The sequence below is a fragment of the Trachypithecus francoisi genome, unplaced genomic scaffold (assembly GCF_009764315.1).
Source record: "Trachypithecus francoisi isolate TF-2019V2 unplaced genomic scaffold, Tfra_2.0 Lachesis_group13, whole genome shotgun sequence".
Taxonomy (NCBI): Eukaryota; Metazoa; Chordata; class Mammalia; order Primates; family Cercopithecidae; genus Trachypithecus; species Trachypithecus francoisi.
This window is the reverse complement of record NW_022681458.1, coordinates 9,353,576-9,495,290: the sequence shown is the minus strand read 5'-3', so window position 1 is coordinate 9,495,290 and position 141,715 is coordinate 9,353,576. Positions and strand designations below refer to the sequence as shown.

General features: G+C 47.8%; 4 protein-coding genes, 3 non-coding genes and 1 pseudogene across 13 annotated transcripts; 1 reads left to right on the top strand and 7 right to left on the bottom strand.

The window, feature by feature from the left end:
* Positions 1-33,266: 33,266 nt before the first annotated feature.
* Positions 33,267-43,308, bottom strand: NCL (nucleolin). 2 transcript variants are annotated; one of them, XM_033229866.1, is made up of 14 exons: positions 43,045-43,308; positions 42,076-42,192; positions 40,406-40,886; positions 39,535-39,729; positions 39,343-39,429; positions 39,015-39,156; positions 37,841-37,965; positions 37,097-37,220; positions 36,167-36,324; positions 35,518-35,641; positions 35,154-35,287; positions 34,529-34,655; positions 33,923-34,146; positions 33,267-33,773 (listed from the first exon to the last, which is right to left on the bottom strand). In XM_033229866.1, the coding sequence occupies exons 1-14, from the start codon at positions 43,060-43,062 to the stop codon at positions 33,697-33,699; spliced, it is 2,133 nt and encodes a 710-aa protein (XP_033085757.1). In that variant the 5' UTR covers positions 43,063-43,308; the 3' UTR covers positions 33,267-33,696. The 2 variants fall into 2 exon arrangements, with proteins under 2 accessions (XP_033085757.1, XP_033085758.1); XM_033229867.1 differs by having other exon boundaries at positions 33,947-34,146.
* LOC117095493 lies at positions 34,322-34,458 on the bottom strand. The gene has a single exon (XR_004442028.1). It is a non-coding gene; the product is annotated as a small nucleolar RNA SNORA75 (small nucleolar RNA).
* Positions 34,962-35,041, bottom strand: LOC117095500. The gene has a single exon (XR_004442035.1). It is a non-coding gene; the product is annotated as a small nucleolar RNA SNORD20 (small nucleolar RNA).
* Positions 39,236-39,305, bottom strand: LOC117095499. The gene has a single exon (XR_004442034.1). It is a non-coding gene; the product is annotated as a small nucleolar RNA SNORD82 (small nucleolar RNA).
* Positions 43,309-45,417: 2,109 nt separating the features above from the next.
* LOC117094388 (nucleolin-like) lies at positions 45,418-93,830 on the bottom strand. Of its 5 annotated transcripts, XR_004441531.1 has the most exons (7): positions 92,958-93,830; positions 91,604-91,662; positions 88,513-88,732; positions 86,597-86,683; positions 84,250-84,370; positions 83,166-83,289; positions 72,487-74,242 (listed from the first exon to the last, which is right to left on the bottom strand). XR_004441531.1 is itself a non-coding variant. In XM_033229869.1 (6 exons), the coding sequence occupies exons 3-6, from the start codon at positions 88,596-88,598 to the stop codon at positions 46,956-46,958; spliced, it is 486 nt and encodes a 161-aa protein (XP_033085760.1). In that variant the 5' UTR covers positions 88,599-88,732; positions 91,604-91,662; positions 92,958-93,830; the 3' UTR covers positions 45,418-46,955. The 5 variants fall into 5 exon arrangements, 3 of the variants coding, with proteins under 3 accessions (XP_033085760.1, XP_033085761.1, XP_033085762.1); XM_033229869.1 differs by lacking the exons at positions 72,487-74,242; positions 86,597-86,683 and adding an exon at positions 45,418-47,097 and having other exon boundaries at positions 84,237-84,370; XM_033229870.1 differs by lacking the exons at positions 72,487-74,242; positions 86,597-86,683; positions 91,604-91,662 and adding an exon at positions 45,418-47,097 and having other exon boundaries at positions 84,237-84,370; positions 92,958-93,053; positions 93,483-93,830.
* LOC117095556 lies at positions 81,828-81,960 on the bottom strand (annotated as a pseudogene).
* A 9,113-nt stretch (positions 93,831-102,943) lies between the features above and the next one.
* On the bottom strand, positions 102,944-110,308 carry NMUR1 (neuromedin U receptor 1). 2 transcript variants are annotated; one of them, XM_033229864.1, is made up of 3 exons: positions 110,152-110,308; positions 107,906-108,800; positions 102,944-105,214 (listed from the first exon to the last, which is right to left on the bottom strand). In XM_033229864.1, the coding sequence occupies exons 1-3, from the start codon at positions 110,152-110,154 to the stop codon at positions 104,832-104,834; spliced, it is 1,281 nt and encodes a 426-aa protein (XP_033085755.1). In that variant the 5' UTR covers positions 110,155-110,308; the 3' UTR covers positions 102,944-104,831. The 2 variants fall into 2 exon arrangements, with proteins under 2 accessions (XP_033085755.1, XP_033085756.1); XM_033229865.1 differs by having other exon boundaries at positions 104,832-105,214; positions 110,148-110,286.
* A 27,489-nt stretch (positions 110,309-137,797) lies between these two features.
* Positions 137,798-138,186, top strand: LOC117094385 (60S ribosomal protein L37a-like). The gene has a single exon (XM_033229863.1). It carries the CDS (start codon positions 137,835-137,837, stop codon positions 138,111-138,113), a length of 279 nt encoding a protein of 92 aa, XP_033085754.1. The 5' UTR covers positions 137,798-137,834; the 3' UTR covers positions 138,114-138,186.
* The last annotated feature ends 3,529 nt before the right edge of the window (positions 138,187-141,715 follow it).

Sequence of the window (141,715 nt, the reverse complement as noted above, 5' to 3'; positions counted from 1 at the left end):
CCCATGGCAGACTCCTTTCCTTGGCTTCTGGTCATCACCCTGCATGACCCTCACTGCAGTGCTATAAGCAGCTGAGATCTGGCCAGGCGCAGTGGCTCACACCTGTAATCCCAGCATTTTGGGAGGCCGACGCTGGTGGATCACTTGAGGTCAGGAGTTCGAGACCAGCCTGAGATCCTTGGTGACAGCTTCCGGCAGCTCCAGGTGTCCCCCTGGGCATCATGTGCTTTGGCCCTGCCGGCACCAAGGATCGCTGGTGATGACTTCCTGCCATCCCCTAACTTCTAGAACTTTCCTGGCCTTTCCTCTCCCAGCCCTTCCAATGCTTCTCTTTGTACTCGAAATACCTAGAGTCGGCTTCTGTCTTCTTGATTGAATCCTGACTGCTACAAACAATACCTTTGCATATCCTGGCACATGCCAGGAACACATGCCAGTCTATCTGTAGTACAAATTACTAGAAGTCAAATTTCCAGCTCAGTTTCAAGGTTGATGGTGTATTAGTTTGCTAGGGCTGCCATAACAGAGAACCACAGACTGGGTGGCTTAAACAACAGAAAATTTATTTCCTCATAGTCTGAGGCTGAAGTCTGAGATTAAGATGTTGGCAGAGTTAGTTTCAGTCTATGCGTGTATGTGTCCAAATTTCCTCTTCTTATAAAAACATCTGTCATATTGGATTAGGACCCCACCCTAACAGTCTCATTTTTTACTTAATTCCCTCTTTAAAGACCCTGTCTCCAAATACAGTCACATTCTGAGGTACTGGAGGTTAGGACTTCAGCTTGTGAATTTTGGGGAGACGCAACTGAGTCCGTAACAGATAACTAGCTATTCCCAACTCACCCTCCCTGGAAATTGTCCCAAACAGCAGGTACATGAAATGTGTCAGCAAACCTGGTGATCATCACCAATCTAATAGGTAAGAAAATGCACATAGTGTTGTTTTAATTTGCATTTCTCCTACTCTTAGTGACGTTAACATCTTTTCATGTGTTTGAATCATTCATATTTCCTTTCTTGAAAAAGATTTGTACAGGACGATTCTCCAGGTGACCTTAAACCACGCTGGTTCTCCCATCTTCTTGCCTGTAGTACTGAAAAATAACTGTAGAATGTGCTAGAAATGCAACATCTTGAGATAAGAGGGAGATGGCCAGAATTGCTCAGGCTCTGTTCCAGTTCACCCTTAGAAACAGGGTGTCTTGGCCGGGTGCAGTGACTCACACCTGTAATCCCAGCACTTTGGGAGGCCAAAGCAGGCAGATAACCTGAGGTCAGGAGTTCGAGACCAGCCTGGCCAACATGGTGAAACCCTGTCTCTACCAAAAATACAAAAAATTAGCCAGGCGTGGTGGTGGGCACCTGTAATCCCAGCTACTCAGGAGGCTGAGGCAGGAGAATTGCTTAAACCTGGGAGGCAGAGGTTGCGGTGAGCCAAGATGGCGCCACTACACTCCAGCCTGGGCAACAAGAGTGAGACTCCGTCTCAAAAAAAAAAAAAAGAAAGAAAGAAAGAAAGAGTGTGTCCTTCAACACTGCAGCTCAGTCACTCACAGAGCATAAAGCTCAGGGCAGGCTGCTTTTCAGGGTTCTTCAGCCATGGTGCAGGTGGGACGCATGCAGTCAAATTCCATCAGCCCAGCTGGCCTGAGCCTGGGGAATTGGCTCTGAATGAATCCTAGGCCTCTGTTGCCCCTTGCTGCCAATCTGTGAGAAACCCTTATCATGTAACTGGGTGCATGTGAGTGTGCTCCAGCTCATCAGATGCAGACAAGTTGGTAAGCAGTGCATGGTGAGCCTGCTTCACGGTTGGTCCATATCCTTCATCTGTTTTTCTATTGGCTTATTTGTCTTTGTCTTCTTTTCTATTAGCTACACCTACTAAAATGGGATTGACTTTTTCTTATTGATTTGTAGGAGGGCTTCATTAAAGACGTTTATCTGATATGCATTGAAAATATTTTTCCATTTGTCATCTATCTTTTGACTTTGTTCGTAATTTTTCTAGGATACAGTGATATTTTCATGTAAAATTTCCATCTTTTCCTTAATGGCTTCAAGGTACTATGTCATTATTCTGAGAAAGTTCTCTCCTACCCAAAGAGCACTGAAAATTAAAAAATTAAAAATAAGGCTGGATGCAATGGCTCACACCTGTAATCCCAGCACTTTGGGAGGCCGAGGCAGGTGGGTCATGAGGTCAGGAGTTTGAGACCAGCCTGGCCAACATGATGAAACTCCGTCTCTACTAAAAATACAAAAATTAGCCAGGCCTGGTGGAGCACACCTGTAATCCCAGCTACTAGGGAACCTGAGGCAGGAGAATTGCTTGATCCTGGGAGGCAGAGGTTGCAGTGAGCCGAGATCATGCCATTGCACTCCAGCTCTGGGCAACAGAGCAAGACTCTGTCTTGGAAAAATAAATAAATAAATAAAAATTAAATTTAAAAAGCTCTTTCCAACTTTGAGTTATAAAAGAAACTTTCCATATTTTCTTCTAGTGCTGTCATATTTCACTTTTTATGTTAACATATTTGATCCACCTGAAATTTATTTATTTTTTTTTTTTTGAGACGCAGTCTCGCTCTGTCACCCAGGCTGGAGTGCAGTGATGCCATCTTGGCTCACTGCAACCTTCACCTCCCAGGTTCAAGCGATTCTCCTGCCTCGGCCTCCTAAGTAGCTGGGATTACAGGCACGCGGCCACCACGCCCAGCTAATTTTTGTATTTTCAGTAGAGATGGGGTTTCACCATGCTGACCAGGCTGGTCTCAAACTCCTGACCTTATGTGATCCACCCCCCAAAGTGCTGGGACTGCAGGCCTGAGCCACCGTGCCTAGCTCCATGGCCTTTCAAATGGGCTCAAGTCTTTCACATGTTGAAAACAAAAATGAGAAACTCCTTCAACCCCATGAACCTCTTCAGCTGTGAACTCTCATCCCACAGCCACATTCCCTGAGAGAATTGTAGTCTCTGCATTCTCTGCAGTCCTGTTCCCCAGTCACTCCTCAAGGCCCTGCACCCCACTCATCTAGAGTCAGAAGGAGTGAAGAGCTCTTGGTTTTGCTTGGTGTCTGGTCTGTCCTCCCAGCTCTGAACGACCACATCCTCCGCCAACATCAAGCAGGACTTCAGCTGGACCGGATTTGGCTCATGACAGCCATTTTCACATGGTTCCCAGAAGGGGAGCCAAAGCGTAGGAGGTCTCAGAGGTGGCAGCCTTCAGCCTCCTGCAAGAGGGAGTGAGAGGAGCCGCTGGTCTTCTCTTCCACAAGCGACGAGTCAGGAGTCCAAGTCCCCCTACAGAGCTTGCTCCAAAAGCCTGAACATCACTGGGGTGTGGGACTGTAAGGGGGTACCGGGGGGCTCATGAGAGGGCAGCGTGTCTTCCTGCCCATCCTCAAGCCAGGCCCTAGAGCCAGCCACCTGCCTCAGCAATTTCCCCATTGCCAGTTCCAGGCCAGGTGAGACTTATAAGATCATTCACAAAGCAGGATGCTCAGTCAGAGCTGAGGGGCACCAGCTTGAGGAGCAGGAGGCTAAAGTCAGGAGTTGTGTACTAACTAATTCACACCCTCCCTCTCCCCAGAGAGATCTGGCCTTGGTCCCTTTGTCCTGGCTCCTGGAAGACCACACCTGATGGTTTACCCTAACCCTAATGAGGTGACTCATGACGGGCACCTTAGGGCAAGAAATGTCAGAGTAACCCCCAGAGGGAGGAAACAAGCTAGAGACCCAGTTCAACTTCACAGGTGATGATTCCATCGATCCTGCCCACAGAGGGAAACTGCAGTACAAACTCTGACATTAAAGCCCAGGGAAGCTTCCGTGGTTGGAGGTACTCTGTGAATTGTCACACATCACAGCAAGGAGGAGGTGATGCCACACACGTGGCCGCCAGCTCCTCATCAGCACCCTCCCTGGGCTCTGCCCTGTGTCTCTTCCTTTGGCTGGTTCTAGTTAGCATCCTTTCCCGATCATAAACATGGGGGCCATGGTGCTGTGCTTAAGGAATCACCAGCAATTGGAGGTGAACCCAGACAGGAAGAATCCAGCCCCAGCCTTGTCCCGCCATCTGAGGATGACACCAGGAAGTCCTCACCTCCCAGGACCTGAAGCAGAAGGGCGCTTGGTATGGTGACATGGGCGGGATGGTAGATTCTGCCATGGGGACAACCAGCCCACCTTTGTGATCAACCTAAGTAGATTAATTTCATTTTCTGGGAGGGTATAGTGGGTGGAGGGCACAGATAGGCAGCCAAAGTATCATCCCAGATCCAAAAACTCAGGGGTTCTGTTTGCTTTTTTAAATAAAAAGAGATGGGGGTAAGTTTGTTCAGACATGAGGAGCACTTAAAATCACAGGTAGAATAATCGGAGAACAGAATTGTCTGAGTTTAGTACAAGGAGAGGGAGGGGCCTCAGAGCCACTGGGGCCAAATCCTGGCTGGCCCTTGCAAACACGCTTCCTCAACACCTGTAGGCAGCCATGGTTTTTTTGGATCTAGCTTGGGATAACCACAGCTTGAGGAAGAACTAGGGGTATAGGGCCGGGCGCAGTGGCTCACGCCTGTAATCCCAGCACTTTGGGAGGCCGAGACGGGCGGATAACGAAGTCAGGAGATCGAGATCATCCTGGTTAATACGGTGAAACCCCATCTGTACTAAAAAAAAAAAAAAAAAAATACAAAAAACTAGCCGGGCGAGGTGGCGGGCGTCTGTAGTCCCAGCTACTCCGGAGGCTGAGGCAGGAGAATGGTGTAAACCCGGGAGGCGGAGCTTGCAGTGAGCTGAGATCTGGCCACTGCACTCCAGCCTGGGCAACAGAGCGAGACTCCGTTTCAAAAAAAAAAAAAAAAAAAAAGAACTAGGGGTATAGTGTCTTCAGCTGGGGAGCAGAGCCCACAGGCCTGCTGAGCCCCAGCCTCCAGTTCCCCTGCCAGGCCTTCCAGTTTCACTGCTTCCTCAGAGCCTGTGGGAACATTGCTGCCTCCAGCCTTTGCATTATCCTCTGTTAACCTGCAGGTGTTCTTAATCCGGGGTCCCCGAATGCCCACAGGGTCCACAGAGAGCATTCAGGGGACTCATATGCTTGGATGGGAATAAATCGACATCTTTGTTTTCACCAACCCTTAACTTTTCTTCAAAATGTGTTAAGGTAGGCAAAAACCACAATAGTATTAGCAGTTCTGTGATGTTGTCGCCACAGCAGAGTGCAACCAGAGAGACACAGCCAGCAGGAGGTACGGCCCACGCTCCTGATTCGTGGTGGTTGTGTTCTATAAAATCACCACAAACCCCTGGATTAGTAAATATTGAAAACTTGCTCCTAGGAGAAGTACAGGGTTAGGTTCCTGTGAGGGTCTGGTCACAATATTTTCTTTTTTCTTTCTTTTTTTTTTTTGAGACCAAGTCTCACTCTATTGCCCAGGCTGGAGTGCAGTGGTGCGTGGTGCATTCTCAGCTCACTGCAACCTCCACTGCCTGGATTCAAGTGATTCTTGTGCCTCAGCCTCCCAAGTAGCTGAGATTACAGGTGTGTGCCCCCATGCCTGGCTAATTTTTTTTTATTTTTAGTGGAAATGGGGTTTCACCATGTTGACCAGGCTGGTCTCAAACTCCTGGCCTCAAGTGATCTGCTCACCTCGGCCTCCCAAAGTGCTGGGATTACAGGCTTGAGCCACCGTGCCCGGCCTAGTCACAATATTTTCATTAGTTGACCAACACATAACCTTTTGTCATGTTTGTTCTGTTTAAAGACACCTAAGTTAATATGCAGTTGATTCATTAATTTTTCTTTTTTTTTAGATACAGTTTTACTCTTGTTGCCCAGGTTGGAGTACAATGGCACAATCTCAGCTCACTGCAAGCTCCGCCTCCCAGGTTCAAGCCACTCTCCTGCCTCAGCCTCCGGAGTAGCTGGGATTACAGGCAAGTGCCACCACGCCCAGCTCATTTTTTGTAGTTTTTAGTAGAGATGGGGTTTCACCATGTTGGCCAGGCTGGTCTAACTCCTCACCTCAGGTGATCCTCCTGCCTCAGCTTCCTAAAGTGCTGGAATTACAGGCGTGAGTCACCACCCCCAGCCTGATTCATTAATATTGAACTCACGGCACCATAACTCACACCTGAATGAAGCTTCTCTAACGCACGGATTTTCTCCCCATAGCACATCACAGCCTTCTTGCTCTTAGGAGCACCAGAAAGCTCATCAGCAGTTCACTTGGGGGCCACATGAAACAGGAAAACCAGCAACAAAAAGCACAAAATACAAAATAAGTAGCACTAAATAGACCACCAAAAGGACACGTGTTTACAGTGTGAGAACTGAAACAAGAAGGCAGGCTCCGCCGGGCATGGTGGCTCACGCCTGTAACCCCAGCACTTTGGGAGGCCAAGGCGGATGGATCACAAGGTCAGGAGTTCCAAACCAGCCTGTCCAAGATGGTGAAACTCCATCGCTACTAAAAATACAAAGATTAGCTGGGTGTGGTGGCACGTGCCTATAATCCCAGCTACTCAGGAGGCTGAGGCAGGACAATCGCTTGAGCCAGGGATGCGGAGGTTGCAGTGAGTCGAGATCCCGCCATTGCACTCCAGCCTGAGCAACAGAGCGAGACTCCATCTCAAAAAAAAAAAAAAAAAAAGGGCGGGCGCGGTGGCTCAAGCCTGTAATCCCAGTACTTTGGGAGGCCGAGACGGGCGGATCACGAGGTCAGGAGATCGAGACCATCCTGGCTAACCCGCCTCTACTAAAAATACAAAAAACTAGCCGGGCGAGGTGGCGGGTGCCTGTAGTCCCAGCTACTCGGGAGGCTGAGGCAGGAGAATGGCGTGAACCCGGGAGGCAGAGCTTGCAGTGAGCTGAGATCCAGCCACTGCACTCCAGCCTGGGCCACAGAGCAAGACTCCGTCTCAAAAAAAAAAAGAATGGCATGGACACACATGGAGTAGTTTTAAGGAGCGGAGAGTTTAACAGGCAAGAAGGAAGGGAGAAGACAGACGGAAAAAGCTCCCCCATATAGAGACGGCGGGGGGAGCTCCAAAGTCCAAAGAGGGAACCCCAAGTGCGGTGGATACCAGCCAGGTATATGTAGAGGCTGGAGGAGGCAGTGTTTGATTTGCATAGGAGTCAGGGGATTGGTTTGACCAGGCATGTCATTCACGCAGCCCGTGAAAAAGCTGGCCCTCCCACCCTAGCCTTTTAGTATGCAAATGAAGGGCGCCATGATGTTCTACACACATGGGAATATGTGGGGGTACCCATGTTGCCAGGAACATGTGGGGCAAGGACAAGAAGGTCACAGGAATCGCCATGTTTGGGTGGACCCAGTTTCTAATGGCCTTCATTTGCATATCAAAGGTTGCCAGCGTGGATCTAAGAGCTGCTTTAAAAACGAAAACTTCCCAAGGATCCCTTTTCCTCTCTTATCTGCCTGCAATCATTTCTTAATAACTCCTACAACACTGTCATACCACATTACAGTTGTAGTAATGAAGAAAGAGACGTATGATAAATATGTATTATCCAGTTTCATTTTTGGCAACGAACATGACAGTCCACAAAAGTCATCATATTTTTTATGCTGAAAAATTATTGTGAATGGAAGAATGAAACCAGCAAAACAAAAAGGATCCCTTCTGAAGATGCATTTAAAGATGCAGGGATTTTTTGTGTAAGGAAAGCTCAATTCAAAAAGAGCTGGGGGCAGGTGTGGGGGCTCATGCCTGTAATCACAACATTCTGGGGTGCCAAGGTGGGAGGATCGCTTGAGGCCAGGAGTTCAAGACCAACCTGGGCAACATAGCAAGACCCTATCTCTGTAAAAGAGAGAGAGAGCTGGAGCACTTGATTTTTGTCAAGCACATCCATGTGAAGTGACCACCAGACAGGCTTTGTGTGAGCAATAAAGCTTTTTAATCACCGGGGTGCAGGCGGACTGAGTCCAAAAAAGGAGTCAGCGAAGGGAGATAGGAGAGGGGCAGCTTTATAGGGTTTGGGTAGGCAGTGGAAAGTTACAGTTAAAGGTGGTTATCTATTGTTAGCAGGGGAGGGGGTCACAAGGTGCATGGTGGAGAGATCATGGGACTCATTGTCCAGGAGAAGAATGTCACAGGGTCGATTGATCAGTTGGGGCAGGACAGGAACAAGTCATAATGCTAGAATGTCATAAGGTGGGTTCATTAGTTAAGGTAGGAACTGGCTATTTCACTTCTTTGTGGTTTTTCGTCTGCTCCAGACTTCCTGGCTCCTGCAGGCCATCTGGACGTATATGTGCAGGTCACAGCGGTTATCATGGCTAAGTGTCAGGCCTCTGAGCCCAAGCTAAGCCATCATATCCCATGTGACCTGCACGTATACATCCAGATGGTCTGAAGCAACTGAAGATCCACAAAAGATGACATTCCACCATTGTGATCTGTTCCTGCCCCACCCTCACTGATCAGTTGACCCTTATGACAATACACCCTCCCAGCCCTGGCGATAATGTGCTTTGTGATACTCCCCCCCGCCCTGGCGATAATGTGCTTTGTGATACTCCCCCGCCCTCCCCGCCCTGGCGATAATGTGCTTTGTGATACTCCCCCGCCCTTAATAGGGTACTTTGTGATATTCTCCCGCCCTTAGTAGGGTACTTTGTGATATTCTCCCGCACTTGAGAATGTACTTTGTGAGATCCACTCCCTGCCCACAAAAAAACTGCTCCTAACTCCACCACCTATCCCACACCTATAAAAACGAATGATAATCCCACAGCCCTTTACTGACTCCTTTTTCAGACTCAGTCTGCCTGCACCCAGGTGAAATAAACAGCCTTGTTGCTCACACAAAGCCTGTTGGTGGACTCTCTTCACATGGCCACACGTGACATTTGGGGTCAAAACCCAGGACAGGGGGACTTCTTCGAGAGACCAGTCCCCTGTCCTCGCCCTCACTCCGTGAGGAGATCCACCTTCCACCTCAGGTCCTCAGACCAACCAGCCCAAGGAGCATGTCACTAATTTTAAATTGGGTAAGCAGCCTCTTTTTACTCTCTTCTCCAGCCTGTCTCACTATCACTCAACATCCTTCTCCTTTCAATTTTGGCAACACCCTTCAATCTCTCCCTTCCCTTAATTTTAGTTCCTTTCCCTTTCTAGTAGAAATAGAGGAGACGCGTTTTATCTGTGAACCCAGAACTCTGGCTCTGGTCACGGACTCAGGAAGACAGTCTTCCCTTGGTGTTTAATCATTGTGGGGATGCCTGCCTGATTATTCACCTACATTTCAGAGCTGTCTGATCACCTCGGGGAAGCCTGCTTTGATCCTTCACTTTGGTGGCAAGCACTGCCTCCCCAGGGGGGCAAGTACCCCCCACCCCTTCTCTCTGTGTCTCTACCCTCTCTTTTCTCTGGGTTTGCCTCCTTCACTATAGGCAAACTTCCACCCTCCATTCCTCCTTCTTCTCCCTTAGCCTGTGTTCTCAAGAACTTAAAACCTCTTCAACTCACACCTGACCTAAAACCTAAATGCCTTATTTTCTTCTGCAATACTGCTAGGCCCCAATACAAACTCGACAATGGTTCCAAATAGCCAGAAAATGGCACTTTCGATTTCTCCATCCTACAAGATCTAGATAATTCTTGTCGTAAAATGGGCAAATGGTCTGAGATGCCTGACGTCCAGGCATTCTTTTACACATTGGTCCCTTCCTAATCTCTGCTCCCAATGCAACTCATCCCAAATCTTTCTTCTTTCTCTCCTGTCTGTTACTTCAGTCTCCACCCCAGCCTCTAAGTCCTTTAAATCCTCTTTTCTACAGACGCATCTGACCTCTCCTCTCCTCCCCAGGCTGCTCCTCACCAGGCCAAGCCAGGTCCCAATTCTTCCTCAGCCTCTGCTCCCCAACACTATAATCCTTCTATCACCTCCCCTCCTCACATCCGGACTGGCTTACAGTTTCATTCCATGACTAGCTCTCCCCCATCTGCCCAACAATTTCCTCTTAAAAAGAGGTGGCTGGAGCTGAAGCCATAGTCAAGGTTAATACTCCTTTTTCTTTATCCAACCTCTCCCAGATCAGTTAGCATTTAGGCTCTTTTTCATCAAATGTAAAAACCCAGCCCAGTTCATGGCCCATTTGGCAACAACCCTTAGATGCTTTACTGCCCTAGACCCAGAGGGGCCAGAAGGCCGTCCTATTCTCAGTATGCATTTTGAGAATACGTGGATTGGGTACAATCCACTCCCGACATTAGAAAAAGCTCCAAGAATTAGATTCTAGCCCTCAAATCCCACAACATGACTTAATTAACCTCACCTTCGAGGTGTACAATAATAGAGAAGAGTTGCAGTGACTTGCCTCTGCTGTGAGAGAAACCCCAGCCACATCTCCAGCACACAAGAACTTCAAATGCCTAAACCGCAGCGGCCAGGCATTCCTCCAGGACCTCTTCCCTCAGGATCTTGCTTCAAGTGCTGGAAATCTGTCCACTGGGCCAAGGAATGCCAGCAGCCTGGGATTCCTCCTAAGCTGTGTCCCATCTGTGCAGGATCCCACTGGAAATTGGACTGTCCAACTCGCCCGGCAGCCACTCCCAGAGGCCCTAGAACTCTAGCCCAAAGCTCTCTGACTGACTCCTTCCCAGATCTTCTCGGCTTAGCAGCTGAAGACTGATGCTGCCTGATTGCCTTGGAAGCCTCTTGGACCATCACAGACTCTTTGTGGAAGATACGTCCGTCCCCTTCTTAATCAATACAGAGACTACCCACTCCACATGACCTTCTTTTCAAGGAATTGTTTCCCTTGCCTCCGTAACTGTTGTGGGTATTGATGGCCAAGCTTTACAACCCTTTAAAACTCCCCTACTCTGGTGCCAACTTGGACAACATTCTTTTATGCACTCTTTTTTAGTTATCCCCACCTGTCCAGCTCCCTTATTAGGTTAAGACATTTTAACCAAATAATCTGCTTCCTTGACTATTCCTGGGCTATAGTCACACCTCATTGCCACCCTTTTCCCCAGTTCTAAGCCTCCTTCACACCCTCTCCTTGTGTCTCCCAACCTTAATCCACAAGTATGGGACACTTCTACTCCCTCCTTGGCGACCAATCATGCATCCCTTACCATCCCATTAAAACCCAATCACCCTTACTGCGCTCAACACCAATATCCCATCCCACAGTACACTTTAAAAGGATTAAAGCCTGTTATCTCTCGCCTGTTACAGCATGGTCTTTTAAAGCCTATAAACTCTCCTTACAATTCCCCTATCCTATCTATCCAAAAACCAGACAAGTCTTACAGGCCGGTCCAAGGTCTTTGCCTTATCAACTAAATTGTCTTGCTTATCCACCCTGTGATGCCAAACCCATATACTCTCCTATCCTCAATACCTCCCTCCACAACCCATTATTCTGTTCTGGATCTCAAACATGCTTTCTTTATTATTCCTTTACACCCTTCATCCCAGCTTCTGTTAGCTTTCACTTGGACTGACCCTGACACCCATCAGTCTCAGCAATTTACCTGGGCTATACTGCTGCAAGGCTTCAGGGACAGCCCCCATTACTTCAGTTAAGCCCTTTATCATGATTTGTTTTCTTTCTGTCCATCTGTTTCTCACCTTATTCAATATTTTGATGACCTTCTACTTTATAGCCCTCCTACAAATCTTCCCAACAGGACACCCTCCTGCTCCTCCAGCATCCATTCTCAAAAGGATATCACGTATCCCCGTCCAAAGCCCAAATTTATTCCTCATCCACTACCTATCTTGGCATAATTCTTCATAAATACACCCATGCTCTCCCTGTTGATCGTGTCTGGCTAATCTCCCAAACCCCAACCCCTTCTACAAAACAAGAACTTTCCTTCCTAGGCACAGTTAGGTACTTTCACCTTTGGATACCTGATTTTGCCATCCTGACTAAACCATTATATAAACTCACAAAAGGAAACCTAGCTGACCCCATAAATCCTAAATCCTTTCCCCACTCCCCTTTCCATTCCTTAAAAAACAGCCCTGGCCGGGCGTGGTAGCTCACGCCTGTAATCCCAGCACTTTGGGAGGCTGAGGCAGGTGGATCATGAGGTCAGGAGTTCAAGACCAGCCTGGCCAAGATGGTGAAACCCTGTCTCTACTAAAAATACAAAAATTAGCCAGGCATGGTGGCGCACGCCTGTAGTCCCAGCTACTTGGGAAGCTGAGGCAGGAGAATTACTTGAACCTGGGAGGTAGAGGCTGCAGTGAGCCAAGATCAAGCCACTGCACTGCACTCCAGCCCAGGTGACAAGAGTGAAACTCCATCTAAAAAAAAAAAACAAACCAGCCCTAAAACTGCTCTCACCCTAGGCTCTCCCTAACTCATCCCAACCCTTTTCATTACACACAGCCAAAGTACAGTGCTGTACGGTGAGAATTCTTACACAAGAGACAGAAAGGCCCTGTGGCCTTTCTGTCCAAACAACTTGACCCTACTGTTTTAGTCTAGCCTTCATGTCTGTGTGCAGTGGCTGCTGCTGCTTTAATACTTTTAGAGGCCCTCAAAATCACAAGCTATGCTCCACTTACTCTCTACAGTTCCCATAACTTTCAAAATCTATTTTCCTCCTCACACTTGATGCATGTACTTTCTGCGCCCCAGCTCCTTCAACTGTATTCACTATTTATTGAGTCTCCCACAATTACCATTGTTCCTGGCCTGGACTTCAATCTGACCTCCCACATTATTCCTGATACCACACCTGACCCCCATGACTGTATCTCTCTGATCCACATGACATTGACTTCATTTCCCCACATTTCCTTCTTCTCTGTTCCTCACCCTGATCACACTTGGTTTATTGATGGCAGTTCCACCAGGCCTAATTACCACTTACCAGCAAAGGCAGGCTATGCTATAGTATCTCCCACATCTATCACTGAGGCTACCACTCTGCCCCCCTCCACTACCTCTCAGCAAGCCAAACTCATTGCCTTAACTCGGACCCTCACTCTTGCAAAGGGACTGTGTGTCAATATTTATACTGACTCTAAATATGCCTTCCATATCCTGCACCACCATGCTGTTATATGGGCAAAAAGAGGTTTCTTCACTATGCAAGGGTCCTCCATCATTAATGCCTCTTTAATAAAGACTCTTCTCGGCCGGGCGCGGTGGCTCAAGCCTGTAATCCCAGCACTTTGGGAGGCCGAGACAGGTGGATCACGAGGTCAGGAGATCGAGACCATCCTGGCTAACACGGTGAAACCCCGTCTCTACTAAAATATACAAAAAAACTAGCCGGGCGAGGTGGCGGGCGCCTGTAGTCCCAGCTACACAGGAGGCTGAGGCAGGAGAATGGCGTAAACCCAGGAGGCGGAGCTTGTAGTGAGCTGAGATCCTGCCATTGCACTCCAGCCTGGGCCACAGAGCGAGACTCCGTCTCAAAAAAAAATAAATAAAAATAAAAATAAAGACTCTTCTCAAGTCTGCTTTACTTCCAAAGGAAGCTGGAGTCATTCACTGCAAGGGCCATCAAAAGGCATCAGATCCCATTGCTCAGGGCAATACTTATGCTGATAAGGTAGCTAAAGAAGCAGCTAGCTTTCCAACTTCTGTCCCACATGGCCAGTTTTTCTCCTTCTCATCAGTCACTCCCATCTACTCTCCCACTGAAACTTCCACCTATCACTCTCTTCCCACACAAGGCAAATGGCTCTTGGACCAAGGGAAAGATCTCCTTTCAGCCTCACAGGCCCATTCTATTCTGTCATCATTTCTTTCTTTCTTTCTTTTTTTTTTTTTTTTGAGACAGAGTCTTGCTCTGTCGCCCAGGCTGGAGTGCAGTGGCCAGATCTCAGCTCACTGCAAGCTCCGCCTCCCGGGTTTTACGCCATTCTCCTGCCTCAGCCTCCCGAGTAGCTGGGACTACAGGCACCTGCCACCTCGCCCAGCTAGTTTTTTGTATGTTTTTAGTAGAGACGGGGTTTCACCGGGTTAGCCAGGATGGTCTCGATCTCCTGACCTCGTGATCCGCCCGTCTCGGCCTCCCAAAGTGCTGGGATTACAGGCTTGAGCCACCGCGCCCGGCCTCCTGTCATCATTTCATAGCCTCTTCCATATAGGTTACAAGCCGCTAGCCTGCCTCTTAGAACTTCTCATTTCCTTTCCATCATGGAAATCTATCCTCAAGGAAATCACTGCTCAGTGTTCCATCTGCTGTTCTACTACTACTCAGGGATTGTTCAGGCCCCCTCCCTTCCCTACACATCAAGCTCAAGGATTTGAGCAGTAATAACCCTTATGAGCCTAGTACCTCCCTTCATTCTATTAGGTCTATTCACCCTTACCCTACTTTTTGTAACAGGGCTTTATGCAGTCACCCCCACTACTTGGACTGTGCCCCCAAAATTTGTCATCCCTACTATATTCTGTCTAGTCATACTCCTATTCACCATTCTCAACTACTTGTAAATGCCCTGTCCCTGTTTACACTACTGGTTTACACTTTTCCTCCAAACCGTTGTAGCGGATATCTGCTGGTACTATCCCCAATCCACCACTCTTGGCTCCCTTTTGGAGTGGATGGATGATCTTTGCTGGCAGGGCACCCTCCAATACTTTCACCCTGATGAAGTCCTATTCTTTACTTTTATATTCACTCTTATTCTCCACCCTCTACCACCCCCCACTGCTGTCTCAAGCACACTATCAATCTCACTCACTCTCTCCTAGCCGTTTCTAATCCTTCTTTAGCAAACAATTGCTGGCTTTATATTTCTCTTTCTTCCAAAATTGCCAAGACCTCGACTTACTCACTGTCAAAAAAAAAGGGGGGGGGACTCTGTATATTTTTTAATGAAGAGTGTTGTTTTTACCTAAATCAATCTGGCCTAGTATATGAGAACATAAAAAAAAACTCAAGGATAGAGCCCAAAAACTCTCCAACCAAGCAAATAATTATGCCAAACCCCCTTGGGCACTCTCTAATTGGATGTCTTGGGACCTCCCAATTCTTAGTCCTTTAATACCTGTTTTTCTTGTTCTCTTATTCGGACCTTGTGTCTTCCGGTTAGTTTCTCATTTCATACAAAACTACATCCACGCCATCACCAATGATTCTATACAACAAATGCTCTGACAAGCCCACAATATCACCCCTCACCCCAAAATCGTTCATCAGTTTAATCTCTCCCACTGTAGGTTCCCACACTGCTCCTAATCCTGCTTGAAGCAGCCCTGAGAAACATCGCCCATTATCTCTCCATACCACCGCCAAAAATTTTTGCCACCCCAACAGTTCACCACCATTTTGTTTTGTTTTTCAAGCCATCATATCCTCTGTGACCTGCACGTATACATCCAAATGGTCTGAAGCAACTGAAGATCCACAAAAGATGACATTCCACCATTGTGATCTGTTCCTGCCCCACCCTCACTGATCAGTTGACCCTTATGACAATACACCCTCCCCGCCCTGGCGATAATGTGCTTTGTGATACTCCCCCGCCCTCCCCGCCCTGGCGATAATGTGCTTTGTGATACTCCCCCACCCTTAAGAAGGTGCTTTGTGATTTTCGCCCCTCTCCTGAGAATGTACTTTGTGAGATCCAGCCCCTGCCCACAAAACATTGCTCCTAACCACCGCGTATCCCAAACCTATAAGAACTCATGGAAATCCCACTACCCTTTGCTGACTCCTTTTTCAGATTCAGCCCGCCTGTACCCAGGTAGAATAAACAGCCTTGTTGCTCACACAAAGCCTGTTGGTGGACTCTTCACATGGACATGCGTGACACTGAGCTTTGGCTCAGAGGCCTGACATTCCTGTCTTTTTATTTATAAAATATACAGTTATAAGAAAAGATAAAGAAAATATAAGTTTCTTCTGGGATTATTGGCATGGGGCGATGTTTCTCAGGACTGCTTCAAGCGTTACCAGGACTGCGCGGACGCCTTAAAGAAAATGTAAGGGTAGAGGGCAGCATAAGAACGGGAATGAGGTTAAAAGTGAGTATAAAAGCAAAGAATAGGACTTCATCAGGACGAAAGTATTGGAGTGTGCCCTGCCAGCAAAGACCATCTATCCACTCCAAGAGGGAGTCAAGAGTGGCTCCAAACTCCAAAGGAAATCTCCAAACTGCTTTCCACAGTGGCTGAACTTTCATTCCCACCAACAGTATATAAGTGTTTTCTTTTCTCCGCAGCCTTGACAGCATCTGTTGTTTTTTGACTTTTTAGGAATAACCGTTTTGACTGGTGTGAGATGGTCTCTCATTGTGGTTTGTTTTTGTTTTTGTTTTGAGAGAGTCTCGCTTTGTTGTCCGGGCTGGAGTGCAGTGGTGCCATCTCAGCTCACTGCAACCTCCGCCTCCCAGGTTAAAGTGATTCTCATGCCTCAGCCTCCCGTGTAGCTGGGATTACAGGTATGCACCACCACACCTGGCTAATTTTGTATTTTTAGTAGAGATGGCATTTCACCATGTTGGCCAGGCTGGTCTCAAACTCCTGACCTCAAGTGATCCACCCACCTTGGCCTCCCAAAGTGCTGGGATTACAGGTGTGACCCACTGTGCCTGGTGCAGCCCCTGATTGTGGTTTTGATGTGCATTTCTCTGATGATTAGTGATGTTGAGAATTTCTTCATGTTTTTTGGCCACTCTTGTCTTATTTTATTTATTTATTTATTATTATTTTGAGACAGAGTTATGCTCTTGTTGCTTAGGTTGGAGTGCAATGGCATGGTCTCGGCTCACCGAAACCTCTGCCTCCCAGGTTCAAGCAATTCTCCTGCCTCAGCCTCCCAAGCAGCTGGGATTACAGGCATGTGCCGCCACACCTGGCTAATTTTTGTATTTTTAGTAGAAACAGGTTTCTCCATGTTGCTCAGGCTGGTCTCGAACTCCTAACCTCAGGTGATCCACCACCTCGGCCTCCCAAAGTGCTGGGATTACAGGCATGAGCCTCTGCGCCGGCCACTCTTGTCTTATTCTGAGAAGTGTCTGTTCATGTATTTGCCTACTTTTTAATGGAGTTACTTGTTTTTTGTTTGTTGAATTATTTAAGTTCCTTATAGATTCCAGATATTAGACCTTTGTTGAGTGTATGGTTTGCAAATATTTTCTCCCATTCTGTACATTGTCTATTTACTGACAACCACTTTTCTGATTTCTATGACCAGTGATTGTTAATTCTAGCTTCTGTCACTCTACATAAGATTTTTGAGTAATCCATGTTGTTGAGTGAATAAGTAGGTTTTTAAAAATTGTTAAGTAGGCTGGGTGCAGGGGCTCATGCCTGTAATTCCAGCACTTTCCAAAGCGGGAGGATGGCTTGAGCACCAGGAATTTGATACTAGCCTGGGCAACATAGGGAGACTCTGTCTCTAAAAAAATTTTAAAAATAGCCGGGTGTGGTGGCGTGCACCTGTGTTCCCGGCTACTTGAGAGGCTGAGGTGGGAGTATTGCTTGAGCCCAGGAGGTAGATGCTGCAGTGAGCTGATATCACACCACTGCACTCCAGCCTTGGCAACAGAGGGAGACCCTGTCTCAAAAAAAAAAAAAAAGTGCTAGGTGGTATTCCATTGCCTTAATACTTAATATACTACAGCTTGTTTATCCATTCTCCTCTTGACGGACATTTGAGTTCTTTCCGGTTTTGGGCTACTATGAATAAAGCTGCTACAAACATTGTTATACAAGTCTTTTTGTGGACATATGTTTTCATTTCTCTTGAGAAAATAGGAGTGGAATTGAGTCATAAGAGTAGGTATACATTTAACTTATACTCTTATAAACTCTCAGAGTTGGTGTGTGTTTAACTTTATAACAAATGGTCAAACACTTTTCCAAAATGGCTGTGCTACTACAGTAGGTGGCTAGTCAGGTATGAGCAGGCCAGGAGAAGGCTCCCCACACACACACTAGGAGTGTTGGGCAACCATCAGGTGATGGTCAGGTGGTTGTTAACTGTGTCTCTAAAGTAATAATTGATCACAGCCAGTGCAAGGAAAGGCAGGCTCTTAATAGATAGAAAACACCTGAAATTGGTGGTCGGCCGCTTTCCAGTAAGATCCGAGGAGTGGGGAGAAATAACTTACGGCCCCGGAAGTATATGCCAATGTGCAAAACCCAAGTCAAGAGGTCAAGCTGTGCACGAGGTCTCTCGAGTCGCCCGCTTGGCCCTCTTCCAAGTGAACTTTCCTTCCTTTCCTTACTGCTCTAAAGCTTTTTAATAACTTTCACTCCTGTTCTAAAACTTGCCTTGATCTCTCTCCTTATGCCTTACGGCCCTCAGTCGAATTCTTTCTTCTGAGGAGGCAAGAATGGAGGTTGCTGCAGACTCATACAGGTAACTACCACCACTAACAGTGCCGTTTTTTATTCTAACAGTAACATGAGAGTTCTCGTTGTTTACACCCTTGTCAACGTTCGGCATTGTCAGTGTTGTTGATTTGAGCTATTTGGTGGGTGCATATTGGTATCTCATTGTGGCTTTAATTTGTATTTCTCTGGTGACTAATGATGTTGAATGCCTTTTTTTCTTTTTTGAGACGGAGTCTCACTCTGTCGCTGAGGCTGGAGTGCAGTGGCACCATCTCGGTTCCCTGCAACCTCCACCTTCCTGGTTCAAGCAATTCCCCTGCCTCAGCCTCCCAAGTAGCTGGGATTACAGGCACACGCCACCACGCCTGGCTAATTTTTTTGTATTTTTAGTACAGACAGGGTTTCACCATGTTAGCCAGACCAGTTTCAAACTCCTGACCTCAGGCAATCTGCCTACCTTGTCCTCCCAGAGTGCTGGGATTACAGGCATGCGCCACCAAACCCGGCTTATTCTGTATTTTTAGTAGAGATGGGGTTTTACCGTGTTGGTCAGGCTGATCTCGAACTCCCAACCTCAGGTGATCTGCCCACCTAGGCCTCCCATTACAGGCATGAGCCACCGTGCCCAGTCTAATTTTTGTATTTTTAGTAGAAACAGCGTTTCACTATGTTGGCTGGGTTGGTCTCAAACTCCTGACCTCCTGGTCTGTCTGCCTTGGCCTCCCAAAGTGCTGAGATTACAGGTGTGAGCCACTGCACCTGGCCTCTTTTTTAATTGATTAATTAATTTTTAAAAAAGAGATGAGGTCTTGCTCTGTTGTCCAAGCTGGTCTTAAACTCCTGGGCTCAAGCAATCCTCCTGCCTCAGCCTCCTCCCCAAGTGCTGGGATTACAGACATGGGCCACTGTACCTGGCCTTCTGTGCTTTTTTTTTTTTTTTTTTTTTTGCTGTCCAGATATCTTCTTTTGTAAAGTATCTGTTCAAGCCTTTAGTCCATTTTGTTATCGATTATCTTTTTATTATAGATTTGTATTTCTTTATATATTATGATACAAATGCTTTGTCAAAAATAGGTATTGGGCCAGCCGAGGTGGCTCATGCCTGTAATCCCAGCACTTTGGGAGGCTGAGGCAGGCAGATTACTTGAGGTCAGGAGTTCGAGACCAGCCTGGCCAACACAGTAAAACCCCATCTCTACTAAAAATACAAAAAATTAGCCAGGCGTGGTGGCACGTGCCTGTAATCCCAGCTACTGGGTAGGCTGAGGCAGGAGAATCGCTTGAACCCGGGAGGCGGAGGTTGTAGTGAGATCGTGCCACTGCACTCTAGCCTGGGAGAGGGAGTGAGACTCTGCCTCAAAAGAAAAAAAAAGTATTGTATTGCGTTGTAAAGATTTTCTCCCAACCTGTGGCTTGTCTCTTCATTTTCTCAACAGTGTCTTTTCATGAGCAGACATTTTAGTTCTGATGAGTCCAATTTATTTTTTTGTCCCATTTATGGTTAATGCCTTTTGTATCTTCTCTAAGACATCTTTCCCTACCCTTAATCATAAAAATATTCTTCTTTGCTTCTAAAAGCTTTATGATTTTAGGCTTTGTATTTATATCTATGACCTGTCTCAAATTAATTTTTGGATATAATATGAAGTAAAAGACAAAGTTCTTTTTTCCCTTTTTTTTTTTTTTGAGATAGAGTCTCGCTCTGTCGCCCAGACTGGAGAGCAGTGGCATGCTCTCTGCTCACTGCAACCTCTGCCTCCCAGGTTCAAGTAATTCTCCTGCCTCAGCCTCCCAAGTAGCTGAGATTACAGGCATGCGCCACCATGCCTAGCTAATTTTTGTATTTTTAGTAGAGATGGGGTTTCACCGTATTGGCCAGGCTGGTTTCAAACTCCTGACCTCAAGTGATCCAACTGCCTTGGCCTTCTAAAGTGCTAGGATTACAGGTGTGAGCCACTGTGGCCGGCCAAGAATATCTTTTTTTTTTTTTTTTTGGTCTCCCTCTGTCTGTTTCACAGGCTGGAGTGCAGTGGTGTGATCCTAGCTCACTGCAGCCTCAACTTCCTACGCTCAAGCAGTCCTCCTGCCTCAGCTTCCTGAGTAGGAAGGACTTTAGATGCATGCCAGTATGCCCCACTAATTTTATTTTTTGTAGAGATGGGGTCTCCCTATGTTGCCCAGGCTGGTCTCAAACCCCTGGGCTCAAACCTAACAAAGTGCCAGGATTCTTTTCCTTGCCTTATTATACTGGACTTCCAATAGAGTGTTACGTGGAAATAGTGAGAACAGACACCCTTGCCTTGTTCATGATCTTAGGGGGAGAATGTTCAGCATTTTACTACCAAGTGGGATATAAGCCTTAGGTTCTTCGTAGATGTTCTTTATCAGTCTGTTAAAATTTTGTTGAGTTTTGTTTATCACAACTGTTAATTGTTGAAGTTTGACAAATGCTTTCTCTACTTTTATTTGGACAATTGTATTGTTTTTCTCCTTTAATGCTATAATATGGTAAATTATTAGGTTGGTGCAAAAGTAATTGCTGTTTTGCCAATGAAAATAATGGCAAAAACTGCATTTACTTTTGCATCAACATAATACATTGATTTTTCAAATGTTAACCAAACTTGAATTGAGACTATACCCCTACTTGATCATGATGAATCATCATTTTTATATATTCCTTGATTCAGTTTAAATTTTTTTTTTTTTTTTTTTTGAGACAAAGTCTTGCTCTTGTCCCCCAGGCTGGAGTGCAATGGAGCAATCTCAGTTCACTGCAACCTCCACCTCCCAGGTTCAAGCAATTCTCCTGCCTAAGCCTCCCAAGTAGCTGGGATTAACAGGTGCCTGCCACCACACCCAGCTAATTTTTGTATTTTTAGTAGAGACGGGGTTTCATCATGTTGGCCAGGCTGCTCTTGAACTCCTGACCTTAGGCGACCTGCCCACCTCAGCCTCCCAAAGTGTTGGGATTACAGGCATGAGCCACTGTGCCTGGCTGTTAATTTTTTTTTTTAGAGATGGGGTTTTGCTCTGTTGCCCAGGCTGCAGTGCAGTGGCGCTAAGGGAGGAGACCACCCCTCATATTGTCTTATGCCCAATTTCTGCCTCCAAAGAAAGAAGAAGTAAAAACTAAAAGGCAGAAATGAAATCCACAGGCAGACAGCCCGGCACCGCATCCTGGGCCTGGTAGTTAAAGATCTACCCCTGACCTAATTGGTTCTATTATCTATAGATTACAGACATTGTATAGAAATGCACTGTGAAAATCCCTGTTTTGTTTTGTTCTGATCTAATTACCGGTGCATGCAGCCCCCAGTCACATACCCTCTGCTTGCTCAGTCAATCACGACCCTCTCACATGCACCCCCTTAGAGTTGTGAGCCCTTAAAAGGGACAGGAATTGCTCATTCGAGGGGCTTGGCTCTTGAGAAAGAAGTCTTGCTGATGCCCCCGGCCGGGTATCTGAGTTTTGTCTGTGGCTTGTCCTGCTACAGCGCAATCATTGCTTACTGCATCCTCAACCTGCTGGGCTCAAACAGTCCTCCCACCTCAGCCTCCAGAGTAGCCTTGGGACTACAGGTGCATCACCACATCTGACTTTTTTTTTTTTTTTAATGTAGATGAAGTCTTGCTCTTGTCCCCCAGGCTGGAGTGCAATGTCACAATCTCGTTCACTGCAACCTCTGCCTCCCAGGTTCAAGCAATTCTCCTGCCTCAGCCTCCCAAGTAGTTGGGATTACAGGTGCCCACCACCACGCACGGCTAATTTTTGTATTTTAAGTAGAGATAGGGTTTCACCATGTTGGCCAGGCTGGTCTCGAACTCCTGACCTCAGGTGATCTGCTCACCTCAGCCTCCCAAAGTGCTAGGATTACAGGCATGAGTCACCACGCCCGGCCACATCTGGCTAATTTTTTAAAATCTTTTGTAGAGACAGGGATCTTGCTATGTTGCCAAGGCTGGTCTCAAACTCCTAGACTTAAGCAATCCTCCTGCTTCAGCCTCCTAAAGTGCTAGGATTACAGGTGTGAGCCACCAGCCCAGCCTGCTAATATTTTATTTTATTTTATTTTATTTTATTTTATTTTATTTTATTTCAGGTGCAAGCCACCATGCCCAGCCTAATTTTTTAATTTAATTTAATTTTATTTTATTTACTTTTTGAGATGGAGTCTCACTCTGTGGCCCAGGCTAGAGTGTGGTGGCATGATCTTGGTTCACTGCAACCTCTGCCTCCCGGGTTCAAGCAATTCTCCTGCCTCAGCCTCCTGAGTAGCTGGGATTACAAGTGTGTACCTCCATACCCGGCTAATTTTTGTATATTTAGTAGGGACGGGGTTTTACCATACCATATTGGTCAGGATGGTCTCAAACTCCTAGCTCCATGATACGCCCACCTCAGCCTCCAAAAGTACTGGGATTACAGGCGTGAGTCACGGCGCCCAGCCCTAGCTTGCTAATGTATTTTAAAAATTTTTATGTTTCATGAGCAATATTGATTGGCCTTTTTTATTGTAATGTCCTTGTCATATTTTGGTATCGGCACTCATAGAACAAATTGGAAAAATTTTCTTCTGCTTTCTGAAATATAGTTTGTGTAAGATTAGTATTATTTCTTCTTTTTTTTTTTTTTGAGACAGAGTCTTGTTCTGTCGCCCAGGCTGGAGTACAGTGGCCGGATCTCAGCTCACTGCAAGCTCCGCCTCCCGGGTTCACGCCATTCTCCTGTCTCAGCCTCCCGAGTAGCTGGGACTACAGGCGCCCGCCACCTCGCCCGGCTAGTTTTTTTTTTTTGTATTTTTTTAGTAGAGACGGGGTTTCACTGTGTTAGCCAGGATGGTCTTGATCTCCTGACCTCGTGATCCGCCCGTCTCGGCCTCCCAAAGTGCTGGGATTACAGGCTTGAGCCACCGCGCCCGGCCAAATTACTTAGTTCCATCTCACTTCATCATATGTGATATGTGAAGGCTAGGATGTTTAAATGTCTTTTTTTTTTTTTTTTTTTTTTTTTTTTTTTTTTTTTTTTTTTTTGAGACGGAGTCTCGCTCTGTCGCCCAGGCTGGAGTGCAGTGGCCGGATCTCAGCTCACTGCAAGCTCCGCCTCCCGGGTTTACGCCATTCTCTCGCCTCAGCCTCCCGTGTAGCTGGGACTACAGGCGCCCGCCACCTCGCCCGGCTAGTTTTTTGTATTTTTTTAGTAGAGATGGGGTTTCACCGTGTTAGCCAGGATGGTCACGATCTCCTGACCTCGTGATCCGCCCGTCTCGGCCTCCCAAAGTGCTGGGATTACAGGCTTGAGCCACCGCGCCCGGCCCTATTTCTTCTTTAAACATTTTATAGAATTTACTCATAAAGCCATCTGGGCCTGGAGTTTTCTCTGTGGAAAGTTTAAATGATTAATTCAATTTCATCAGTACATGTAGGATTATTCATATTTTCCGTTTCTTCTTGTGCCGAGACCAGCTCCGCTGGGGAGACCCTAACCTAGTGGCACTAGAGGAATTAAAGACACACGCAGAGAAATATAGAGGTGTGAAGTGGGAAATCAGGGGTCTGTCTGACAGCCTTCAGAGCCGAGAGCCCTGAACAGAGATTTACCCACATATTTATTAACAGAAAACCAGTCATTAGCGAGCGTTGTTTCTATAGATATTAAATTAACTAAAAGTATCCCTAAGGGAAACGAAGGGATGGGTCTAATTAAATGAATAGGTTGGGCTAGTTAACTGCAGCAGGAACACGCCTTTAAGGCATAAATCCCTCATGCTATTGTTTGTGGCTTAAGAATGCCTTTAAGCCGGGCGCGGTGGCTCAAGCCTGTAATCCCAGCACTTTGGGAGGCCGAGACGGGCGGATCACGAGGTCAGGAGATCGTGACCATCCTGGCTAACACGGTGAAACCCCGTCTCTACTAAAAATACAAAAAACTAGCCAGGCGAGGTGGCGGGCGCCTGTGGTCCCAGCTACTCGGGAGGCTGAGGCAGGAGAATGGCGTGAACTCGGGAGGCGGAGCTTGCAGTGAGCTGAGATCCGGCCACTGCACTCCAGACTGGGCGACAGAGCAAGACTCCGTCTCAAAAAAAAAAAAAAAAAAGAATGCCTTTAAGCGGTTTTCCGCCCTGGGCGGGCCAGGTGTTCCTTGCCCTCATTTCCGTAAACCCACAAGCTTCCAGCTTGGGCGTTAGGGCCATTATGGACATGTCATAGTGCTGCAGAGATTTTGTTAATGGCCAGTTTTGGGGCCAGTTTTTGGCCAGATTTTGGAGGGCTTGCTCCCAACATTCTTGTGTCCATTTTGGAAAGTTATGTTTTCAAAGAATTTGCTCATTTTATCTAAGTTGTTAAATTTTGTGAAGTAAAGCTATTCACAATACTCCTTCATTATATTGAATATCTGGATGGGGCATGGTGGTTCACACCTATAATCCCAGTACTTTGAGAGGATAAGGAGGGAGGATTACTTGAGGCTAGAAGTTTAAGACCAGCCTGGGCAACGTAACAAGATTCCATTTCTACAAAAAAAGAAAAAAAGAATTTTTTTTTTTAATTAGCCGGGCATAGTGGCATGCACCTGTGGTTTCAGCCACTTGAGAGACTGAAGCAGGAGGATCGCTTGAGCCCCAGAGTTCCAGGCTGCAGTGAGCTACAGTTGTGCTACTGCACTCCAGCCTGGCAATGGACAACAGAGCAAGACTGTCTCTTAAAAAAATAAAAATAAATAAAAAATTTAAAAATCTGTACAATCCGTAATGTGATGACACACCCCTTCTTTCATTCCCAGTAATGGCTATTTGTGTTTTGTCTTTTTTTCTTGATCAGTCTTGCTAAAGGACTATCACTTTTATCTTATTTATCCTTTCAGTGAACCAATTTTTGTCTTGATTTTTCTACATCATTAATTGTTATTTTTATTATTTCCTTTTCCTACATATTTCTTCTTTCTTTTTTACATGCTTAAGCTGGAAACAGACAGTTAACTTTAAAACTCTTTTTTTTTATAGTATTTTAAGTTATAAATTTCCATCTAAACACTACTTTAGCTGCATCCCAAAATGTGTTTTTATTGTCATTCATTTTGAAATAGTATCTAATTTCTCTTGTGATTTCTACTTTGATCCATTCAGAAGTGTTTTTCAGAAATGTACTTAATATACAAATGTTTAGAAGTATTCTAGGTATCTTATTGTTATTCATTTCTAATTTATTTCTGTCATGTCAGATTGTATATTTTCCAATCCTTTGAAATTTCTTGAGATTTGTTTGGAGCCTGGAATGTTTTGGTCAATGTTTTATGTGCACTTGAAAAGAACATGTGTTTTTCGGTAGTTAGGCCTAAATGACCGTTTTCAGTTCTTCTATATCATTATTGTCTATTTACTTTATCTCTTACTAAATGAGGGGTGTTAAAATCTCCAATTGTGATTGAAAATTTGTCCATTTCTCTTTATCGCTATCAATTTTTTGCTTCACAGGTTATAAAACTCTGTTATTGTTTGCATGTACATTTAAGATTACTATGTTTTGCCGGGCGCAGTGGCTCACGCCTGTAATCCCAGCACCTTGGGAGGTCGAGGCGAGTGGATCATGAGGTCAGGAGATCGAGACCATCCTGGCTAACACGGTGAAACCCCGTCTCTACTAAAAATGCAAAAAGTGGCCGGGCGCGGTGGCTCAAGCCTGTAATCCCAGCACTTTGGGAGGCCGACACAGGCGGATCACGAGGTCGGGAGATCGAGACCATCCTGGCTAACATGGTGAAACCCCGTCTCTACTAAAAAATACGAAAAAAAAAACTAGCCAGGCGAGGTGGCGGGCGCCTATAGTCAACCTCTCGGGAAGCTGAGGCAGGAGAATGGTGTAAACCCGGGAGGCAGAGCTTGCAAAGAGCTGAGATCCGGCCACTGCACTCCAGCCTGGGCTACAGAGTGAGACTCTGTCTCAAAAAAAAAAAAAAAAAAAATGCAAAAAGTTAGCTGGGCGTGGCGGTGGGCACCTGTAGTCCCAGCTACTTGGGAGGCTGAGGCAGGAGAATGGCGTGAACCCGGAAGGCGGAGCTTGCAGTGAGCCGAGATCACGCCACTGCACTGCAGTCTGGGCGACTGAGCGAGACTCCATCTCAAAAAAATAAAAAAAAAGATTACTATGTCTTTCTAGTAAATTTACCTTTTTTTCAATATGAAATGTTGCTCTGGGCCGGGTGTGGTGGCTTACGCCTGTAATCCTAGCACTTTGGGAGGCAGAGGCAGGCGGATCATGAGGTCAGGAGATTGAGACCATCCCGGCTAACACGGTGAAAACTCGTCTGTACTAAAAATACAAAAAATTAGCTGGATGTGATGGCGGGCACCTGTAGTCCCAGCTACTGGGGAGGCTGAGGCGGGAAAATGGCTTGAGTCCGGAAGACAAAGGTTGCAATGAGCCTAGATTAAGCCACTGCACTCCAGCCTGGGTGACAGAACGAGACTCTGTCTACAAAGAAAAGTTGCTCTGGTGGCTCTTTTCTTTTGTTGTGGTGGCTCACACCTATAATCCCAGCACTTTGGGAGGCTGAGGCAGGAGATCACTTGAGCCCAGGCATTTGAGACCAGCCTGGGCAACATAGCAAGACCCTGTCTCTATTAAAGAAAAAAAATTAAAAGAAAAAAGGAATTTGAAGGCAATTTGTATGCAGATTTTATGGTTTCCCTCCTCTGTGTCTCCCTCATTTTCATTATTTCCCAAAATTTCCAGACTCATACTCTAACCTGATTCCTCAGCACAGTAAGACATTCACTTTCTGCTCTATTCCCTTAAAGTCAAGAAAGTTGGGTGATGCCCTCAGGGGAAAAGCTGGTTAAACATGGGTCTTATCCAGTGTGCTTCCCTTCTTTCCAGGATTGATACCATATTCCCTGGGTTGCTCCAGTTTTCTATCTGGTGTTATTGGAAGACAAATCAACTTTAGACATTGATCTTTAAATATTTTGCCCAGGGCCTGGTGCGATACCTCATGCCTGTAATCCCAGCACTTTGGGAGGCTGAGGCAGGTGGATCACCTGAGGTCAGGAGTTTAAGACAGCCTCACTGACATGATGAGACCCCGTCTCTACTAAAAGTACAAAAAATTAGCTGGGCGTGGTGGCGCACGCCTGTAGTCCCAGCTACTCAGGAGGCTGAGGCAGGAGAATCACTTGAACCTGGGTGGTAGAGGTTGCAGTGAGCTGAGATTGTGCCACTGCACTTAAGCCTGGGTGACAGAGCGAGACTCCATCTTCAAAAATAAAAATTAAAAAATAACTAAAAAAATACATATTTTACCCAGAGTTTTTTGTTTGTTTGTTTTTTTGAGACAGGCCTCCCTCTGTTGCCCAGGCTGGAGTATAGTGGTGCAATCACAGCTCACTGCAGCCTCAACCTCCCCAGTGGCTCAGGTGATCCTCCCATCTTAGTCTCCCTAGTAGCTGGGACTACAAGTACGCGACACCATGCCTGGCTAATTTTTTTTGAGACAAGGTCTTGCTCTGTTGCCCAGGCTGGAGTGCAGTGGTGCAATCTAGGCTCACTGTAACCTCTGCCTCCCGGGGTCAAGCGATTCTCCTGCCTCAGTCTCCCAAGTAACTGGGCCTACAAGCATACGCCACCACGCCTGATTAATTTTTGTATTTTTAGTAGAGACGAGGTTTCACCATGTTGACCAGGTTCTTCTTAAACTCCTGACCTCAGGTGATCCACCTGCCTCAGCCTCCCGAAGTGCTGGGATTACAGGCGTGAGCCACTGCACCCGGCCCGCCTGGCTAATTTTTGTGTTTTTTGTAGAGACAGAGTTTCACCATGTTACCCAGGCTGGTATCAAACTCAGGGGCTCAAGCAACCCGCAGATCTTGGCCTCCCAAAGTGCTAGGATTACAGGTGTGAGCCACCTGCCTGCCCTGACCAGAGTTTATAATTGTCATCAACAGAAGGATTAGTCTGTTACAAGCCACTTTATCACTACCAGAACCAAACTACCTGTGTTTTCAATGTAAATAAATCTTACCTAATCCATTAATGAACATATCTATAATTCTATCACGTAAGTTGTGCTCAAATATTTTAATAACTAATTTCAATATATTTGGTCTCCCTTGTATTCCTTTTATATTTTAAAGTGATTTAGAAAACATTATTCTGAAAAGGGTTCAAAGTCTTCACCAGACTCCCAAAATAATCCTTGGTACAAAAACATTAATTTAAACTGGACGTGGTGGTATGTGCCTGTAGTCAGCTACTGGGGAGGCTAAAGTGGGATCACTTGAGCCCAGGAGTTCGAGGCTGTAGTCTGCTATCATAACACCTTTATACTCTAGCCTGGGCAACAAAGTGAGACCTCATCTCATTTTTAAAAACCATCTAAAATAAAGTAAAAATAACTTAAAAAATATGTTGGCCAGGTGCAGTGGCTCACACCTGTAATCCTAACACTTGGGGAGGCCAAGATGGGAGGACTGCTTGAGCCCAGGAGTTCAAGACCAGCCTAGGCAATGCAGTGAGGCACTGTCTCTGTAAAAACTTCTTTTTTTAATTAGCCAGGTGTGGTGGTGCACACATGTAATCCCCACCACTAAGCTACTTGAGAGACTGAGGTAGGAGGATTGCTTGAGCTCGGGAGGTCAAGGCTGCAGTGAGCCATGATTGTGCCACTGCACTCCAACCTGGGCCAGAGTGAGACCTTATATGTAAAAAAAAAAAATTTTTTTAAATAATAAAAATATGTTCAGAACTCCTGGCCTAACGATCCTTTCCTATTGCTACCTGACCCTACGTTAAGTTGGGGGGAAGGTGTTTCCCCTGGGAAACTTGCTGAACACCTACTATGTGTTAGCCTCTCTTCTAGGCTCGGAACAGCACAGTGAACAAAACCAAGTCCCCCCTGTCAGAGGGAGCATGCATTTCTTTTCATGTTTCCATGTACAGGGATCAGAAATAGGGTAACCCTCTTGGCCTCTTACTCCTGCCGTTACTGGGTTGGTGACCTGATCAGTGGAGACAGCCATTGGCTCCCATCTGTGAATTGGATGAAACTGGGCTTTTGAATGGCTGCTATCCTTGAGGATTTGTTCTTTTCCTTCCTAACCACTTCCACCCTTAGTGTGTCTAAGTTCTTTTTCACTTTTTTTTTTGCTAGAGATATGTGTCCCAGTATGTTGCTCAGACTGGTCTCTAACTCCTGAGTTCATGCTGTCTTCCACCTCAGCCTCCCACAGTGCTAGGCCACTACCTACATTCCTTTTTTTTTTGAGACAGAGTCTTGCTCTGTTGCCCAGGCTGGAGTGCAGTGGCACAATCTCGGCTCACTGCAACCTCCACCTCCCAAGTTCAAGTGATTCTCCTGCCTCAGCCTCCTGAGTAGCTGGAATTATAGGCACCTGCCACCACACCCAGCTAATTTTTGTATTTTTAGTAGAGACAAGGTTTTGCCATGTTGGTCAGGCTGGTCTCGAACTCCTGACTTCAGGTCATCCACCCGCCTTGGCCTCCCAAAGGGCTGGGATTACAGGCGTGAGCCACCGTGCCTGGCCCTACTGCCTAAATTCTTAATGGTGGAGGAGGAGTTTCGGCAGGAAGGAGGCAGAGTCTGTTAGATGCTGCAGGGAAGGTGAACTGAGGGAAGACTGACCCCTGGCTTTGGCACCTTAATGAACACGATGGAGGAAGGGGGACAGAAGCCACACTTCAAGGAGGCTACAGTATGCTCATCCTGAAAGTTTGGCAATGAAGGGGAGACAACTGTGTAAGGTGGCAGGGTCAGGGCACAGTCTTTTGGAGTGAGAAAAGCTTTGGGTTTTTTTTTAGGCTGAGGGGAGACAGTGAGACACAAAGATAACGGTAACTCTCAGAGAAAGGGCACAGGACATGCCTCCAAAATAGCTGTAGAATCCAATCGGAAACCCCTTTTGCAGGGGTTGTGCAGCATCACTTGAGGTGGGGGACTCCCTGGGCCTGTCCACTGGTCCCGAATCTGACGGTGAGTTTGGAGTTAGAGATGCACAGGCCTGCAGCCAGGTCATCACCAGGCCTCCCTCCAGCAGGAGTTTCCAGATCCTTGTGGACTTATGCTGCCACCTGCTGGAAGCATGACAAATGTGGTGACAACCATTTGCAGAAGAAAACTATCACTTTTCTAAAATGGCTCCAAACACCACCGAATCAGAAACTAGAGACAGGCACCAGGGAAGACTGTGAATTTGACTTCAGTCCCTAATCACAAGCCCCAGTGTCTCCTTCTGGCCCTGCAGGGTAATCCACCTTCCATCCTCTTTTTTTTTTTTTTTGAGATAGTGTTTCACTCTTGTTGAGGGCGGAGGCTCACTGCAGCCTCCGCTCTCCGGGTTCAAGCAATTCTCCTGCCTCAGCCTCCCAAGTAGCTGGAATTACAGGTGCCCCCCTTGCCATGCCCAGCTAATTTTTATATTTTTAGTAGAGACGGGGTTTCACCATGTTGGCCAGGCTGGTCTCAAACTCCTGACCTCAGCTGATCCACCCACCTCAGTCTCCCAAAGTGCTGGGATTACAGGCCTGAGCCACCACACCCAGCGCTCATCTTCATTCTATAGGAAATCAGCACATATGATTAGAACAAGCACTGACAAATCACAGGACTGGACCATCTCTACTTTCCTTAAGGAATAGGAAAGAAAAGAATCAGGAGATAGGAACCTTAGTGTCCTGCCCTTGTCTTGCCTCACAGCAGGTTAGTAGAGGGGCTGAGGAAAAAGCCCAGCTGCTGAGCACACGAACAGCAACTGTCCCATTAACAGCAACTTGATAGCAATGCAAGCCCCACCTTGTGAGCCATGAGCTCTTCCTGCAATTCAAGCCCTCCCTTGCACACAGCAAGGGAACCTACCACAATCCCACTCCCATAGGCTCTCTAAGTATTGAAAAAGCAGTGGCTGTGCTACACCAGAGCCACCAGCAATCCCAATAGATGGCCACACAGCATATAGACTATCACTTACTTTAACCCATGAGCCTCCCAAAGATTGCACAAAGAAACCAGCTGCAGCACATTCTCAACTGGGTGAAGGTTGCAGGGAACCGAGGAGAACCCTGGAGGTATCATTTCATAGATTCCAGAAGACCTAGACACCAACTTCACAAGGATTTTCATTTTTTTTTGAGATGGAGTCTGGCTCTGTCGCCCGGGCTGGAGTGCAGTGGCCGGATCTCAGCTTACTGCAAGCTCCGCCTCCCGGGTTTACACCATTCTACTGCCTCAGCCTCCCGAGTAGCTGGGACTACAGGCACCCGCCACCTCGCCCGGCTAGTTTTTTGTATTTTTTAGTAGAGACGGGGTTTCACCATGTTAGCCAGGATGGTCTCGATCTCCTGACCTCGTGATCCACCCGTCTCGGCCTCCCAAAGTGCTGGGATTACAGGCTTGAGCCACCGCACCTGGCCAAGGATTTTCAAACTGTTTGTCACCCAGACTGGAAGAATGCAGTGTCGGAATCAAGCAATCCTCCCACCTCAGCTTCCCGAGAACTGCAGGCTTATGCCATCATGACCATCTCTTGTAGAGATGGGGCTCTCACTGTTCTCTAGGCTGGTCTGAAACTTCTGGGCTCAAGCCATCTCCATACCCAGGGTTCCCAAGGTGTTGGGGTTACAGGTAAGAGCCATGGTGTGGTGCCCGGCCTCACAGGATCTTTCTTGAAAACCACTGGAGATAGATTATGTTCATACTATTTCCCTGGTTGCAATTTAAGAGACTTAATCCACAACACCCCCGATGGGCTTGTTATCTAAAAGCCTTCAAGTCCTTATCTAGAATACAGACTGCAAGGCCTTCCTTTTTTGTCCTTAGGCTTGTCTCATGGGAGACCCTCCCACTGCTTTATCATAGCTACAACCCTCCCTGGCCACCTTCCTCTCTAGAGCCATTAGTCTTGTAACTGGATTGTCACCACCCCGATCCCCTGGACATGGAACAGGGCTGACAAACAGTAGGTGATAAGCACAAGGATGTTAAGATTTCAGCAGCCCAACTCAACCAGGGTAAACCCAAACCAGCTAAGGTTCTTCACGTTGCCTTCTAAGCTTATCCAAGTATTATAGTTTGATTTTGCTACTCTGACCAAAACAGGGTTTTGCACTTGGCTACCTATGATTTTGGGCACTGGGTTTCATCTAAATTCATCACGTTGTCGATAGTCCCACCTTTCATGTGGACCTTCATGTAAAAGCCTTCGTCTTTTACTAAAAGTGGAGGTTGAGAGACAAGTACTTAAGACCAGAAAGAATAAACAATATACATAGTACAGAACAAATGGCTTTTTAGGGGTTTACTGGATGTGCAGTTTCCTCCCCAGCAGCATGGTCCCTGAGTGTCCATTGGTCTATCGATCTAGCATGAGTTCTATTCCAGAACTGTTTTGGAGACTAGCTCTGTTACCCAGAGTATAGTGGTGTGTGCTCAGCTCACTGCAACCTCTGCTTCCCGGGTTCACATGACTCTCCTGCTTCAGCTTCCTGTGTAGCTGGGACTACAGGAATATACCACTACGCTGTTAATTTTTTTATTTTTAGTAGAGGTGGGGTTTTATCACATTGGCCACGCTGGTCTTCAACTCCTGACCTCAGGTGATCTGCCCACCTCGGCGTCCCCAAGTGTTGTGATTACAGGTGTGAGCCACTGCTCTTCCCAGATGCCCTTCCTTGTCCTAGGAGATCTGACTAATATGTTTCTGCACCTCTTTCCAGAGTCTTCTTCAGGACATAATCCTCAGACCTGCTAAAACTGGGAGAAGCTGCAGCAGCCTTCATCAGCATCAGGGCTGTAGGAGCGGGTCCCCTCACCAGCATTTCAGCCAAGTTGGGGGCTGGGATACTGGAAACACACGCACTACGCCATTTCCATTGGGATGGGTGAAGTGAGTGGCAGAGCTGGCTTTGCCATGCTCTCCAGTGACATTCCAGCGGAAACACTCTTTAGGAAGTAACACGTCTGGCACCAGAGTTGACTTTTAATTTGTCCTAAAGCTGCTGAAGCAAAAACCATAAAACATTCTGCTTTCTTTTCTTTTACAACCCCACGAACGCAAAAAAAAAAAAAAAAAATAACAAAAGAAACAACAACAAAACCCAAACTATTTGTAGGAAAAAATGGTTTTGTACATGGGATGAAACAATATAAATTCAAAACTTACAGATAAGGGTTAGCTCTATCACTCAACTCTTTAAAAAGTTTATATGAATATCCAGTCAAAACCAACAAGGTATTGCCCTTGAAATGTTAACTAGACGGATTTCCAAGGAGACCACAGGACTGTATACTGTCTTGGAATGTCCTCAGAAGGCTCTGTCATTGATCAGGTAACAGTAAAAACCCCAGAGTCCTTTCTTTCAAATGGAAAAGGGAAAGCAGAGGGACAGAAGCTATTCAAACTTCGTCTTCTTTCCTTGTGGCTTGTGGTCACCTCCTCCTCCTCTGCCTCCTCGGAAGCCGCCTCGCCCTACAGGGGGAAGGCAAGACACTGTTAAAAGAATAGGTACAAAGTTCCTCCTCCCCAGTTGATTAGGAACTGTGACAGGGCACAGTCTGAAGAGCATATGCTACATGGTGTCCAGTAGACATTGAAGTCATTATCCCTGTGTGCCTTACCTCCAAAGCCTCCCCGGCCTCTGCCACCAAATCCTCCTCGGCCTCCTCTGCCACCACCTCGTCCTCCAAAGCCGCCTCTGCCTCCACCACGACCCCCAAAGCCACCTTCACCCTTAGGTTTGGCCCAGTCCAAGGTAACTTTATTTCCATCAATTTCACCATCTTCCATGGCCTCCTTGGCAGCTTTGGCATCCTCCTCACTGTTGAAGTCTACAAAACCAAACCTAGAACACCAAATGAAATTGCCAATTATAAAATGCACCTACGGCACATGTCCCAAGTTAACTGCACACGCTGGGGAGCCATCCCACAGAAAGTAGCCTTGTTTAGTTGGGAAAAGATACCAGTGATAGAGTAGCTCTCTATGGAAAACTAACTGGTGTGACAGCTTGAACCCCAGAGTGTCTCACAAAACAGCTAAATATACCTCTGTAAAGACAGAAGGTAAAATAATGCTAGTGCTGTGAATTCTCTCTTCTTCTCGTGCGAATCCATAAACTGCCACTGATAGACAGAAAGGAGCTCAATGAGAAGACACCTTAGACTCAAGGTCTCCACAGAACAAAAATCCCTTCAAGTGGAAGCAGCACTCATGCTTTCCCTTACCCTTTGGAGGACCCAGTTTCCCGGTCAGTGACTATCCTTGCCCGAACAGAGCCGTCAAATGACTCCTTTAATGTCTCTTCAGTGGTATCCTCAGACAGGCCTTTGACAAACAGAGTTTTGGATGGCTCTGGGGAAGAAAAAAAATTGTGACTTTATGTGAAGTCACAGTTCGTAGTAACACTGAATTTGCACAATGCCTGGTATGACTACTGGCCAAGAATGCTTGTCTTAGTGGAAAAGCAGTGAAAAGCAACTAAGCCAAACTAATCCTTAAAGTAAGGCTATTCTGAGTTTACATTTTTTAAATTGCCACTGCATAGTTGATATTCTGCCCCACATCTTCTATGGAAAGTGGAAGAACCACCCAAGCAGGTGCTGCCCACTGGATGGGGCAGGAAATCATGGGCAAACTTGCTGCTCTGAGTTGACACAGCTGGATCAGAACTTGACTATCTAGAGGAATCTTCTTGAGATTTCATCAATTATTTCTCAGGTAATCAGTCATCATATCCAGTTATTGTTCACTCAGTAGCAACAGGAAACACAGAATTTGTGCAAAAAAATAAACACCGAAAGCACTGAGTGTGCTACCCCCAACCACAGCATCCTATACAGGTGAACTTACGGCTTCTGGCATTAGGTGATCCCCTGGGTCCTTGCAACTCCAGCCTGATTGCTCTGCCCTCAATTTCCCTTTTATTACAGGAATTTAAAGCTTCTTTAGCATCTTCGAATGAAGCAAACTCTATAAATGCATACCTGAGGATGAACAGTTAATGCTTAGAGTAAGTTACCAAGCACGTGCTCCTTCACTGTCACATGATGCTGCCAAGCCTTCTCTCAAGTTGGTACCTAAATGATGCTATTTTACACTCATTTACGTAGCTAAAATTGGCTTTTTTGACAGGATCACATGACCTTACGTTCCTTTAGACCTGTAAGACATATATAGCCTGTAACTGATGACATAAAGATATTAATTATCTTACCCTTTAGATTTGCCATTTTGGTTCTGGGGTACTTTGATAAAAGTTGCTTTCTCAAATACTTCCTGAAGAGTTTCTTCTGTTGCACTGTAGGAGAGGTTGCTTAAAACCAGAGTTTTTGATTCACCTGCAAATAGAGATGCCACATTCCTAAGACTCTGAAACAGTGGTTCCCAGCTTCGGTCAGAGCAGTAATATCTTATTCCTAAGAATTTCAGTGCTTGGAAGAGTTAACACACAAATACTGATGATGTAAGTGAAATCCATTTCTGTTACTCAACATATTAAGTACTTAGTACATGTTGCAATGTTCTGGTGGTGGTTCTTTATGTATAGGCTGACTACTGGTCTGTTTTCCTAGAACAATAATCTGAGTTCAAAACACACATAGTCGAAGTCATTTAAAGTACAAAACATATCTACAAAGGAAGCTTGATTTGCCTACTGTATTCCAATGCAAAATGATTTTAGAGCTCTCATTCAAGATCAGAAATTACTATTCCAAATAAGAGTATAACTTGGGGTATAATGTCCTTGATCTTCACCTACATTTAAGTAACTTTCATTAAAAAGTATAAACTTATGAAGTACAAAGACACAAAGGAGTTCCCTCCATCAATTCTAGAACCCGGTAACAAGCCTAATTTCTTACCACTCCAAGTGCTATTCTTTCCACCTCTATAGTCTTGATTTTGACCTTTCTCTCCAGTATAATACAGGGAAATAGATCGCCCATCGATCTCTGTTCCCTGCTTTTCCTCAAAGGTTTTCTCTGCATCAGCTTCTGTCTTAAATTCAATATAAGCAATCCTGCAATGGAAGGAGAAGAACTCATGGTTTTTAAAACCACATTAACACAAATGCTTTTACCTCAGCAACACAGAACTTGCTTCAGACCTGAATACAATAAATGCCCTTAGTTTTATGCTACTTTTTTTTTTTTTTTTGAGACGGAGTCTTGCTCTGTCGCCCAGGCTGGAGTGCAGTGACCGGATCTCAGCTCACTGCAAGCTCTGCCTCCCAGGTTCACGCCATTCTCCTGCCTCAGCCTCCCGAGTAGGTGGGACTACAGGCGCCCGCGACCACGCCTGGCTAGTTTTTTGTATTTTTTAGTAGAGACGGGGTTTCACAATGTTAGCCAGGATGGTCTCCATCTCCTGACCTCATGATCCGCCCGTCTCAGCCTCCCAAAGTGCTGGGATTACAGGCTTGAGCCACCGCGCCCGGCCTATGCTACTTTTCAATCAAAACTTGAGCTTCCCTCTTATTTCCCACTACAGTTTTACAAATACTCAACATTTTTTCATAGTAACCTCACCTCACTGAAAGAACTGCTACTACTCACAAAGTATTTGTTGTAAGCTAGGCACATTTCTTGCTCCTTTATATGTATTAGCTTGTCTTTTAAAATCACCCTATGAGTAGTTATCCCCATGGTACAGATGGGTAATTGAGGCACAAATTTACAGGTTGAACTGCCCAAAATTACACACCTAAGAAAATCAAACCAACATTTCTTTTATAAAGCAGGAATGTGTATTCATGTTAAGAAAACCCTTACATTTCAATAGACAGAACATACCCTTTACTTTTCCCATCCTTGCTGACTAATCTGATCTCCGCAGCATCTTCAAACACTTCTTTCAATTCATCCTGAGTAACTTTGTAAGGGAGATTTTTAGCCAAAAGCGTTCTCGCATCTCGCTCTAGATTAAAAAAACAAAAATGAGCTCCGTGGCCTGAAAAACCAAAGGTGGGGGGCAACAACAAAAAGAGGAAAAAAAAATACATAGCTCTATTCAACAAATAATTTGACATCTTATTAATGTACAAGGCTCTGTGCCTTGGAGATATAGCAGTGTCAACACACAAGTGGTCCCTCCATGTTGTCACAGCTGATGTCAAACTATCCGTTGGGTACACAGTTCAACCTGGAGTAGATGCGCATTATTTTTAGAACAAAAAAAAGTGAACGTACCAATTTAAAACATTACAACTGTATAGAGAGAAATAAAGGATGCAAACAGTAATTAGGGACCTAATCTAGTTTCAGTGAAGACGCCTTTACGTTAATTTAGATGCATCTAATAATTCATGTCTGTATAAAAGTGTTCTTGCTTGCCTAACTCAAGAATTTACACTGTAACACTAGCAAGCAGTGCCAAGTACTCTTGTAAACACCAGCTCATTTAATTCGCACAGTAAGAGGAAACCAAGGGGAAAAAAAATTTTTAAAAGAGGAAACCAAGGGAAATGGGTTACAAAGCATTTTCCCTAGCAGTCTAGCTCCTGAGTTTATTGCATAATCTCCTAAAGCCTTACATACCCTTCTTACTGTCTTTTCCTTTTGGTTTCTCTAGTTTAATTTCATTGCCAAAGACTTTCAAACCAGTGAGTTCCAAAGCTTTCTCCAGGTCTTCAGCAGATTCAAAATCCACATAACCAAATTTCCTTCAAGGTGGAGAGAAGGGCAAAATTACAACAGATGAAAACACAAATTGAAATCCACAATGTGTATTCTAAACAAATGTGATGGTGCAAACAAAGACCACATTTTAAAAAGCACCCCTAATATTAGCAAAACAAAGTCAAGGCTCTGCAAATTGTAGCTACAGAACAAGGTCTCAGTACGGAGATATGACACGCACATTCACGTTTGAGGTCATCATCATTAGCTAAATTGCTTATAACAATTCACAGTAGCAGCTGACAAAAGAACACCTGTAAGCACTAATACAGGGGAATCCTGTCTGGATAAAAGCATTCACTATGACTAGTCAGGTCTAATAGTTTCAGGTACTTCCGAGAAAATAAACATCAAATTATTATTATTTTAAATTGAGACAGAGTCTCGATCTGTTGCCCAGGCTGGAGTACAGTGGTGCGAACTTGGCTCACTGCAACCTCTGTCACCCAGGTGCAAGCGATTCTCCTGCCTAACACCAACACTGGTGCCTCAAGACCCCAATTTAGGCTGGGCACAGTGGCTCACGCCTGTAATGCCAGCACTTTTGAGAGGCCGAGGTGGGTGGATCACTTGAGGTCAGGAGTTCGAAACCAGCCTGGCCAACGTGGTGAAACCCTGTCTCAACTAAAAATACAAAGATTCCCCAGGCGTGGTGATGTGCACCTGTAATCCCAGCTACTCGGGAGGCTTAGGAAGGAGAATCACTTGAACCCGGGAGGTAGAGGTTGCAGTGGGCCAAGATTGCGCCACTGCACTCCAGTCTGAGCGAAGGCCAGAGTCCGTCTCAATAAAAAACAAAACAAAAAAGACAAAAAAACTTACTAAGATTATTCTGTGCTATACCAAGTTACGACTGACTGTGGAAACTGCAATCCAGGGACTCTATATAATTCTAATTTAGTTCACTAATGCTAATCCTTGAAGATGTTTACACTATTCATGTTTAAGAGTGGCAGGCTACAGTAACTGTGCTAATAGGGGAAGGAAAAGCATTAACAGACCCATGTATATGTAATGTACATGAAGCACTTACCTAGTCATACCAATTCTGACATCCACAACAGCAAGATCATTTTTAGCAAAAACATCGCTGATACCAGTTTTTAATTCAGGAGCAGATTTGTTAAAGTTTAGGTTTCCAACAAAGAGATTGAAAGCTGTGGTCGGTTCCGTGCCTATACAAAAAAAGCTGAACTCAGTCTACTTGTGAAGTGTGATAAAAAGTTAGTTTCCAAAGCAAAATTTCTATACACAGCACATCAGCACACTGCAATGTAACATCATGTTTCAGTATTAAGTCCCTTTGTCATTCATCATTTGTGCTGTTTATCTCCCCTACATCCCCTAATTCTGCAAGTTACCTTCCACTTTCTGTTTCTTGGCTTCAGGAGCTGCTTTCTGTTTGGCCATTTCCTTCTTTCGTTTTCCAGGTGCTTCTTTGACAGGCTCTGGACAAGATGTCAAACAATGTATCACCCATCAATAGCCACAAACACTTAAGTGCCTCCTTTAAACAACTCATGTCAATGTATGTCAGAATCTAATTTAATTACCTTCCTCCTCCTCTTCTTCCTCCTCATCTTCATCATCATCTTCATCCTCATCATCTTCATCGTCGTCGTCATCCTCGTCCTCATCATCCTCTTCTTCATCTTCATCCTCAGCCACGTTCTTGGCTTTCACAGGAACAACTTTTGCAGCTTTCTTTCCTTTGGCTGGTGTAGTCTCCATAGCTTCTTCTTCAGAGTCTGAAAGATAAGCCACCTAAAAATTGCAGCAATCTCCCAAAACCAACCATCGGTTTTAAAATCTAACGCAATCCTGTCACCATGTTTAGTTAATAGTCATGGCAAGAATAGATTACTTGGGGCCAGGCACAGTGGCTCACGCCTGTAGTCCTAGCACTTTGGGAGGCCAAGGTGGGTAGATCACCTGAGGTCAAGAGTTCAAGACCAGCCTGGCCAACATGGTGAAACCTCGTTTCTACCAAAAATACAAAAATTAGTAGGGCACAGTGGTGGTCACCTGTAATCACAGCTACTTGGGAGGCTGAGGCAGAACTGCTTGAACCCTGGAGATGGAGGTTGCAGTGAGCCGAGATAGCGCGCCACTGCACTCCAGCCTGGGAAACAGCAAAAACTCCCATGTCAAAAAAATTAAAACAAAAACAAAAACAAAACAAAAAAGATCACTAAGAAACAAAATCCTACATTATGAAAAACACTCACAAAATGTGCTGTTGAAATTTTCTCAGGAGGGACAAAAATCATTCATGGGTAATTAAGTCTAACACACAACAGCCCAGAGAACCCCCACAAGGACTCTACTCTCATCTCCAAGTTGTTGTGGAATATGTTGATCCCAGAATCTCAAGATATCTTGCAATCAGAAGCCCAGTAACTACCAAGACAGACAACTCCTTACCATCTTCTTCGTCGTCATCATCCTCATCCTCATCATCCTCATCATCTTCATCATCCTCATCCTCTGAGGCAGGGGCAGCAGCTGCTGCTTTCATCACTGCTGGTTCAATTTCATCTTCATCCTCATCTTCATCCTCGTCATCCTCATCATCTTCCTCACTGTCATCCTCCTCCTCTTCATCACTGTCTTCCTTCTTGGCATTCTTACCATTCTTTGCCCCCTTGGCTGGGATGGCAGCACCCTTCTTACCAGGAGTTGCTACCAATGCTTTGCCTGGTGTGGCTCCCTTCTTGCCAGGTGTGGCAACTGCTTTGGTTGGTGTAACTGTCTTCTTGGCAGGTGTTGCTGCTGCCTTTTTGCCTGGAGTGACAGCTGCTTTCTTGGCTGGTGTGGCAACTGCAACCTTTTTTGTTGGGGAAACTACCACCTTCTTTGCTGAAGTTGCAGCAGCCTTCTTGCCTTTCTTCTGAGGTATGACAACCTTGAGAATAAATGAAAACCAAACCAGTAAGTCCAGCCCCACACCCAAAAAGATAACCACGGTCCCAATGAGTGTTAGATTATGGCAAGGCTTCTGGTTCAAGACCACATGCACTAGACACATGTTAGCATGTTAAACTCCAGGCTTCTGTTATGTTGTCTTAGGTCAGAGCCCTTACTATCAGGTGAATACCCAGCCATAAGGAATCCTTTTGAACACTTAAAATACCTCTGAACCAGACCTCTGAATTCTTGCACCTCATACTTTCTCAAACCCCAACTTTCTCATCTGAAAATGGTAATAGTATCATATTACATGTATAACGATAATGAATTGCTATGTGTAAATTATTCAGAACCTTACACATAGGAGGCTCCAAGCATTAAACTTATTAAATCATTTGGGGCTCCTACAGTGGGTGGCAGTACCAAGCCCGGTGAAGCTCGATTCTTAGGACCTGAGATAAAATGAAGATCAAATAGGCCAAACATAATTATCCCTTACAAAACTATCACACATCAAAGAGTGAGCATATTAGTTTGATAAAAGCCATCGTTTAGCTACATGAAAATCCCATAGTTTTATCAAGCAATGTGTAGAAGAATAAAACTTTTATTCAATTCTCAACGAGAAACCTGAGCACAATTCAGGGCTCAGATGTCTTTACAGTGAGCAAATAAAGGCCAGGACTGCTAAAGAGTAAAGAGGGTCAACGTTAACACAAAGAGGCGGCAGCCCTCAGTCTACACCAGAGATAACTATAACGCAGTGAGCAGCATTACAAAGTTTATATATAATAGAATGGAGACCAATTAATCTTAATTGGAGGCTAGGAAAGGAATCTGGGAAGGTTATCCTCAGATCTGAATACAATGCCCAACTCTACATGTCGGGGTGAGGCTAGCTAACATGTTGAAACTGGAAAAATGTAATGATTTAACACAACAAATCACACTCCTTGCCCTGCAGAGGCACATGGAAAGGAGATCCCCAGACCTCGTCCCAAACTCCCATTCAAATACTTAGCCGAATGACATCTTAACATGTCAATGAAGAGCTTGTGAAACAACCACAATAGGACATCCCTGGATGAATAAAATCTTATTTTAGCCACAGACATCCAATTTCATGTCTCAACTCTCCATTTTGTAATTTTAACATAATTCTGCATTAAGCTGGATAAAATTACCTCTTCTCCACTGCTATCATCTTCTTCATCTTCTGACATTTCTTCATCTTCACTATCTTCTTCTACCTCCTTTGGAGGAGGAGCCATTTTCTTGGGGTCACCTTGATTTTTACCTGCCTAAAATGGACACAAGTAGGTCATTACGCCTCCACCTCGACATTTCAGGCCATTCATATTTTGCCATTACTGTTCATAGTAAAACGCCATCATCTCCTTCCTCAGATCCATTTCTCATAGTGCCAAACAGCACAACATCAAAACTAGTCCTGATGGCAATGCAAGACAGACTACTCTCAACCGCCCACATTTTTCCTCCCGGGCTTCACAAACAGAAAACCCGCCCTAAGGTAAAAAGTAACTACCTTGGTTTTCTCGTGAACATTATGCCTTCCTAGCAAGACAACCCCGCCCCTTAAAGGGCGGCGCGGCCACGTGGGGGTACCTGGTAGGCCACCACGTGCCCGAAACACGGCGCAAAAGGCACGCGGCAGAGCCACCTTCCGGGGCCCACCACGTGTCGGCTTGCCAGGCCGGGACTCCGACTAGGGCTGATACCGCCATTTCCCGGCGCAAGGTACCGGTGCCTCTGGAGATTCCAGGACCCACGCGGCGCGGCCCACGTGGCAGGCCGCGCTCCCGGGCACGTGCGTCAGGAGTCAGGTCCCGGCTCGTACGCGTCGCAGGAGTTTGGTCTCATCTCCCCAACCCGGGGCCCAGCGCCCCCTCCCCGTGCTCAGTGACTCCGTCTTTCCCGCCGCGTTCGCCGCCCCCAGCACCTGCAGGAGCTCTTCACCTCGCCACCAAGTAGCCAGAAGCCGCGAGACCTCCCCACTAATCGCGCGAGACTTCCCGCAGCATGGCGCCCTAGAACGCGCCCGGGACTGCGCGCAGGCCCTCCTCCCCGCGCCGCCGCGCTCGCCCCTCAGAGAACAGGCCTCGACGTCTGCGCTCGCGCTCAAGGCCATTTACCTTCGCGAGCTTCACCATGATGGCGGCTTATGGCGGCGGAGTGTGGAGCGGAGAAGTGGCGCAGATGAATCCAGAGGAAGCCAAGCGACGGCGATGGCGGCCGCGGGTGCCGAAGATCCCGGAGCACGTACACCCGAAGGCCAGCGAGAGCTCGAGACTGAGGCGAAAGACTGAGCCTGCCCAGTAATCGCCTGTGGAAAGGCGACGACGGCGCCCTCGTGACTCCGCGCCGACCAACCAGAGCTCGCGGCAGTCCCCCTGAGCCAATCGCGAGCCTCTAACCGAGAACGGCGCGGGGCGGGGAGTGGGCGGGCCGAGGCGGCCACGGGAGGGGGAGGGGCTGGCAGCCGAGTCGTGGGGGCGGGGCTCGCTTTGTGCAAGGCCGGCGCTGATTGGGCCGTGGGCGCGCGGGTCCCAGCCTGCGCCGTGGGACTGGCGTTTTTGGCGCCGGCTGTGAGGGGAGCGCGGGGGTGGTGGAATCGGGCGGTCTCGGGTTCTCCAATGTGGCTGGCTCCCTAGGCTCCGGCAGCCTTGGATTTCCTCAAAGACCCCGTGCGAGGCCCCGGCACGCACTCACGCCGGGGCTCCCGGTGGCCCTGGAGAAAGAAGCCCTCCAGCCCCGGAAGTTCGGGGACCGCGGAGTTCCCGTTGGCCCTTTCGGAGGCACAGTTCAGCCCTGCTTGCCCGCGAGCATGGGGCTGGAGACACCCCAGGCTGCAGGCAACCTCTGGAAGCCGTTAATAAAGGCAGTCGCGGGTCTGTGCGAGGTTTTCTGTGAGAAATGCACGAACCTCTCCTACCCCACAGAACCTCAGGCGGGAGATATTTCTTGTCTTGGGGAACGGCCTCGGAGAAGTAACTTTCTGGCCTCACAGGGCAAGGAGAGGGGCCTGGGCGGGCCGACCGCAAAGCCTGGCCTTTGACCGCCCACAGGTTCCCTGGTTGTTATTTGGGTCGAATGCGCCAATTAAGGTGGTGGCTGCTAAGTCAGTGTCACCAGATGGCTCGGGAGCAGGTCGAGAGCCACCGGCAGGGCGAAGGAGGCCGCCAGTGACTTCCACGGTTAGCTTTGTGGGTGGGTCTCCCTCGCTGCCGGGCTTAGCAAACGAGAGCATTTCCCTCCGTCCAGGGCCTGCCTGGGATCCATCCAATCCATGGGTCCAGGTATGGATCCATCCATACCTCATTGTTCCTACAGAACCAGGATACCTGCAGCTACGGCTGTACTTGTTAAAAATCACCTCAGGCGGGGCGCGGTGGCTCGGGCCCGCAATCCAGCTCTTTGGGAGGCCGAGGCGCATGAACCGGGGAGTCGGAGCTTGCAGTGAGCCGAGATCGCGCCACTGCACTCCAGCCCGGGCGACAGAGCGAGACTCCGTCTCAGAAAGAAAGAAAGAGAGAAAAGTATTAAGGCCAGGCGTGATGGCTCATGCCTGTAATCCCAGTACTTTGGGAGGCTGATGCAGGAGGATCGCTTGAGTCCAGGAACTTGAGACCGGCCTGGGTAATATAATGCGACCCTGTCTCTACAAAAAAATAATAATTAGTGGGCATGGTGGCACTGGCCTGGAGTCCCAGCTACTCCAGCTCCTTGGGAGGCTGAGGTGGGAGGATCGCTTGAGCCCAGGAGGTGGAGGTTGCAGTGAACCGAGATGGCGCCATTGCACTCCAGCCTGGGCAACAAGAGCAAAACCCCATCTCAAAAAAAAAAGAAAGAAATGAAAATTATTTGTTAAATGAGTGAAATATTTAGGTAGAAGCAGGAGCAGGGAGAGCCGGCATGGCTCAAGTGGCGTTGCTTTGGAGTTAGTCTGGGGCAGCAAAATAGCAATATCTAACACTTCATAATGCTGATTCAGTGCCAGGCGCTCTTGCAGCTCTTCATATATTCATTCACTTACTCTTCAAAATAACCTTTCCAAAAAGTTATCACTGTTTTATAGAAACTGGGGCATAGAGGTAAATTAACTTGGCCAGGGTCACACAGCTAGCAGTGGAGATACAGGATATAAGTGAAGACACTGCTGTGTCATCCCAGTTTCTTTTTTTTTTTTTTGAGACAGAATCTTACTCTGTCACTCAGACTTGAGGGCAGTGGCAGGATCATGGCTCACTGCAGCCTTGACATCCCCAGTTTTATCAATCCTCCCGCCTCAGCCTCTCAAAGCACTGGGATAGATGTGAGCCATGTCTGGCCTGTTTGTTTCTAAATGCTTTTTTGTTTTGTTTTGAAAACATGAGTTATTTATTGAATTGTAAAGTACACACATAGTGCAAAATTCAAAAGATTCAAACAGATGCACAGTAAAAAGTCTCCCTCCCCTCCCTGTCCCCAGGCCTCCCAGTCTCAAGGCAGTGCCAGTCTCTTGTATGTCCTTCCAGATTCAGTTGTATGTGCAAATAGACAAGTATATTTGTTATATTTAATACAACGCTATCATATACACTGTTCTGAACTCTCCTTCTTTTGTGTTAACTATATGTATCTTGTAACTCATCCTACATCGGCACATGTAGAGCTGCCTCATTTTTTTTAATAGCTACATGGCGTTCCTTGTGTGGAAGGATCACAATTTATCTAGCCACCATTGCTGGACATTTAGGGTTGTTTGCTATGTTTGGCCATTACAAACTGCTATAGCAAATATTCTCACTTGCTTTATTTTACACAAATCATATCTGTAGAACAGCTGGGTCAAGGGTATGGCCTTTTACATTTTCATAGATGTTCTCCCAAGTGCTGTCTTTGGTTGGGGTTTTCCATGGCGGTTCCAGCCAAGAGTGATACCACCTCCTCCAGCCGGCTCAAGTTATCTGTTGCCCCTGAGCTCCAAGGCTGGGAGACAGTGCTCCATGTTTTAGCAGAGGAGGAACTAGATGGTGGGGAGAGGTTTGAGCATGGCTCTAATTCTTGTGGGGAGTGTGACTAGTCTCACACACCAGCCCAGATGCTCCAGGGGTACCACTGCCTTGAGTGGCTACTGGCTGCTTCTTCAGGCCTGCATGGACCCAGCCCAACTCTGCTTGCTGCTGTGGCCTGGCTGCTCCCTACGATACCTGTGTAGTGAGGCACCCACTTGGGGCACCCATGGGTACTTCTGGCCCCTGAGACCCAGTTGGCCATAGTGGGCCTCATACTTGTGCTAGAGTCTGACAGCCCACTGGAGGGGTCTGCAGGCTTCCAAGGATTACCTCCACTTCCCAGGACTGGGCTTCTAGGAACTAAGTGTCTTGGTTAGGCTCCAGCCAGCCAAGAATCACATTGGGTATTTTAAAAAGAGGGAGCTTAGCGCAGGGACGTGGTGACACGAGGGATAGAAGTGCTGAGAAGTTGAGGGGACTGAGCAGGAAGTGGCTGCCCCCCACTCCAGGCTCTTCCACTGAAGGCTATGATAAGGGCCCGGGCTGGTGCCAGGGAAGCTTCAGAAGGTCAGGAGGTGGGGACATCCTATGTCTCCCCTGCTCCTCCCCCTGAGTTGCAGGTGGGGCTGGCCAGACCCAGCCAGCATCCAGCTCACAAAGCCTGCAGGGTGAGTCCCTGCCATGGAGGCCGAGCAGGGCAGGGCTGGGCACCCCAGCTGGCCGGGAGGGAGTTCACAGCCTTAGCTTCCAGAGCTTCACGTCTGCCTGAGTGTGGAGGCCTGGGGTGTCTGCTGTGAAGTTCCTTTTACCAGCCCAGCCTCCTTCTGTCTTTTGGGTTCGCTGAGGCCTTTGGACACTGCCCAGAACTTCCCCAGCACTTTCCCCCAGATGTCAAAGGGGGACCCTAAGTTCTTTCTCCCTTGCCAGGCCTTGCTTGGTGTGTTAGCAAGTCTTCCCCTGCAGGAGGTACCTGTGCCTCGGGGTCCCAGGGGCCAGAGCCAGAGAACCCAGTCTTGTTTTCCTGAGGCAGCCCGTGAAGCGTCACCTGTTCACCCACAGGTAGAGTCAGCCCCTTGCCAACAACCGCAGGCCCGAGTCCGCTGGAGGAGGCTGTTGCGGGCCCCAGATAATCGCCATTCCAACTTCCCTGCGGCACCTACCAGGCCTCTCCATCCAGGAGGTTGGGCCCTGCTGGAGAGAAATCTGTGATAATGCAGATTTGGGGCCTCCAAATGCCCGGCCCTCCCAGCATCCGCCCGGGTAGCAGCCCCAGCTGCTAGCCCAGATCATCTTCCAGGAGCTCCTGACTGCTCTCATTTCCCTCTCCCCAGCCTCTATGCCAAGCCTCTTCCCTCAGGCCCTTCATCTCTCCTTCTCTGCCCTCCCTGTCAACAAAGTTACCCTGTCTTCTCCTTCACAGGGAAGGACAGACCTCCCAGAGGGATTCCCACCCTCTGATTTACAAACATTCGCAGACAGCCTGAGCATTCCTGGCCACCACAAGGCCCCAAGGAAACCAGAGTCTTTCTCTGTATCACCCTTTCCCATGTGCCAGCGAGCCCCTCCTCACCCCCTCCTGGGGGTCCCACTGCAGTGATCTCCTCGACTGCCACCCGCCATTTTTTTGTTGTTGTGTATTGGGGGGTGTGTGTGTGTGTGTTTAGACTCACTCTGTTGCCCAGGCTGGAGTGCAGTGGTGTTAACACAGGCTCAAGTGATCCTCCCATCTCAGCCACCCAAGTAGCTAAGACTACAGGCGTTTGCTGCCACGCCCAGCTACTTTTTGTATTTTTTGTTTGTTTGTTTTTGAGACAGAGTCTCGCGCTGTCACCCAGGCTGGAGTGTAGTGGCGTGATCTTGGCTCACTGCAACCTCCATCTCCTGGGTTCAAGCGATTCTCCTGCCTCAGCCTCCAGAGTAGCTGGGACTACAGGTGTGCCACCATGCCCGGCTAATTATTTTTTATTTTTTATTTTTTTTTTGAGACAGAGTCTCACTCTGTTGCCCAGGCTGGAGTGCAGTGGCCAGATCTCGGCTCACTGCAAGCTCCGCCTCCTGGGTTTACGCCATTCTCCTGCCTCAGCCTTCCGAGTAGCTGGGACTACAGCCGCCCGCCACCTCACCCGGCTAGTTTTTTGTATGTTTTAGTAGAGACAGGGTTTCACCGTGTTAGCCAGATGGTCTCAATCTCCTGATCTCGTGATCCGCCTGTCTCGGCTTCCCAAAGTGCTGGGATTACAGGTGTGAACCACCGCACCTGGCCTGCCACCTGCCATTCCAATACCTCCTTCCCTTCCATTGCCTTTTGCAGGAACAAGCTCCTGGGAAGAGCTGACAACAGTTGCTCCCAGCTCCACCAGGAACCCCCAGGCTCCCAGCCCCTGCAGGTGCCCTCCAACCCTGCCTCCTGCAGACACACTGTTTGTCGCTAGCCAGAAGGATGCCTTGCAGACCTTATCTCTCATCTCTCTTGACCCTTCTGCAGCTTCTGTCTCTTGACCGCGTCCTCCCTTGGAGCTTCCCCTCTGCCTCCCTGACACTTCTCTCCCCTGGCCTCCTTCCTCTTTGCCTACCTTCTTCCTTTCTCAAAGAGTGTTGCCACCTTTCTCTCCCCTCGACACTCTCTCACTGGTAACACCCTTATCCAGTGGCCTCAGCTACCATATGTGTGTACCCCCGCTACTTGGGGCCGCTCCTCCACAGCGGCTCCACCTTCCCGTGGACAATGCCATCTGAAGGTGCCCAAATCAGGGTCTCTTCAGGAGCAACTTTCTTCCTCATTAACCCAGTGGCTTGGCAGACATCTCCCTTTGGTGCCCTATAAAACTTCAGACTCCAAGTAGAGTGTCCCACTCTGAATTCAGCCTCTTCCTCCACCCCTGAACTGCTGTCTTTCCTACCTCAAAAAAGGAGAGACAGCTCCCAGCTTGCCTAGCCAAAAGCCAGGACGCTGTCTTAGTCTGCTGGAACTGCTATAACTTTAGACAGGGTCCTTTATAAACAACAGAAATGTGTTACAGTTCTGGAGGCTGGATGTCCAAGATCAAAGCACTGGCAGATCTGGTGTCCGTGAGGGCCTCTCTCCTAGACGGTGCCCTTTTTGCTGCTTCTTCGAAGGCAGAAGGAGCCCACAGGCTCCTGTGAGCCCTTTTTATAAGGACATTAATCCCATTCTCAAAGGTGGAGCCCTCAGGAGTTAATCACTTCCCATAGGCACCACCTCTTCATACTCTTGCCTTGGGGATTAGCTTTCAACATATGAATTTGTAGGGGACACCAGCATTCAGATGGTAGCATTGTCTAGACCCTGACCTCTCCCTCAGCTCCCAGACACCCTGGTCTGGGCTTTGAGTGTCTTCAGAGTGGGTCCACTCTGCTTTCCACCGCCCCTCTCCTACTGCCCCTGCTCAAGTTCCTGCCTGGATTAACCCAGCCATTCCCAGTCAGCCACCCTGACCTGTCTTGCTCTGTATCTTAACCTACCACGTGGCAGTTACATCAGTTTTCCTCAGCAGCAGATACAAACACATTATTTTAATGAAGGGATTTCAGTGACTTCTGACAGCCAGCAGGAGAAAATCCAAGTGCCTCAACCCACATTGAAAACCCCTTGAGGCTGGTGGCTCACTCCTGTAATCCCAGCACTGTGGGAGGCTGAGGCAGGTGGATCACGAGGTCAGGAGTTCAAGGTCAGCCTGGTCAACATAGTGAACATCCGTCTATACTAAAAATACAAAAATTAGCCAGGTCTGGTGGCGAGTGCCTATAATCCCAGCTACTCAGGAGGCCAAGGCAGGAGAATCATTTGAACCTGGGAGGCGGAGGTTGCAGTGAGCCGAAATCGCACCACTGCACACCAGCCCGGATGACAGAACGAGATTCAGTCTCAAAGAAAACCCCTGCCTGCTGCAGAGAGGGGTCTAGGGTGAGGTAAGGCACTTGCCTCAGGTACAACATCTAAGGGACACCAAAAAAATCATCAAAAATAATATTTCAGTGCAATATTATTTAATTACTGGGGAAAATCCATGATGAACAAAAAAGTCAAATTGTATTTATTATTTTTGAGGCAGAATCTCACTCTGTGGCCCAGGCTGGATTGCAGTGGTGCCACTTTGGCTCACTGCAATCTCTGCCTCCCGAACTCAAGGGATCCTCCAACCTCAGCCCTGCAAGTAGATGGGACTACAGGGATGTTCCACCATGCCAGGCTAATCGTTTAATTTTTTGTAGAGATGGAGTCTTGCCATGTTGCTCAGGCTGGTTTCAAACTCCTGGGCTCAAGTCATCCTCCCTCCTCAGCCTCCCAAAGTGCTGGGATTACAGGTGTGAGCCTCCATTCCCAGTCAAAATCGGAATTTTATTTTATGTATTTTTTCCCCCCCTCCCAGACGGAGTCTCACTCTGTTACTCAGGCTGGAGTGCAGTGGTGCGATCTCAGCTCACTGCAACCTCTGCCTTCCTGGCTCAAGCGATTACCCTGCCTTGGCTTCCCACGTAGCTGGGACTACAGGCGCCCACCACCATGCCCGGCTAATTTTTTTTTTTTTTTTTGAGACGGAATCTCGCTCTGTCACCCAGGCTGGAGTGCAGTGGTGCAATCATGGCTTACTGCAACCTCCGCCTCCCAGGTTGAAGGGATTCTCCTGCCTCAGCTTCCTGAGTAACTGGGATTACAGGCACCTGCCACTGTGCCTGCCACCACGCCTGGCTAATTTTTGTATTTTTAATAGAGAGAGGGTTTCACTATGTTGTCCAGGCTGGCCTTGAATTGCTGATCTCAGGTGATCCACTCACCTCGGCCTCCCAAAGTGCTGGGATTACAGGCATTAACCACCGCGCCCAGCCTAAAATCAGATTTTTAAATGAACACAGATCACTATCACTGACATTTCTTTTGCCTCAGGATGCACTGTGGCTTGCACAGCACTGTCACTGATTGTGTCATTTAAAATTTCATATTTTGTTCATCATGGATTTTCTTGCATTAATTTTTATTTTTAAATATTGCACTAAATATTGATCACTGACTTTTGGGACCTTAAACTCTGTATGCAAGACAACTGCCTCACTTGTCTCACCCTAGCCCTGGTCCTGTGCCCAGACTCCAAGCCAATTGGACTATCCGTCTTCTTCCAGGGGGCCCTCTGGGCCTCTGTCCCGCCTCCACCTCTTCTTGTACTCCGTCCCCTGCCTGATATGACCCCCTCCATCTCCAGCCTCCTGGTTGTCCTTCAGGACTAAACCACCTTCCTGGGGTCTTCCCTGTAATCCCCAGGCTGGGTCAGGTCCTCCTCTTTGTGCTACTGCACCAGCTGCACAACACTCATGGGTAAGCATGCTCATGCGTGTCTCCCCACTCCACTGTGAGCTGCTGCTTTTTTTTTTTTTTTCCAAGAGAGGTGGGGCCAGGTGCAGTGGCTCACACCTGTAATCCCAGCACTTTGGGAGGCCGAGGCGGGTGGATCACCTGAGGTCAGGAGTTCGAGACCAGCCTGACCAACATGGTAAAACCCGGTCTCTACCAAAAATACAAAAATTAGGTGGGCGTTGTGGCATGCACCTGTAATCCCAGCTACTCAGGAAGCTGAGGCAGGAGAATCACTTGAACCCAGAAGGCAGAGGTTGAGGTGAGCCGAGATCGCACCATTGCACTCCAGCCTGGGCAACAAGAGCGAAACTCTGTCTCAAAAAAAAAAAAGGCTGGGCGTGGTGGCTCAAGCCTGTAATCCCAGCACTTTGGGAGACCGAGATGGGCGGATCACGAGGTCAGGAGATCGAGACCATCCTGGCTAACACGGTGAAACCCCGTCTCTACTAAAAAATACAAAAAAAAAACTAGCCGGGCGAGGTGGCGGCCGCCTGTAGTCCCAGCTACTCGGGAGGCTAAGGCAGGAGAATGGCGTAAACCCGGGAGGCAGAGCTTGCAGTGAGCTGAGATCCGGCCACTGCACTCCAGCCTGGGTGACAGAGCCAGACTCCGTCTCAAAAAAAAAAAAAAAGAAGAAGAAGGAGAAGGAAGAAAAGAGAAGAGAAGAGGAAGAGGAGGAAGAAGAAGAGGAAGAGGATGAAAGAAGAGGAAGAGGAAGAGGAAGAAAAGAAAGAAGAAAAGAAGAAGAAGAAGAAGGAGGAGGAAGAGGAGGAGGAGGAGGAGGAGGAGGAAAATAACAGTTGTTGGTGAAGATGTGGAGAAATTGGAATCCTTATGCATTGCTGGTAGGACTGTAAAATGGTGCAGCTGCCAGAGAAAACAGTAAGGCGGTTCCTCAAAAATTAAAAATAGAAGGCCAGGCGCAGTGGCTCATGCCTGTAATCCCAGCACTTTGGGAGGCCGATGTGGGTGGATCACTTGAGGTCAGGAGTTTGAGACCAGCCTGGCCAACATGGTGAAACCCCATCTGTACTAAAAATGCAAAAATTAGCCGTGGATGGTGGCGATTGCCTGTAATCCCAGCTACTCTGGAGGCTGAGGCAGGAGAATCGCTTGAACCCGGGAGGTGGAGGTTGCTGTGAACCAAGATTGTGCCACTGCACTCCAGCCTGGGTGACAGAATGAGACTCAGAAAGAAAGAGATAGAGAGAGAAAGAGAGAGAGAAAATAAAGGAAATCCAATCCGACACACGCTACAATGTGGATGAACTTTGAAGACATTGTGCTAAGTGAAATAAGATAGTCACACACAAAAAAAATACTGTATGATCTCACTTAAAGAAGATATCTAGAGTAGTGAAACTCAAAGAAACAGAAAGTAAAATAGTAGTTGCCAAGGGCTGGGGAGATGGGAGGCGTTTAATGGGTACACACTTTCAGGGGTGTTTTTTTTTTTTTTTTTTTTTGAGACAGTGTCTCACTCTGTCACCCAGGCTAGAGTGCAGTGGTGCAGTACTGGCTTACTGCAGCCTTTATCTCCCAGGCTCAAGTGATCCTCCCACCTCAGCCTCCCAAGTAGCTGGGACTACAGGTCTGCACCACTACGCTCATCTAATTTTTTCTTTCTTTCTTTTTTCTTTTTTTTGGTAGAGACAAGGTCTCTGTGTGTTGCCTAGGCTGGTCTTGAACCCCTGGGGACTCAAGAAATACTCCCGGGCTGGGCACAGTGGCTCACACTTGTAATCCCAACACTTTAGGAGGCCAAGGCGGATGGATCGCTTGAGCTCAGGAGTTTGAGACCAGCCTAGGTAACATAGCAAAACCCCTTCTCTACAAAAATTACAAAAATGTTGCCGGGTGCAGTAGCTCACACCTGTAATCCCAGCACTTTGGGAGGCTGAGGCAGGTGGATCACCTGAGGTCAGGAGTTCGAGACCAGCCTAACATGGTGAAACCCCATCTCTATTAAAAACACAAAACTTAGCCGGGCGTGGTGGCAGGCACCAGTAATCCCAGCTACCGGGAAGCTGAGGCAGGAGAATCGCATGAACGTGGGAGGCAGAGATTGCAGTGAGCTGAGATTGCGCCTTTGCACTCTAGCCTGGGCAACAAGAGCAAAACTCCACCTCAAAAAACAAACAAACACAAACATTAGCCAGGTGTGGTGGCGCATTCCTGTAGTCCCAGCTATTTGGGAGGCTGAGGTGGGAGAATGGCTTGAGCCCAGGAGACGGAGGTTGCAGTGAACTGAGATGGGGCCACTGCACTCCAGCCTGGGCAACAGAAGGAAAAAAAAAGAAAAGAAAGAAATCCTCTCACCTTGGCATCCCAAAATGCAGAGATTACAGGCATAAGCCACTGTGCCCAGCCCGAGAGTTGCAGTTTTGCAAGATGAAAAAGTTCTAGAAATAGGTTACACAACAATGTGACTATACTTAACACTACTGAACTATACGCTTAAAAATGGTTAAGATAGTACATTTTAATTTTATCGAAATATTTATTTCATGGATACATCTAATACCATATATAAAATTTTTTAAAGATAATTTAGTTGTGGCTCACTCCTGTAATCCCAGGACTTTGAGAGGCTAAGGTGGGCAGATCACTTAAGGTCGGGAGTTCAAGACCAGCCTGACCAACATGGTGAAACCCCATCTCTACTAAAAGAAAAATTAGCTGTGTGTGGTGGCTGTAATCCTAGCTACTCAGGAGGCTGAGGCAGGAGAATTGCTTCAACCTAGGAGGCAGAGGTTGTAGTGAGCTGAGATGGCACCACTGCACTCCAGCCCGGGCGACAGAGCAAGATTCCATCTTAAAAACAAAACAAAACAAAAATAATAGTAATTTAATTTTTTGCATAATAAATACATTCAAGAAACCAAAAAGTATAAAAGGTGCCAGGTGCTGTGGTGTGCCTATAGTCCCAGCTACTCGGGATGCTGAGGCAGGAGACTAGCTTGAGACCAGGATTTCAAGGCTGTAGTGAGCTAGATCATTCTTTTTTTTTTTTTTTTTTTTTTTTGAGACAGAGTCTTGCTCTGTCACCTAGGCTGGAGTGCACTGGTGTGATCTCGGCTCACTGCAACCTCCGCCTCCCAGGTTCAAGCAATTCTCCTGTCTCAGCCTCCTGAGTAGCTGGGATTACAGGCATGCACCACCACACCTGGCTAATTTTTGTATTTTTAGTAGAGACGAGGTTTCACCATGTTGGCCAGGCTGGTCTCGAACTCCTGATCTCACGTGATTTGCCTGCCTCAGCCTCCGAAAGTGCTGGGATTACAGGTGTGAGCTACCATGCCCTGTCAAGCCAGATCATGCCTGTGAATAGCCACTGCATAGAGAGAACTCATCTCAAAATAAAATAAAATAAAATAAGACAGTTAAAAGTCTCTCTTGCACTTGTCTCTTCGATTTTCCTGGTTCCTACTCCTCTACCCTGTCCAGGTAACTGCTTTTAAAAATGTGTTAATCAGCTGGGCATGGTGGCTCATGCCTGTAATCTCAGCACTTTGGGAGGCCAAAGTGAGCGGATCACTTGAGGTCAGGAGTTCGAGACCAACCTGATCAACATGGTGAAACCCCATTTCCATACAAAATACAAAAATTAGCCAGGCACAGTGGCATGCAACTGTAGTCCCAGCTCTGTGGGAGGCTGAGGCAGGAGACTCACTTGAACCCGGGAGATGGAGGTTGTAGTGAGCTGAGATTGTGCCACTGCACTCCAGCCTGGGTGACGGAATGAGACTCTGTGTCAAAATAAATAAATAAATAAAAATGTGTTAACCATAAAGGACAAAAGGCATATAATTATCTCAGTAGATGCAGGAAGAGCTCACAAAAACTGACACCCTTTCATGTTTAATAAAAAGCAAAACACTGAACAAAACAGTAGACAGGTACTTCCTCAATCTGATAAAGGGCATCTACAAAAACATGGAACCCAGTGTGAAAGATTGAAAGCTTTAAGATCAGGAACAATGCAAAGGTGTCTGCTCTCATCCCTTCTATTCAAATTGTACTGGGGGTGCCATCCAGGGCAATTAGGCAAGAAAAAAAAAAGAAATAAAACTATCTTTATTTGTAGATAACATGATCTTGTGTATAGAAAATCCAATGGGATACACACACCCACACAAAACTATTAGAGCTAATAAAAAGTTCAGCAAGATACAAAAGATACAAAATCAATACGTAAAAATCAAGGATGTTTCCATCAATAGCAATGAACAATCAAAAATTGAATTAAAAAACAATTCAATTTACAACTGCATCAAAAAGAAACGTTATACTTATAAATAAAGTTAACAAAAGAAGTGCAAGACAAACATTGAAAACTGCAAAACAACATAGAAATAAAGACCTAATAAATGGAAACACTTCCCATGTTCATGGATCAGAAGATTTAATTTTCTTAGGATGGCAATACTCCCCAAATTAATAAACAGATTCTATACAATTCCTGTCAAATTTCAGGAATTGATTTTTATGGAAATCAACAAGCTGATCCTAAAAATCAACAAGCTGATCCTAAAATTTATCTAAAAGTTTAAGAGACCCTAAATAGCCAAAACAATCTTGAAAAGAATAAAATTGGAAGATACACTTTTCAACTGCAAACCTTAACTATAAGACTGTGTGGTACTGGCATAAGGATAAACATATAGATAAATGGAATAGAACTGAAAATCTAGAAATAAACACATACATTTATGGACAATTGATTTTGACAAAGGTGCCAAAATAATTCAATGAGGAAAGAACAGTCTCTTCAACATACAATGCTGGGGCGACTGAATATCCAATGAAAAAGAATAAAATTGAACCCCTACTTCATACCATATAGAAAAATTAACTCAAAATGGATCAGCAATATAAATGTAAGAGGTAAAACTATAAAACTCTTAGACGATAATATATGCATAAATATTCCTTACCTTGGATTAGGCAATGATTTCCTAGATATCACACCAAAAGCATAAGCAACAAAAGAAAACAGAAGCACCTTGGACTTCAGGAAATTAAAACACATTTGTGTTGCAAAGGACATTATCAAAAAAATAGAAAGATTAACTGGAATAAATGGCAAAGAAAAACATGAAAAGATAATCTACAGAATAGGAGAAAATATTTGAAAATCATATATCTGATAAAGAGTTAATATCCAGAATATAAAGACCTACTATCTGATGACAAGAAAACAAGTAAGCCAATTGTAAAATGGGCAAAGGGCATTTTTCCAAATATATACAAATCATGAATAAGAACATGAAAAGATACTCAACATTATTAGCCATCAGAGAAATACAAATCAAAACCACAATAAACTACATCTATCCCAGCTACTCTGGAGGCTAAGGCAGGAGGATTGTTTGAGGCTAGGAGTTCAAGACTAGCCTGGGCAACATAGCAAAACCCCTGTCTCAGAAAAAAAAAAAAAAAAAAGCTACATCTTCACACCCAGTATAATGGCTATAATTAAAAAGTCAGCTAAGGCTGGGCACAGTGGCTCACACCTGTAATCCTAGCACTTTGGGAGGCTGAGATGGGAGAATTGCTTGAGCTGAAGAGTTCAAGACCAGCTTGGGCAACATAGTGAGACCCCATCTCTGCAAAAAGAAAAAGAGTCAGTGAAAAGCAGATATTGGTGAGGATGTAGTAAAACTGGAACTTTCTTTTCTTTCTTTTTTTTTTGAGACTGAGTCTTGCTCTGTCACCCAGACTGGAGTGGAGTGGCACAATCTTGGCTCACTGCAACCTCTGCCTCCTGGGTTCAAGTGATTCTCCTGCCTCAGCCTCCCGAGTAGCTGGCAGTACAGGCACGTGCCACCATGCCTGGCTAATTTTTTGTATTTTTAGTAGAGACAGGGTTTCACTGTGTTAGCCAGAATGGTCTTGATCTCCTGAGGTGGTGATCCACCCGCCTTGGCCTCTCGAAGTGCTGGGATTACAGCCATGAGCCACTGAGCCCGGCCGAAATTGGAACTTTCGTATGCTGCTGATGGCAATGTTAAATAGTGCAGCTGCTTTGGAAAACAGTATGGCAGTTCCTCAAATGGTTAAACACAGAGTTGCCTTACAATTCAGCAAATCTCCTCCTAGGTATATAGCCAAGAGAAATGAAAGCACATGTTCATACAAAAAAACTTGTCCACAAATGTTCACAGCAACTTTTTTTTTTTTTTCATGAGACAGTCTTGCTCTGTTGCCCAGGCTAGAGTGTAGTGGCTTGATCTCAGCTCACTGCAATCTCTGCCTCCTGGGCTCAAGTGATCCTCCCACCTCAGCCTCCTAAGTAGCTGGGAATACAGGCACTTGCCACCACACTGTGCAAATTTTTTGTAGAATTGAGGTCTCACTGTTTTACCAACACTGGTCTCAAACTCCTGAGCTCCAGCGATCCTCCCACCTCTGCCTCCCAAAGTGTTGGGATTACCGGCATAAGCCATCACACCTAGCCCTGCAGCATTATTTGTAATAAAGAAAAACAACCTAAATGTCTATCAGCTGATGAATGGATAAACAAATGTGATCTATCCATACAGTGGAATGTTACTTAGCAATAAAAAAAAAGTACTGATCTGCAACATAGATGAACTTTGAAAACATGCTAAGTGAAAGAAGCCAGATGCAAATACCAAATATTTTATGATTCCATTTATATAACATATCCAGAATCAGCAAATCTGTAGACAGAGGGCAGATTAGTGGTTGCCGGGGCAGAGGGGAATAGGGAGTGACTGCTAATGGGTATAGGATCTCTTTTTGAGGTAATAAAAATGTTCTAGAATCAGATAGTTGTGATGGTTGTGCAACTTTGTGAATATACCAAAAAGCCCCACTTAACTGTACCCTTAAGAGGGTGGCTATTATAGTTATGAATAATATTGTAATAAAAATTTTCATATTAAAAATGTATTAACTTCAAGGAGAAATACAGCTCTCACTGGACGAGGACTGGATTAGTTGCAGACCTACAGCAGAGCTGAATGAGAAGGTGGCTTGGCAAACATGCAATGCCAGTCGATTCTACCTCCACAGGAGCTCCAGAATGTTAACCGGTCTCACCAGCTCCACACTACCAGGGCAATTTGGTCCACTCCCAACTGCCCCGACTCTCTGCCCTCCAGCCTCACTGGCTATCTTTTAAATCTTCGATTCACCTAGCCACACTCACACCCAGCGCCAAGTCTCAGTTCTGCCTCTAAAGACATGAGGGTGAGCATTTGACTCCCACCACCTCTCCGCCCCCCATTACCAGCACCTACAATGCTCCCCATGGAGGATTGGGGCCTAGTCTGGTGTCTGGCACAAGACAGGAGCTCCACAAGCATTTCTGGAGTGAACTTGAGAATTGGGGAGAGCCTTGTAGAGGAAATGCCATTTCAGGTGGGCCTGGAAGGGCCGTGGGATCTGTTAGCCAGGTGGGGGAGAGGAAAGCGCTGTAGCAGCCCGAGAGGACTGGGACCTTCGGAGCCTTAAGGGAGACTGAGGGGCTTGAAGACTGAGGATCCCAGTCTTATCCAGGGGAGAGGAAGAGGTGGCAAACGGGACTGGAGAGGCAGGTAGGGGTTTGAGGGACTGAAGTCCAGTGGGAGCCACTGAACAGTTTTAGGCCAGAGGGTGACATGATCTTCTATAACATTTTGAGAAGATCCCTCTGGGTGCTTCATGGAGGCTGGATTAGAGCATGAGCTTCGGAACAATGAAGTGGCTGTGGCCACTGCCCAGGGGACGTGGAGTCTAGAAAGGAAAAGCTCCCTTCAGATCCTCCTGTTACAGGAGTCAGCAGGTTCCCTCCAGGAAACACCTCCCGCCATTGCACGTTGTTTTGTTTTTTTTTGTTTTTTTTTTGAGACGGAGTCTTGCTCTGTCGCCCGGGCTGGAGTGCAGTGGCCGGATCTCAGCTCACTGCAAGCTCGGCCTCCCGGGTTTACGCCATTCCCCTGCCTCAGCCTCTGGAGTAGCTGGGACTACAGGCACCAGCCACCTCGCCCGGCTAGTTTTTTTTGTATTTTTAGTAGAGACAAGGTTTCACCGTGTTAGCCACGATGGTCTCGATCTCCTGACCTCGTGATCCGCCCGTCTCGGCCTCCCAAAGTGCTGGGATTACGGGCTTGAGCCACCGTGCCCGGCCTGCACATTGTTAAATCCACTTCAGTATTCCCTTTTACCTCCTGTGTCAATCACCACCGTGGAAAGACGCTTAAGTAAACTGATGGTAACAACAGATTTGGTTAGATAGTAAGAAGTGAGCTTTAAAAGATAATAGGCCAGGCATGGTTGCTCACGCCTGTAATCCCAGCGCTTTGGGAGGGGGAAGTTGCAGTAAGCAGAGATCGTGCCACTGCACTCCAGACTGGGTGACAGAGTGAGACACTGTCTCAAAAAAAAAAAAAAGAAAAGAAGAAGGCCGGGCGCGGTGGCTCAAGCCTGTAATCCCAGCACTTTGGGAGGCCGGAGACGGGCGGATCACGAGGTCAGGAGATCGAGACCATCCTGGCGAACACGGTGAAACCCTGTCTCTACTAAAAAATACAAAAAACTAGCCAGGTGAGGTGGCGGTGCCTGTAGTCCCAGCTACTCAGGAGGCTGAGGCAGGAGAATGGCGTGAACCCGGGAGGCGGAGCTTGCAGTGAGCTGAGATCCGGCCACAGCACTCCAGCCTGGGTGACAGCAAGACTCCGTCTCAAAAAAAATAAAAAATAAAAAATAAAAAATAAAGAAAAAGAAATAATAATAAAATCAATAGAGGTCATGCAATATAATAGAAACTCTTGGCTGTAATGTGGATAACTGGAAAACTTCCCATATAACGTGTGACAAAATGTAACTGGAGGCCAGGCGTGGTGGCTCACGCCTGTAATCCCAGCACTTTGGGAGGCCGAGGTGGGTGAATCATGAGGTCAGGAGATTGAGACCATCCTAGCTAACACGGTGAAACCCCGTCTCTACTAAAAATACAAAAAATTAGCCGGGCGTGGTGGCAGGCGCCTGTAGTCCCAGCTACTTGGGAGGCTGAGGCAGGAGAATGGCGTGAACCCAGGAGGCGGAGTTTGCAGTGAGCCGAGATCCAGCCACTGCACTCCAGCCTGGGCAACAGAAGGAGACTCCATTTCAAAAAAAAGAAAAAGTGTAACTGGAAATTGATGGGGCAGTGAGGAGGCTGGGGAGATGAAACAACTTTCATTTTCTTCTTAATAGGGTTAGAGTTTGCATTTGTGACTTTTTTTTTTTTTTTGAGACAGAGTCTCACTCTGGCTGGAGTGCAGTAGTGCTATCTCGGCTCGTTCACTGTAACCTCCATCTCCCAGGTTCAAGCAATTCTCCTGTCTCAGACTCCCAAGTAGCTGGGACTACAGGCATGTGCCACCACACCTGGCTAATTTTTGTATTTCTAATAGAGACGGGGTTTCACTATGTTTTGCCAGGCTGGTCCTGAACTCCTGACCTCATGTGATCTGCTGCCTCGGCTTTCTAAAGTGTTAGGATTACAGGCGAGAGCCATAGCACCCGGCCTAACTATTGTGTTTTTAGTAAAGGTGGGGTTTCATCATGTTCGTCTTCAACTCCTGACCTCAAGTGATCCGCCCGCCTCGGCTTCCCAAAGTGTTGGGATTACAGGCATGAGCCATTGCACTGGGCCTGCATTTGTGATTTATGTAATTTAAACATTTTGGATCAAGTGCAATGGATCATATCTGTAATACCATCACTTTGTGGAGCTGAGGTAGGCAGATCACTTGAGCCCAGGAGTTCAAGACCAGCCTGGCCAACAAAGCAAGATCCAGTCTCTACAAATAAATTTTTTTTTAAAATGAGCTGGATGTGGTGGTGCACGCCTGTAGTCCCAGCTACTCAGGAGCTGAGTGGGGAGGATCTCTTGAGCCCAGGAGCTCAAAGTTGCAGTGAGCTGTGATTGTGCCACTGCACTCCAGCCTGGGCAACAGGGCAAGACCCTATCTTAAAAAAAAAGAGAGAGATCGAAATGTTAAATTTATTTACTGGGGATTATTATTGTTGTTGGCTTTTTGTGTCAGTGTTGGAATTTGAGTTGAAACAGTCAGACAACGCTGTTCACTACCTCTGGCAGCTCAGAGTTCAGCAGCTGCCCACTCTGCCTCCAGCTTCCCTCTGGCCCCTCCCCAGGGCTGGGGTGGGGTCCCACAGGGGAGCTCCAGCCCGGTGGCCAGTGGAGGTCAGGAAGAAACCAGAGCTCACCAGCACCAGGGGTCCAGGGCTGAAGAAAAGCTCTTGGGCTGGGTTCCAAGTGGGCAGGGGGCTCAGCATCTGACTGTTGGGCTGTGTCCCTGTACCCATCAGCCCCCTGGAACCACAGCGCTTTTCCTGCAGGGGCCCAAGTTTCACTCACCAACCTTTTTTTTGGGTGGGGGGTGGGAACGGAGTCTCCCTCTGTTGCCCAGGCTGGAGTGCAGTGGCAGAATCTTAGCTCACTGCAACCTCCACCTCCTGGGCTCAAGTGATTCTTCTGCCTCAGACTCCCAAGTAGCTGGGGTTATAGGCGCCTGCCACTACACCTGGCTAACTTTTATATTTTTAGCAGGGACAGAGTTTCACCACGTTGGCCAGGCTGGTCGCGAGCTTCTGAGCTCAAGTGATCCGCCCGCCTCAGCCTCCTAAAGTGTTGGAATTACAGGCATAAGCCAACATGCCCTGCTCACTCACCAACCTCTTCAACACCCAGCTTAGCACTGCTGGTCTCACGAAGAAGCTGCCATGAACACACAGCTCATTCCCTCCCTCAGGTGGAGACAGGATGACACAGAGGCAGGGGAAAAGTTGGAGCTAGGGGAGGTAGGTGCAAGTGGACAAAGGACCCAGCGTAGGGGCAGGGTGAAGACAAACTGCCCGTGTCACTATTCTGCACGAAGCTGCATCTGAACCCAAGGCAAGTCCCTGCCCTATTCTCCACCTGTTCTCCTGCTGTTTTTCTCAGACAGTAATTAATCTTCCAAGCAGCACGTTATCCGTGGGAGGAAACTGTGGCCTCTGATGTCTTTGGTCCTGGGTCTAACTTGGGAGGCTTTGGGCAAAGTGTCAGGACACCTTTCATCCCAAGTGGCTGGTCAGCATGACTTAAACAGTTCAGGGGGTTCACTGCAAAGTTCAGCCCTGCAGGCCCGGCTTGATCCAGCAGCTCACAGGTGTCACTCTGCAGCCATCTTCCTGTCTTTCTTTCCACTTCTGTGTCAGCGTCATCTCAGCTCAGCTTTCATCATGGTGGCAGAATGTCTCTTGCTGTGGTTCAAGCAATGAACCTCATGCCTACACATCTTAAGAGTCCAGAGGGAACTAGAAAACATCTTTCCCAGAAGCTATCTCCCACAAAGGAGTTCCCCAGACTGTCCCTGGATTACAGCCCCTCCCTTGTGCCCAGGCAAGGTAGTAGTTATGGTAATGCCAGTGTGTTCCTGAGCCACCTGCCCCACCCCCAGCCCCAGGCAGTCAGCACTGGAGTGGGGGAGGGGAGACGGGTACCCAGAGAATGATCAATGATCAGGGGAGAATTGGAGAACAGAGAAGGGTCCCGGGAGGCCGCTCCGTTGTCTCTGCAGCCAGAAAAGTCCTTTTTTTTTTTTTATGACGGAGTCTCACTCTGTCACCCAGGCTGTAGTGCAGTGGTGCGATCTTGGCTCACTGCAACCTCCGCCTCCCGAGTTCAAGCGATTCTCCTGCCTCAGGCTCCTGAGTAGCTGGAATTACAGCCTGGCTAATTTTTGTTTTGTTTTTAGTGGAGTTGGGGTTTCACCATGTTGGTCAGGCTGGTCTCGAACTCCTGACCTCAGGTGATCCGCCCTCCTCAGCCTCTCAGAGTGCTGGGATTACTGGCGTGAGCCACCGCGCTGGCCAGAAGACTCCAATTCTTAATTCATTTCCTCACCTATAGTGGGGGTCATCATCTCCACCTTGCTAAGGCACAGGGCAGTTTAAGAGCGACAGTAACGTGCTGCCACCGTCACGGGTGCTGTAGCCGATGTGAACTCCTGCAGAATGCTCCCTCCCCGCCTCTTTTCTCTTCTGCGAAGGTACGGTCCGGGTCACCAAGCCGCTTGTCCACTCCACACAAGGTCCTTCTCTCCGAGGGGCGCGGCAGGGGCCCGAGTTGGCCAGCAGGTGGCAGCGCCGCGGCAGTCCGGGTTTGGCACAGCTCGGGAGCGGCCTCCGGGGAAGCAAGGGGTCAGGCCTCTCCAGGCAGCCCCCAGAGCCCCGCGCCTCCCTGGGCGCCCGACTCGCAGATACAGCAGGGCGGGTTCGCGGGTGTGCGGCCTGCACCTGGCGGGGCTCCGGGCTTGGCTGTAAGCTCTGCTGTCGCCATCTTGTCTCTGAGTTACTGCTGAGCAGGAGCCCTGCATTTTCGTTTTGCGCCAGGCCTCTCAAACTGTGGCCCTGGGTGCCAGGACTCCTGCTGCCTCAGGATCCCGCCACTTTACTTCCCAGAAATGTGTTGAGCCTGTCCCTTTCCTGCCGTTGCTCAGCCTTCCCGGGGCTCCCTGACCCTGCTTGTCTCCAGCTCACCGGCCTTCCAGAATCCTGGAGAGGACTGGGACCCCACATGGGGAGGACGGCGAACCCACGCAAGGAAAACGAGGACCCTGCATGGGCAGGGGGCAGCCATGGGGAGGAGGGGGGCCATGTGGGGATAACGGGGTCATACGTGGAGAGGAGGGGACCCTACAGAAGGCCTGGGTTGGGCAGTGCTGGGCTCTCGTGGGAGGGTCAGGTGGTGCTGCCGGCCGGCAGGAAGCCCTGGGTAGCGGGTGGCGGGCGGCAGGCCCCGTGCTGCCCCGTGGAGAGCGGAAGGCAGGCGGCGAGGCCGGGGCGGGAGCCCAAGGCTGGAGGCCGGCCCTGAGAGTGCTTCCCGAGCAGCCCCCGGCAGGAACAGAAAAGGCTCCGGGTCTAGGGGCTCCGGGACTTCTCCGTGGTGGCAGAGGAGGGCTGCCATTGTCAAGGCGGCACAGAAGCCTCGGGTTCGGGGACCTTTGCTGGAGGAGCTGGGGTACGGTAGGGCGGGAGCCGCAGAGGCCTCAAGAGCGAACGGGAAGAGGCCGCGGCACCTGCGGAGCACAGTCCAGGCAGTTTGCCCAGGGCACGGGCCTCTCGAGTGTGCCCAGGAAGCGGACAGGGTGACCCGGGTTTCTTGGGTGGTCTGCAGGCCTCCCAGTGTCCGCTGTGCAGACCTGACGCCACCTGCCACCCGCAGGCGCTGAGACCCCGAGCCCATCTGCCCCTGGGTTGGCAGCCTGTGGGGTGTGGTTTCCCAGGTTGTGTTTTCAGCGGGTGCACAGGTTCCCCCCCTCCCAGGGTCCCTTCCTGTGGTCTGGACGTGGGGGCCTGCGGACCCAGCGTGGGGGCGCTGTGGGTGACAGAAGGTGGCGGGGCAGAGGCGGCTGCAGTGTGAACTCAAAAGCATGTGGGGGTGGGGGTGGGGCAAGAGCAGTCGGTGGTCTGCGTCTGCTCTGTGACTTCCCGGCTATACGACCCTGGGGAAGTTACCTCACTTCTTTGAGGCTCAGGCTTCCCTCATCTGTAAAATGGTAGAATAGGATCTACTTTGCAGGATATCTGTGGGGATTCTTGATATACAAACCATATAAAAGACCTTCCATAAGAGAAGGATGCTTTTCTGCCTAGATTTTACAGCCTCTATCCTTGTATTAAAATTGATTATCAAAATGTTTACTGTTTCCCCTGCTCTTAGAAATAACAGAATCATGGCCGGGCATGGTGACTCACGCCTGTAATCCCAGCACTTTGGGAGGCTGAGGCGGGTGGATTGCTTGAGGTCAGGAGTTCCAGGCCAGCCTGGCCAACATGGTGAAACCTCATCTCTACTAAAAATACAAAAAAAAATTATCCGGGCGTGGTGGCACGCACCTGTAATCCTAGCTACTTGGGATTCCCTCTTGTGAAAGGTGGGAAGGGGAGAAGGGACAGGAGAGGTAACACTTCTCTGAGTCCAACTCACCCTTGAACAACATGGGTTTGAACTGTGAGTCGTGTGTGCCTTGGCCACCCCTGAGGCAGCAAGATCAACCCCTCTTCCTCTTCCTCAGCCTACTCAATGTGAAGATGAGGATGAAACCCTTTATAATAATTCACTTACACTTAATGAATAGTAAATTTTCTCTTCCTTATGATTTTTCTTTTTGAGACGGAGTCTGCTCTGTTGCCCAGGCTGGAGTGCAGTGGCATGATCTTGGCTCACTGCAATCTCCACCTCCTGCATTCAAGCAATTCTCTCTAACTCAGACTCCTGAGTAGCTGGAACTACAGGCACCCACCACCATGGCTGGCTAATTTTTTTTTTTTTTTTGTATTGTTAGTAGAGATGGGGGTTCGTCATGTTGCCCAGGCTGGTCTCGAACTCCTGACCTCAGGTGATCTGCCCGCCTCAGCCTTGCAAAGTGTTGGGATTACAGGTGTTAGCCACCGCGCCCAGCCTTTCTTAATAATGTTTTCTCTATTGTAAGAATACAGTATGTAATACATATAACATACAAAACGTGTTAATTGACTGTTCGTGTTATTGGTAAGGTTCCCAGTCAACAGTAACCTATCAGTACTTATGTTTTTGGGGAATCAAAAGTTATATGTGGATTTTCAACTACATGGGGGGTTGGCACCTCTAACTCCTGCATTGTTCAATAGTCAACAGTACATCTTTGTATAATTCTGACTTTTAGAACTATTTCTATGTTTCATAGTAAAAAAAAAAAAAAAATTAAATCAACAAGGAATTGAAGAAGGGTGGTAGAGATGACCCAAAATGGAATACGAACAGAAACAAGTGAACCTGCTGTTTTACAAATGAATAACATGCACTCAGGCACCCTCGGGGAGCAGTAACCTATGTGGCTTCAGAAACAGTATTTTGTCTACATGCTCTACAATTAAAGGTGAAAAAAATTGCACAGTATTGTGCCATTGGTAGAGGAGCACACATCTCACATTGAACTCCCATCTCTCTTTTTTCACAGAGATGTGAGTTAGAAATCCATAAACTACTTGATGTAGATTCTGGCACTGAGCAAGTCTATATACTGCGGCTAGCAAGAGCCAGATTTCTCACCATCAGGAAAATGGGCTAAAAATAAGGAAAGGGGACAGACGCAGTGGCTTATGCCTGTAATCCCAGCACTTTGAGAAGCTGCGGCAGAAGAACTGCTTGAGTTCAGGAATCCAAGACCAGCTAGGGCAATATAGCAAGACCCCTATATCTACAAAAAAATAAAACATAAAAAATTTAGCCAGGTGTGGTGGTGCACCGCTGTAGTCCCAGCTACCCGGGATTCTGAGGCAGAGGATCACTTGAGCCCAGGAATTCAAGGCCACAGTGAGCTATGTTCGCACCACTGCAGTCCAGCCTGAACAACATAGTAAGACCATAGCTCTAAAACATTAATAGAGAAGAGTAGGCTAGAATAAACATTATGATGTTGGACTGGAACTAGAGACATCACTGTGAACTCCTGGTTTTTAAAATACAGATATAGAAAGAGCTTTAGAAATGCACATGTGTGGACATGTATTTCCTAACTCTATCCACTGTAAGGGCCTAAAAATACTAACACCTGAGACCAGTGAACTCACCCAGCACCCAGATCTTGTTTTTTGTTGTTGTTGTTTTTTGGTTTTGTTTTGTTTGAGATGGAATTTAGCTCTTTCACCCAGGCTGGAGTGAAGTGGCCCAATCTTGGCTTACTGCAACCTCCACCCCCAGGTTCAAACAATCCTCCTGCCTCAGCCTCCTGAGTAGCTGGGATTACAGGTGCACACCACCAGGCCAGGCTAATTTTTGTTATTTTTAGTAGAGACAGGGTTTTGCCATGTTGGCCAGGCTGGTCCTGACCTCAGGTGATACACCTGCCTCGGCCTATCAAAGTACTGGGATTACAGGCATGAGCCACTGCGCCCGGCCAGATTTTGGTTTTGAATGCTGTTCTCAATAAAAGGCACCAAGACTCTGGGAGAAATGAATATTTCCAGGGCTATAGCAAGGAAAGTACAAGCTGAGCTTCCAACATCTTGTGGAGCCAAAAGGCAAACCCTCTGACAAGCTGTGGGGAAAGGCATCAGAACATCAGCATGGAGGGGACAGTAGAGGGAGGGGACAGCCTGCGAAGCCTTCAGAGAGGAGGGAAATGAGAAGGAGACTTCAAGGGCAAAGAAAGGGTGGTGGTGTCAGATGTTGCTGAGAGTAAGATCAGATCTAAAAACCATCTTTCTAGAAGCTTTTGCTGCAGATGTCCCTGGTGTCCTTGAGAAGAGAGTTTTCATGGGGGGTGAGGAGGCATAACAGGTGTCACAGGTGCACGGAGTAGCTGTAGATGAAGAATGGCAGTCAGGGAATTGGGGGACTATTCCAAGACCTTTGGCTGTGAACGGAAGGAGAGGGCAGGATTGGAAGTGGGCACATGCTCAGGGAGAGTATTGGTTCTGGATTCTCTTGAGAACATGGCAGCCTCAACAGGAGCCAAGGGCAGTAGAGACAAGCTAGCTGCTCAGCCAACCCATTCCCTCTTCTTCCTGGATGTGTAGCTGCAGCGCCTGCCCAGCCTCCTTGGGACTAGAGGTGTGGCACAGGACCATGAGTGGTGAAAACATATCTAAGCCTGGCGTGCACCAAGTGCTCCCACTTGTTCTCTCCTATCTACTTGCTGTAGTAGTAATTGACTCAGGGTAGACATTTCTAGGGAGCAGGTGACAGATGGGCTGGGAAGACCAGAGATTTAGGGACAGTGGCAAGAGTGGTAAGTTGGTCCAAGTGGGATAGGATGCATCCTCCTTGTTCTCTCCTTTCTACTTGCTGAATGAGGATCTTTCCAATGACCCAGAACAGGACAGAGGAGCAAAACAGAGGAAGCCTGGGTCCCCAGATGACCACACAGAAGGCTGCCTGCCCAGGAATACCCCACTCTGAATGTAGCATGAGTGAGAAATAAACACTTACAGTGTTGCACTGCTAAGAATTGGGGTCCATCCACTATAGCAGGTAGAGTTAACCTAATAAACTGGTTAAGGACATTCTTGTACATCCATGCAATGGAGCACTACAGCTATAAAAACAAAGGGAGCAGCTGTTCATTACAGATATGAAATGATCTCCAAAATACTTTCAATGACAAAAAGCCAAGATATAGGAAAATGTGTTATAGCTTGTTGCTTTGTGTCAAAAATCGGTAGGAGGCCAGGCATGGTGGCTTATGCCTGTAACCCCGGCATTTTGGGAGGCTGGGCCAGGCGGATCACGAGGTCAGGAGATCGTGACCATCCTGGCCAGCACGGTGAAACCCCGTTTCCACTAAAAATATAAAAAAGTAGCCAGGCGTGGTGACATGCACCTGTAGTCCCAGCTACTTGGAAGGCTGAGGGAGGAGACTCACGTGAACCCGGGAGGTGGAGGTTGCAGTGAGCAGGGACTGCACCACTGCACTCCAGCCTGGGTAACAGAGCGAGACTCTGTCTCAAAACAAAACAAAACAAAATCGGTAGGAAAAGAATACATAATTCCTTGTCTTGAACAGTGGAAGACAAGAAGCCGCCAATAATATTGGCTCCTTCTATACAAAGGAACTGAGTAGCTACATGATGAGTGGGAGACTTCCATTTGCACCCTGAATTTTGAATAGTGTCAATTTTATACATTTTTAAAAATAGAAATGTAAAGGAAGTGTGCCAGAGATGTGGGCATTTTATTACAAGAGCCAGTAGAAACAAAATTTCTAAAAACACAGAGAGAAAGCAGACAGCGGATAGAGGGAAGTCCTTGAGCCCTTGAGGGCAGGGGATGTAGAATGCAGCGTAGGGAGAGGGAGCTGCCACGGCCAGGAGGAAGGCCACTGAGGACAGGAGGCAGGCAAGCATGTAGGGTGAGTATATGGGAGCGGGAAGACAGTGGGGAGGTTTCTCTCAAATGGCTTTTATCAGGAGATAAAGTTATCTAATAAAAATGAGATGGCGACTCTGACTCCAGGGAAGAACAGGAGGACAAGGGAAGTAGAAGTTTGTAGGGGAGCACTGCTGGCCCAGATGAGACTGGAGCCACAAGCTTAGAATGAAATCAAGCTGCCCCTGACATGGGGTTTCTGCCAGCACCCCAAAATAGGGGAGGAGCATGGGACATATATTAATTGACTCAGGGTAGAAATTTCTAGGGAGCAGGTGACAGAGGGGCTGGGAAGATCAGAGATTTAGGGAGAGTGGCAAGAGTGGTAAGTTGGTCCATGTGGGATAGGATGCATCCGAAAGGAGATTTTGAAGGGGACCGATGGATTTGGGAGAAAGTAGAGAAATCAGAGAGCTGGAGATGTTATTGAGGGGAAAAGAACCTAAGAATAGGGCAAGTAACTGAGTGAGGAGTTCCACGCACATTGTCACGGGAGAAGGAACACTTGTTCCACGCACATTGTCACGGGAGAAGGAACGCTTGTTCCACACACATTGTCACGGGAGAAGGAACACTTGTTCCACGCACACTGTCACGGGAGAAGGAACACTTACAGACTTTTTTTTGTTTTTTTTTTTTTTTTTGAGAGAGAGTTTTGCTTTTGTTGCCCAGGCTGGAGTACAATGGCACGATCTCAGCTCGCCAGAACCTCCACCTCCCGGGTTCAAGTGATTCTCCTGCCTCAGCCTCCCGAGTAGCTGGGATTGCAGGCATGCACCTTTATGCCCAGCTAATTTGTATTTTTAGTAAAGACGGGGTTTCTCCATGTTGGCCAGGCTGGTCTCGAACTCCTGACCTCAGATGATCCACCTGCCTTGGCCTCCCAAAGTGCTGGGATTACAGGTGTGAGCCACTGCACTCAGCTCCACCTATGGACTTGTTAAGGCAGGTAAATACCTGGGACCTGAGTATCCAGGACCAGCTAGGAGGTTGAGGTCCCAGGAGTAGGGATGGAGAGAAGCCCATAAGCCGGGGGTCCAGGCTCTTTAACAAATGCCAGATAGGGGGCCAGGTGCAGTGGCTCCTGCCTGTAATCCTATCACTTTGTGAGGCCAAGGCAGGAGGATCACTTGAGTCCAGGAGTTCGAGACCAGCCTGGGCAACATAGCCGGACCCCATTTCTACAAAAATTTTTAAAAACTAGCTGTGGAGGCACATACTTGTGGTTCTAGCTCCTTGAGAGGCTGAGGTGGGAGGACTGCTTGAACCTGGAAGGTCAAGGCTGCAGTGAGCTGTGATTGCACCATTGCACTCCAGCCTGGGCAAGAGTGAGATCCTATCTGGGAAAAAAAGAAAAGCCAGATAGGGTTCTAGATGACCACAGTTGAGTGGGGAAGGGTAGGGCCAGATGGCATGAGCCTCCGAGGAGCCAGGAGTTAGATGTGTGAGAGTGCAGCTGTGACACTGACTGCTTCCACTCCTACAGAAGAATGCAGCTGAAAGCAGAGCTCGGGCCTGTACCTCACTCACCCAGAGCCGAAAGGCTCAACCATAATGACCTGAAGTTCAGAGGCCCCTTGCCTAGCCAGTCTCCCCGTCCTTAACCCCAACTTTGATCTCCATGCCTGGACCCTCTTCCCACTGCTCTGCCTTGTCATCGGCTGCACTGTCATCCTCAAAGTCACTCTATAACTTTAGTCACTCATCCTTTCCAAAATAGTCCCCAAGTTTCCTCTGCAGAAGAGCCTGGCCCTGCCCTGCCATCTCACTCATCCTCCAGAGGCCTGTTGAGAGAGCCCCCTGGTCCTCACCACCACACTCTCACCCACATTTATAGTCAAGTCTCTCTTATTAAAGGAGGGAATCTGAATCTGGGTTTGCCGTCTAAGTTGGCTTTCTCAGAGGCTACCAGAGCCACAAGACCTCACTGCCCTGCCCTAAAGCCACTCCGTCTTCATCTCTTTGCTCTGCTGCAGCTGTTGGAACTCAGTCTCACTCGTTAGCAGTCCCAAGACTTCTGCACTGAGGCTGTCCTGAGGATCTCCAGAGGTAAGATCTGCCTCTCCTTCCCGGAATAGCTAGGGTTTTTTTCCAGCCTTCTATGAGCCTGGCAGAAAGGAAGAGGGACCTTGCATTGAGAAATCAACTCAGCCATGCTCACGTGTTGCTGAGAGAACTCACCAGCTAGCAAAGCCCATCAGTGCACTCCTTGAGGAATCAAATCAACACAACCTGTGCCTGAAGACTAAAAGCTGTTTAGGGCTTACTGCTGAGTGGGGGAGGGAGGGCAGAGAGCAGGATACACTATGGTCCATCCACAATGCATTCAACAACATAAAATCGCACATCGAAAATTGAAAGAAGGCCAGGCAAGGTGGCTCACGCCTGTAATCCCAGCCCTTTGGGAGGCGAGGGGGGCGGATTACCTGAAGTCAAGAGTTCAAGACCAGTCTAGCCAACATGGAGAAACCTTGTCTCTACTAAAAATACAAAATTATCCAGGCGTGGTGGCACATGCCTGTAATCCCAGCTACTCGGGAGGCTGAGGCAGGAGAATCGCTTGAACCCGGGAGGCGGAGGTTGTGGTGAGCCGAGATTGCGCCACTGCACTCTAGCCCAGGCAACAAGAGCAAAACTCCGTCTCAAAAAAGAAAAGAAAATTGAAAGAAAGCATGCCTAAATATTTACAGGACTTTTCTCTGCTGAGATTACAAGTATTTCCCCAAAATTTCGTTGTTTTTCTTTTTTTTTTTTTTTTTGAGATGGAGTCTTGCTCTGTCGCCAGGCTGGAATGCAGTGGCGCGATCTCGGCTCATTGCAACCTCCACCTCCCAGGTTCAAGCGATTCTCCTGCCTCAGTCTCCCGAGTGGCTGGGAATACAGGCGTCCGCCACCACGCCCGGCTAATTTTTTGTATTTTTAGTAGAGACGGGGTTTCACTATGTTAGCCAGGATGGTCTCGATCTCCTGACCTTGTGATCCACCTGCCTTGGCCTCCCAAAGTGCTGGGATTACAGGCATGAGCCACCGCGCCCGGCCCAAAATTTCTTTATAAAAATAGCCAAATATTCTACAACAGTATACATTCATTTTTTTTTTTTTTTTGAGACGGACTTTCGCTCTTGTCACCCAGGCTGGAGTGCAATGGTGTGATCTCAGCTCACTACAACTTCTGCCACTTGGGTTCAAGCAATTGTCCTGCCTCAGTCTCCTGAGTAGCTAGGACTACAGGTGCCTGCCACTACATCCAGCTGATTTTCGTATTTTTAGTAGAGACCAGATTTCACCATGTTGGCCAAGCTGGTCTCAAACTCCTGACCTCAGGTGATCTGCCTGTCTCAGCCTCCCAAACTGCTGGGATTACAGGTGTGAGCCAACACGCCTGGCTAGACTCATTTTTTAAGATACGGCTTCTACAGTAGTGAGTAGTCATGTCATTATGTCAGTGGAAAAACACCGTTTGAGTTACAGACCTAAGACTCTGCTGGCGGCTACAGGCCTTGTCCCTGGAAAAATGCTCATCTGCTCTTTCACACATCGACACCCCATTTTGCACTCCCCTGGGTGCCCCAATGTCACAGGAACAAGCATGCCTGCCTGTAAGAGGCAGAATGTTTCTGGGCCAGCCACACTGATTATAAGCTGACCAACAATGTTGGAACTTCAAAAGAAATGTGTAAATCCAAATAGAAGCACCACAAAAAAGTCCAGAGGCTAGTAATGGCTCTGACACCCAGCCTGTACAGGGAAGGGGGTTAGTTACCCTGGCCTGAACCCAAGATGACTGCGGCAGGTCTACCATGCTTAGGGATAGGGTCATACTAGGTATCCAAATATTCAGTTCATCCAGCTGACTCCTTTGTTCACATCCCAGGCTCAAAAGTGCCTTTAAGAAAAATGTGGCTTCTTTTAAGGCAGAGGTTTATAACCTTGAATAAAGGCCAGAAAGGTGAGGTGTGAAAAACCACCAAAAGTATAATCCAACTTTATTTTATATGGTATAAGATTTAACAAACATATATAATGCCATAGATTGTACTCTAAATTTCATATTGAAAAAATATAATTTGAAAATAGAAATAATCTCAAGTTTCATAATTTATTACTTCTCAGATTTGAAATCCAAAATCTAACATTCCTTTCTTATGGCCCAAGGTGTCAATCAACGTCAGGTTGTGAATCTTGTATAGCAACGTGCAGCAGAGAATTCATCTTTCCTTTAACTGGGAGCAATATTTAGTTTTACTTAGTTTCATAAGAAAAAATAGCTGCTCATAAACATAGGTACTTCCAAACATGCACAGAATCTCTGCACAATGTTTTTTATATTTAGGGTAACCATTACCTAGGTATCTGTAGCATTCTGGGATTCCCACATCATCATATTTAGTTTTCAGTATAGTGTGGCACTGCAATTCAATAATTTCCATTTGCAGCTCTTCATTCACATGATTAATACTCATCGAGAAAGGTGAACTGAACAATATCAGTTCATTTTCATAAAGTTTGAAATCAGAGAATCTTTTTTGGAATTCAGTCTTCAATTCTTTAATTTTTGGAATATAGTTCAAGCCATCGCTTTCTTTTTCAGAAACTAATTTCAGTGTAGGGAAGTGGGCCAGATTGTTCCTTGTCAAATGAGTTTCCCAAAGACATAATTTTGCTAGGAATTAGTAAATTGAATCATGCATTTGTGTAACCACTTGTGAACGCCTTTGCAGAGAAATATCCAATGTATTTAGATGTGTTGTCATGTCAATCAAAAAGGCTAAGTCTTTGACCCAATTTTTGCTAGTGAGCTGAGGCACAGATTTTCCTTTAGAAGACATGAAAAAGTCAATTTCTTCCAACAGTTCAAAAAACTGCTTTAGCACCATACCACGACTCAGCCACTTCACTTCCATGTCACAGAACAGGCTTCCATATTGTGCATCTAACTCACTGAACAAAGTGTTGAACTTTCTATGGTTTGAGCCATGGGAATGTATCCAGGTTATGCTGTAAATTACTGTGTCCATGACGGGATCCATTTTTAACTTTTTAGCACAAAGTGACTCCTGGAGAATGAGGCCATGCACACACTTAAGTTCTGTGTTTTTTGCAAAGCCCTGCCACCTTAGATTTCAGTTTTGTACCAAGTTGTTTAACACCAACCATTGCAGAATTACCATCTGTGCTAACACTTACTAATTTTGACCAGTCTACATTAAATTTTTAAAGACTTTTCTCAACACATAAAAATATGTCATTTCCTGATGCTGTGCCCGTTATGAGTACCATATCTAAAAGTTCTTTGGTCACATCAAAAGTTTCATCAAGGCCGGGCACGGTGGCTCATGCCTGTAATCCCAGCACTGGGGGAGGCTGAGGCGGGTGGATCACGAGGTCAGGAGATCGAGACCATCCTCGCTAACACGGCGAAACCCCGTCTCTACTAAAAAATACAAAAAACTAGCCGGGTGTGGTGGGGGGCGCCTATAGTCCCAGCTGCTCGGGAGGCTGAGGCAGGAGAATGGCGTGAACCCGGGAGACGGAGCTTGCAGTAAGCCAAGATCATGCCACTGCACTCCAACCTGGGCGAGAGAGTGAGACTCTGTCTCATAAAAAAAAAAAAAAGTTTCATCAACACCACGAATGAACACAGACAACCAGGGAGCATTATTTATATCAGTGTTCTCATGAGCTGCGATAGAGAAAGCCACAAATGATTTCACTTTTTCTTGAAACCTGTAAGTTTTCAGCCATATCATCAACAGGCTGAGCAACAATATTACCAGTCAGTCTTATATTTGCAAACGCTTGTCTCTGTCAAGGGCACATAATTTCTGCTGCACTCAACAAGCATTCTTTTATCAACTCCCCATCTGTAAAAGGTTTTGATGCCCGGGCAATTTCCTCACTTAATATACAGCTACACTTCATAGCAGCATCACCTATTTTATTCACATTCAAAAGCAAATCATGTTGAAATCTCAGTCCTTTTCTCAGTTGGTTAAGTTTTTTTGTCACACATCTTTTCTATATATCTATCGTGGTTCTTGCTATGGTTTGTTTCACAATGGTGTCTTAGGGTATGCTCTTTCAACACAGACTTTGTTTGCATATTAAACATGTAGGAACATTCTTTACCTCCACAAAAAAATAGTCTCTCTCCCATTTTTCTTGAAAAGTGTGGTTGTCTTGTTCTATACTTTGTCTTTCCACTTGTGAAAGAGACAAATGCATAAGAAATATCAAAATGTCATCTTTTTCTCTTTTTCCCCGAGGCAGAGTCTCGCTCTGTCACCTAGGATGGAGTGCAGTGGTGCAATCTTGGCTCACTGCAACCTCTACTTCCCGGGTTCAAGGAATTCTCCTGCCTCAGCCTCCCGAGTAGCTGGGATTACAGGTATGCGCCATCATGCCCAGCTAATTTTTGTATTTTTAATAGAGACGGGGTTTCACCATGTTGGCCAGGCTGGTTTCGAACTCCTGACCTCATGATCTGCCCTCCTAAGCCTCCCACAGTGCTGGGATTACAGGCATGAGCCACCATGCCCAGCCATGTCATCTTTACAATGTATTTTAAAAAGGGCCATTTTGTAAGAAAAAACTATTAACTCTATGTTTAAAAGTGTAAGTGTTGTGCTGTTCCCACCGCTGTTGGTGTGGTGACCCTCAGGAACTGTGGGGTTTACCAGCAAACAAGAGCAAAGGCCACACCTAAAAGGAAGCAGCTACTTCTCATCGCCAGCCAACTGCTGCCATGGGAATGCAGCCACGGTGCCACCAGATTTTCTTTCCTTTTTCTTTGAGACAGATAGGGTCTCACTCTGTCGCCTTGGCTGGAGTGCAGTGGCACCATCATGGCTCACTGTAGCCTCGATCTCCCAGGCTCAGGCAATCCTCACATCTCAGCCTCCTGAGTTAGCTGGGACTACAGGTATGCATGCAACACCACGCCCAGCTAATTTTTTTTTTTTTTTTTTTTGTACAGACGGGGTCTCGCCATGTTGCCCAGGCTCGTCTTGAACTCCTGGGCTCAAGTGACCCACCCACCTCAGCCTCCTAAAGTGCTGGGATTACAAGTGTGAACCATTGCACCTGTGCAGATTTTCTGTTGTATCAAAAGAAGCTGGAAATCCAGTGTTTTATGTGAAATTTTTTGATTTTTTGAAATACTCATAACAAATCCAATGGTCTCTTACTGTATAAGCCAACATGTTTGCCGATTAGATAAGGCAAATTAGGGACACTGGTTTGGGGTCACTGGTTTAAACCTGCAAAAACACTACTTGAAGAAAATTAATATCTGAAGAGAATTAAATAACTAATTCTGAAACCACAGGTATAAGAGCTTGTTCAAACAAAATCCTAGAGGGTGACCAAAAAAGAAAAAATAAACTGATGAGTTTCCTTTTTTTTGTTTTGAGACAAGAGGTCTGGCTCTGTCACCCAGGCTGGAGTACAGTGGTGTGATCTCGGCCAGGCGTGGTGGTGGGCGCCTGTAATCCCAGCTACTCGGGAGGCTGAGGCAGGAGAATCGCTTGAACCCAGGAGGCAGAGGTTTCAGTGAGCCAAGATTGTGCCACTGCACTCCAGCCTGGGTGACAGAGCAAGACTCCGTCTAAAATAATAATCATAATAATTAATAAAATAAAAAATAAAGTGTTGTGTGGCCTTCCCATCTGTAGTTCAGCTACTTGGGAGGCTGAGGTGGGAGGATCATCTGAGCCCAGGAAATCGAGACTGCTGGAAGCCATGATTGTGCCACTGCACTCCTGCCTGGGCGAAGGGAGTGAGACCCTGTCTCAAAATAATAATAAAAGAATAAAGTGCCGAGTGCCCCTAACCTCATACCAGCCCCTTCCTTGGGATCCCCCTGTGGCAATCCTGGTAAATCTCAATCCACAGAGCTCTGGGACCCCTCACCTCTCCAGGTACTGTTTTTTCTATCTCGATTTTCTTGCCCCTGGCTTTTCTCTCCAATATGGTCCAGAACTATGGCAAGCCCATCAATCTCTGTTCCCTGCTTTTCTTCCAAGGCTCTCTCTGCCTCAGCTTGTAACTTGAATTCAATATATGCGATTCTGCAATTGTGGCGATGAGGTGAGGGAGAGAAGAACAGTTAGCATTTAGGGCCACAGACTGTTATTTGTCTTCTGAATCAGTAATATACGAGATTCAAAATCCAAAAAGTAGAAAAGGATATGGTTTAGAACACGTAGAAAAAGGAAAAAAAAAAAAAAAGGATATGGTGCAGTCTTCCTTATATTCCTATTCCAGGCCACCCAATTTCTAACCATAGAGGCAACATTCTGTGTATATAAAAACAAATGTATATACACATACAACTTTTCTTAAAAAGCTTGAGATATAATTTACATATCATAAAATTCACCCATTTAAACTTCACAATGGTTTCTAATATGTTTACGCAGCTGTATGATCATCATTGTAAACTAACTTTGGAACATTTTTTTTTTTTTTTTTTTGAGACGGAGTCTCGCTCTGTCCCCCAAGCTGGAGTGCACTGGCCAGATCTCAGCTCACTGCAAGCTCTGCCTCCCGGGTTCACGCCATTCTCCTGCCTCAGCCTCCCGAGTAGCTGGGACTACAGCGCCCGCCACCTTGCCCGGCTAGTTTTTTTGTATTTTTTAGTAGAGACGGGGTTTCACCGTGTTAGCCAGGATAGTCTCGATCTCCTGACCTTGTGATCCGTCCGCCTCGGCCTCCCAAAGTGCTGGGATTACAGGCTTGAGCCACCGCGCCCGGCCGGAACATTTTTATTGTCCCCAAAAGTACCCATCGGCAGTCACTCCTCATTCCTCCCAACCCATTCTCACTCCCAGCCACAAGCAAGTACTGCTCTGGTTTCTGTCTGTATAGATTTGGCTATACTGGACATGTCATATATGGAATGACATACCACACTTTATCAATCCATCAACTGATAGACATTTTGGGTCATTTCTACTTTTTGACTATTAAATAATGCTGACATGAACATTTGTAGGAAAGTATGAACATATGTTTTCATTTCTTTGAGGTAGATACTTAAAACAATTGCTGGACCATATGGCAATTCTATGTTTAACATTTTGAGAAACTGTCAAACTTTTCCAAAGCAACTGAACTATTTTACATTCCCACCACCAACATATGAGGGCTCTACCTTTTCCACATCCTTGTCAACATTTACTACTGTTTGCCTTTTTTATTATAGCCATTCTAATGAATGTGAAGTGTATCACATCATGGTTTTGATCTGCATTTCCCTAACGACTAATGTTGAAGCATCTTTTTGCGTGCTTATTGGCCATTCATATGCCTTGTTTGGAGAAACGTCCATTTGAATCCTTTGCCCATTTTTTAATTGGATTGCCTTTTTATTGTTGAATTGTACTATGAGTTATTTATATATTTGGACACAAGTCCCTTATAGAATATATGATTTGCAAATATTTTCTTCCAGTCTATAGATTTTTTCTTTTTTTTTTTTTTTTGAGACAAAGTTTCACTCTCATTGCCCAGGCTGGAGTGCAATGGCGCAAACTCAGCTCACTGCAATCTCTACCTCCCAGGTTCAAGTGATTCTCCTGCCTCAGTCTCCCAAGTAGCTAGGATTACAGGTGCTCACCACCACGTCTGGCTAATTATGTATTTTTAGTAGAGACAGTGTTTTGCCATGTTGGCCAAGGTGGTCTCTAACTCCTGACCTCAGGTGATCCACCCACTTCGGCCTCCCAAAGTGCTGGGATTACAGGCATGAGCCACTGTGCCCAGACAGTCTATAGATTTTCTTTTGACTTTTTAAATATGGCCTTTGAAACACAAACATTTTTTATTTTGATTAAGCCCAACTTCTCAATTTTCTTTAATCACTTGTGCACAAAGTATGTTTTCTTCTAAGGATTTTATGTTTTAGCTCTTACATTTAGGTCTTTGATCCATGTTGAGTTATTTTTTGTGTACAGTGTGTTCTCCATTATGTTTTTACATAAAAAGCAGAATACTGTACACACTGTTTGTCTTTTTTCATTTAATATACACTTTGTCTTTTTTCTCTTAATGATGTATACTGGAGATTATTTCCCATCAGTACACAAAATGTGATTTCATTCCTTTTTACAGCTATATAGAAAAATATCTTATGGATCTGCCAGACAATTTTAGCCACCTGTTGCTTGATATTCAGGTTAATTCTAATTTTGCATCAAACAACTTTGCAATACATTATTTCACACTTGTCTGAGACTATCTGTAGGATAAATTCTTAGGAGTGGAACTGTAAGACAAAATGATAATTGCAACTGTAACTTTGATAGATACAGCTAAGTACCTAATCTCCATAGAGATTTCTCCAATTTCACTTCCAATAACAAAGTATGAGCATGCCAGTTTCTTTACCCTCTTCTCCACTGTGCTAACAAACCTTTTGATCTGTGACTACTTGATAGGTAAAAAGTTGTATCTCAGCGTAGATTTCATTTACAATTCTTTTACTACGAGTGAGGATGAGTACCTTTTCCTATGCTTAAAACTCTTTTTCTGTCTGTCTATAACCTGCCTACATTTCTCCTAAGTTGTTGGTATTTTTCTTACTCATTTGTTAGGTGCACTTTTATTTTATTTTATTTTATTTATTTATTTTTCTGAGACAGAATCTTGCTCTATTGCCCAGGCTGGAGTTCAATGGCGTGATCTCGGCTCACTGCAATCTCTGTCTCCCAGGTTCAAGTGATTCTCCTGCCTCAGTTTCCCGAGTAGCTGGGATTACAGGTGCCTGCCACCACACCTGGCTAATTTTTTCTATTTTTAGTAGAGACAGAGTTTCACCATGCTGGCCAGGCTGGTCTGGAACTCCTGACCTCAGGTGATCTACTCGTCTCTGCCTCCCAAAGTGCTGGGATTACAGGCGTGAGCCACCACGCCTGTCCTTCAGAAGGTTTCACCACGGGGACACACTTTATTTTTATTTATTTATTATTTATTATTTGAGATGGAGTCTCGCTCTGTCACCCAGGCTGGAGTGCAGTGGCGCAATCTCAGCTTACTGCAAACTCCGCCTCCCGGGTTCACGCCATTCTCCTGCCTCAGCCTCCCTAATAGCTAGGACTACAGGCGCCCACCACCACGCCCAGCTAATTTTTTATATTTTTAGTACAGACGAGGTTTCACTGTGGTCTCAATCTCCTGACCTGCAGCCTCCCAAAGTGCTGGGATTACAGGCGTGAGCCACCGCGCCCGGCCTATTATTATTTTTTAAGACGGAGTTTCACTCTTGTTGCCCAGGCTGGAGTGCAATGGTGCAATCTCGGCTCACTGCAACCTCCGCCTCCCAGGTTCAAGTGATTCTCATGCCTCAGACTCCCGAGTAGCTGGGACTACAGGTGCCTGCCACCACACCCAGCTAATTTTTTGTATTTTTAGTAGAACCAGGGTTTTACCATGTTGGCCAGACTGCTCTCGAACTCCTGACTTCAGGTGATCCACCTGCCTCAGCCTTCCAAAGTGCTGGGATTACAGGTGTGAGCTACCATACCTGGTCTAGCGTACTGTTGTCCACGCTGGAGTGCAATGGTGAGGTCTCGGCTCACTGCAACCTCCACCTCCCCAGTTCAAGTGATTCTCATGCCTTTGCCTCCCAAATAGCTATGATTACAGGTGCCTGACACCATGCCTGGCTAATTTTTTGTATTTTTAGTAGAGACAGAGTTTTACCATGTTGGCCAGGCTTGTCTCGAACTCCTGATCTCAGGTGATCCACCAGCCTCAGCCTCCCAAAATGCTGGGATTACAAGCATAAGCCACCACACCCAGCCTCTGGTGCACTTTTATATCAGCAAAACCAGTCTTCAGTTTTGATGAATTACCAATATTTTTTCCTGGTTTGTCACTTGTCTTTTGACTTTGCTTATGGGGATTTTATTTCCCCCATGTAAAACTATATTTCTGCAGTCAAATTTATATATATATATATATATATATATTTTTTTTTTTTTTTAGACAGAGTTTCCCTCGCTCTTGTCACCCAGGCTGGAGTGCAGTGGCATGATCTCGGTTCACTGCAACCTCTGCCTCCCGAGTTCAAGTGATTCTCCTGTCTCAGCCTCCTGAGTAGCTGGGATTATAGGCGTGCACCACAGCATGTGGCTAATTTTCTGTATTTTTAGTAGAGACGAGGTTTTACCATGTGGGCCAGGCTGGTCTCGAACTTCTGACGACAGGTTTTCCCCCTGCCTCGGCCTGCCAAAGTGCTGGGATTATAGGCATGAGCCACTGTGCCCGGTCTGAGTCACATTTTTAAACATAATGCACCACATTCTTTTTTTTTTTTCTGAGACGAGGTCTCGCTCTGTCACCAGACTGGAGTGCAGTGGCCCAGTCTCGGCTCACTGCAACCTCTGCCTCCCGGGTTCAAGCAATTCCTCTGCCTCAGCCTCCTGAGTAGCTGGGACTACAGGAGCACGCCACCACACCTGGCTAATTTTTTGTATTTTAGTAGAGATGGGGTTTCACCACGTTGGCCAGGATGGTCTCAGTCTCTTGACCTCATGATACACCAGCCTCGGCCTCCCAAAGTGCTGGGATTACAGGGATGAGCCCAGCCTGCACCACACTCTTTTCTGGCATAGGTACTATGCTTTATTTCACATGGGCGTGGATTCTCTGGTTTCTCGTCTCTCCCCTTTACAATCATTCTTTTTTATTATTTTTAATTTAGGACATATCAGATATTAAACTAAAAAAACAGATACTACACTTGATCTTAGCCAAAAGGCTGAGAAGTGATATGATAATTCTTCAGGTAGAGAAATGATTATAAAGATTTAAGTATATTTAATTAAAACCTAATTAAACTTCGAGAAATTATATAACTTTTGGCAGGAATTTGTTTGCTTGTTTTCTGGAGACTAAAGCAGAGTGCTCCCAAATTTCCTCCTGGTAAACACTGCTAACAATGGAATTTATTCTTTCAGATTTGTTTTCCTATATTTATCATGGCTTTCCAGGTCAATACATACAGTTCTATCTTATGCTTGTTAGACCTGTAGTATTCTTTCTAGAGATTACATTCATCAGAACATACTGCTACAGATTATTTTAGAGTTCACCTACACCAACACATTTAGCTCAAAGTATCTATAAAGCCAATATTCAATTTTCACCTCAATGACAATCCCTTCAAAATACATTATACTCCACCCTCTCTAATTTTACCACATTCACTCTTTTACTCTACCAAAGCCTAGATACCTAAGGACAGTGTTTCATTAATTGGTTACAACATAAAGTTTTTTTTTTTTTTTTTTTTTTTTTTTTTGAGACAGAGTCTCGCTCTGCTGCCCAGGCTGGAGTGCTGTGGCCGGATCTCAGCTCACTGCAAGCTCCGCCTCCCGGGTTCACGCCATTCTCCTGCCTCAGCCTCCCGAGTAGCTGGGACTACAGGCGCCCGCCACCTCGCCCGGCTAATTTTTTTGTATTTTTTTTTTTAGTAGAGACGGGGTTTCACCGTATTAGCCAGGATGGGTCTCGATCTCCTGACCTCGTGATCCGCCCGTCTCGGCCTCCCAAAGTGCTGGGATTACAGGCTTGAGCCACCGCGCCCGGCCTACAACATAAAGTTAACAATTCAATTCTACCTTCTATTTTGGTACCTGTCCAACCAAGTTACCAAGTACATTATTCTAGCGGAGTCAGCCCTGGAGAGAGAAGAATGAATGTACACAATCTATGAATAAATTCCAATCTTCAATCTTGTACTTGGTAGCAGATTAAGTCTCTATTCCTCTATAGCACCACTACAGTTTTCTAGGAGTTTTGGCTGTCCCTTTATGATAACTCCTTTGGCTTTGTATGCCTACTGACAGAAATCTGGATAACTACTCTTTCCTTCTCTACAATCAGGCATAAGAGATTTGAGAGAATGTAAAGAAATTCCATTATTTTGTACCCAGCAGACATACATTCTTATTCAGTACAAGGGGTAAAACATACCTTTTACTCATCCCATCTTTGCTCACTAATCTGATTTGAAAAGCATCCTCAAACACAAGAAGTGTTTCATGTGGAATGACTTTGTCAGGCAGGTTCTTGAGCAAAAGTGTTTTGGCATTTTGATCTACATAAAAACAAAAGAATATTTTTGGTGAGTTTAGATTTAGTAAGCATCTAAAGTCCCCTAAGATAGAAAAAATACCCCTCAGGCCAGGCGCAGTGGCTCAGGCCGGGCGCAGTGGCTCACGCCTATAATCCCAGCTTTGGGAGGCCGAGGCGGGCAGATCACAAGGTCAGGAGATGGAGACCATCCTGGCTAACACAGTAAAACCCTGTCTCTACTAAAAACACAAAAAATTAGCCGGGCATGCTGGCGGGTGCCTGTGGTACCAGCTACTGGGGAGGCTGAGGCAGGAGAATCGCTTGGACATGGGAGGTGGAGGTTGCAGTGAGCCAAGATCGCACCACTGCACTCCAGTCTGGGCGACAGAGCAAGACTCTGTCTCAAAAAAAAAAAAAAAAGAAAAAAGAAAAAACACCCCCCAAAGAGTTGTAAAGTGGAAACAACCACACATCTTCGTTCGTTTAACAAATATTTGAATACATACTCTGGGCTAGGGCCTGTGCTACATGCTCGCTGTGAAAACACAAACTTGGCCTCTGCTCTCAGGAATGCGTTCTTGTTAGAGAGGACTGGTAAATGAAGAGTCATGTAATTATATAAACTTTGGTAAGTGCCAGGATGGACAAGTAAAAGGGGCAATGAGGAAGTTCAGTAGAGAAGACTTACCCTACTGTGGGTGTAAGGAAAGAGTTTTCTGATCTGAGGAAGTTATGTTTAAGCTGAAACTGGATGGATGGGTTTCAAGTAGCCAGGGACTGAGTCCTGGAAAGAACGTTATGACAGAGAAGGGTGAGCCATGTAGCTCGAGCACAGGAGAGAGGGCAAAGTGCCACAGAAGCAGGTGGCCTGTCAGAAACTGAGGACTACTTGCATCAAATTAGAAAGAATGTGATATTCCTGCCTGACCCAGAATCTTCTAGATACATCGATATCTTTGAACAAATTACCTTGTTTGCATACCTTTGTTTCCTTTCTCTTTGGTTTCTTAAATTTAATTTCAAACCCAAGGACTTTTGTATCACTTAGTTCCAGGGCCTTTTCTTGATCATCAGCAGACTTAAAATTCACATAACCAAATCTCCTACAGAGATGTAGAAGAAAAGGAAAAAAGCACACCCAGGTAAGATGAAGCGCCTATGCCTCTGGTTAACTAATCACACTAGCTGTTGGAATAGAAATTAGCACTAAGTCACAAGCAGCTGCCTAATTTAAAATTTAAAACCAAGGCTCCACAAACTGGCAGTCAGTACTGTGAAGTAACTATGGAGAAGTAGTTCTCACCCAAGGAGCAAGTTTGACAATGTCTAGAGACATTTTTGGCTGTTACAAATAGGGAAGCATCTAGTATCTAAAGGGTAGAATCCAGGGAGGTTGCTAAACATCCCACAATGAACTGGACAGCCACCACAACATAGATTGCCCAGCCCAGACCCGGCACGGTGGTTCATGCCTGCAATCCCAGCACTTTGTGAGGCCAAGGTGGGCAGACTGCTTGAGCTCAGGAGTTTGAGACCAGCCGGGTCAACACATATTTCCTGTCTCTACAGAAAACACACACACACACACAACACACACACACACACACACACACAAAATTAGCCAGGCATAGTGGTGCACGCCTGTGATCCCAGCTACTCAGGAGGCTGATGTGGGAAGATAGCTTGAGCTGGAGGGCAGGGGTTGCGGTAAGCCGAGATCGCACCATTGCACCCCAGCCTGGGTGATAGAGCCAGACCCTGTCTCCAAAAAAAGAAGAATTGTCCAGTCCAGAATGTCAGTAGTGCTGAAATCAAGAAACCATGTTCTAGAGCAAGGATTGAGAATCAGTGCAGAGTTTGCCTATTGACATCTCTGTTAGTTTTCTGCTTAACTGACAAAATTTAACCAAAAGCTATAGCAAGTGTGGCTTGAAATTACCAATTTTGGCTGGGCGCAGTGGTTCACACCTGTAATCCCGGCACTTTGGGAGGCTGAGGTGGGAGGATCGCTTGAGCTCAGGAGTTCAAGATCCACCTGGGCAACATGGTGAAACCCCATGTGTACAAAAAAGGCATGGTGATGTGTGCCTGCAGTCCTAGCTATTCAGGAGGCTGAGGTGGGAGGACTGTGTGAGCCCAGGTAGCAGAGGTCGCAGTGAGCCATGATCACACCACTGCACTCCAGCCTGGGCAATGGAGTGAGACCTTGTTTCCAAAAAAGTTATTTATTTATTTATGTATTTATTTTTGGCTGGGTGCAGTGGCTCACACTTGTAATCCCAGCACTCTGGGAGGCTGAGGCAGGCAGATCACTTGAGACCAGGAGTTCAGGACCAGTCTGCCCAACATGGCAAAACCCCGTCTCTACTAAAAATACAAAAATTAGTTGGGTGTGGTGGCAGGCGCCTGTAATCCTAGCTACTCGGGAGGCTGAGGCAGGAGAACTGCTTGAACCTGGGAGGCAGAGACTGCAGTAAGCTGAGATCGTATCACTGCACTCTAGCCTGAGCGACAGAGGGAGACTGTCTCAAAAAAAAATTTTTTTTTTTGAATTTTTAAGAAACAGGCAGGGCACAGTGGCTCACACCTGTAAGCCCAGGACTTTGGGAAGCTGAGGTGGAAGGATCACTTGAGCCCAGGAGTTTGAGACCAGCCTGGGTAAAATAGCGAGACCCTGTCTCTAAGACTTGGAAGATCTTGGGATTATTTTAATATTTTGGTTGGGAAAATGGGGTAGCAAAGTTTAATATAACAGATTTACTAAACATGAGCCACTGAAGGATTTTACATATTCACTTTGAACTGCAAGTGACTGAGGTAAAATCCCACCAAAAGGTGAAGAGCAGTAACAAAAGGACCTGAGAAGACAGCAGCCTATGAACCATCATGAAGTAGCATAAAGCTACTGGAACTCCTAAATTCTCCAGGAATAGTAAGTGCTGGCTGATAAGCTCTTAAAAACCTTCTTAGTTTATTGGTACTTACCTGGACAAGCCAACTCTGACACCAACAACTTTGAGATCATTGTTAGCAAAAAATTAACTGAGACCAGCTTTTGGTTCAGCAGCAGTTTTGTTGAAATTCAGGTTTCCAACAAACAGCTGGAATGCTACACATGGTTCAGTTGCTACTCAAAAAGGTTAAAAAAAACAAACAAAAACACTCAGTTCAGATAAAGTAGCACTGAAAGAAAACCCACTGAAGATTGTAACACCAAGCTTCTGTAGCAAATCCCATTGTTGCTCGTTTGGGCTAATGGAGACTAAGTTTTTGCCAACGTGACATTCTCCATGCATCTCCTGCGCTTTAAACCACGGCCAATAAGTTACCTTCTAATTTTTGCTTTTTGGCTCCAGGGGAATCTTTCTGATTGGCCATTTCCTTCTTTTGTTTATCAGGTGTTTCTTTGATAGGTTCTGTGAGTGAAAGCCAGAATATTGCATTTGTAATCATCTGCTTGGGCCACTAATGAGTAAACTGGAAACTTTTATATTCGTAAGCTACACTTAATTGTCACAAGACTCATGAGTTGAGTCTGGTCAAGGTACTTTTAAAAGCATTTCTAAATTAGTAAGAAAGTTATTTAAATTAATCAAAGAAACACAACAGCCCCTTCTGATGGGCTTCACTTACAACCAGCATTCCATGATGTCAGTCACACTGCTTCACAGGGCTGATCCACATCATCCGACCTTCCCCATCTCTTCCTCACTGCCTTTGTCACTGCCACTGTCGCCATCCTGTTCATCATCTTCAACCCTCATGGGAAGGTCTTCTCTAACTTTGGTCCCAGCTTTATTTTTCCCCGCACCCCCAGAATCACAAGGGAAGCCACCTAATCAATTACTGTTACACAGACTAGTTAAGAATGACAAATTCTCCTTTCAGAGAACAATTGTTCTTTTATATCCAGCTGTATATAAAAATCTAAGAAAAAATTCACAGCCACTTTAACTTTTTATTTTGAGATAGGGTCTCACTTATGCTGCACAGGCTGGAGTGCAGTGGTGAGATTACGACTCACTGCAGCCTCAATCTCCCTGGCTCAATCCATCCTCTTGCCTCGGCCTACCAAGTAGCTGGGATGACAGGTGTGTGCCACCATACCTGGCTAATTTATTAATTTCTTATAGAGATAGGGTCTTGAACTCCTGGCCTCAAGCAATTCTCCTGCTTCAGCCTCCCAAAGTGCTGGGATTACAGGGTATGAGCCACGATGCCCAGCCTCATTTTAACTTTATTATGAAATAATTTTAAATGTATGGTTCTTGCACTTTAATAACTATAGTAAGAATTACTGCTTTGGTAGCAATACTTTAAATGTTACACAGACTCCATCAAGACAAAAACAAACCACCGAAAGATAAATCTGAGATGACCTACCTGCGTGGATCATAAGCACAAAGACAGAACTCACCAATGTATAGTATTTAAAGAGAAAATTTCTGGGCTACGCATGGTAGCTCATGCCTGTAATCCCAGCACTTTGGAGGCCAAGGCGGGCGGGTCACTTCAGGTCAGGAGTTCAAGACAGCCTGACCAACATGGCCAAACCCCATCTCTATTAAAAATTTAAAAATTAGCCAGTGTGGTGGCGCGTGCCTGTAATCCCAGCTACTCAGGAGGCAGAGGTTGCAGTGAGCCAAGACCACACCAGTGCACTCCAGCCTGGGTGACAGAGCAAGATTCTGTCTCAAAAAAAAGAAAAAGAGGCCAGGCGCGGTGGCTCAAGCCTGTAATCCCAGCACTTCGGGAGGCCGAGACGGGCGGATCACGAGGTCAGGAGATCGAGACCACCCTGGCTAATACGGTGAAACCCCGTCTCTACTAAAAAATACAAAAAACTAGCCGGGCGACGAGGCGGGCGCCTGTAGTCCCAGCTACTCGGGAGGCTGAGACAGGAGAATGGCGTGAACCCGGGAGGCGGAGCTTGCAGTGAGCTGAGAGCCGGCCACTGCACTCCAGCCTGGGCGCAGAGCAAGACTCCGTCTCAAAAAAAAAAAAAAAAAAAGAAAAAGAAAAAGAAAAAGAAGAAAGAAAAAGAAAATCTCTGACTAGGGTCAGGCAGACAGCAAAGGTCAAACAAACATCCACTGAAACTCCTCATCAATGAGGCCAATCCTGAAGAATCAGCCAGGGATTGATTGCCAAGGCGTTTTTCAGAGGGATGGATTTTTAACAGAATCTCTCCCCGAGTGCTAGAATGGCACACACAGCAGCTTGTCTCTAACTCACAGCCACTCACCAGGAATCCCCTGCAGAAGGGTTCTTTACTTTCCTCATCCTGGTCCAATTCACTGTTCCGGTCGTCATTCTCCTGGTGGCTCTCATGGTCCTTGAGCTTGGCTCCCCTTCTGCTTGGTGATATTAACTTCTCAGCAAACACAGGAGCCAGAGACTTCCTCCCCTACTTTCTTTCCTGGGGCAGTAGTATTCTTCCCACAATTCTTATGAGGGACAAGAACCTGGAGGAGAAACAGCAACAATGAAGATGCCTCTTCATGAAGCTACAGTCACAGTGTACAGTCGCTAAGTGCAAGATTCGGGTCAGGCATGTAAATCAACAACTATTTCAACTCTCTAAGATGGATATCTCCTACAGAAATGTAGTAAAAAGTCTACCAGCACCAGAATGACCTGGCATGCTTGTCTAAAGAAAAAAAAGAAGGCCAGGCCCAGTGGCTCACGCCTGTAATCCCAACACTTTGGGAGGTGGAGGCGGGCAGATCACCTGAGGTCGGGAGATCGAGACCAGCCTGACCAACATGGAGAAACCCCGTCTCTACTGTAAATACAAAATTAGCTGGGCGTAGTGGTGCGTGCCTGTAATCCTATCTACTTAGGAGGCTGAGGCAGGGAAATTGCTTGAACCCAGGAGGCGGAGGTTGCCGTGAGCCGAGATCATGCCATTGCACTCCAGCCTGGACAACAAGAGTGAAACTCTGTCTCAAGAAAGAAAATTAAAAAAACAGAATGCTGGGCATGGTGGCTCATGTCTGTAATTCCAACACTTGGGAGGCCAAGGTGGGCAGATCACCTGAGACCGGGAGTTCAAGACCAGCCTGGCCAACATGGTGAAACCCTGTCTCTACTAAAAAAAATAAAATAAAAAATTGGCCGGATATGGTGGTGCACACCTGTAGTCCCAGCTACCCGGGCAGGTGAGGCATGAGAACTGCTTGAACCCAGGAGGTGGAGTCGCAGTGAGCTGAGATCACACCACTGCACTCCAGCCTGGGCAACAGAGTGAGACTCTTATCTCAAAAAAAAAAAAAAGAAAAAGAAAAAGAAAGAAAGAAAAAGAAAAATTCTCGGACTTCACTTAGCACTAACAAACCAGAATCTCCACAGGGAAGCATCTAGATTTCTACAAGTACGGACGCTACTGCCCCAAGAGAATATACATCAATTATTCACGTCATTAGAGCCCCAATTCTGACTTTGTATGATAGGTCAGTGTCAAAATGCAGGTGCAAAACACGGTTTATTCAGTGTGCCGGAGGGAAAACTAAAACTACCTTTAGGCTATGTATATAAGGTATATATGAAACATAAATGAATTTTGTGTTTAGACTTGGGTGCCATCCCCAAGATATCTCATTACGTATCTGCAAGTATGCCAAAATCCACAAAATCTGAAGTCTAAAACATTTCTGGTCCCAAGCATTTTGGAAGGAATATTCAACCGATAACAGTAAATGCTATCTTATGTTTCTCAACTTAACCAACTGGCTGGATTAAATGACTGTCTCAATTCCAAATAGGTCTTACTATAATAACTTAATGCTTACGAAATGCCAAGCATGAGTGGGCCACTCTGTGGTACCCCTACTAATGTGAGTGTCTCTATTCCTGTGAGCTGAACTGTATCTTTAATAAGAACCTGCTGTGTTGTTTGCTAACCTGTATATGACCATAGTATTTGCAGTTTCAACTGCAGAATTAACTAAACATCATATAGACCAATACAATCAACGCAAAAAGGGCCGGGCGCAGTGGCTCACACCTGTAATCCCAACACTTTGGGAGGCCAAGGCGGGCAGATCACATGAGGTCACGAGTTCGAGACCAGCCTGACCAACATGATGAAACCCCATCTCTACTAAAAATAAAAAATTAGCCGGGTGTGGTGGCGCATGCCTGTAATCCCAGCTACTTGAGAGGGTGAGGCAAAAGAATTACTTGAACTCAGGAGCTGGAGGTTGCAGTGAGCCAAGACTGTGCCATTGCACTCAAGCCTGGGCAACAAGAGTGAGACTCCATCTCAAAAAATAAAAGAAAATAAATGCAAAAAGTTACTGAGTCAATGAAAACAAACTTCAATGCTCTGGAAGTACTTGATAAAGTTTAAAAAACTGTAATCAAATTAAGTGTGCATGAGCAACCATAAAAGAATGGGAAAAGCCATAAAACTGTGGGAATCTGTATTCAAACTGCTTTACTTCCTAGGGTGTTAGAATTGTCCTTTTCTTTAAAGAAACAAACTTTAAATTGCAGAAAATGCATTATGTGTGTACTTTATGCAGGGAAGATAAGCTACTCCAGCAGCGAACTCGAAGATAAGGCCTTGGTTCCATATCAAAATATTGCCAAAGGAATACATAATTTGTCTTAAATTAAAATCAAAAGGTATGGATGGATAATTTTCATGATTTCCCTACCTTTACTTTTTAAAAAATTGTGTATTTTTACAGTATACAACATGTTTTAATATACTTATGGCAAAATGGTTACTACAGTCAAGTAAATTAACAAATCCATCATCCCTAATAAGTGTGTGTGACAAGGACACCCAAAATCCACTTTTACTTTTGATTAATTAAAACAACTAGACTGAAGAGGGTTGAAGAAAGTGTCTATCACACAACCAGGTGCTCAAAGTGGACAACAAATAAATGCCATCTGCCTCTCAGATCAAGCTGCTTAGGAGAAGACTGAAAAATGAATGGGAAAGGTATAGGACGTTTGGATTCAGCAGACCTATGTATAACCCTGGCTGTCACTTATTAGTTCTGGAAACATGAGCAAGCTGGTTCATGGCTAAATCTGCTTTCTTGTCTAATTTTAGTATATGTGCTGCCAAAGCGAGCACGCTTTCTTGTCTAAAAAATAGAGCTAATGATGCCTACCTAACCTGGTCACTGTGAGGATGAAATGAAACAATGTATAAAGCAGTGGTCCCCAACCTTTTTGGCACCAGGGACTGGTTTTGTGGATGACAATTTTTCATGCATCCAGTGGGAGGGAAGAGGTATGATTCAAGTACATTACATTGATTGTGCACTTTATTTCTGTTATTACATTGTAATATATAATGAAATAGTTATACAACTCACCATAGATGTAAAATCAGTGGGGGCCTTGAGCTTGTTTTCCTGCAACTAGACAGTCCCATCTGGGGGTGATGGGAGACAGTGACAAATCATCAGGCATTAGATTCTCATAAGGAGTGTAAAACCTAGATTCCTCACAGGCACAGTTCCCAATAGGGTCTGTGCTCCTATCAGACAGTATTGCTGCAGCTGATCTGACAGGAGGCGGAGCTCAGGCAGTAATACCAGCAATGGGGAGGCAGCTGTAAATACAGATGAAGCTTCTCTCACTTGCCCACCGCTCACCTCCTGCCGTACGGCCTGGTTCATAACAGGCCATAGACCAGTACCAGTCTGTGGCCCAGGGCTTGGGGACCCCTGGCATAAAGCCCTTGTACAATGGCTGCACATATGAAGTATTCCGTATTCATTAGCTGTGTACCCACTAACCTACCTTAATTCTTTCAGGACTCAACTTAAACCTATTTTCAAATTTCAAAGGAGAGGCTCTCAGAAGAACATAGTAAAGACTTCAATATTTGTCAAAAGAAGAAATACGAAAACATGTTTGGCAGGTACACAAAGTAATAGACTTCTTTTCTTTTCTTTTTAATTTAAAACAGCCAGGCAGGGCTGAGGGAAAGCACCGCCCTCCTGGGCCACAAATGAATGGATTTTAATGAATCAATTTAAAGAATGAAGAGATTTTCTTTTAAACCAGTATTTCCAGACAACCAATATGACTTTACAAAGAACACCTTGGCATTCCCAAAATAGCCCACACTTGGTCACGAGGCATTATGATGTATTACTCTTTACATAACATTGATATTCAATTTGCTAACATTTCTGGAATTTTTTAATCTATGCTCATTAAAGAGAGAGTGGTCTGTGATTTCTCAAAATGACCTGGTCAGGTTTTGGTATCAAGTTTAGTGTGGACTTGTAATACTAGTTGAAAAGTGTTTGCAATATCACTTTTGAGGTTTGTGTTGTTGTTTTTTTTCTTTGAGACAGACTCTGTCTCCCAGGCTGGAGTGCAGTGGCGCCCTCACTACAACCTCCGCCTCCCAGGTTCAAGCGGTTCTGCTGCCTCAGCCTCCCGAGTGGCTGGGACTACAGGTGGAAGACACCACGTCCAGCTAATTTCTGTATTTTTAGTAGAGATGGGTTTCACCATATTGCCCAGGCTGGTCTCAAACTCCTGGGCTTAAATGACCCACCCTCCTCTGCCTCCCAGAGTGCTGGGATTACACGCAACAGCCATCCAGTCCAGCCAACTTTTGAGATTAAACAATGCAGTTTAACTGCTTTACTATGGATTTTAATTGACATTAATAATAAATGCTACTCTGCTCAACTCTGTACATATAATTACCTCATCTCTACTGCTCAATAGCTTCTGACATGTCATCTTCCCCATCTTCTGCCTGCTTTGGGGACTTATTTTCTTCAGTTCACCTTGATTTTTTTCCTGCTCAAAATGGACAAGATTATTATTAGGCACATCACCGGGCCTTCACACATTCCAAGCCATGCACGTTTTGCCTCTAGTATTTCCAACAGTAAACTGGCATTTGGAATAAACTTATGTTAGGCCTCACCTTAACTTTTTATTTTCATTTGGTATTTTACTCACACCAGCGAACAGAAAAACAAATAGAAAAGGTGATTTTTGATGTTGTAGGTGAGATCTCCCATACCTCTTCTTTTGCCGCCATCGACAAGAGGAAACTCCTTCAGGTTAAGAAAGGGGGGAGGGGGAAGGCAAATTCCCAGGAATTCCTCCCTACTACTCTCATTCTGCTCCATCACGTGTTTTCAAACAACTGTTTTTTGAAAAAAGAAACATAGTTCCACTATAGACTACTCAAAAGGAAGCACACAGGGCCAAAAACAGTACCTGCAATTCAAGTACCTTTACCTCCCCAGTCAGATAATTCTGTGAACTGGGGCAGCAGCCATCACTATCCCCACGAGAATTCAGAACACAAATGAGTCTACAACCCTCGCTGCCCACGGCAGCCCTTGTCCCTAACACGTTTTCCTTTAAGGCTGTCGCTGGTGTACGGCCCCGCCCTCCCAGCGCCCGGCAAGGGCCTGGGCGGTGCGCCCCTGAGAGCCACCACGCGTGACGGACGCGGGCACGACGCCTGCGGAGAGCCCGGAGAAAGCCGCCGGCGCGGACACGCTGGGGACGCCCTTTCAGCTGTTGCCCAACATCCAAGACCCGCGGGGAAGACGGCCACGTAGAGCGACTGCGCCCTGGCGACTCCGCCTCGCCCAATCAGAGCCCGCACCACCCCTGAACCAATCCTGAGCCGCGACCCTGGGAGGGGCGGGCGGTACGGGAGCCTGGGGGCGGAGTCTCGAGGCGGGGTGGAAGGGGATGCACGTGCTGCGCCTGCGCATGGGGCGGACCTTTTGCTGCGGTCTAGCGCAGGAGGTACTGGTTTGGGTTCGCTGGTCCGGGTGCGCGCGGTGTCCATGGTCTTCGCGCCAGGTTGGCGCGGGAGAAGGCCGAGGCGCCCCAGAGCTCGAGGAGTTGGTGATGGTCACGCGGTCCGACGCTCCTCTGGCGGTGGGGCAGTCGGAAAGTGAATAGCAGTCTTTCAAGCGACCGGTCCGTGAGGGCGTCTGTGCCGGGATGGGTTCCCATCGCTCGGGGCCGTTAAGCAGTTCATGCTGCGTCCCGCCCAGTGAGGGCTGTGTTAGCGACCTCGTCGGTTCCAGCCGGGAAGAAGGCACTGAGACGACAGCTGAGGGTCACTCCGTTAAGGCTGTCGCTGCTGTAGGGGCCCTCGCCCCGCTGCGTGTTCGTGCCACCCAGCGTACTGGGTGCTTTTTCAAAATTTTATCATGGACGTCTCAAAACACATGTGACTTAGATGGTAGTGAGTTTCATTTTTCATTTAAAGAAGTTAAGGCCCGGTAGTTAAGGTGTAATTCTCAATCACTTAATACTCTCCTAGTTTCTTTGAGTTGGACTGTCATGAACATGTGCGCTCACAAGGCCGCATGGCCGTTAACACCAGTAGCCCCAGTAGGAGGATCAAGCTCCTAGGAGTTAGCCCCACGTTGGAACTTGAACAGTGACACTTTGGGGATATTGTGTGTGTTTGGGGGATAGGGAAGGGTGATCTTGAGTAAGGGGCCCCTGGCCTTATCCTAGCTTCAGAAAGACCCAAATAGGGAAAGAATGAGAATAGAAAGAACAATCTGCCTACCTGTTTTAGATTTGGTACCTCACTAAACTCTTGTTACCTAGCTTACTTGATGAGATTAGCCCAAATACTTTAAGAAAATATATATATCTGATCAAGAACAACTGAAGAAAAGGCAAAAGCCCATTTCATTTATGAGCAGATGCAAGGTTCAAATAAAGTATTAGCAAATTGAATCGCCGCACCCTGCCAGGAAGTATTATTAAAATCAGTAACAAGGACAGGGTAAGACACAAGCAAAATCCATAAATGTGCCAAAATATGGCACCTTGGCAGTTGAGAAAACCACAGAAGAAAAGTCTCTGTGATCTGCTCCCGCCTTTCTCCCATAAAGCAGGGTCATAAAAGAATTCACTGGCCTACCTCATGTGAAGTAGGTCGTAAGACCCTCATTCCAGAGGAGTCTTGCTGCCTACCTGGGGCGGAGAAGTGTCATGCAGAGACGCAAGAAAGGATCTGAACAAATGGGCCATGCCAAAGTCTCCTCCCACCCCTATGTATGACCATTAAATGATGCTCCTTTTGTCCAGTCATGTTTCTGCACAACTATCTACTTCTTTCATGAGACTTAGCATAAAAATACAGTTTTCTTTAGGTCATCGGGTCTTCGTTTCTGAAGGTTCCTATGTCACATAAGACTTTAAATTTGTTATGCCTTTCTCTCAATAATCTTGTTATAGGGGTGTCAGCCATAACCCTTAAGATGGGTGAGGAAAATATTTTTTCCCCTGCCAATGAAATGGTGACAGATTTGACCACGTTACAATTTACAACTTGCAGGAGTTTTCTATAAACCAATTTAAAACACAACAAATTAGAAATATTGGTAACGTATACAACACAAATTTAATATTGTAATATGAATGAAATACGAATCAAGAAAAAACCAAAATGACTGAAGGATATGAAAAGCCATTTTCAGGAGAAATTTCAGTGGCAAAGATATGAAGACATGCTCAACTATACAACCATTAGGGAAATGCAACTTAATAAGATACTATATTTTATCTGTCAGAGTGACAGAAATTACGAGTGTTTTGCGATTGTGGAGAAACTGGTGAAACGGCAAATTGTTACAAACACTTGGAGAGAAGTTTGGCAGTTTTAGTAAAAGTAAAAATTCTCATTCCTTCCTTTAGCAAATCCACTTGCATGTATCTAACCTAGAGAGCATTCAGACTGCTGGAGAGACATATACATGAATCTTCATTGCAAACTTTGGGGGTTTTTGTTGTTGTTTGAGACAAGATCTTGCTCTCACCCAGGGTGGAGTGCAGTAGTGCCATCATGGCTCACTGCAGCCTCCACCTCCCAGGCTCAAGCAATCCTCCCGCCTCAGCCTCCCAAGTAGCTGAGACCACAGGTATGCACTGGTTAATTTGGGGGTTTTTTTGGGGGGGGGGTTTCTGTAGCTAGAGATGGACTTTTGCCATGTTGCCCAGCCTAGTGTTGAACTCCTGGAGTCAAGCGATCCTCCTGCTTGAAGCGAGATCTCATTTCTACCAAAAAAAAAAATTAGCTGGGTGTGGTGGTGTGTGCCAGTAGTCCCAGCTACACAGGAGGCTGAGACAGGAGGATCACTTGAGTCCACCAGGAGTTTGAGGCTACAGTGATCCCACTACTGTGCTCCAACCTAGGTGACAAAGTGAGACCCTGTCTCTAAAAAACAAAAATAAAAAGTGTCTTTTAATTGTTGGTTTGTTTTGAATTAGGATTTTAAAATATCTACACATTGCTTTCCGGTGGTGACGAACTACCCACACGAGAACATGCCTCTCGCAAAGGATCTCCTTCATCCCTCCCCAGAAGAGTAGAAGAGGAAACACAAGAAGAAACTCCTGGTGCGGAGCCCCAGTCCCTACTTCATGGATGTCAAATGCCCAGGATGCTGTAAAATCACCACGGTCCTTAGCCGTGCACAAACGGTAGTTTTGTGTGTTGGCTGCTCCACTGTCCTCTGCCAGCCTACAGTAGGAAAAGCAAGACTTACAGAAGGATGTTCCTTTAGAAGGAAGCAGCACTAAAAGCACTCTGAACCAAGATGAGTGGGAAACCATCTCAATAAACACATTTTGGATAAATATATATATATATATACACACACATACACACACACATTAGTTGATATGTCTCTTTTTAAAAAAAAAAAAAAATTGAGATGGAGTCTCCCTCTGTCACCAGGCTGTGCAGTGGCACAATCTTGGCTCACTTCGACCTCCTAGACTCAAGTAGTCCTCCCACCTCAGCCTCCCAAGTAGCTGGGGCACCACCACATCCGGCTAATTTATTTTTTATTTTTTGTAGAGAAGAGATTGCCTTCTGTTGCCCAGGCTGGTCTTGAACTCCTGGGCCCAAGTGATGCTCCCACCTTAGCCTCCCAAAGTGCTGGGATTACAGGCATGAGCCACGACGCCCAGCCAATAAATCTTTTAAAAATCTGTAAGAGAGAACCTCACCTTTAAAATTGCCTTTTATTTGTTGAAGAAACTGTTAGTTGTCCTATAGAATTGTCTCTAATATGGACTTGGTTGACACCTTGTGGTTTTTTACCATATTCCTTCATCAGTGTTTTTGTAAACTGGAAGCTTGATTAGATTCAGATTCAGCTGTTTTGCAAGAATTCTTTTTGGTGCTGTGTACTTCTATAATATCCCTCTAGGGGGCACTTAACCGCTGCAGATCTGGTTCCACAGTCAGTGGTGTGAAAATTGATCAGACCGTTTGAGTGTTGCCAGCTTGATCCGTCCAGGATAACCATCAACCTTCCAATGGATGGTTTTAGGCAGTGTTTTTTTTTGTTTTGTTTTTGTTTTTTTGAGATGGAGTTTCCCTCTTGTTGCCCAGGCTGGAGTGCAATGGCACTATCTCGGCCCACTGTAACCTCCGCCTCCCAGGTTCAAGCGATTCTCCTGCTTCAGCCTCCTGAATAACTGGGATTACAGGCACCTGCCACCACGCCCAGCTAATTTTTTGTATTTTTAGTAAAGATGGGATTTCACCATGTTGGCCAGGCTGGTCTTGAACTCCTGACCCCAGGTGATCCACCTGCCTTGTCCTCCCAAAGTGCTGAGATTACAGGCATGAGCCACCATGCCCGGCCAGCAATGTTGTTTTACAAAGCAAATGATTGGGGATAATCTGTTACTCATTAATTTTTTTTTTTTTTTTGAGACCGAGTCTTGCTCTGTCACCCAGGCTGGAGTGCAGTGGCGCGATCTCAGCTTACTGCAACCTCTGCCTCCTGGGTTCCAGTGATTCTCCTGTCTCAGCCTCCCAAGTAGTTGGGATTACAGACGTGTGCCACCACACCCGGCAAATTTTTGTATTTTTAGTAGAGACAGGGTTTTGCAATGTCAGCCAGGCTAGTCTCGAACTCCTGACCTCAGGCAATGCGCCTGCCTCGGCCTCCCAAAGTGCTGGGATTATAGGCATAAGCCACCGCGCCCAGCCTACTCATTAAATTGAAGGGGGGTAATATGCAGGAAAATGATAGAATCAAATTGCCAGAATGTTAACAGCAGTTAATTTGGGTGTTGGGAATGGAAGCAATTTTTTTTTGGTTGTTTTATTGTACTTTTTTCAAATTTCCTAAAATGCAAATAAAAGAAATCCTGTCCGAACACATCTAAAGGAGATGAGAAGAACAGGAAGAAAGACTGGAGGGAAGGTTCCAAATCCAAGTTCCAGGAAGGGTAGCCAGGGAAGTCCACACGCCACAGTGATGACAGTGGACCTCAGTTGCTTTGCTTTTGTGTGTGCATGTCCAATGTTCATTCTGCCTCTTGACATCCCTCATTCCCTTTAGGCTCTCCCCTTCCTCTCCGGGATTCCATTTTGGTGGAACTGCTCCCTAGCCAAAGCTCAGGGGCCAGTCAGATCTTTCTCCCCAGGACTTTATGAGCATTGGGTGCATCACCTCCTCCTGGAAGCCTTCCCTCAGCTGGGGCAGGTACCTCTCTTCGATGCCTGAGTTCCAGCTGTCAAAACATGCCAGCATGTTTATCTGCCCTGTCCTTCACCCCGCCTCAGCCTTGAACAGTGCCTGGCACATGGTTGGTGCTCAATAAATGTTGGACGAATGATGCCCATGTTGCTTAGAGCTGAAGAAGGGGCTTGAATGTTAGATTAAAAGATTGCAGAAACTCTTGTAGATGTTCCATAGGATGTGGCTGCAGCTTCCAGGTTCTCCAGTCTAATTCCAGCCCATGGCCTCCTCTTATTGACCAGGGCACATTACTTACCCAAGTCCCTGAGTCCCCACCGTCCCGCACCTAGGCATCAGGCCTTTGATCCTGCCCAGTCCCCAGTTTTCCTGCCCTGCCTTGTGCAGAAACTTGAATGTTAGGTTGGGGTATTGCCTTGAAGAGGCCACAGAAAGAACATTTACTTTAGAGAGTCACCACCATCCTCAGACTACACCTTGTAGACTTAGAAACCTGGACACCATTTGGAACGATGTTGCAGACTGTCAGTGTTTGCCTCTGAGTCTCTTATTTGTGTGCAGGCAGATTGTACATTCTTTCTTTAGTAATGTCAGTACCTCTCAGTCCAGTCTGAGTTTGGCCTAAGGTCATTCTGACATGTAAGGATGATTAGCAGCAGAACCAGGAGTCACAGCTGGGCATCCCGACCCCAGAGTCCTTACTCACCACCTCCACACTCCACTTTACTAACTCAGTGTGTTAGTGGAAGCACACTGGGGTTCTTTTTGTGCTGAAGAGGTTTAGACCATTAGAAAAATGTAAGTATGAGCCAGGCACAGTGGCTCTTGCCTGTAATCCCAGAACTTTGGGAGGCCAAGGCAGGAGGATCATTTGAGCCCAGGAGTTCAAGACCAGCCTGGGCAACATAGTGAGACCCCGTCTCTGTAAAACAAGATAAAATAAAAGTGTACGTATGTTTCTAGGGTCAAATTCTGAAATCTGTCCTCATTTTTCCTGCCAGGAGGAGGAGGGGGATGAGAATAATTATGGAATATTACAGACTGTAGTTTGCAGTGTAAAAGAAATCAATAATATTTGCTAATCTTAGAAACTGTAAAGATAACTGCTAGTAGAACAAACAGAACGTATAACCTTCAAGCCAGTGGATAGATCTGTTAAGGTTCTTGGTTGCAAATGACTCCAGCCAACTTCAGCAGAAAAAGAATTTATTGAAAGGCTCTCAGTAGCTCAAATATCAACAGGAAGGCAGGAAAACCTGGCTGAGAAAAAGGGTAGAAACCAAGACAGACTGGGCAGGATACTGCTGTCAGTGCTGCTGCCCCTGGACACGCCTGCGCCTCTTGTTGTGTGTCTTAGTGTCACTTGCTCCAGATAAAGGTCCCAGGCTGGGTCACCCAGCTGGCTTGGTCCATCATGTACCAATAGATGTCAGCAGTGGAGAGTGTCCAGAACTCTTTCACCCCTGTAAGTGGGAGACTGGGCTTGGTCTTCCATCAAGTCACAAAGTAAGAGATTCCCCCCAGTAAGAAAGGAGTTCAAATGCTAGGGTGTGCCCCCTCTCCCCCACAAGGCAGCTCCTCTCTACAAGGAAATTTGGTATATGTGCTGCTGAAGCGAGCACGCTACAAGGAAATTTGGAACAAGAACCTGATGGATCCATTAGAAGACAAAAATAGGGAAAAGGGGAGACTTGGAGAAGCGTACAAGAATGAGATAGGCTCCCAGATGCCAGGAATGATCTGGAAATGCCATCTGGTAATGAAGAGAACAGACATGCAGTGCTGCACACTTTACCTTTGCTGAGTAGATACCTAACAGAAGTAAGGGTAGGCATATGCGGCTTTATTTATTGATGAGACTAATCTTGGACTTTCCATTTTCAAGGAAATTAAGCCTTTTTCTGAGAAGGGAAGAATTATTCCAGTATACTCACCCTCAGGGTCGCTGGCAGAGTAGGGTAGATATAACTGATGGTGGGGTCAGAAAAGAGGTGAAGCTCAGGAGGCTGATGGATTGGGAGAAAGCAGTGTAGAACCTGGAAGTCTAGATGAGGTTAAAGAATACCTATGGCCGGATGCAGGCTCGTGCCTGTAATCCCAGAACTTTAAGAGGCCAAGGGTGGGCGGATTGCTTGAGCCCAGGAGTTTCAAACCAGCCTGGGCAACATGGCGAGACGGTGTCTCTACAACACAAGAGAAAACAGTCAGTCAGGCATGGTGATGTGTAACTGCGGTCCTCCTTGAGAGGCTGAGGTAGGAGGATTGCTTGAGGCCAGGAGGTTGACGCTGCAGTGAGTCATGTTTGTGCCACTGCACTCCTGTCTGGGTGACAAAGCAAGACCCTATCTCAAACAAAAATGAAAGAATAAATGTGTCATAGGAACAGAGAGCAGGATGGAAGCAGTAGCGGTCAAGAGCTCACACTTTCTGAAATGGAAAGCTCCTGGAGGCATTAGGAGTAAGGATGTGACCAGGGGGCTAGGAGACTGGGGTGGGGTCTTCAGAGCTGTAGGAACCATCAGCTGGCACCCAGGGCGGCAGTGGGGTCACCCATGGACTCTGACATCCCCTGGGAAAGCAGTGGGGCTGGAGAAGAGGAGAAGTAGAAAGGGCCTAAACTCCGCAGGAGGAGGGATGTGACCGCAGTCCAAAGGGGAGGTGACTCGAGCCCCAGATGAGCTAGACACTTTGAGAAGCATGGAGGCCTTCTGGCCTGGGAGTAGCACTGGGGTCCCAGGAGAATGCAGCTGCAGCGTGACTGGTGGGGAAGAGCAAGCAGCACATCCTAAGAGAGCTGCAGGGGGCGCCGCTTCCAGCTGTCGCTGTTGCCAGGTACTGGCAGGCAGGAACCAGTGCCTTCGTCAGGTCTTGCTTCTGCCCTTTCCGTTGCCATCCCTGTTTCTCAAGGATTGAGTTCAGAGCTGCTCTTCCTGTTTTCCATGGGAACCAGTGACTGACAAACAGGACTTGTTGCTGATGTGTTGCGGAGACATACACAGTGTTCACAAAGAGGCACCCTTCTTTTTTTTTTTTTTTTTTTTTTTTGAGACAGGGCTTCACTCCAATTTGCCCAGGCTGGAGTACAGTGGCACAGTTTTGGCTTACTGCAGCTTCGACCTCCTGGGCTCAGGTGATTTTCCCACCTCAGCCTCGCAAGTAGCTGGGACCACAGGTGTGTGCCACCACACCTGGCTACTTTTTTTTTTTTTTGTATTGTAGAGACAGGGGTTTCACCATGTTGCCTAGACTGGTCTCGAACTGCTGAGCTCAAGTGATGCACCTGCCTCAGCTTCCCAAAGAGCTGGGATTACAGGCGTGAGCCACCACGCCCAGCCCAGAGGGGCACCCTTCTACCAACCCCACTGCCCACCCGCCCTGCTGCCTGCACTTCATAGTGCTGTCCAGGGTGCCTCGAGCATGAGGCGCCTCTGACTGTGGCCGAAGCAGGCCTCTGGGAGTCCAGAACTGGTCTTGGGAAACAACTTCAGGGTCCAGCCTACAGCTGGGATCCAGCATCTCCCCCTCCCACCCCAAGGCTACTTCCCTGGGAGCTCAGGGGCACCACTTAGGTGCTCGTGGCTCTGCACAGCTTTTCACAGGCTCCTTTCTCTGCAGAATCCACCTGTCCCTGCAGTCACTCCCCTCCCCTGTCCCCCACCCTCCCCCAAGGCCCACTTCTTAGGCGCTGTCCCCACTCAGGGCTTGACTGTGTGCATTCAGTTAGGGCAGGCTCAGGGCCCACTGAGGAAACCACCTCCCTCAACCAGCCTCCCCTCAGCTCCCTCATCCACTCTCCGGCCTCCACGAGGTCCCCACTTCTCCCATTGTCTACCATTGTCCTCAGTGTCCCCCACTCCCCACCCCCAGCTTTTGTTGCTCTCTGGGAGCCCCTGTAGTTCTCCCAGAACTTGTCCACTGGGCAGGACTGGCAGGCAGGTTGGTTCTTCCTCCCCCGAGCCAGGGATTTAGTAGGCAGGGGGCATCCAGGCCTTCCTGGCCAGCATCTGGGAATTCACCCAGATGGTTTGTGTGAGTCCCACTCCCCTGGGGCTGGCCAAGCCCTATCAGAGTGGAGCCCATGAGTCAAATGAGTGCAAGCGTGAGCTTGGATAGAACATCCACTGGACAAAAGGCCAGATACAAAACTGTGTATGTGTATTGTGTATATAAAATAAAACAGCCACATGAAACATCATTGGAGGAAACAATGCCACTGTTACTGCTTCAGAGTAAAGTTATGGGTGGTTTTAATTTTTTCTTTCCTTTAGATTTAATCCTTTTTACGAAAATTGTGGCAAAATATACATAACATAAAATGTACCATCTTAACCATTTCAGTGTATAGTTCAGTATTGTTAAGTATTTTCACATTGTTGCACAACTGATCTCCATAACGTTTTCATTTTGCAAAACTGAAACTCTGCACCCATTAAACAACTCATCACTTCCCCTTCCCCTAAGCCCCTGGCAAGGGAGGTTTTACATTTTTTTTAAATGTTTTCATTTTTGCTTATTTGCACTTTCCAAATTTTCTATGATGAGCATTTATTATTTTTATAATTGAATTTTTAAAACTAAACATTATCTGCAACCCTGTATCACGTCTTCCACTTTCTCGGCAGGGAGCATGAGCAAGGGGCGTGAGCTAGGAAGCTGTCTGCAGGGAGAACCCAGACAGATAGACCCCAGGTCATCCTCCAGCTCCCAGCCATGGAAGCCAGGGCTTCCCCTCAGGAGAACAAGACTCAGGGACTGCAGCAGGACAAGCTTCCTCCATGAACTGAGTCCTGGCTGAGCACTGACTTGGCCTGCAGGGATTCAGGATGGGTCTCAGTTTCAAGGATTACTTGTCCCTGTACCTCCCCTGTCCCTCTTCTCACTGCACTGAGGTCGGCAGAACCCTCCACAGGGTTGCTCCTTGCCCTTGGTTGGCCATGTCCCTTGCTCTCAGAGACCCACTGGCCAGCCAAGTCCAATACTCTGCTCACTGGACCCCCAAGCCAGTCTGCACGTATGTGAGGACGGAGGTGGGCTGTGGTGGTGAGGTCAGCATCCACGCTGGCTCTGCCCCACTTGTGCTGGGAGACGTTGGGGAGGGCATGTGGAGGTCAGGGAGGAAGTAGGGCTTGCGGTTGATAAAGATGCAGATAATAATTTCCACTCTGTCAATCTGAGGGTATTGTTGGTTTCATTACAAGCGATGGCTTACACACACAGAGAAAGAAAACCACAGCTAAAGTGCCAAAGCACGACACTGTGGAAAGCCAGCGCCTCTTTCATTTTTCAGGCTAGGAACTGAGGCCTAGAAAGGTGGACTGATGGGCCGGGTGCAGTGGTTCACGCCTGTAATCCCAGGACTTTGGGAGGCCGAGGTGGGCAGATCACCTGAGGTCAAGAGTTTGAGACCAGCCTGGCCAACATGGTAAAACCCTGTCTCTACTAAAAGCTAAAAAAAATTAGCTGGGAGTGCTGGGGCTTGCCTGTAGTCCCAGCTACTCGGGAGGCTGAGGCAGGAGAATCGCTTGAACCCGGGAGGCGGAGGTTGCAGTGAGCCAAAATCGCGCCACTGTACTCTAGCCTGGGCGACAAGAGTGAGACTCCATCTCAAAAAAAAAGAAAGGTAGACTGATATGCTTGATGGCACATGACAAGGTGGTGACAGCAGGGCTGAGACTGGAACCAGGGCCCCTGGATCCCTGGGCCCCTGCCAGAACCTGAACAGGAACTGGGAAGGACAGCAAGGACCCAGTGGGACCGTTTCAGAAACTGGCAGGGAGTCCCCAGAGAGAGGACTGCTGAGCTCCAACTAACCGTGCTATTTCTGCAGGGGAAGGACTTGAACTGGGGGAGTGGCAGTGGAGGCATCAGAAGTGCACGGTGTGGCATCTGGTCAGTGTGAGTCCTCAGCAATCAGGGATCCTTCCTCCTGCTGTTTCCCTTGGAGGGAAACTGAGGTGCTGGTCAAAATTTCTAGGCTGAACTAGGGACAGTACGTGAAGGCATCCCTGCAAAGGAAGGCAGATGTGTCTCCCCAGCTCCAGGTGACCCTCTGGCCCCTCCAGGTGAAGCCACTTTGAGGCTCCACTCAGGATGGATCAGTCTCTTGCTGCTCCTCTGGGCCATCGTCCCTAGCCAGGGGGTGGACCCTGCTGCCTGGGGAGCCCACATCACACAGGGTGCTGCCTGTGGTCACCCTGCTGAGGCTGTGGGAGCTGTGGCGGGGTCTGAGGCGGTGGCAGTGGGCCCCGAGGCACAGGGCCTCCTGGAAGGTCTCTCGGAAGCGGCTGGACATGAGGCTGTAGAGCACGGGGTTGGCCGCCGAGCCGAGGTAGAAGAAGATGCCAGAGATGACATGCACATGCTGAAAGGCCAGGTGCAGGCTGTCTGTCCACTGTGACACGATGCTCCACATGACGCGGTCGGCGTGGAACGGGGCCCAGCAGATGCCAAACACCATAACCATGACAACTGCAGGGACAGACAAGGGAGGCAGAGTGCCCGCCGGAGCCCCTCAGCTGCCTTCCCGGGCTTCAGTTTGGGTCACCCATTCTCACATCCTCTCCTATCCCACAGGCCACCCTCACCTATCACCCAGGTGGAAGTTTCTGAAAGTTTGCCTGTTCTGGCCATGCCTCTCAGAGAAGCTGCCTTCACCACAGTCACTGACTGTAGGCAGTGGGGCATGTCCCTGCCTCTGGCCACAGCCGACTAGACCAGGCATGGACACCTGAGCCCAGCCGGCCCAATCAGATTCTCACCCTGGAATATGAAATTGGGTGAGCTACTGGGGTGCTACAGGCTGTGGGGCTAGGGTCACTCTGGATGCCCACTTGGGGACCGTGCCTGCTGATGCATAAGTACAGAAAAGAAGAATGGGGCACGTGCTCAGAGAGCAGCAGACCGGAGGTCATGGGACCAGGGAGAGTGAGACACATGAGACATACACATGCATGCACACACAGACACACACGCATGCATGCACACACATATGCACATACACACATGCACACACACATACACACTGCCTGCCTTGGCCCCTGGCCTTTTCAACTCCAGCCCCCAGCTCCCCAAGGCCCATCTGAATGTCTGGCCCTGCACTAACCTGCCCCTCTTTACTTGCCAGGCCCTTGCCCACCCCCTCCCTAACAAAAGGTAGGACCGTTTGGCCAAACCTTCACTCTTTCTCCCCAAATCCCTACTGCCTGTTCTTACCCAACGATGCCCTTCCTTGGGTTTCTGCCACAGGGCCAGGCATGATTTTTGTTTCTTGTTTCTTGGGTTTGCTGCTGCAACTCACTAGCTTTCCTGGGCAGTGTCTTCCCAATCATACCCTAGCATTATTTTCCTCATAATTCCAGATTTCAAAAAGGACGTTGCTCACAACCTCCCTGGCACCTGGCCTGGTGTACAGAGGGCCATTGGACAGTGGACAAGGGAGGGAGGGAAGGAAGAGAGAAGGCCAGCAAGCAGGAAGCCCGCCTTCTAGGGGTGAGCCATCCAAGCTGAGCACCTACTGCAGACTCTGCCCACCCATGTTTTCAGGGAGGGGACGGGGTAGCAGGCAGGAGGCAGGGAGGCAGCGGGCAGCTGGTCCTGAGCACGGTTCCACAGTGCAGAGCTGGGAGGCATGCACACAGCTCTGGGGTCAGCCCTACCTCAGGAGCTGCACAAAGACTGGGCCCTGGGACGGTGCCTGAGGGGCGAGAGGAGCGAGTCACTCTGGGGATGGGGCGGCCCCCAGTTAGCTGGCTCTGTCTAAAGTCTCAGTGGCCCTCTGCTGACCTGGCTCACCCCACTGGCCTGATTCAGGCTCTGCTGAGGTGGGGCTGAGCTGGGATGCAGGTAGGTGGATGGGGCGGGTCTTTGATCGGCTTAGCATGGGTCTGCCTTGCTTCCCCAGGGCCACAGCTTTTGAAAAAGAGCCAGGTCCAGGCCACAGAGATCCAGAGCCTCATCCCAATACATTGGCCTCCCCTAATCTGCACATCTCCGGCCTGATCCCCTATGCCTTGAGCCTGGCCTTCACTGACTCGCCTCGGACTGGGGCTCCTTAGATAAATGGTCACTCCTGTGGTTCCCAGGGAACCGCAGACATGGCATGGGGGAAATTCGGCACCTGGCCTCTCCAACACCCTCCTCCCCTTCTTTGGGGGACTTTGCTCCCCCAGATCCCACTGTGTAGTTCCACTGGGGGCTGTGCACCTTGGCATCCTGCCACTCTGGCTCAGGAGGTGGGGCATGACTTAGGCCCCACCCATCAGAATCCTTCTTGGGACTTTTCACTCATCTCTAAGGGAAGAGGGCATTTCCTCAGGAAAGAAGACGACGTGCAGGTGGCCATGCCTCGCAGGCTGCTGCCGAGAAGAACAAGGCCAAGATACGTTAATAACCAAGAAAAGCCGGGTGCAATGGCTTATGCCTGTAATCCCAGCACTTTGGGAGGCTGAGGTGGGAGGATCACTTGAGCCCAGGAGTTCAAGACCCGCTTTGGCAACATAGTGAGACCCCATCTCTACAAAAATGAAAAAATTAGCTGGGCATGGTGGCACATGCCTGTAGCCCCAGCTACTTAGGCTGAGTGAGGTAGGAGGATCGCTTGAGCCTGGGAGGTTGAGGCTACAGTGAGCCGTGGTCACACCACTGTACTCCAGCCTGGGTGACAGAGCGAGACCCTGTCTCAAAAAAAAAAAAAAAAAAGAAGACGACGAGAGACCTGAGACCTGGAGGGTCCAGATCTCATTTTCTGTCATCCTGGAGCCCAACCACATGCCCTGCCCTTTCTATGTTTTGGTTCCAGCATCAGGGCCCCAAGCTTAGCAGGGTCCTGGACTTGGTTTAGTGCTGTATTGTTGCTGTCTTACTTGTTTTTGAAAAAGGGACCTTGAATTTTCATTTTGTACTGGACTCCACAAATTACACAGTCAGTCTTACATTTAGCCATTAATAGGTATTCTTGGTGTAAGATTCTAGTAGGGTAATCTAAAAGAGTACACAGGAGTGCAACTCAGACACATGCACACATGTACACACGCACACGCACACACACACGAGACTAGAGGAGTTCCTCGCCCCCTGTAAACCCAGATACTCAGCCCCTTCTCCCAGACCCCAGGAGCCCCAGTACCTGGCTCAGCCCCTCTTCCCAGCCGTGACACTTACACAGCATCTTGGTCACTTGTCTCCGGCCCCGATCGCGCCGCTGGAGCCTGCAGGTGTCTCTGGACATGGCTGCTGCAAAGCCCCTGCCCTTAGCCTCCTGCATGAGCAGTAGCCTCTCCCGCCGCAGTCGCAGCCCAATGAGCAGGTAGAGCACGCTGATGATAGCCATGGGCAGGCAGAAGAAGAGCAGCGCAGTGATCTGCACTGCCAGGTTGTAGAGGGCCCGTGGGCGGACCAACGTGCAAAGATCTGAGTCCGGCACTGGGCCCCGGCAGGGCACGTACAGCTGCTGGATGCCATGCAGGCTGGTGTTGGGCAGGGAGCAGAGGATGGCAAGACCCCAGACAGCCCCAAGCACTCGGCGCACGTGGGCCTGTGTCACCATGGACCTGGCCTGGAGCGGGTGCACCACGGCCACATAGCGTTCCACGCTCAGGGCAGTGACGTTGAGCACTGAGGCCAGGCAGACCATCTCGAACAGCAGTGTGCGGAAATAGCAGCCACCAGCGCCCAGCAGGAAGGGGTAGTTGTGCCACATCTCATAGAGCTCCAGGGGCAGGCCCACCAGCAGCACCAGCAGGTCCGACACGGCCAGGCTGAAGAGGTAGTAGTTGGTGGGCGTGCGCATGGCCTTGTGGCGCAGGATGACCAGACAGGTCAGCCCATTGCCCACAGCGCCCACTGTGAAGATCAGAAGGTACGTGGCACAGATGGGCATGAACAGATCTGTCTGCCGGGGCCCCAGGTACTTGAGTCTCAGTGCCTCATCAGTCAGGTTCAAGTCCTCAGGGTCAAAGTGCCCCCTGGCCGCACTGCCATTGCAAGCCATGGGGCTCCTTGCATCCCCTGGGTACAGGTCTCCAGGGAGGACCGAGCAATTGAGGCAGGGAGGAGTCTGTGGAACAGAGGGGAGAGATGCCCAGAAAGGTCATTCAGGGAATGCTGGCTCTGTCCTAACTCATCAAGCCAAAGGTGACATTAGCACTAAGATGACCATTATTTTAGGCACCACTGAGAGAAAAAACTCTTCCATCCACAAGTCAGAGATGTGAAAATAAGCTTGGTACGGTGGCTCACACCTGTAATCCCAATACTTTGGGAGGTCGAGGCAGGTGGATCACTTGAGGTCAGGAGTTCAACACCAGCCTGGCCAATATGGTGAAACCCCATCTCTACTAACAATACAAAAATTAGCCAGGTGTGGTAGCACACGCCTGTAATTCTACTTGGGAGGTTGAGGTGGGAGAATCGTTTGAACCCAGGAGACAGAGGTTGCAGTGAGCCGACATCGTGCCGCTGGACTCCAGCCTGGGCAACAGAGAAATACCCTGTCTCAAAACAAACAAACAAACAAAAAGTAAAACTCTACATTAAAAAAAAAAACACGTGGGGTTTTGATTTTAAATTTCAGGATCTATTGGAACCTTTGAATAAATAACAGATCTTGGGTGTCTCCCCTTTCAAGCAATGATGCTAGATGAGGCACTCGTTTGGGCATCTGTAAAATGGGCACAATGCCTGGTATTGCAGGGTCTTCAAGAGCAAGCGCTCTAGAAGCAACTGCCTGGATTCGAATCCAGCATCCCCAGTTTCAGGCTGTGTGACATTCAGCGAGGTAACCTCTCTGAGGCTGTTTCCCTATTAGGAGGATCCAGGGAGTTTAATTCATGAAAGACATTAACACAGGGCCTGCCTGGCATACGGAAGGGCACGGGGATCACCCCTTTGCTCTGGGGACGTAGTCACTATGAGGGTCAAGTGAGGGAGTGTCAAGGCTAAACACTACAAATACTTGATCCACAAGTTGATTCTTTTTTCTGTTTTCTGTCATCTGAACTGTTCAGTCTCCATATTTGACGCCCTTGGCACTGCCAGTTCTGGGGTTCCCTCTCCCCTATTGAGCCCCACACCGTTCCTCCCGCCCGCCCTCACCCCCGCCGCACAGTAGCGCGAGAGCCTGGGGGACCAGTTGAGAACTCGCAGGCGTCAGCCCGGGTTCAAGGGAGGCGCCCTGGTCCTCGAGGGAGGCGCCCCGGTCCTCGAGGAAGGGTCGCAAGCCCGCAGCCCCGCGGCGCCCCTGGCCGGAAGACACAAATGACCCGAGAAGTTGCGAGGCTCCCCAGTGGCGGGGGCGGGGGGCGCCCCGATGGAGCCCTCGGACCCTTCCCGCTCTAGGACGACCCCGCCCGCACCGAGCCCCGGCCCAGCCGCCGCGCCCTAGCCCACGCCGGCGCCTGCGCACCTACCATTGGCCTGCGGCCCGCGAGACCCCGGCGTCCACCCTCCGAGCGACTGACACAGACGCGACGCGGGAGCCGGTGGACTGACGGACGGCTGTCCCAGCCCCACTACGCCCCGCCTGTCCGACCCGGAACGCCGCCAGGGGGCAGTGCAGTCCCTGCAGCCCGGGCGGCGCCCCCTCCCGCACCGGCGAAGTACGCGGCTGTCGCAGGCGACGCCTTCACAAGCAGCGTTATCTCGCGAACCCATTTTACAGATGAGAAAACCGAGCCTTAGAGAGCCGCAGAGGAGGAGCCCGAGAGACCTGGGGCTCACATGAGGTTTCCGCCCTCCAGCGTGCTAAGTTTAGCATAACCCCGTGTCACAGTGTCCCTGCGACCTCCAGCTCCTCCTGCCCAACATTCAGACCCACCTCCAAAGACAGGGACGGCCCACTAGCCCCTTGAAGTCGACATGCGCCGGTGGGGTTCATCCTCCCAGGCTCCAGCCCTCTTCTTCCGTCCCAGGGCCCACGATTGCGGCCTCCGCAGCCCCTCCCACCCGCCGCTCCCTTCGGGGCCTCCAGGCCCTAAGTCCAGGGGCTCGGCCCTGCGGGACTGGGCAGGAGCCCCCATTCTCCCTCCAGTCCATCCTCCCACAGCCACCAACGACCACCACGCCTCAAAACCTTCCTTGGGGCCCCCCGCTGCCTTCTGAAAAAGAGCACACCCAAGTCTAGCCTGGTGGTGGACCCCCCCACTCCTCACCTGCCTCCCTGGGCCACCCTCTCCTCACCATGGTCCTCAGCCCCAAATACTGTCCCCCTTATCCTTTCAAATGTTCTTCTGCCCCCTTCACTGTACAAAGGGTGGGGGTATAACAAGGATGGAGGGAATTTAGGGAAGGCTAAGGATGCCCAGCCACAGCCTTCTGCTCCCCTACACTGCCCACATGCAAATCCCAGTGCCTCACCTGCCCCTACTCCCTAGTCCTCAATCAGCTCCTTAGCTGGAAGCTGTTTCATCAGGAACTTCTAGGGACCCTAGAAACGACGGATCACGCAGACTAAAATGCTGGTTCCGGGGCCTTTGCCCAGAGTTTGGTCTCCTTAGTCTGGGCAAGCCTCAGAAATCCTCATGTCTGACCAACGCCCTATGGAGAGCCCATGCCCAGGAATCACACTTTGAGGAGCCCCAGGAGAGGCTACAAAGTCACAGGACCCCGAGAGCCACTGTGAGCTCCCAAGCTCTGTGCCTCAGTTCCCCTTCCTGTAGAATGTGCTAACCACCATCGCCACTATTGTGAGGATGACATGAGACACTGAGCGTCAAGATTCAGCACAGAGGCTGGCACATGGCCAGCAATCAAGAAATGTGGGGTAGGATTGTCATCATTTGGTGGTGGGAGGCTCCTTCTTCCCCCAGCTTTCCTGCACCCTTCTTCTCCCCACTGCCGCCCAATTCCGTACGTCACTGTCTGGGCTTGGGGATAGGAGTTTGGCCCTCAAGGCGCCAGCACCAGGCCGGCCTTCCCACGAACTCCACATGTAAACAGAGTCCCAGGCAGGGGACGGTTGTGGGAAGTGCAGGGGCACATGGTCCCCAGGGCCTTGGGAGAAAGGATTCTGTGGTGCCCTGAGAATTCACTATTCAGCCCCAGATGAGCTAGTCCAGGAGAAATTCTCAATAACGGGTCTGCCAACACAAGAGACGGGCAAGGAGGGATGACATCACTCAGCAACAGAGCCCACTGTGGCATCACAGGCTGCTCATAGCAAGTGATGAGCATTTGGACCCCAGCCCTTCACTGGAACACACACACGCACACACATGCACATGCATGTACACACACATGCATGCACACATCACTCTGCACATACCACCGCACACACGCATGCACACGTACCACTCTGCACACACTCTGAGCAGTCCGAAAGTCCCTGTGGACCCTTTGGTGCACACGGCCCTGGAGGGGCTGAGGAAGGACCCACCCAGCCTTGCAGAGGCAGAGTGACTCTTGCCAGTCAGACAGCAGGCTGCATCATTCGCACAGCACTAGCAGCCATCAAAGGCTAAAGAGCAGCCCCCAAAAAGGAGAGGCTCAGTGGCCACAATGGCTGTGGCCCTCACTTCTGCCACTGTGCAGAGGGCCCTAGGGGTCCTGGCCTCTGGGCCTGAGCTCAAGGCCACCACAGTAGTGTCCCATCAGAAATGTATGACATCCTGCTGCTCCTACTCCATCCTGAGGTGGCGTCCCCCGGTTTTCTGGGTGTACACATCCATCTCCTAAGCTTGGCTGGTGGGCGTCTGCCCAGATGAGGGGGTCAAGGACCCAACTCTACACAACAGCAAATGCACTTGGGGGGGCCATCAGGACCTCCAGGAGATGCTGAGATACCACCCAGGTCCCAGGCATGTGCAGGACTCATGGGGCCAGAGGCATGTGAGTAGCTCCGTATCCCCTCCTCACCCTGCTGATTCCCTGAGAGCCAAGAGGGGCTGCTTAAACCCAGGCCAGGTTTAAACCAGAACCTTCTCAGCCTTGGGGTGACCAGCAGCTCCTGGCAAGCCCATGGTTCCCCTAGAAACGCCCCACCCCCATCCCACTTTACTGCCTACAGAGGGGAAGCAGAGAGGATGAGATGAGCTTGGGGACACTATAGCTCTGGACACAAGGGAGGCACTGTTCTGCAGCCTGGGCAGTGGGGACCACCCAGGACCCCCCATCACTGGGCATCATCAGGCAAACATGGAGAACCAGAACAGTAAATATCCGAAGCAAGGGAGAGTCACTGTACCCATCTGGGCACCTCCCAAGGTCAGAGAGCTCCCCACCCAGCTCTGCTCTGCGGGGTCAGCCTGGCCATGGCCAGGAGAGAGAGGAGGAAGGTCTGGGCCCCTCAGGTAATGGGGCTCCCAACTTGGGGGCTGAGATTGCACCTCAGGGAGCCATGTGGCTTGTGTGTGATTATCCACCCATGCTCCCTGAGCTACCAGCCCTGGTCTGCTCATAGAAACTGGTGGGAGAGATGGTCAAGCTAGGCAGGGAACACAGTGAGTACAGGCTTTGGAGGCTGTGAGGCCAGAGTGAGAATCCATGTTCTGCCAGTGTGGCCTCAGATAAGCCACTTTGCACTTCAGGCCTCAGCTTCCTTGCCTGTAAAACACAAAAATAGCCCCTGTCCTTCAGGGATACCATGAAGATTAAGAGGGATAATGTGGGTTTAAACACTCAGTGCAGGGTTGAAGAGCCTGGAATTCTCTGGAAGACACTAGAAAGCTGCTGGGAGGCAGGGCTGGGGTGGGAGCTGTCCTTAGCAGGGTTTGGAAGAGCAAGGTCCCCAGCACCCCGGGCAGGAGAGCTGAGTCCCAGTGGAAAGGAACATACAGGCTTGCAGGGAGTCTGGCCACAGTGTAGGCAGCCAGGGCCCTGCAGCCAGGTGGGGACCAGCAGTGGAGGAGACCTCAGGGGAGTGTCGCCCCTGGCTCTCCTGCTCCTAGAGGGGACTACTGGGGATTGTCTAGCCCCTTGCCCCCTGAGGGCTGTGAGGCCTGTTCCTGAGCTCTCCCAGAGACAGCCAGCCCACAGGCTTCAGGAAGGGTGCTGGGCACAGGGAACCGGCCACCTCCTCCCAGGGGCTCAGCCTGTGTACCAGGCCCCAACCTCCGCTTGTGGCCAAAGGGAGGACATGTTCAAGTCACACAGTGAGAAGGCCAGAAAAAGCCTGAGTCTCTCATGTTTAGGGCCTGTGTGTCCCTCATGCCACCCTGGACTGGGGCCAGATCTTACTGTGAGCCCACAGGGTGCTCATGGCACCTACTCCTCCAAGCAGTAAAGGCCACCCTCAAGTCCAGCAGCCTTCCCAGCTAACAAACCACACTTGGGTGTGTTACAGAAGCTCCTCTTGGGGTCTTCCCATTTATAAATGCTCGTATCATAGTCATGATCAGAGGGAGGTTTAAGAACAAAAGTTTCTCCCCCAGCAACAGCTGACCGGCATCAGGACTCAGGAACTTGTTAGTCTGCAGCAGTTTGCTGTGCTAATGTAGTAGTTTTGTTTTCTTTTCCCTTTTAACTTTTTTTTTTTTTTTTTTTTCTGAGACGGAATTTCACTCTTGCTGCCCAGGCTGGAGTGCAATGGTACAATCTCAGCTCACTGCAACCTCCACCTCTCCAGTGTAAGCAATTCTCCTGTCTCAACCTCCCAAGTAGCTGAGATTACAGGTGCACGCCACCACACCTGGCTAGTTTTGTATTTTTGGTAGAGACGTGGTTTCACTATGTTGGTCAGGCTGGTTTTGAACTCCTGACCTCAGGTCATGCATCCACCTTGGCCTCCCAAAGTGCTGGGATTACAGATGTGAGCCACCGCGCCCGGTCCTGACCTTTGTAACCTTTCATATTGCATTATTTCAGACCTACAGGAAAGTTGAAAGAATAGTACAAAGGATTCCTATATTTTGGGGGGAACTATGGGAATCAGTTGCAGACATAATGCCCCCTTACTACTAAATGTTTCTGTTTTGGTTGAGTTTCGAAGTGTTCTATGAATACCATCAGTTCCTCCTGTCCAATAGGCAGTAGCCTACCACGGAGTGGGTGTGAAGGCGGCAGTCCGCCTGGCAGGAGTAATAGTTTATCACCGACAATGATTCGAATCACCAGCACATTGTGATACTAAAAAGCAGGCCACTTTTAGTCAGTTCAATTACTCTTTTCCAAACCTTCTCCATTACTGCCTGTTCCCAAGGCAGGCTGCTGCCACAGCCAATAGATACTAAAGCAGTAAATATTCAGAGTGCGAGGAAGGTCAGCATTACAAAGGGAATAACACTAAATTGGGGGAAATATATCAAAGAACCAGAAAGTGGTAATGAAATGACAGTGGTGCATGCATACGGAATGCGTCTTTCTAGGGTTGGGGTGTTCTTAGGAATGAAGACCGAATCAGGAGGTAAGTAAACAGTGCTGGGCATATCAACAGCAACTGTTGGACACAGGGAAAGGGGACGAAAGGCAGGCACACTGAGGGTGTGTGATGGAGGAGCGGGCACCAGCATGGGCACAGTTGGCCTAAAGCTAAGAGAAGGCCAGGTGTGTGAAGACTGAAAGGGTGCCAGAAGATGTTCCTGTTGAATGGTTTTTTGTTGTTGTTGCTGTCGTTTTGTTTTTTGAGGGTCTCGGTCTGTCACCCAGGCTGGAGGGCAGTGGTGTGATCTCGGCTCACTGCAGCCTCAACCTGCCTGGCTCAATCAATCCTCCCACCTCAGCTTCTCAAGTAGTTGGAACTACAGGCACGCGCCACCATGCCTGGCTAATTTTTGTATTTCTTTTTTTTTTCTGAGACGGAGTCTCACTCTATTGCCCCGGCTGGACTGCAGTGGCGTGATCTCGGCTCACTGCAAGCTCCGCCTCCCAGGTTCACGCCATTCTCCTGCCTCAGCTTCCAGAGTAGCTGGAACTACAGGCGCCCGCCACCACACCCGGCTACTTTTCTGTATTTTTAGTAGAGACGGGGTTTCACCGTGTTGGTCAGGATGGTCTCGATCTCCTGACCTCATGATCCACCTGCTTCTTCCTCCCAAAGTGCTGGGATTACAGGTGTGAGCCACCGTGCCCAGCCTAATTTTTGTATTTCTTGTAGAGATGGGGTTTCACTATGTTGTCCAGGCTGGTCTCAAACTCCTGGCCTTAAATGATCCACCCATCTCGGCCTCCCAAAGTGCTGAGATTACAGGTGTGAGCTACTGCAACAGGTAAGGATCTTGGTTTTCAAAAATCAGAACTGGCTCTGGCTGATTTAGGCCGGATTTCCTGAAGAACATCCGGCAGCTCACAGAATCAACAAGGCTGGAGGGGCAGGGAGACGGTGGGGCTGCAGCTAGAAGTGTTGGCAGTGTGACCCTGCATCCCGTGGACACTAGCCCCAGGCTGGGGCCATGTCCCCGCCTTTCGAAGCACTTGCCCTGGACCCCCTGCCCCGGGGTGAGAGACAGGATGCCACAAAATCAGGTTCTGCTGCTGCACTCTTGCTGCATAGGTGGGGTGAGCATGGGTCTTGTAGCCTTCTGGAGGGGAGGAGGGCAGATTACCCACCCAGTGGGTCATCCACAGCCCCTGGCAGACAGCCCAGGTGCCAAGCAGCCAGAACAAGCCACAGATGACCCTGCCACTCAGGGATTCAAGCCCTCGTCAAAGACACTCTCGTCAAAGGCACCCTCGTCAAAGGCACAGCTGGTGTGGGCACAATGGAGTCACAAGGCATTGTGAGACCCAGGGTTGGGGCACAGCTTGTCCCAGCAGGCTCATAAGGTTGGCAAAACCGTTTTGCAAAAAGATGCCCAGGAGAATATGTGTCTGCGAAGAAGATAAGAAAATCCAGATTTTAAAACTCTGAAGGGCCGATTCGCATGCCTATTTGGGGAAGCATATCTGGGAACTGGAAGTTCAAACACTTCTTTCTCCATTTGGACTCACAAAACTCACAACGGCTCTACACAGCCTGTTCTGAAGTAGGACATTTCAGCTACCCCTCCCAGCTACCCTGAGACAGAGTTTATATCAAATTGGCTTTAAACACAAAGAAGCAACAAGTCTTTAATGTTAAGTAACACACCCAAGAGCTCACAGCTCACAAGTGTTGGAGCTGGGATTTTTTTTTTTTTTTTTTAATTGAGATGGAGTCTCACTCTGTCACCCAGGCTGGAGCACAGTGGTGTGATCTCAGCTCACTGCAGCCTCTGCCTCCCAGGCTCAAGCAATCCTCTCACTTCAGCCTCCCAAGTAGCTGGGACTACAGGCCCACGCCACCACGCCTGGCTAATTTTTTGTATTTTTGGTGGAGACGGGGTGTCGCCATGTTGCCCAGGCTGGTCTCTGGGATTTACATTGAAATGTATCTAGGTACAAAGCTTTCTGCCTTTTACCCTACAGCTCTGACTCTGGTGCATGTGCATATTTATCACTCTCAGAAAGCAGGATTTTTGTAGACTTGTCTGGCCTCATTCCCCTCTGAAGTTCATGTCCCCTTTCTCTCACTGGGTTATGTTTGCTCCAAAAACTGCTCTGCCTGGGTGCTGTTCTTAACTGCTCCTGAACGGCTTGTGGGCAGCACCTTCCATGGACCAGCCTGGGACCTCCCATGGCCAGCCTAGCACCTCCCATGGGCTAGCCTGGCACCTTCCATGGGTTAGTCTGGCACCTCCTATGGCCAGCCTGGCACCTCCCATGGGCCAGCCGGGCACCTCCCATGGGCCAGCCTGGCACCTTCCATGGACTAGCCTGGTGCCTCCCATAGCCAGCCTGGCACCTCTCATGAGCCAGCCTGGGACCTCCCATGGGCTAGCCTGGCACCTCCCATGGGCTAGCCTGGCACCTTCTGGCCCAGGGGCAGCTACTCTGGGGAGAGCAGTCAATCCCCTTGAGTACCTTTCCCAAGAGACCTAGTGTTTGTAGTAAACTGGCTCTGCAGCTTTTGGTAAAAATTCAAGTTCCCTGGTTAGAGCTTAGTGCCTTCCAAGAGGCTTCAATGTGTGGTTGCAGCTCAGAGAGGCTGTGAGATGCTCTCCAGGAACAGCAGTTGTTGTTGTTGTTATTTTCTCCTTTTTTCTGGTTTTAGAGAACTAATTTTGTTTTAAAGTGACAGCAGTTTTAATCCCCTTCATCCTTTAGGGGAGCATGCTGTTGGGGAAATGCTGCTTAGATTTTCTACGCCTCAGTTTCTCCATCTGAAAAGTGGGAGTGACAGCAGTACCAACTTCATGAGGTTATTATGAAGATTAAATGAGTGCCCAGATGGCACTTAGTGGGCATTCATAACAATTTTTCAAATAAATGGGAATAGGTCTCAGAGATTGCTACAAGGAAGTAATTCTCAATATGTTTCTTCCAAGGCAACAAGTGAAAATACCCTCGAGGTTTCTCTCTTTAGCCCCCGGGAAGGGTGGGTAGAGAGAGTGAGGCTGCAGGACAAGGAGGCCACAGACCGAGCCCAGGCTCCGTCAGCCACAGAGGCTGGGCTGTCCTTGTCTTCCCTTGGCAGGGGTCTTGCTAGGATCCTGCCTTCCGGCCACTCATAATTCCCAAGAAGAGCTCAAGTGTGTTTGTGTAGAGGCGCCATAAACAAAGAGGGAAGAGTGAGCTCCATTAACAGGCCTTTATTAGGGCTGACCAGCGCTCGGCAGGCCTGCACGGAGCCCCAGCTGCAGGAAAGGGTCCCAAATTGTTGCAGGGCACTGAAGGACCCCAGGAAGATTCTGTCCCCTCCACCCTGCTCCAGGCCCTGCTCTTTCCCTGAGCAGACATCACTCCCGAGCAGGGAAGGGCTCTGCTTTCAGGCGAAGCCTCCTTGCAGTGAGGGAGGGCTGCTGGGGCAAGAGTCAGCACTGGGACAGGGCAAGCCTGTGACCTGGGGGTGCATTCTTTCCACTGCACCCCAGGAAGAAGCACGCAGTGTCCACCCACACTATACTGAAGACATTTTCTCCTCTGGAGAGTTACTACTTTCCTTTTGGGAATTAATAGGTGGGTTGTGGGGAGGAAGGTACTTGAAGGTTATGTCAATATCCCATTTTTCTTTTCCTTTTTTTTTAGACGGAGTTTCACTCTTGTTGCCCAAGCTGGAGTGGAATGGCGCGATCTCGACACACTGCAACCTCTGCCTTCCGGGTTCAAGTGACTCTCCTGACTCAGCCTCACAAGTAGCTGGGATTATAGGCATGCACCACCATGCCCAGATAACTTTTTGTATTTTTAGTACAAACAGGGTTTCACCAAGTTAGGCCAGGTGGGTCTTGAACTCCTGACCTCAAGTGATCCATCCGCCTCAGCCTCCCAAAGTGCTGGGATTACAGGCGTGAGCCACCGCACCTGGCCTATATCCCATTTTTCTTTAAAGTTTAGCATCTGTTTATGTTTTTTGTTTGTTTGTTTGTTTGTTTTTTGTAGACAGGGTCTTGCTTTGTCACCCAGGTGCTGGAGTGCAGTGGTGCAATCATGGCTCACTGCAGCCCTGACTTCCCAAGCTCAGCTGATCCTCCCACCTCAGCCTCCTGGGTAGCTGAGACTACAGGGACACACCACCATGCCCACTAATTTTTCTATTTTTTTGTAGAGATGAGTTTTCACCATATTGCCCAGCCTGGTCTCGAACTCCTGTGCTCAAGGGATCTACCCACCTCGGCCTCCCAAAATGCTGGGATTATATTCAGGAACCATCATGCTTGGCCTGTGTATGATTCTTGTGTGCATAAATTATTACTATGATGGGCCGGGCGCAGTGGCTCACACCTGTAATCGCAGCACTTTGGGAGGCCGAGGCAGGCGGATCACGAGGTCAGGAGATCGAGACCATTCTGGCGAACACGGTGAAACCCTGACTCTACTAAAAAAATACAAAAAAAATTAGCCAGGCATGGTGTCGGGCGCCTGTAGTCCCAGCTACTTGGGAGGCTGAGGCAGGAAAATGGTGTGAACCCGGGAGGCAGAGCTTGCAGTGAGCTGAGATCGCACCACTGCACTCCAGCCTGGGGGACAGAGAGAGACTCCATCTCAAAAAAAAAAAAAAAAAATTATTACTATGTTGGCTGCCAAATAGTGATTCTAAACCCCATCATCCCTTCATTTATGAGCTGACTTTGACTAGAAGGAGAAAATTCCTCTTATCACTTTTATTTATATCCATGTGGACCCATGATTTGTTATTCTATTCCAAGGATAATAATTCATTATCATTGTTTGTGTTGATGTTCAAATTTGTCCCAGATTTGACCAGTGGGAGCCCCTTCAAGTTGGATCCTATATCCTTTCAATGTGTCGTTATGAATATTTTGTATTTTCTGGCACAAGACAATGTTCTAGGCTCATCTCCTATTTCTCTGGGCTATCCTGGAATAAGTCATTTTCCAAGGAGCTCTGGCTCCTTTCAGTGGAGAATGATGGAAACCAAGATCGACTGGGCACGGTGACTCGCGCCTGTAATCCCAGCACTTTGGGAGGCCAAGACGAGCAGATTGCTTGAGCCCAGAAGTTCGAGAACAGCATGGGCAACATGGCGAAACCCCATCTCTACCCAAAATACGGAAACTAGCCAGGTGTGGTGGTGCTTGCCTGTAGTCCAAGCTACCTGGGAATCTAACATGGAAGGATCACCTAAGCCCAGGAGGTCAAGGCTGTAGTGGGCTATGATTGTACCACTGCACACAAGTGTGAGGACAGAGCAAGACCCTGTCTCGATAAATAAATAAAGAAATAAAGGCCAGGCGTGGTGGCTCACACCTGTAATCCCAGCACTTTGGGAGGCTGAGGCAGGTGGATCACCTGAGATCAGGAGTTCAAGATCAGCCTGACCAACATGGTGAAACTCTGACTCTACTAAAAATACAAAATTAGCAGGGCATGGTAGTGCTTGCCTGTAATCCCAGCTACTCAGGAGGCTGAGGCAGGAGAATCACTTGAACCCTGGGAGGCAGAGGTTGCAGTGAGCTGAGATCGCACCATTGCACTCCAGCCTGGGCAACAAGAGTGAAACTCTGCCTCAAAAAATATGTATATATAATAATAGTCATGAGATCTGGGTCAGATCTGGTGGTAATGAAATCAGTGCTCAAGATCTGTGTGCTGAGTGTGCTCATTACTGTTGGGGTGTTGCTGCTCCCAGGCCCTCTCAGTGGGCTGAGCTGGGGAATATATGTATGTATAAATATATAGATATATACACACATACTGTATGTACACACACATATATATTGATACTTTTTTTTTTTTTGAGACGGAGTTTTGCTCTGTCACCCAGGCTGGAGTACAGTGGTGTGATCTCAGCTCACTGCCAACCTCACCTCCTGGGTTCAAACAATTCTCCTGCTTCAGTCTCCCAAGTAGCTGGGATCACAGGCACCTGCCACCATGCCCAGCTAATTTTTTTTTTCTTTTTTTGTAATTTTTGTATTTTTAGTAGAGACAGGGTTTCACCGCATTGGCCAGGCTGGTCTCAAACTCCTGACCTCAGGCTATCCGCCTGCCTTGCTTGGCCTCCCAAAGTGCTGGGATTACAGGTGTGAGCCACCGCACCTGGCCTGATACTTATTTTTATATCTATCTATAAATGTTGAAAAGCATGCACTGACATCAGTACCTCTAATTCCAATTTGATACCACAGCATTCATCCCTACAACACCTCCCTGAGAGGAAGAAACTGGTCTTCTGTTATTTTTGGCATATTTCCTCTTCGGGCCAACCTCCTCAGTGTGTAATTCACCTTCCATTGCTACCATCACTGCCCCTACCAGACCCCTCCTAACCCACTCTGCATCCTCACTCCAAGCTGTCGCCCACTCACTGCATTGACACCCTCCTCACAGCACCCAGGCTCCCAGGTAGAAGGAAACACGCTCCATCAGTGTAGATGGCAATGACAGCATTTCTAGAGGACAAGTTTAGCAACAGGTACCAATATATAAAAGTCTATCCTTTTGGCTCTGAAACTTTTCCTCTAGAAATTTATAGAAAAAAATAGTAGCTCGGCCGGGCGCGGTGGCTCAAGCCTGTAATCCCAGCACTTTGGGAGGCCGAGTCGGGTGGATCACGAGGTCAGGAGATCGAGACCATCCTGGCTAACACGGTGAAACCCCGTCTCTACTAAAAAATACAAAAAACTAGCCGGGCGAGGTGGTGGGCGCCTGTAGTCCCAGCTGCTCGGGAGGCTGAGGCAGGAGAATGGCGTGAACCCGGGAAGCGGAGCTTGCAGTGAGCCGAGATCCGGCCACAGCACTCCAGCCTGGGCGACAGAGCGAGACTCCGTCTCAAAAAAAAAAAAAAAGAAAAAAATAGTAGCTCAAGCCAGGCCCAGTGGCTCACACCTGTAATACCAGTACTTTGGGAGGCTGAGGCCAGTGGATCACTCGAGGTCAGGAGTTCGAGAAAAGCCCGGCCAACATGGTAAAACCCCAACTCTACTTTAAAAAGTACAAAAATTAGCTGGGCATGGTGGTGCATGCCTGTAGTCCCAGCTACTGAGGAGGCTGAGACAGGAGGATTGCTTGAACCAGGGGGATGGAGGCTGCAGTGAGCTGAGATCATGCCACTGCATTCCAGCCTGGGTGACACAGCAAGACTCCCATCTCAAAAATAAATAAATGGTAGCTCAAATATAGAGAGAGAAGTGGTACTAGTTATAACCTTGTCGTGATAAGGAAAAATTGGAGACCAGATAAATTTTCCTTGTCTTCGGTCCCTAGAGACTTGTCTTTGTCTTAGCTTCTGAAAGCAGAGTGTCCTACATGCCTCCTAGGACCATCTCCCTGAAAGATCAGATCATTTGTGGATAATTGACTTCCTCCAGAGATGTTAACTTTGCAGCCCTTTCTGACTGTGTTTGTACAAGGGTCCAGAGGGCTTGTGTGTCAGAGAATTGGTCCTGGGGCAGAAAGCAGAAGATACAAGGCACCAAGCTGAGTTGGGACTCCTCCTCCATAGATGCAGCTGGAATCAAAGTCCTGCCAAGGGGAGGAGACAGGGACCCCAAAGGCCCCTGCTATCTTTATCAATAGAGAACAGACAGTAATGGGATACCAGTGCTGTGGAATGGTGTGCAGGCATTTGGAGGAGGGAGGTCAGGCCACACAGGCTGTCCTGGAAAGGCATCCCGGCAAGGTATGTTGCCAAGAGAAACCTGTAAAGAACATAATGACGCCGGGCGCGGTGGCTCAAGCCTGTAATCCCAGCACTTTGGGAGGCCGAGACGGGCGGATCACAAGGTCAGGAGATCGAGACCATCCTGGCGAACACAGTGAAACCCCGTCTCTACTAAAAATACAAAAAACTAGCCGGGCGAGGTGGCGGGCGCCTGCAGTCCCAGCTACTTGGGAGGCTGAGGCAGGAGAATGGCGTGAACCCGGGAGGCGGAGCTTGCAGTGAGCTGAGATCCGGCCACTGCACTCCAGCCTGGGCGACAGAGCAAGACTCCGCCTCAAAAAAAAAAAAAAAAAGAACATAATGACATGGAGGATTGGATTTCAGATATGTCAATTACAGGGTGGGCTTTTTCTTGTTTTTTTTTTTTTGTTTGTTTTTTGTTTTTGAGACAGAGTCTCGCTCTGTTGCACAGGCTGGAGTGCAGTAGTGTGATCTCAGTTCACTGCAACCTCTGCCTCTCAGGTTCAAGTGATTCTTCTGCCTCAGCCTCCTGAATAGCTTGGATTCTAGGCATGTGCCACCATGCCCAGAGAGTTTTTGTATTTTTAGTAGTTATGGGGTTTTGCCATGTTGGCCAGGCTGCTTTTTTTTTTTTTTTCAAGAGACAAAGTCTAACTCTGTCACCCAGGCTGGAGTGTAGTGGAATGATCATGGCTCGCTGTAGCCTTGAACTCCCAGGCTCAAGCCATCCTCCTCCCTCTGCCTCCTAAGTAGCTGAGACTACAGGTGCACCACCACACCCAGCTAATTTTTTATTTTTCACAGAGATGGGGTCTCACTATATTGCCCAAGCTGGTCTCGAATTCCTGGGCTCAAGTAATCCTCCTACCTCGGCCTCCCAGAGTGCTGGGATTACAGGCATGCACCTGGCCCTTAGTCACATTTTCTTTTCTCTAGCTAGTTTTATTGTAAAAATACCGTACATAATACACATAACATATAAAATTCATGTTAATCTACTGTATGTGTTATCTATAAGGCTTCCAGTCAACAGTAGGCTATTAGTAGTTAAGTTTCAGGGGAGTCAAAAGTTATACATAGATATTCAAATGCACATGGGGTCATCATCCCTAACCCCCACTTTGTTCAAAAGTCAACTGTAGCTAAAGACGTCCTGGAGGGAGCGTGAGGCAGGAGAATGGCGTGAACCCGGGAGGCGGAGCTTGCAGTGAGCCGAGATCGTGCCACGGCACTCCAGCCTGGGCGACTGAGCGAGACTCCGTCTCAAAAAAAGAAGTCCTGGGGCATCTGCAGAAATAGCTGTGGACCAACTACAGGAGGAACAGATAAGAATTAGTTTCAGCCACAGGATTGGGAACAGATCAAGGGCACGGCATATTCACGCAGAGGAGGGGATGGATATTGGCATCAGAGCAAGTGTTGAGTTGTGGTGGCCTCTCAGTGAGGACAGAGGATGCAGGAGACCCACTCTGGGACATCTGCAGACATGGCTTGAACGTACTGACAGCTACTCTCTCTGCCTGGGGGAGCTCTTTAGCACAGTGGAGTATCTTCTGTGTGTGCTGATTTAGGCCAGAGTGCCAGGGAGTTAACACCCAGGAACAATGCTCCTTCTAGGGGTGGCACTAGTAGAGAAATGTCCCATGAGCAGCCAGCATCCACGATGGCCCCAGCGATCCCTGCGTCCTGATATGCACACCCTGGTGTAGTTGCCTCCCACATTGAACAGGGCTGAACCCTTCTGCAGGATATTGAGGAAACGACAGCATATACCATCCAAGGCTAGATTATAAAAGCATTGTGAAAACTAAATTGAGCAAAGGACTTGAATAGACATTCCTCCGAAGAAGTTATACAAACGACCAGTAAACACGTGAGTGGGTGCTCATTATCACTCATCATTAGGGAAATGCAAATCAAAACCACAATGAACAATGAAATACCACCTTGCATTCATTAGGTTGACTACTATTTTGTAAAAATCAGAAAACAACAAGAGTTGCTGAGGATGTGGAGCAATTGGAACCCTGATGCACTTGTGCACTGTCATTGGGAATGCAAAATGGCATCACTAGAATAGAAAACACCACAGCAGTCCTCCAAAAATTAAAAATAGAATTATCATATGATCCAGCAATTCCACTTCTGGGCATATACCCAAAGGATTTGAAAGCAGGAACTTGAAGAGATGTTTATACAGCCACGTTCATAGCAGCATCATTAGCAAAAGCCAAAAGGTGGAAACAAGCCATTCATCTGTCCATTGGCAGATGAATGGATGAACAAAATGTGGTGTATATATATATAATGGAATATTATTCCGCCTTAAAAAGGAAGGAGATTATGACATATGCTACAATGCGAATGAAGCCTGAGGATATTATGGTAAGTGAAATAAGTCACAAAAGGACAAATACTGTATGAGACACCTAGAGGATCTCTGTCGCCCAGGCTGGAGTGCAGTGGCGTGATCTCGGCTCACTGCAACTCTGCCTCCCAGGTTCACACCATTCTCCTGCATCAGCCTCCCAAGTAGCTGGGACCACAGGTGCCCGCCACCATGCCCGGCTATTTTTTTTTTTTTTTTTTTTTTTTTTGTATTTTTAGTAGAGATGGGGTTTCACCATGTTAGCCAGGGTGGTCTCGATCTCCTGACCTCGTGATCTGCCTGCCTCAGCCTCCCAAAGTGCTGGAATTACAGGCGTGAGCCACCGCGCCTGGCCAGAACGCACTTCATTTTCTCCCTTCTCTTCGTTGTCTCTCTTCCTCCACCCCATCACCATGCTGTCTGGGCTTACGTATCAAATAAACAACTTCATCCAGTTCATGCCTCCAGGTCTTCATTCAAGCCACAGCTGTCCCCCTTGTTGGGCTGGAAGTCAAGGCACCCCTTGGGGTAGAGCTGAGCCTGAGCCCTGTCTGTAGGGAACCTATGGATGACTGCCCAAGGCGTGGAGTGAAGTCGAGAGCAGCCACAGAGCTGTCATCAGCCTGCCTGGCATCCACCTGATGTGATCTGCACACAGCCTGACACACATTTTCAGGCCTGGAAACAGTGGCAGGAACAGTTAAACAGTCAGGCCCCGTCACTGCCCCTTACCCCAGAAGCAAGCTGTGTGGGACGTGTTCACTTCCCCCGAAGCTTATTTTGCCTCTTCCTGTGGCTGGCCTGTAACTGACCACACAAACCACCAACACTGAGAAAGAGGAGGTTACGGAAGGGTGTGGGGCAGAGTTCAGCAGGGTCTGTGGGAAGGGTCAGACTCCTTGACTGTGATCTTCAATTCTCCGACTAAGAGAAGGCAAAGATTGCACAGCCAAGACTCGAAATTAGGGAACCAGGAACACCCTTCTGGCCCCTCAGAGAAGAGGTGTATTCATTTGCCAGGGCTGCCACAACGAAATACCGCAGGCTGGGTGGATAAACAACACATCGTCTCCTAGTTCTATAGGCTGAAGTCCAAGATCAAGATGTCAGCAGATTTGGTTTCTCCAGAGGCCTCTCTTCTTGGCTTGCAGGTGACCATCTTCTCTCTCCCTGGGTCTTCTTAGGGTCTTTCTGTGCACACACATATCTGTGTCCTAATCTCCTCTTCTCATAAGGACATGAGCCATATTGCACTAAGGCCCACCCTTGTAAACTTATTTTAGCGTAATTACCTCTTTACAGGCCCTAGTTCCAAATAATAGTCATATCCCAGGGTACTGAGGGTTAGGACTTCAACACAGGAATTTGGGAGTGATGTAGCTCAGCCCATAACAAGGGGAAAGGAGGCACAGGGACCAATGCAGTGAGGCATCCTCTGTCTTCACATTTTGGCTGTGAAGTCACTGACCACCACTCTAAATCAAGTGATCTGCCTGCCTTGGCCTCCCAAAGTGCTGGAACTAGAGGCGTGAGCCACTGTGGCTGGCCAGTACCCAGTTATTAATTCAAACACTAATCTAGGTACTGCTGTGAAGGTATTTTGTTGATGTAGTTACCATCTACCATGAGTTGACTTTCTTTTTGCATTTAATTATTACTTTATTTATTTATTTATTTAAGACAGGCTCTCACTCTGTCACTCAGGATGGAGTGCAGCAGCGCAATCCTGGCTCATTGCAAACTCGACCCACTGGGCACAAGCAATCCTCCCACCTTAGCCTCCCAAGGAGCTGGGACCACAGGCACATCCCACCATGCCCAGTTAAGTTTTGTATTTTCTTTGGTAGAGACAGGGGCTCACCATGTTGCCCAGGTTGGTCTCAAACTCCTGAGCTCAAGCAATCTGCCCACCTCAGCCTCTCAAAGTGCTTGGATTACAGGTGCAAGCCACCATACCCGGCCTATTTATTAATTTTTAAATTTTGTGGGTAGAGAGTAGGTGTTATAATGAGTTGGCTTTAAGTAAAGCAGATGACTCGCAAAAATGTGGATGGGTCTCATCCAATTGGTTGAAGGTTTGAAGAGCAAAACCTGAGGCTCTTCCCAGAGAAAAAACTCTGCCTCGAGACTGCAACACTAGCCAGGTGCAGTGGCTCACGCCTGTAATCCCAGTACTTTGGGAAGCCGAGGTGGACAGGTCGCTTGACCTCAGGAGTTTGAGACCAGCCTGGGCAACATAGTGAGAACCTGTCTCTACTAAAAATACAAAAATTAGCTGGGCGTGATGGTGCGTGTCTGTAATCCCAGCTGCTCAGGAGGCTGAGGTGTGAGAATTGCTTGAACCTGGAAGGCAGAGGTTGCAGTGAGCTGAGATCACACCTCTGCACTTCAGCCTGGACAACAGAGTGAGACTCTATCTCAAAAAAAAAAAAAAAAAAAAAAAAGGCTGAAGCATCAACTCCTGCCTGAGACTCCAGCCTGCTGGCCCCCACAATCACATAAGCCAACACCTTGAAATAAATAATATATGTAGATATACACATCTGTATACATACACATGCATGTGTATGTGTCCTGTTGGTTCTGTCTCTCTGCAGAGCCCACAGGGATACATCTACCCTTCATGGAAGGCAGGCATGTGAGGTGCTGGGTGTCAATGTGCCAAGGGCATGGAGTCCACCATTCGGAGGGTATGAGTGTCTCCAGGGGAGATAGCCCTCGAGGTCATGGAGAAGCAGGTGGGGCGTTTGCTGAAACGTGCCCTGCTGCTCCATGCTTGGAAAATGCATTCTGCTGTTGGTTTGACCAAAATGGCCAGATAACCAAAAATAACCCCCACAAGCTATCCCAAGTCCATACTATAAATGGAAAATTACAGAAATCACTTAAAGGACTTGCAACGTCCAACTGTCCCATAAATCAGACCAGATCATGCCACTGTCTACTGAAAATCCTCCTGAGGACCCTCAGAATTAACCCAATATCCAGCGCAGCCTGTGGCCCAGCCCTGCCCCCACCTCTGCTCCTCTTCTCCTTTCTTGTGCCCCTGCCAGGCCAGTCTCTGACACCTCAGGGCCTTTGCATGTGCTGTTTGCCCTGCTGAGATTCCCTTTCCCTGGCTCTTTGCCCAGCACCTTCTCATCCATTAGGGCTCTGATCGCATATCCTGACATCTTGCCCCCATACCTTCTATAACATCTCCTGCGTATGTCCTTTTGGAACAATGAACATAAGAGAATGAGATGAGCCTGTTCTCCTACAACAGTAGAAGAGATGAGCATCCATCTCCTACTTCCTTTCTGGAATACAGACGTGATGGCTGGAGGTCCAGCAGTTATCACAGATCCTGAAGTGATCTGGAGGCTAGACATCACACCCTAAGAAAGGCAGAGCTGAAAGGCAGAGGAAAGACAGTGTGAAACGATCTTTTTCTGTTTGCTTATTTTCCTATTTATTGTCTGTCTACCCCCTCTGGTCTGTACGTTCCAGGAGAACAGGCCCACCTTACTCTCTTGTGTCTCCCCAGTACCAGGCTCCCAGGAGGTAGCACCTGATGTATGTCGAATGAATGAATGGCTCCTCAGCTCCTAAGTTCACGCACATCTGGGTCACGGTCCCTCCCCATTTACCCACGGTGGCCTAGGCTGGCCCCATTATGTCCCTTAGTGGTTGATGGCATTGACATGCAGCTGTCTGAGGGTTTTAGGCTCCTGACTGGAGGGAGGCAGACTCGGATACATAGAGGTTGGGGCCCGAGGAGAAACCTCGTCACTGAACAAGGTGAAACTGAAGTGAATCAGTTAGAACTGCGGTTTTACTGAGCTCTGAAGAACTGAGGGAGAGTGTTCCAGGAAAAGAGGACAGCAGGGAAAACGCCACTAGGCAGCATTGCAAGGAACCCCCTGAAAGCCACGAACCCATCACGAGGAACCAGGGGGACAGCGGCCTGAGCCGAAGGCAGAGGGGAAGGCAGGACCCAGGACTCAGAGAGTCATGGAAGCGATGTGGTCTCATCCTCACGTGGAAAATTTAAGAGATTGTTTCTAGGTTGAAGGAGACCCCGTTACTATAAAAAAAATAAAAAATGAAGAGAGGGCTGGGGACAGACAGCTGATGAAAGCTATTTTTACCTTCTCCTTAGCCTCCATCGCCTTCTTCCTTTCTGGAATACAGATGTGATGGCTGGAGGTCCAGCAGCTATCATGGACCTTGAAGTGATCTGGAGGCTAGACATCACACCCTAAGAATGGCAGAGCTGAAGGGCAGGGGAAACAGGAGTCTCTGGTGATACTATGAAGCTTCTAGACCAGCCCTGAACACAAGAAAAGTTTCTTTCTTTCTCAGGGTCTCTGCAGAGAGACAAGAGGGGTCTTATTCTTATCTATGTCACTGATGGGCTGATGCTGATGGAGTAACCACCATGTTGAACATCAGTCTATTAGAGCCCTGGAGGGTACTGGAAACTAAGTATTTAGCATGGATGTCAAATCACTTCTGCCCATTGGCCAGAACTAGCTAGCCACATGGCCCCATGGCCCCATGGCCCCATCAAATCAATGCTGAGACAGCCAGGAAATGTCATCCTGCCAAGTGCCCAGAAGGCAGGGAGCAGAAGGAGGTGCAGTGATCATCATTAAGAAATCAAGTTGGGGCCAGGCATGGTGGCTCACGCCTGTAATCCCACCACTTTGAGAGGCCGAGGCAGGCGTATCACCCGAAGTCAGGAGTTCCAAACCAGCCTGACCAACATGGAGAAACCCCCTGTCTACTAAAAATACAAAATTAGCCAGGCATGATGTTGCATGCCCGTAATACAAGCTACTCAGGAGACTAAGGCAGAAGAATTGCTTGAACCCGGGAGCTAGAGGTTGCAGGGAGCTGAGATCACACCATTGCACTCCAGCCTGGGCAACAAGAGCGAAACTCCATCTAAAAAATTAAAAAAGAAAAGAAAAGAAAAGAAAAAGAACAGAGAAGAAAGAAGAAAGAAATCAAGTTGGCCAGGAGTGGTGGCTCACACCTGTAATCCCAGCACTTTGGGAGGCCAAGGCAGGGGGATCACCTGAGGTCAGGAGTTCGAGACCAGCCTGGCTAACATGGTGAAACCACATATCCACTAAAAATACAAAATTATCCAGGTGTGGTGGTCCATGCCTGTGATCCCAGCTACTGGGGAGGCCGAGGCAGAGGCAGGAGAATCACTTGAACCTGGAAGGCGGAGATTGCAGTGAGCCAAGATCACACCATTGTACTCCAGCCTGGTCAACAAGAGTGAAACTTCATCTCAAAAAAAAAAAAAAGAAAAGAAAAGAAATCAAGTTGAGTTCAATATTCATTCCTCTTGTTACGGAAGGAACCCATATGTAAACATATTAAAATCTCCATATTTGGCCGGGTGCAGTGGCTCAAGCCTGTAATCCCAGCACTTTGGGAGGCCAAGATGGGTGGATCACGAGGTCAGGAGATCAAGACCATCCTGGCTAACACGGTGAAACCCCGTCTCTACTAAAAAATACAAAAAACTAACCAGGCAAGGTGGTGGGCGCCTGTAGTCCCAGCTACTTGGGACGCTGAGGCAGGAGAATGGTGTGAACCTGGGAGGCGGAGCTTGCAGTGAGCTGAGATCCGGCCACTGCACTCCAGCCTGGGCAATAGAGCAAGACTCTGTCTCAAAAAGAAAAGAAAAAAAAAAAAACTCCATATTTTTCTCAAATAATATAATGAACTTAGAGTATTTTAATGCCAATTTCCTCTCATCTTTTGTGGTATTATATTTTTTTTTTTATTTTAAAAAACTACTTTAGAGACAGGGTTTTGCTTTCTGTCAACCAGGCTAGAGTGCAGTGGCATGATCATAACTCACTGCAGCCTCAAGCTCCTGGGCTCCCACCTCAGCCTCCAAGTGGCTAGGACTACAGGCAAGCACTACCATGCCTGGCTAATTAAAAAAAAAAAAAAAAAATGTAGAGACAGGGTCTCACTATGTTGCCCAGGCTGATCTCAAACTCCTGGTCTCAAGCAATCTTCCTGCCTCAGACTCCCAAAGCCCTGGGATTACAGGTGTGAGCTACTATGCCCAGTCCTGAGGTATTATTTTCTAGAAAATAAGTTAATACATGTAAAGTGCTTAACACAATGCCTGGCATGTAGCAAGTACTATATGGGTCTTCTATTATAAGTGGTTGCATTAAAGTGAAATTGGTCTTTTTCTTTTCTTGTTTTAATTACGTAACACTTATTTATATTATTTAGCACAGGTTTGGCCATTTCTAGCTCCTCAAATATGAACTCTCTCTCATTCTGTTATTCTCTTCCTCGGAACTCTTGTTTAATGACTACTGCATCATTTCATTCTCTCCTCCCAACTCCATTTCTTTACCTCATTATGCTGCATTCTGGAAAATGTCTTCAGCTTTGTTTTCTAATTCACTAATTCTTTCTTTGGCTGTGTCTAAAATGCTGTTTAACTCATCCAATGATGTTTTATCCTGTTCCGTAATTGTATTTTTATAGCTATAATTTTTGTTTAATTATTTTTCAAATCTGTCTATCCTTTTTTCATTTTATTCAGTCCTTGCCTTATGGTTTACAGCTTTTTTTTTTTTTTTCTGTGAACACTTTAAACACTTTGCATTAGAGTACATATTAGATTTTTCTATTAATTCTATTCCTTGGGTGGCTATTCTTCCTATTTCCTTCTGACTGTTGCTTTTCTAATTTTTGACCCCTTGTGAACTCAACTCAGTGGGGAATGCTTTCCATGGGAGTCTCTCATTCCTAAATTGCAGAAACAATCGTACAGAGAGGTTTTGCGTTTGCCTCTCTCAAGCTTCCGAGACGTGCCAGTTATGCTAATTTCTTGGCCCCCTTCATCATTTCAAAACCCCTGCCCAAAGCATTGAAGGCCAATATCTGGCTCCAAAACTCCATGAACCATTTCAACTTCTCCTCCCACTAACTCTCTCATTTTATGTTCCCTTTTTATTCCCGACACCCGGGGATTTTCTGCTGTTATCTAAAGCTGGTTGAATGTTCAAAACATATTTTCTTCAGTGTCTCCATGTGTAGTCATTTCTTGTATACTTATTTCTTATATACTTATTTTTTCATTTGTTTATAGCACAGTTTAGCAAATAACTGTACACTATCTTGTCCATTACTTAAGTGTGTATATTTTGTTGCCCTGACAATATGCTCCTCGTTATGGGCAGAATTATCCTCCCAAAATTCATAAGCTGAAGTCCTAACCCTCAATTATTATGACTATATTTGGACATACGATCTTTGAAGAGGTAGAGTTAGATGAGGTCATGGGAGCAGGCTCTATCCAATATGACTGGTGTCCTTATAAGAAGACAAGATCAGGACCAGGCATGGTGGCTCATACCTGTAGTCCCAGCACTTTGTGAGGTGCGCGGATTACCCAAGATCAGGAGTTTGAGACCAGCCTGGTCAACAAGGTGAAACCCCATCTCTACTAAAAATACAAAAATTAGCTGGGCGTAGTGGTGTGCACTTGTAGTCCCAGCTACTCAAGAGGCTGAGGCAGGAGGATTGCTTGAGATCAGGAGGTAGCGGTTGCAGTGAGCAGAGATAGCATCATTGCCCTCCAGCCTGGGCGACAAGAGCAAGACTCTGTCTCAGGAAAAAAAAAAAGATCAGGACACACATAGGGGAAAATCCAAGTGAAGAAGCAGAGAAGGTGGCCATCTGTAAGCCAGAGAGAGGCTTCCAAAGAAGCCAATCCTGCTGACACATTGATCTTGGACTTCAAGCCTCTAGAACTGTGAGAAAATTAATTGCTATGTTTTGAGCCCCCCAATCGGTGGCACTTTGTTACAGCAGCCTGACCAGACTCACACATTTCCTTCCTTCCTCTGTGTACTCAGCCAGCACATACTCAGCCCTCATACCAAGCCGACACACCCATACTCAGCACTGACTGCGCACAGGGCTCACTGGAGACGCACTGACACCTTGACTCCTTTTCCCACCCACTGCCCCCGTGGGGCTGTAGGCCAAGCTGGTCCCTGTCCGCTATTTGTAAGCTTTCCCAGCCCTTTCTCCAGCTCCTCTGCCTCCATCCCCTAAATAAAGCAGTCTTCATGCTGAGGCCTGGCCCTCTGCCCTCCCTCTGCAGACTCCATTCTCATTCCCCAGGGTGGTCCTTACCAAGGCTGCCCCCGCCCTCCCTCCGGGCCCAGCACAGGCTCAACTCTTCCCCTGGCCCTGCTTCTTCCCACCCCCGTCCTTTCCATGGTCCTCTGGACACGCCCATGGGCAAGGCCGTGACTTTCACTTTCCCCATGAAGAGGACAGCTTCTTCATGTCTCCAGTTTGGACCTCCTGGCCTCCCTGGCTCGGCTTTGACGTCTTTCTCTTCTCACCATCCACAGACAGCAGGTCCTGTTGATTCAGCCTCCCCGTTGTCTCTGCCTCTGCCCTTTCACGCCACCCCAGGCCACCCGCTCTGCAGGGCCTCTTCCTCCCTGAAGGTCCTTCTGGCTTTTGTTTTCTTAAAGCTGAAGGTCTCAGGAGAACTTGGAGGGGTTACTGAGCAAGTAGAAGGAAAGATGGGCAGAGTGTCTGACTGGAAGCAGGGAACAAGGTCCTCTCCCCCGATTAGAGGACAGGAGGGAAAGATGGGGGGACAGGTAAGGGGGAGAAAGTCGGAGGGCAGGGGGCCTGTTTCCTGGGTCCTGCTCCTGGACATGAAGTGAGACCAAGAGAAGGATGCCCTGAGACATCCAGGAAGAGGACCCAGGGCCGCGTCAAAGGAGTCCTGAGGCCGAAGGGCAGCCCTGCTGTGGGGAGCAGCTGGCCTTCCAAAATCTGGCACAAAGACAAAGAGAGGCCGGGCGCAGTGGCTCATGCCTCCAATCCCAACACTTTGGGAGGATGAGGTAGGCAGCTCACTTGAGGTCAGAAGTTCGAGACCAGCCTGGGCAACATGGCAAAACTTACAAAAAGTACAAAAATTAGCTAAGCATGGTGTTGTGCACTTGTAGTCCCGGCTACTTGGGAGGCTAAGGTGGGAGAATTGCTTGAGCCTGGGAGGTCGAGGCTTCTGTGAGCAGAGCTCTGTCACTGCACTCCAGCCTGCCAGCCTGGGTAACAGAGTGAGACACTGTCTGAAAATAAATAAATAAATAAAAGGCTGGGTGTGGTGGCTCACACCTGTAATCCTAACACTTTGGGAGGCTGAGGTGGGCGAACCACAAGGTTAGGACTTTGAGACCAGCCTGGACAACATGGTGAAACCCCATATCTACTAAAAATACAAAAATTAGCCAGGTGTGGTGGCGGGTGCTTATAATCCCAGCTATTCGGGAGGCTGAGACAGGAGAATTGCTTGAACCCGGGAGGCAGAGGTTGCAGTGAGCCAAGATCACACCACTGCACTCTAAACTGGGCAACAAAGAGCAAAACTCCATCTCAAAAAATAATAATAATACAAAAATTAGCCAGGCGTGGTGGCACGTGCCTGTAGTCCCAGCTTCTTAGGAGGCTGAGGCAGAAGAATCACTTGAACCCAGGAGGCAGAGGTTGCAGTGAGCCAGTATCACACCACTGCACTCCAGCCTAGGCGACAAGAGTGAAACTCTGTCTCAAAAAAAAAAAAGCCAAAGAGTCTTGCAGCCGTGGTGTGGATTATTGACTGGGGACCTGCTGCCCGCCCACCCTGGCCTTGGCACTGGAATGGCCTGGAGGTAGAGAGCCCCCAAGGGCTGAGATTAAACCCACCAGAGTAGAAATTGGGGGCCAAAAGTAAGCCCTCTAAAGCTCGGCGATTAACTTAATTTGGAAATAGAAATTCTAACAGTCATAGGCTTGGTATTTATTCCACTTGTTTCCTGAGTGGAAACTATAAATACCCAGCTTAGCTGTAGGTGGAGGTGGGAGACACACGTAGGGGCACTGCCTGGTCAGGCCAGGGGGTCATGGAAGGTCAAGGGGCCAGAAGTCTGGCTCGAAAGTGATGTTGTTTTTCTGTTTTTGTTTTTGCTTTTTGAGACGGGGTCTCGCTCTGTCTTCCAGGCTGGAGTGCAGTAGTGCAATCTCGGCTCACTGCAATCTCTGCCTCCTGGGTTCAAGCAATTGTCTTGCCTCAGCCTCCTGAGTAGCTGGGATTACAGGTACGTGCCACCATGTCCAGCTAATTTTTTGTATTTTTTTTTTTTTTTTTTTTTTGAGACGGAGTCTCGCTCTGTCGCCCGGGCTGGAGTGCTGTGGCCTGATCTCAGCTCACTGCAAGCTCCGCCTCCCAGGTTCCCGCCATTCTCCTGCCTCAGCCTCCCGAGTAGCTGGGACTACAGGCGCCCGCCACCTCGCCCGGCTAGTTTTTTATATTTTTAGTAGAGACGGGGTTTCACTGTGTTAGCCAGGATGGTCTCGATCTCCTGACCTCATGATCCACCCGTCTCAGCCTCCCAAAGTGCTGGGATTACAGGCTTGAGCCACCGCGCCTGGCCAATTTTTTGTATTTTAGTAGAGATTGGGTTTCACCATGTTGGCCAGGCTGGTCTCAAACTCCGGACCTCAAGTGATTTGCCCACCTCAACCTCCCAAAGCACTGGGATTACAGGCGTGTGCCACCGCAACCGGCTGAAAGTGATGTTTTAAATGAACGCCCACGAAAGAACCAAATAAAATGGGTACAGTTACCAAATGAAGTGACGCGATTTGAAACAGCTGATTTCTAGACCGGATGAATTCAACCATCAGCCCAGGCGCTGGTGTCCTGGTTTTGCTCCTCCTTGGCAAGCCCCTGAAGGGCCTGGCTCCAAACGCAGTTGCTGGGTGGATTCCCCAGGCCCTGGGCCTGTGTCTCAACGGGTCTTAGACCACCCAGCTGGCCAGGTCCTTCATGGTCTCTCGGGAACACAGACCCAAGAGGGCCCAGCCAACTTCAAAGTCCAGAGCAAGTGTCCCAGGGCAGAGGGGCCACCGGGCTTCCAGTGGGGAGAAGGAAGGTGGGCACCTCGCCTTCTGTTTCTAAGACACTCCACTGAGGCACACGCAGTCTGCTCAGAAAAACCCCTCGGGAGGACAGTCCCCGGGGGTTTCCCACCTGACCTTAGGTGCTCCTTCCTCTCCTGACCTGAGAACCCTTTCCTAACTCTCCCACCCTAGGCTCTCCCCATTCTAGTCCAGAAACGCCTGTGACGTGAGGCCTTCCCCTCAGAATCACATTCCACCCCCTCCCGACTCCAGATTCTCCAGTACTCACGCAGCCCCTGACTCACACTGTGAGGGAGGGGCTCTGGCCCTCACACAAGCACCCTGAAGCCACGCTGCAGACAGGTGCTACGGCAGTTGGAGTGGTCCCTGAAGCTGTGAGGGGCAGGGCAGCATCTCCAGTGGCTCTCATCTGCGTCCAGCAGGCAGATGGGGCTGTCAGTGAAGCCAGGGATAGGGGGAAATGGAAGGGGCCCAGGGTGCCTTCCTGGGCAGGAAGGAAAGCCGGCTGTCAAGGAGAGCCCAGTAGTCAATCGTTGGTGTCTCTTAGAGTCTCCTCACTGCTGATTGCAACTCAGACAGCTGGGCCCAGCCCAAGTTCCCAAGTCAGCCAGGCAGCGGCAGGCCCAAGAACATGCATGCCTGGGAAGGCTCTAGGGATGCCATCCTGCTGGATTAGGACCATGCTTTGAGAACTGCTGAGGCTCAAATTTTGCTCTCTGCGTCTGGAATCACTGTCCTGGGTTTCTGTCCCAAGTCTGCCCCCTGATGGTAAGAAGTCGCTTCTTCAGTAAAATTTCATAATCTGTGGAGAGAGAATGTATTTACCTCCTGGGGTAGGTGTATCGATTAAGTGACATACTTGGGAAAATTACTTAGCACAATGCCTGGCACACAGTAAGACTGAAAAAAAGTTCCTTATCAATTGGTTGAGGTGTGGTAATTTGGGGGGAGGAAGCTGATTTTTGTTTGTTTGTTTAATAAGCCCTATAGAATTATTTGGCTTTAAAAAACATTACCTGGGCCAGGCCCGGTGGCTCATGCCTGTATTCCCAGCACTTTGGGAGGCCGAGACGGGCGGATCACGAGGTCAGGAGATCGAGATCATCCTGGCTAACACGGTGAAACCCCGTCTCTACTAAAAATACAAAAAAAAAATTAGCCGGGCGAGGTGGCGGGCACCTGTAGTCCCAGCTACTCAGGAGGCTGAGGCAGGAGAATGGCATGAACCCGGGAGGCAGAGCTTGCAGTGAACCGAGATAGTGCCCCTGCACTCCAGCCTGGACGACAAAGTGAGACTCCATCTCAAAAAAAAAAAAAAGAAAAGAAAAGAAAAAAAAATTACCCTCAAGGCCGGACGTGGTGGCTCATGCCTATAGTCCCAACACTTTGGGATTCTGAGGCAGTCGGATCACCTGAGGTCAGGAGTTCAAGACCAGCCTGACCAATACGGGGAAACCACATGTCTACTAAAAATAAAAAACTTAGCCGGGTGTGGTGGTGGGTGCCTGTAGTCCCAGCTACTCAGGAGGCTGAGATGGGAGAATTGCTTGGACCTGGGAGGCAGTGGTTGTAGTGAGCCGAGATCGCGCCACTGCACTCCAGCCTGGGTGACAGAGCAAGACTCCGTTTCAAAAAAAAAAAAAAATTACCTGTACAACTGTGATAAAAAAAAATTAGTTTAAAAATTATATTGGCTCTCTCTGGGCTCAGACCTAGTTCGCGGCGACATGGCCAAACGTACCAAGAAAGTCGGGATCGTCGGTAAATACGGAACCCACTATGGGGCCTCCCTCCGGAAAAGGGTGAAGAAAATTGAAATCAGCCAGCACGCCAAGTACACTTGCTCTTGCTGTGGCAAAACCAAGATGAAGAGACGAGCTGTGGGGGTCTGGCACTGTGGTTCCTGCATGAAGACAGTGGCCGGTGGTGCCTGGACATACAATACCACTTCCGCTGTCACGGTAAAGTCCGCCATCAGAAGACTGAAGGAGTTGAAAGACCAGTAGACGCTCTTCTACTCTTTGAGACATCACTGGCCTATAATAAATGGGTTAATTTATGTAAAAAAAAAAAAAAAAATTATATTGGCCAGGTGAGGTGGCTTACACCTGTAATCTCAGCTCTTTTGGAGGCCAAGGTGGGCGAATTGCTTGAGCTCAGGAGTTTGCAACCAGCCTGGGAAATATAGCAAAACCCTGTCTCTACAAAAACTACAAAAATCAGCTGGGTGTGGTGGCGCAAGCCTGTTGTCCCAGCTGCTTGGGAGGCTAGGGCTCGAGAATTGCTTGAACCTGAGAGGTGGAAGTTGCACTGAGCTGAGATCCTGCCACTGCACTCCAGCCTGGGGGACAGAGTGAGACTCTGTCTCAAAAAAAAAAAAAAAAGATAAATAAATACATAATAAATAATAAATAAATACATATAATTATATAAGATGTGGCTGGCGACAGCAGCTCATGCCTATAATCCCAACACTTTGAGAGGCTGAGGCAGGCAGATCTCTTAAGCCCAGGAGTTTGAGACCAGCCTAGTCAACGTGGTAAAACCCTAACTTTACTGAAAAAAAAAATACAAAAATTAGCTGGGCATGGTGGTGCACGCCTGTAGTCTCAGCTGCTTGGGAGGCTGAGGCAGAAGGATCACTTAAGCCTGGGAGGCAGAAGTTGCGGTGAGCTGAGATCGCACACCATCCACCCTGGCAACAGAGGGAGACCCTGTCTCAAATTAAAAAAAAAAAAAAAAAGTATATATATGCTCTAATGACATTGAAAATGAGAAATCAACAGCTCTTCCCTGATCGTTTAAACACGGAAACATCTGTGGAAGGTTGTATTATTGTTCCCATTCACTCCCCCTTCCTGAAAGCTGAGTCCACCTTCTCTCTTCCAGAGAAGGAGTATTCATCCAGCCCCACTCATCCCATGATGGCCTTTGCCAAGGGCACGTGTGTGGACATGACCAGTGCCCCTTCAGGGCAGAAACTGAGCGCCATTGCTCACTTGCTCTTGTCCTTGGCCACAAGACTGTATCCCACATGGGGGCTGTTGCTTTTGCTTGCATTCTAGAAGGAAGAAGAATTACAACCACACCTGACATACAGCCAAGAAGAGCCCAGCCACAACTAGCCTACAAAAGAAATGAAAAACAGGCCGGGAGCAGGGGCTCAGGTCTGTAATCCAGCACTTTGGGAGGCTGAAGTGGGCCTCCCAAGGCCCTGAGGTTGGGAGTTCGAGACCAATCTAACCAATATGGAGAAACCCTGTCTCCACTAAAAATACAAAAATTAGCCAGGCATGGTGGCACATGCCTGTAATCCCAGCTACTCAGGAGGCTGAAGCAGGAGAATCACTTGAACCTAGGAGGCGAAGGTTGTGATGAGCCGAGATGGTGCCATTGCACTCTGGCCTGAGCAATAACAGCGAAACTCCATCTCAACACACACAAAAAAAGGAAAACAGGCGTGACGTAGTGGCTCACGTCTGTAATCCCAGCACTTTGGGAGGCCAAGGCAGGCAGATCACCTGAGGCCAGGAGTTCAAGACCAGCCTGGCCAACATGGTGAAACACCGTCTTGAGTAAAATACAAAAATTAGCTGGGCGTGGTGGCACACACCTGTAATCCCAGCTACTTGGGAGGCTGAGGTAGGAGAATTGCTTGAACCTGGAAGGCGGAGATTGCATTGAGCCGAGTTCGTGCCTCTGCACTCCAGCCTGAGTGACAGAGTGGACTCTGTCTCTAATAAATAAATAAATAAATTTAATTAAATAAAAATACAAAAATGAGCCAGGCATGGCAGCAGGCACCTGTAATCCCAGCTACTTGGGAGGCTGAGGCAGGAGGATTACTTGAACCCAGGAGGCAGAGGTTCCAGTGAGCCGAAATCTCTGTCTCAAAGAAATACATAAAATAAAATAAATGAAAAACAGGCAAGAAATAAGCCTTTATCATTGTGAGCCACTGAGATGTTGGGATGGTTTGTTATCACAGCTTAACCCTGTGAAAACTGACTAAAAAGCATCCTGTGATAAATTGGTTAAATAAAGTATGGTATGCCTATATGATGAGAATGCAGCTATTAATATTTTTAGTTTTATTTATTTATTTATTTATTTGAGATGGAGTCTCTCTCTGTCGCCCAGGCTGGAGTACAATGGCTGCAGTTCGCTGCAGCCTCCACCTCCCAGGTTCCAGGGATTCTCCTGCCTCAGCCTCCGGAGTAGCTGGGACTACAGACGCCCGCCACCACGCCCGGCTAATTTTTTACATTTTTAGTAGAGATGGGGTTTCTACTGGTGTTAGCCAGGATGGTCTCGATCTCCTGACCTCATAATCCACCCACCTCAGCCTCCCAAAGCGCTGGGATTACATATTTTTATTTTTTTGAGACAGAGTCTCACTCTGTCACCCAGGCTGGAGTGCAGTGGCATGATCTTGGGTTACTGCAACCTCCACCTCCTGGGTTCAAGTGATTCTCCTGCCTTAGCCTCCCGAGTAGCTGGGATTACAGGCACCCGCCACCACGCCCAGCTAATTTTTGTATTTTCAGTAGAGACAGGGTTTCACCATGTTGGTCAGGCTGGTCTCGAACTCCTGACCTCAGGTGATTCACCTGCCTTGGCCTCCCAAAGTGTTGAGATTACAGGCATGAGCCACTGCGCCCAGCCTGCAGCTAATTTAAAGTTGTATCTTAAACTGTATTAAATGTATATTTAAGTTTAAATGTATACAGCTATTAAAATTATGTTTAAATATAAAAAATTGCACAAAGTATCATTTTCATAAGTGAACAAAATCAGAGTTTAAAAGTGAAAGTACATCAGGATCTCAATTTTGTAAATGCAAATACAACTTGTATATATATTTGCTGAAGTATGGTCATTTGAAAGGTTACTTTTGGTTTTTTTTTGAGATGGAGTCTCACTCTGTTGCCCAGTTCTCCTGCCTTAGCCTCCGGAGTGGCTGAGATTACAGGCAAGCACCACCACACCCAGCTAATTTTTGTATTTTTAGTAGCGATGAGGTTTCACCATGTTGGCCAGGCTGGTCTCAAACTCTTTTTTTTTTTTTTTTTTTTGAGACGGAGTCTCGCTCTGCTGCCCAGGCTGGAGTGCTGTGGCCTGATCTCAGCTCACTGCAAGCTCCGCTTCCTGGGTTTACGCCATTCTCCTGCCTCAGCCTCCCGAGTTGCTGGGACTACAGGCGCCCGCCACCTCGCCCGGCTAGTTTTTTGTATTTTTTTTTTAATAGAGACGGTGTTTCACCGTGTTAGCCAGGATGGTCTCGATCTCCTGACCTCGTGATCCGCCCGTCTCGGCCTCCCAAAGTGCTGGGATTACAGGCTTGAGCCACCGCGCCCGGCCGGTCTCGAACTCTTAACCTCAGATGATCTGCCCACCTCAGCCTGCAAAAGTGCTGGGATTACAGGCATGAGCCACTGTGCCTGGCACCTGGGCACTTTTTAAAAAATAAAATGCAGAAAGCCCAGAATTGAGTGGTAATTTTCCCTAGAAAAAGGGATAGAGGGAAAAGTATGCCCACATGTTAACAGTGGTTCTCTCAAGGGGGTAGCATTGGGGAGGGTGACTGTTCCCGTTATACTTATCTACA

Coding starts and splice junctions, on each gene's coding strand:
- LOC117094388 (XM_033229869.1), bottom strand. CDS start 88,598: ATGAGAGCCACCAGGAGAATGACGACCGGAACAGTGAATTGGACCAGG. Junction 83,290..84,236: donor AACAAAGGTATGCAAACAAG/GTAATTTGTTCA, acceptor GTTTTTATGTAG/ATCAAAATGCCAAAACACTT. Junction 47,098..83,165: donor AAAGATGGGATGAGTAAAAG/GTATGTTTTACC, acceptor ATTTCTCTCCAG/CAGGGCCCAACCTCCTGGAT.
- NCL (XM_033229866.1), bottom strand. Junction 39,430..39,534: donor GGAAGAAGAGGAGGAGGAAG/GTAATTAAATTA, acceptor CATCTTGTCCAG/AGCCTGTCAAAGAAGCACCT. Junction 35,642..36,166: donor AAAGAATAGCACTTGGAGTG/GTAAGAAATTAG, acceptor CTCTATTTGCAG/GTGAATCAAAAACTCTGGTT.
- NMUR1 (XM_033229864.1), bottom strand. Junction 105,215..107,905: donor ACAAGTGACCAAGATGCTGT/GTAAGTGTCACG, acceptor CTGTCCCTGCAG/TTGTCATGGTTATGGTGTTT.
- LOC117094385 (XM_033229863.1), top strand. CDS start 137,835: ATGGCCAAACGTACCAAGAAAGTCGGGATCGTCGGTAAATACGGAACC.